At 37.0% G+C, this 111,413-nt stretch overlaps 8 protein-coding genes, 1 long non-coding RNA gene and 1 pseudogene across 12 annotated transcripts in view; 2 read left to right on the top strand and 8 right to left on the bottom strand.

Moving 5' to 3' along the window:
- Positions 1–18,536: 18,536 nt before the first annotated feature.
- dnajb11 (DnaJ heat shock protein family (Hsp40) member B11) lies at positions 18,537–24,625 on the bottom strand. Its single transcript, XM_048193894.1, has 10 exons — positions 24,451–24,625; positions 23,873–24,029; positions 22,122–22,219; positions 21,773–21,905; positions 21,452–21,594; positions 21,285–21,367; positions 21,114–21,171; positions 20,149–20,260; positions 19,830–19,989; positions 18,537–19,688 (listed from the first exon to the last, which is right to left on the bottom strand). The coding sequence occupies exons 1-10, from the start codon at positions 24,522–24,524 to the stop codon at positions 19,624–19,626; spliced, it is 1,083 nt and encodes a 360-aa protein (XP_048049851.1). The 5' UTR covers positions 24,525–24,625; the 3' UTR covers positions 18,537–19,623.
- A 780-nt stretch (positions 24,626–25,405) lies between these two features.
- On the top strand, positions 25,406–27,863 carry rabl3 (RAB, member of RAS oncogene family-like 3). The gene is made up of 8 exons (XM_048193896.1): positions 25,406–25,529; positions 25,765–25,856; positions 25,937–26,066; positions 26,192–26,306; positions 26,509–26,659; positions 26,754–26,825; positions 26,961–26,999; positions 27,156–27,863. Exons 1-8 carry the CDS (start codon positions 25,484–25,486, stop codon positions 27,210–27,212), a joined length of 702 nt encoding a protein of 233 aa, XP_048049853.1. The 5' UTR covers positions 25,406–25,483; the 3' UTR covers positions 27,213–27,863.
- Positions 27,864–28,705: 842 nt separating this feature from the next.
- Positions 28,706–31,305, bottom strand: LOC125270379 (granzyme B-like). Its single transcript, XM_048193895.1, has 5 exons — positions 30,402–31,305; positions 30,043–30,199; positions 29,733–29,907; positions 29,397–29,657; positions 28,706–29,307 (listed from the first exon to the last, which is right to left on the bottom strand). Exons 1-5 carry the CDS (start codon positions 30,445–30,447, stop codon positions 29,158–29,160), a joined length of 789 nt encoding a protein of 262 aa, XP_048049852.1. The 5' UTR covers positions 30,448–31,305; the 3' UTR covers positions 28,706–29,157.
- A 4,981-nt stretch (positions 31,306–36,286) lies between these two features.
- Positions 36,287–38,242, bottom strand: LOC125269525 (annotated as a pseudogene).
- Positions 38,243–39,288: 1,046 nt separating this feature from the next.
- Positions 39,289–41,665, bottom strand: LOC125270382 (granzyme B-like). The gene is made up of 5 exons (XM_048193897.1): positions 40,968–41,665; positions 40,612–40,762; positions 40,298–40,472; positions 39,963–40,223; positions 39,289–39,824 (listed from the first exon to the last, which is right to left on the bottom strand). Exons 1-5 carry the CDS (start codon positions 41,011–41,013, stop codon positions 39,675–39,677), a joined length of 783 nt encoding a protein of 260 aa, XP_048049854.1. The 5' UTR covers positions 41,014–41,665; the 3' UTR covers positions 39,289–39,674.
- Positions 41,666–42,953: 1,288 nt separating this feature from the next.
- Positions 42,954–44,540, bottom strand: LOC125270384 (granzyme B(G,H)-like). Its single transcript, XM_048193899.1, has 5 exons — positions 44,421–44,540; positions 44,013–44,160; positions 43,685–43,835; positions 43,342–43,602; positions 42,954–43,250 (listed from the first exon to the last, which is right to left on the bottom strand). The coding sequence occupies exons 1-5, from the start codon at positions 44,464–44,466 to the stop codon at positions 43,101–43,103; spliced, it is 756 nt and encodes a 251-aa protein (XP_048049856.1). The 5' UTR covers positions 44,467–44,540; the 3' UTR covers positions 42,954–43,100.
- Positions 44,424–52,909, bottom strand: ercc1 (excision repair cross-complementation group 1). Of its 2 annotated transcripts, XR_007185342.1 has the most exons (10): positions 52,745–52,909; positions 51,037–51,417; positions 49,264–49,367; positions 48,241–48,340; positions 47,968–48,044; positions 47,729–47,828; positions 47,522–47,593; positions 46,971–47,039; positions 46,678–46,812; positions 44,424–44,540 (listed from the first exon to the last, which is right to left on the bottom strand). XR_007185342.1 is itself a non-coding variant. In XM_048193898.1 (9 exons), the coding sequence occupies exons 1-9, from the start codon at positions 52,805–52,807 to the stop codon at positions 46,747–46,749; spliced, it is 1,032 nt and encodes a 343-aa protein (XP_048049855.1). In that variant the 5' UTR covers positions 52,808–52,909; the 3' UTR covers positions 46,558–46,746. The 2 variants fall into 2 exon arrangements, 1 of the variants encoding a protein (XP_048049855.1); XM_048193898.1 differs by lacking the exon at positions 44,424–44,540 and having other exon boundaries at positions 46,558–46,812.
- Positions 51,828–77,057, top strand: LOC125270386. The gene is made up of 3 exons (XR_007185344.1): positions 51,828–52,243; positions 71,627–71,701; positions 76,931–77,057. It is a non-coding gene; the product is annotated as an uncharacterized LOC125270386 (long non-coding RNA).
- Positions 74,985–78,516, bottom strand: olig1 (oligodendrocyte transcription factor 1). 2 transcript variants are annotated; one of them, XM_048193901.1, is made up of 3 exons: positions 78,452–78,516; positions 78,067–78,112; positions 74,985–77,662 (listed from the first exon to the last, which is right to left on the bottom strand). In XM_048193901.1, exon 3 carries the CDS (start codon positions 77,659–77,661, stop codon positions 76,954–76,956), a length of 708 nt encoding a protein of 235 aa, XP_048049858.1. In that variant the 5' UTR covers position 77,662; positions 78,067–78,112; positions 78,452–78,516; the 3' UTR covers positions 74,985–76,953. The 2 variants fall into 2 exon arrangements, with proteins under 2 accessions (XP_048049858.1, XP_048049857.1); XM_048193900.1 differs by lacking the exon at positions 78,452–78,516 and having other exon boundaries at positions 78,067–78,393.
- A 10,967-nt stretch (positions 78,517–89,483) lies between these two features.
- The window catches only part of olig2 (oligodendrocyte lineage transcription factor 2), a 22,518-nt gene continuing 588 nt past the window's right edge, over positions 89,484–111,413 (bottom strand). The window contains exons 1-10 of one of the 2 annotated variants that reach the window (XM_048193907.1): positions 110,519–111,413; positions 107,716–107,834; positions 107,549–107,586; positions 101,909–102,021; positions 101,506–101,813; positions 101,056–101,143; positions 98,003–98,337; positions 95,310–95,428; positions 91,591–91,816; positions 89,484–91,128 (exon numbers count right to left, since the gene is read on the bottom strand). The exon at positions 110,519–111,413 is cut by the window's right edge and continues 588 nt beyond it. In XM_048193907.1, the coding sequence (XP_048049864.1) occupies positions 90,268–91,086 (819 nt within the window). In that variant the 5' untranslated portion in view covers positions 91,087–91,128; positions 91,591–91,816; positions 95,310–95,428; ... (5 more) ...; positions 107,716–107,834; positions 110,519–111,413 and the 3' untranslated portion in view covers positions 89,484–90,267. Of the gene's footprint in view, positions 91,129–91,590; positions 91,817–95,309; positions 95,429–98,002; positions 98,338–101,055; positions 101,144–101,505; positions 101,814–101,908; positions 102,022–103,581; positions 103,923–105,013; positions 105,221–107,548; positions 107,587–107,715; positions 107,835–110,518 lie in introns of those variants that run through there. The other variant, XM_048193908.1, reaches the window with a different exon arrangement.

Raw genomic sequence — 111,413 nt, forward strand, 5'->3', positions numbered from 1 at the left:
TCTACAAGAATGTGTTTCCCATCAGCTAAAGTTCACTCTCTTTCACTCTCACAACTCCACTAGCCAAATTTAACAATATAGAAATAATTCGTTAAAGAACGGGTCTATATATTCCATAGAAAAAACGCAGTAAACAAATTATTATTGTTGTTGTTATTAGGCTATTATTATTATTATAATAATATTATTATTATATCTCGGTGATTGCCAATGTCTCGTTCATTTTGTATGAAAAACGGCACATTTAAGCATTTGAAATTTTCAATGGAGGCAAACAAAGATCCAATCAAAATGAACAAAATTATTATCTAAATATTTGGGTTAGCTTAGTATTTTAACACAACATTATTAAATCGTTGTGTCTCTCATCTTGCATGTTCAAGAACAATCATCAACATCTATTATACCCTGAATTCACAGAGCGCTCGCTCTCTTTTACCTCTCGATGAATATAGTTTCTCTTAGTATTTGAATGCAAAATGAAACTGCTGTATTCCGTAAATACGACCTGAGCCACATAACAGAAGATTTACAAATGAGTATATATATATACTCAAAGTAATAAAATCTTTATCAAATGTAAAGATATTATTACTTTACATTTAATAAACTTATATACTTCAGTGTTTCTGTAAACTTATTAATTGTATTATAATAAAGACACTATGTTTGTTAAAATATCAAAATAATTTAACAAGTTCATTAAGCTTTGTAAATATGAATAGGCCTATTCATTTTATTTTGTATTAATTTGACAAAAAAGTAATATATATGGCACTGCTCCTCATAAGAAAATGGAAGCACTCTTTAACCAAATGTGAATGAACATTACTGTGGTGTATTTGTCGTAGAGAATGCTTCTCTAATTGTTGTGAACTTCTTGCACGCAAACGCTTGGTGTCTCGAACACATTTAAATTATTGAGCTCTGGTTTTGGAAATCTTTTTTGAGCATCTTTCTTACGGTCCTCGTGAGCTCTCCCTTTTCCATTTCTTGGGTAACTGGGGATCTAAAATTAGCTGACTACTTGGAGTCAAAACAACATTCAAGCAGAAAGAGTCAAACCGTGAAACAATTAAAAATATATGTGCCTGAGACTTCAGAAACAGGAAAACAATTCAGGTTGAGAAAGTAAATAATTGAAAAGAAGACATTTCGCAGATGAATCTGTAAAACATGACAATAATCACATGGAGGTTTGAAACGCGCGCTGCTGCTGTCTCAAATAAAACACGTCTAAAATTGATTGGATTGACCAAGAAATTAATAATACATTTTCAAAAATTTCAAAAGAAATGTAGCCTAGCTAATTAATAAAAAACTACTTTGTTGCACAATTATCACTTAAAAAGCCCTTAAATTATACAAATGTTCATGACTAGTTTATGCAGATAGACACTGAAAACCTAATTTAAATTCAAGGAAGAAAATAGCTTAGGCCAATTTTTAAAAAAAAAAATGTATCTGGAGCAGTTTTCGCAAAACACCATGTATACAAATTTGAAGGTAACTAAGGAATTTACACTAACTTCGCCTGACAAAAAGGTAACATCATAATATTGTATCACAGATGTTCGTCGTCTTGAGTGAGTTACATGTGCTAAAAGGGAAAATATATTGCCTTCAGGTCATTGCTGATTAGTGACCGGTCTATGAGTAGTATATGTGGAAATAGCATCGTCTAGTGGTCAGAATCAAAACTACACCTCCAATTACTGTAATTTGCAGACGTAGCCTATGTGAAGTTGTATTAAATTGTATTTAATTGAGTGTGATTTTAGGTTTATACACAGGGCTGAGGTGGAGTGGATTTGGTGGGCGATTCAAAGAATAAATGAATACTGAATTCATACAGCTACTAGGCCAAAAAAATACTGATAACCTACCTGTGCAGATTGAAACTCACGTGAACCACTTCAAATCTCAAAGGTGACTATGATCAATCCATATGAAAGAAAGAACACAGGTTTTGTAAACAGAACTATAAATACAATTTCCGACATTAATGTACAACGAATTTTATCAAGAGCATTTAAGACAATACTAACGAGTTAATAATACGAGTCAATATAGACAATTAATAAAATCATTATGCTCAAACTATTAGTTTCGCTACTTTAATACATAGCCTATTACTGTAGCCTATGTAACTCAATTGTAAATCAGGCCTATGTTTACAGTAAACATTCTAACTACATTAAAGCAGACTATTCCATCCGTTAATATTCCACATTTATTCCTTAATAATAATAATAATAGGCTAATAATAAGCCTATACATAATCCAAGTATCCATAACGTAAATTATCGAGTCTCAGACCATTTAAGCCGTAAATGGTCTTTGCTTTCAGTGTATCAAAATACTCGAAATGCATTTTGATTATTGCAAAGCCAATGTGCACTATTTATGAGAATAATTTTCGATGTAAAATCACATCGCCTTTACAATAATATTCTGCAGTCTATGCATGCCACGTGACAGGCCTGAATTAAGGTAGGCTATAACTTGTTTCATTGCATGTTGCATAATGGAGTCACAGTGTCATTACAGACCTTTCATTAATATGTAGCTAGCTGAGCACTAACATTTCTACTCTGTCTTACTAAACACATAATTGTCATATTCAATAACAACATATTTAATAGTCTAGATTTTAGAAATGTCCATGTTTGGCCTTAGTTCAGCACTTTTAGTCCTGACAGCTCCTGTAACGATAAACATTAGTTTTACCACTATAACGAGCGATCTGGTTTGGGAAACAGGAGTTACTTCGTCGTAAAACGTCCGACAGTTAAGATTAAGATTTTAAAAGTGTGATTTGCAACGTTAGAGACAATTCTGTGCCTTTACGCAGCAGATTAAAACACAACGGAACGCAAAGGAAGTCGCCACTAGCCTACATAAAAGACATTTTGCTGTAGTATCCTAAATCCATGACTTTTATTGTTTGTTTGTTTTTTTTCCTCTCGTTATATTACCTATAGCCTATATGATAAAAGTTGTGAATGATCTCATGTTATTTTATTAATATAGCCTAGCTCTATATAATTATAGGCTATGATAATAGTATTAGCCGATTATAATTTGGCAGAAACAAAACAACTCCCCAAATAAATGTTAAAGCCATGTTTTATAAACGAAACTCTAATTGGCAGGGCACTAATTGCTTCCACTCAGAGGTCACGATTCCCTGTGTTTTCCAATTCTAATGGTTTAAATTCTACTTAAGACCATTATGTCTGCATATTACCTCTCGTAATTTTTCTCGATTTTAAGAAGTCATAATAATAATAATAATTATTATTATTTATTAATATTAATATCAATATTATTATTATTATTAAAAGCGGAGAAAGTATCAGGAGATGTTTATAAAAACAAAACCACTGAAAAAAAATCTATGACAATTAACCTAAATAATTGCCATCGGTATTCATGTGCCGAAAAAGATATTCATGTTTTAATGGACACGTGGTTCTCCATAAAATATATATAGCTATAAAAACAATAGCTACATATACTGCTTGTTTTACAAATTTGGGAGAACGTTTCGCACGGAAGTAAACGTTTATACGCACTGAATGAAATAGGCTATAGTTAGAAAAACAACAACTGCAGTCTTCTCATTTGAGACCCCGTAAAACGTCCTTAACAAAAACTAAAAAACTACAGATGCTGCAAGTCCTTGCATTAGTAGCCTATTTACCTGAAATGAAATCCGCCTGACCTGAGACATTCATGCAGGGGTTTGGAAAGCAAACGCGAGTTGTTAAGCGTGAGCACTCTGCACTATGTCATTGAGCAAAAGTATTTGACAGTTGGAATGATCTGTAAATACTTCATTAGCCTGTGTATGAGTCCCCCCCTTGTGACTCATGGTCCAGTTCTGGTAAGATTTACAAATGATAACATAAACAGAGTAAAAAGAAATTGATCCAGCGTTTGAAAGCGGAGGAGGGGCCCTTAAGAATGTGATCTGCCCACTTAACATGAAAACCAGGACGTCTGTCGGGCAAGATGAGTTTCTGACCCACCACATAACACGCGCAGTGCCGTTCCTAATGAATTTATTCAAGTTCAGCTGATAAGGAACCTCGTCAAAAGGACATCGCAAATCTGTGCTGAAGGTAAGAAATCACAGCACAGTTACTGGACAAGGGGAACCACTATAATGTCGAGGGCTGTGGTGTGTGGCGTTTTTGTTGATCTATAAATGGGAAAAATGAAGTAGAGTTTAAATATCGTTGTTTTTAGGGTACTTGTATGTAAATTATAAATGTTGTTTTGTTAAAGAATATTAAAAAGTCGTCTGTGTATTTCATTCTTCTGAATGAAATACTGTCAAAGTGTCTTTTACGAGTAGCAAAACCCCTTGTGCAATTCATGTAGCCTAGTAAATTGACATTTCAATCGAACAATTCACTGAATTATTATTTAACTAAGAAACCAAGTGATCATTACAACTTGAAAATTATATTTCAATTTATGTTACAAAGGCTTAATCAATGCAACAATATTTTATATAGCATATTTTGCTAATTAGGGATATATTTATATGTATAAATAAAGCAGTATTTCTGATCATCAACTCTTCCTATGCCTATTTCTTTAATACAAAAAAAAAAAAAAAAACACTGTAATCAGCAAATTCAAGCTTTAGAAAAGGTCTTATTTCAGCTCTCCACTGGCCACTGGCCTACCCTTTTCCCTCCCTGACAGTATTTTTCTAAACCCCAGCAATTCAGTCTTAGAGTCTTATGACAAGTGGAGCTTTTCTCTGCATCTCTAGGAAAGCCACAAGGAGCACAAGAACAGGCGAGCCAGTAGATGTCTAGACGTAGAATCAACATTTACACAGGCACATGATGCACCAAACTCAAGGAGAATGAGCTCTTATCAAAGCTTTGTCTCAGGGACTTAGGTGATGGAAAGGACGGATGGGAGTTGTTTACGGCTACTGATGCTGATGCCGTTTGTGTCGTCACTAACTTAATAGGGACCAAAGTCCGCTAGTGCTGGTGACCAGGACAATAAACAAATTCCTAAGAATGAGGTTCACAAACACAGTCACAGCTCTCAAACACAGCCCTGAGTACACAACAATACATTGCTTCTGCAGCAATCAGTAAAACCCACTTGAAATTTGGGCTTTACACTTAATCCTCAGCCAAACATTTGGGCAGATAGGTATCGAATGAAAAGGTCTTACCCATTTTACTCACCACTTGTTACACCAGAACGCAGATTCGGATGACTCTGGGCACTCTTCATCAGGCCATCTGGCTTTTCTGACTCTCACAGCCTTCGCTGACAGCAGCTTGGCAGAAGAACGGCCTAGTCGATCAATGAAAGCAAGCGGCCTGCACAAGTTTGGTTTCACGACTGGGCGGAACTATGACACTTAGCGTGAATCATTTACTGCCACTCACCAATGAAGAACCGAGTCATTGCCAGCTAATGTCTTTGATTGGCTTGTCGTCTGTCAAACAGTCTGATTTACGCTTTGCTTTCGGTAGCTGATGGCTAGGTTTGTTCTTGACGAACTTCGATAAAACGAAGGGTAAACCCAAAAGAGGTCTCGTTCAGACTCTGACGAGGTGAGTTTTCTGTCGGATGGGAACGTCGCGGGAGCTGATGAGTTCGTTAAAGTAGGGAGGGTTATGGCAGTGAGCAGTATTAAACATCACTGATCCACCTTCTCAGCTCTAAATCGTCCTTGGCTCTATGAAGTTTCGCAAAGCTGGAATAGATTTATGTGTTTCTGATGCACTAAAACACTGAGTGAAAGGACAGAGAGAATACAAAGAGAGAGAGAGAGAGAAATGGGGACTGGAGCCAGGTCATATTACTCTTACTTATTAAAAGCTCAATCAGGTCTGAGAGCTCTGGACTAGAGCAGCCTGTCAGACTCAGCTCAGAGCAGCACCACAGAATTTGATCCTTCTCTTTCTCTGTGACATGTTTGTAGTCTACATTTCAGTTCATTTACAATTATGACTCAGTGGCATGCACAAGAGACATGTTTTAATGCAAAGTATCACAGATTTGAAGAAAACGGCTACAGTATTTGGCTGCAAACCACAAAGGCATTTAGTATCCTTCTTTTTGCATTATTTTTCAAAGTCAAAATGGATATTTAGTCAATGTTTAGCGTTACTAAAGAAACAGAGATGTAAGTGCAAATTTTCGTCCTTAAAACAGTAATTTAATTTTAAAAGTTAAAAGGATGGTTACATTTGCATCAAATCAACCATTTTTTTTTAGCAAATTATATTTCGTAAAAAATTAAATTCAAAACTGGTTCTTGTATGCTTATTGTAATGAAAATTAAACGATCTCTATCTCTTTCTTCCTGCCTTGTTTGGGTCTTTGAAGCTGTTCCGTTTGATAATAATCTATGTGGTGTTGGGCAAGGGCTCTGAGGTCAGGGGTCGCACTGGTTCTGTGATCCTGTGTTTGTTATTGCTATGCTGCCCTTGGCCAGGTTAACACAGCGCCGTCATCTCAGACGTCTCACTGTGCGCCGCAGAGGGGGAAGGTGGAGGTCACCCTCTTAAATGTGTTGATGGGACCCGGGGTGACTAATCTAAAGTGGTGAAATGTTATCCCACTAAAGAGGGGGAAATGAAATTTCAAAGCACACTTACCACCATTGCGCCTGCTTCCCTTGTCAGAAAGACTGCTTGCCAAATTGTTGCACTGTTGAACAGGATAAGTGACAGCTGGAGGGAGCTCTCACACTTCCTAGGGAAACTGTACTGAAACTCTGTGCTGTAAAATCATTAGAGTCGAATTTAGAGTCGAATAAAAATAAAAAAGATAAAAATGAATTTACAGAAAATCTTAAAATTTAATGGATTAAGTTTATGACCCTTAATATTTCAACAATTATTATATATTGCTTTAAAGAAACTTCATTTGTTGTCAGGAGCTCCTTTTTATTATTTTATTATTATTATTTTGCACCTGATAAACTATAAATTCCTAGATTTTTATTGGTCAAAAACAAAAATAAAAATACTAATATACAAAGTCTATGACCTATTATAGGGATGCAATGATATTAAAACCGATTTTAATGTTATGGCAGAAAACCAATAAATGGCACATAATTATAATTCTATACTAAATAAATTAAAAATAAATCACTATACTAAAATCAATCTTTTAAAAATCATCTCTTTTACATTCTACAAGTGAATTTATGTATCATCACATTATAATGTATACAGTAAGAAAAATGGATATTCATTTTGAGATTTTCCAACAGTGTTATTCAATCATAGTGTTTTAAAGATTAACATTAAGTGAGCATTATGTGAAAGCAAAGGTAATCTAAATGTAAAAATCAATGGTAACATTTTAGTTTAAGGCCCAATTCTCACTATTAACTAGTTGCTCGTTAACATGCATATTACTAGGATATTGGCTGTTTATTAGTACTTATAAAGCACATTTTAATGCCTTATTCTGCATGACAATATTCTACATCCCTTAATCCTGCCCCAAACGTAAACTTAACAACTATCTTACTAACTATTAATAAGCTGTAATTAGAAGTTTATTGAGGCAAAAGTCATAGTGAATGGTGAGAATTGGACCATAATTTAAAGTGTGACCAAATCGATAAATTTAAAAAAAAAAAGAAAAAAAAAGATATCTATAATTTTTTTTTTTCATTATATATCTTGCATCACTATGATGAAAAAATTTTCCTCCAACAACAATGGCTACTACTGTACGTCACTAATGGCATCTGAGTTAAAAAAGACATAAACAGAGCAGTTAGAGTGAATGTACATGCATTTGCATCTATAAACTATAAGACTTCTGTAATGAGTTTACTTAGAGTGACATATTTATGACTGCTCACAACATAATATCTCTGCCAAATTTCCTTTGAATCCAGGCACAGTTAAAGCCTGTTCAAATACTTATCAAAAGATGTTTAAATCTATTAAATCCTCTTTCATTGAGGGCTTCCTCCGGCTCATGGGACCAGTCGCCCTGCATTCTCAGTCCTCTTCAGTAATACTAATGCAGAACACATTTAGGGCCACAGAGCTCAGACCCAAGCAGCGGTAAATTGGGCTAAGAGAGCTGGCGCAGCCACTTAATCAGCCATTATTTATGGGGCTCAGTGGTTTAAATCAACAAGAGCAGGAACTGGGGCCAGGCCTTATGGGTTTATAACTGCTGTCAAAATAATCACATACAGATATATTCATCAGAGCGCAAACCAGATCACTTTAGCGCCCTCCCCCCGATGTTAGACCCCCCCCCTTTCCCTGCCTAGCCTTTCACATTCTTGACACTTTCCTCTTCTTCGGTACTCCATCTCAGTGACCACGTGAGATAATCTTCCTTCCCGTGAAGTGCCCTCTTGCTATGTATTGGCTCGTCCCCATGTTCGTTTCGCTCCCAACACTTTTTTTTTTTAGCTCTTGGACAATGACAGCATACCCACAGTTCATTAGAGCAAAAGATGTTGGCAGGATTGAGCAGCAAGAAGAGCGAAGGAGGGGCCACAGCCATATTTAAAAGTAATGGAATCTCTGAATGAGTAATACATGACCATTGGATTTGCTTGGTTTGGGAACAGGGGGATTTGGGGTACTGGCCTGGTCGGCAGTGAGAAACTGACGAAAGGAGGAATAGCAAAGAAACAAGACAATGGGATAAAAACTGCATGAGACTGAGATTCTGGGTGATCCTCATTCTCCATGTGCCATTAATTAACTTAATAGCCTTCAAGCTATTTAGAGGATAAAGACTCTCAGATGAAGGGTGGGGTCCAACAGCAAGTACATTAATGGTTATGCAAACAGCTTGATTTCGGTTCAGCACGATATATCTAATAAAATGAATTAAATGAGTGATGGCACTGAATAATAGTTTGGATTGTACACTTTGTAACACAAGTAAGACATTGTTAAAGCAAAATGAAATGGTTTCTTGTGCAAGACATGCAGAATTAAGCTTTGGAAGTGTCAAAAGATTGGTTATATTCCAGCAAATGACAAATATAATCTTGGAGTGGCAATTAGGAACAGTAATGAGCATGAACCTGGCTCCAGTTTTTGGCCTGTGTCATGCAACTACAAGCTTTTTGCTAACCATCTGACATTTACCTTCTTCATTTGATAACTCTCACACATCTTGTGATAGATTTGTCCTTTCTAACTGAAATGTTATCAATTACCAATATGGCATATAGTTTGAAAAATCTGGTTACACAAATTTTTGGTTCAAATAACTGCCAAATTTATAATTGACTGCACTATATTGTTCAGATTGTGCCTGTGAAACCTGTCAGAATAATTTATGGTGACAGTGTTTGTTAGTTACACTCAATGTGGCCACATACAGTTCATAGATAACTTACACAACAACTCGAGTCATTATGTTCTGAAAAAAGCATTTAAATTAGCAGAAAACAATCCAGAGCTAGTTTGGACAAATATAAAATGTATTACCATTGCATTTGACTTCTAGTTGCAAAATATATCCATATGCCATTTTTTAAGCTGGCTACACAACAGACAAATAATCATGTCCTCATTACCTGGAGTTGTCGTGAAAAATTGCCTATTCGATAAACCGAGCTGGACATTTTCCACATTATAATTTGCACAGTGCAATTTTGACATCTCTGATGTGACTTGAACTGGAAAGCAAGAAATTGAAAAAGCAAGTGGAAAGGTGATAGTGCGAATGATCCAAGTATAGTGGGAAATGGCGTACCAGTTCCAGGGGTGAAAGGAGAAGAACAGCCAACACTATTTCAGCCTCTGTAGCACCTGGTTTCTCTCAGGAAGAGCGTGTGGGGAGAGGAGAAGGGAATGGTGGTGAGCTCAGGGGTCTTGTCAGGGACAAGGCCAAAGCTGTCTCTGCTTTGTGCAGCTCTAGGTGGAATCAGAGCTGCAAGGTGGCTTGTGTTTGCAGGCTTGGGGGTCTGGCTAGAAGCAGTGTTCGGGGCTTTCTAACTGATTGGGATCTAATTTGTTGGCCTGACTGCAGGGAACTTTTTCCAGCCTCCACCCAAGGGAGTCTGATACAGGAGCCCTGGAGCACGCTGACTGACAGCCTGTGCAGCCTTAACCAATGCCGCCATCTGGGAAAAGGGGCTGAGGAAAGGTGTGGAAGGGATCAATGAGCTATGATCGATGAAACAAAAATATTACACTTTTCTTAGACCCATGAAATGCTGGTCCTCTATGGAGAACTCTGAACACTTGCTCAGTCACACATTAAAACAGCATTTTCACTCTGGTAATTTACAAGTCAAAAGCAACATATACTGTGTTATTGTTGTGTCTGACAAAGTGCTTCCCAAAACTCAACAATTGTACAGATAATGTCTAGCTTTTTTCAATAGAAAGCAGTCACCTTGTTATCTGTATCAGAATCAGATGGTATTAGGAATGGGACCGAGCAAACAGCTGAAGGCCGGGATCCCTGTCTTCAAGAGCCTTTATCTAATCTATACGCTTGAGGATGAGCTGGACTTTGAATCCCAAACAGACAGTGTATAGCTTGCTTTGTTTGACTACAAAATAAAAGCCATTCAACTCAGGTTTTCCTCATCGAGAGGTCCTTGTAAATGTCAGCCAAAGTATCAATTCGCACTGCAGAGAAAAGCAAAAGAAAAGCATTTAGCATTTTCTGCAGCAGTCTACTTTTTCTGATTACTAAAGTTAAAACTAAAATATAAGTAGGCTTAATTGCACTGTATAAAATACCCAGTTAAATTCATAGCTAAAAAAAGTGGCAGCTAAGAAATTAATTGCCAGAAATAGGTAACAATAGGTGCATTCACGCCATGCTGTAATTACTAGTAGATTTTAACTTGTAAAAAGCATTCTCGTCACAGTGAAGCTCGTAATTACAGTTTGTAAAATGGGAAATTTTCTGAAAGCTCCTTCTTGAACCACCTGACCACTGCAGATTAATTTAGGCATTGATAGTGTTGTCATAGAAACACATAATTCCCATTCCGAGGATGTGAACGGTTCCGAATAGAACATCATGTGTTGTCATCTTGAGACTGCGGTAATTACGACATGGCGTGACCTTATAACACTAAATAATTTAAACATAAATGTACATAACTGATAACAAAAATTAAAAAACAAAACTATTTTAAATGAGATTATATGTAATGCATCTTGCCAGTTTTTTTTTTTTAACTTAGTATTTTATAATAAAATAGTGTGTTAAACCATTAATAATGTTTCACTGTATATGGTAAGGTAACTTACAGAAACCAAGCTTTTACTATAGCATTTTTACAATAAAATCACAAACACTTTTTTATTTTATTTTAATTTTAAATTTAATTTAAATTTTTTATTTTATTTTATTTTAAATGTATATTTTATTTTACATTTATTTTATTTTAAATTGCATTTTATTTTAATTTTTTATTTTATTTTATTTTAAATTTATATTTTATTTTAAATTTTTATTTTATTTTAAATTGTAATTTATTTCAATTTTTTTTAATTTTTTAATTTTATTTATTTTACAGTGTGGGGCATTGATTTGAATCATCTATTCATAGTGTATTCACTGAGCCAAATCATTAATCCAGACCGTGGTATAATAGTGTTACCTGACAATGTAGCCTGCTGCAGAAAATGCAAAATGGTGGCATACAGTTTAGTAAGACTCATTAAAAAGCCCATTAAAGCATCCTAATCTCAAAAAGATATAAGTCAAATAAAGGTGAACCATCACAACACCTTCCCATGCAAGTTTTTTTTCTACTCAGGTTTAAGGACATGATACTGGAGCACATGGGCACGCATTCACACACACACACACACACACACACACACACACACACACACACACACACACACGCACACACCCTCAGTCTCAATCGGCCAGAGGAAGCTCTGTTCATAGGTCCTGCCTGCCCAGCATCAGGCTAAGTGCTCTTGACAGCCAACCGCACAGTTATTAACTGTGATCCGCCACCACAGGGCCCGGGCACCGCGGCTGCGGGGAGGGCGTAGGATGGGCTCCACACCCACACAAAGACTGCTTTCAGTCCTCAAACATCTCTAATGCACACTTGCTGTACTTTCACATACATACATTTGGTCTCATTTTTAAAAATCCTGCTGAACTTGTGGGTGTTTTTGAACTTAGATAGCGGGTAATTCCACCAACAACTCGTGCAAGGGCAACCTAACAACCTAACAAAAAATACTGTGGTGTACCATGGTACACTGACAGTATCAAATAGTGTTACCAATGGTACTGAATGATTACCATATTCAAGTATCATGGTATTTACATGTTACTTCAAAACCATGTCACTAGTGATAAAAGCTGAAGGGGGCAAAATAGGACAGAGTGCCTCTCTCAGTTCCATTTGAACGCAAACCATTATGGGATATTAGTACAATGTGACCATGTACATTTCTGTACAGTAGCCTGTAAGGAATAAATGCTCTACTTAACCTTGCGTCAAATGCAGGCCTTTTAATCAAAACCGGTGGTCTGAGCGCTGTTTTGTCTCTGGTTCACATGACTCTACCACCTCTTCCTGAGGATGTGGATGCCAAAGTCCAGTTTCAGCCCCCACAGCGATGCATTAGCCTGTGAAATAGGGATGCAGTATATCTGAGACATTCTTAGGAGACTGTCCATAATGACAGTCATCTATGTTTAGCCCTGAAAATATTTTAAAAAACAGCATCTCGTCCTCACAAACAGACGGACTGAAAAACCCCAAGCCACTTTTTCCTGCCTGCGTTTCCCATAATTAGAGCCCACAACTCGCTGTTAAATAGTTGAGGCTTTTTGCCTTTGAATCGACAGTCTTTTATATAGTAGTACAGCGTACACAGGCTCCCTGCGCCGTGGGATGGTGCTGGCCGTCCACAGCCGCCTTCAAAGCAGCAGTGGGCTGAAGAGGACTGACATGTATTATTCTAAACAAGCGCTGCCTTTTGTTCACTTCAGTCTTCTAGCCACAAAATAGCTGGATTTGTCCATCAAGTACGGCTATTTTGGATACACTGTTTTATACTTTCTATATGTTGGTGGAGCACTGATTGCTGATGCAATTAATCATGATGACACAGAGTGTTATTCTCATAGCTGAACCCTTGCAAAAAAACATACTGTGGCAGTACTATGGTACAGTAATGTATCAGATGGTAAAAAGGTTAAAATATACTATAGTACTGAATGATGCATTGTACTTACAGTTAATGGTAATACAAGGTACTACAAAAAAGAGGCTACATAAAATGTAATTATATTACCATGATATGTGCAATATATATATATAGTCTATATATATCATCCTTATAGTTCAGATTAAAATGAGAAAAGTGAGGGTAAGTGGGAGTGCTAGGTGGCTTTGACACAGCACTACCAGGAAGCCTCTCTTAGTGCCATTAAAATCTAATAATAATAATAATAATAATAGATGATTATTATCATTATTATAATATTAGAACTAAACATATATTCATCCTGTAAAGTTAAATGGGTTTTATTCAACAACAACAACAACAAAAATCATAGATTAAATAAAACCTATTTTTATTTAGTAGCTAAACATCTAAACTGCATATTAAAGGTTAGCCCATTTAAACTAAAAACATTCTTAACCTGGTAAAGACTCAAAATGAGCAAAATTAGAGAAAATTAACCAATTAAAACCATTAAATCATTAACAAAACATACTGCAAAAGTGAGGCAAAGAGGAAGTGCTAGGTGGCTTTGACCCAGCACCGCCAGGAAGACTGCAATTGTGCCATTAAAATCTACAGGCTGACAGGATTGTTTTGAACCTCCAAGATCTGTTCAAATGTGTTCCCAAAAGTGTTCATCATCTCACTCAGTGGCATACATCCCGAATTTGTCTCAGACGGTTCTGCAATACCACTGTAAAGAGAACACTGCCCTCATGAGGAAACTGTTGTGCTTATGTGTCTATTGGGAAAATATTAGTAGGCCTATAGATAAACCAAAGATAACATGAAAATTCGATAACCAATTACTTATTAAAGCATCTACAAATCAGTATGACTGCATATTCTGTGCAACACAGCAGGAGAATTTCTAGTCTTTGATGATCTCTGCGATGCAAGTACGAAGACTGAGACTTTCCAACTTCAAAAAAATACTGTACATATTCCAGTTTCACACGATAGCTTTGTGTCGTTATACACCGATAATCTTGCTCTCCAATGGGCTGTTAATGGTTGTGATCATTGTGAATTGGATCAGTATGAATCATCTATAATTCATTCACTCAAAATATTTGTTTGTTTGTTCAGGAACCAGACATCACTACTCCTCTCATAATCGCACTGAGGTGAGATAGGCGAATATCAAGATTTGTGATATTTATATACTGAATATTTCAGTCTGTTTCTCACAAAAAAAAAAAAATATATATATATATTTATAAGAAAGCACACCATACATATGGGCAACTTTTATACGTTTATAGAGCTTTTGTGTTCTTTTTAAAGCTTGAATGCCATCATTGAGCAACCGATTTTTTACTTTTTTTGTTTAGTGTGGAAGAAGTAGCTCAGTCATACGAGTTTGGAGAGACGTGAGGGTGAGTAAATTATGACAAAATTGTGTTTTTTTGGGATGAACTCAACTTTTATAGAGCTGCCAAGTAAACTACAATTTGTTTGTAGGTATAGGGCACAATAAAGGGGATAAACAAGATTATATTATTATCTATTGCTGCACTTATGCATAAAGATACAGGCTACTTGCAGAAGACCACAGTTACATGACAAGAAAGTGAACAGCAAATCAGTAAGACTGAGTTATGTCAACCCAAATTCAGAATCTCTGAGGACATGTGGTGGACTACCAGTAGAAACTCCCCCTCCTACGGTATTAATTTCATTGTGGGAGTGTAAAACATACATACTGTACATACAGCAAGAGCCGTTGACCAAAAGGGGCGTTCAAAATCTATTCTGGAGGCCATATGGGAGGGGAAACTGAGGAATAGGGGAATACGTTTTAGTTGAGAATGATTGAAGGAAACCCAAAGCAGGGTAAATAGCAGGGTAAATGGAGAAGTCTGTGGCTTGGAGTTGTGGGATGAGGGAATGACTCTCCTTAGCAGATGCTAAGGAGATGTTTGAGAAAGACCCCCCATATACTCCACGCATATACTACTTTTTATCCTGCTTACAAGACCCTCAAGGAAACGCCTTATTTCATCCCTTTAATTACAAACGCTCGTAACACTCATATACACATTTGGTTTGACTGTCCTTTACATTCAAACAGATTCTCTTCATCCTTGTCACTCCATCTAACAAACATGTGTACAGTGTTCTCACACAGGCACAGAGATACACAGAGGGGAATTCACAACATGTAAAACCACACTGTAAAACAGTCACACAAACAGATGCCTCTAATAGTTCCAGGCCACACCCTGACAGACGACCTCCCCAAGATAGGCGACCACCCGTCCTCTCACCCTGGACACGCAGTGAGGCTCAGGCCTGACTCAGCGCAACGGTACCTCCACTTCAGCTCAGCGGCCTCCAACGTAGTGTAAGTAAAACCACCTGCAGCGCAGTCAGAGGTCATAACCACTACGGTAATGGGTGAACCCAATGTCAGACAAGCTACAGACACACATTCAACTCTGAATGACACCACACACACTGTATTAACAGCAAACATGACAGACACACCAATCTCCACATGGAGTGTTCAGTATGGAAGCTTATTCCTTACCAAAAGGTCACGTGCACACAAGGCATTCACAAGCACAGTAGGTCTTATGAAGCTGGGTGGGATTCCACTGCATGATTAAAGACAGCAAAGGCCTTTGATCTGTAATGAGCTGTAATTAATGCATCCTATAATGTGGGCATTAATAACCTTTCTAAATATGTTGGTATTCTGAGAAACAAATGCAGGTTTGCCTTACTTTTTGCACTTGATTTGGTTTAAAATCAGACAAATCTTCACACATCCACAATGGGGAACAAATGAAAACACACACACACATATAACATGCATAATTCCATGTTCAGGTTTGACTGTAATGTTGTGACATAATTGCCAAACGATTATACTTCAGTACAAAAAAAAAAAAAAAAAAAATGTTAAATTGATGTGATAATGATGACTTTGTCTAAACAAACTTGGGAATGGTATATGAGCCATTGAATAATCCTCTGCTGCCATCTAATGGCTGTTCATGTTATTTTAATTTTAAAAGTGTTTGTTTTCCAGTAGATGGCAGCAATCTTCCACCAAACCATGGCACTTTTTCAAAAAATGTTGCCATTTCATTTAAATTAATTGTATATATTCAATTACAAATTGAGACAAATAAAAAAAAATGTAAAAATACTTTTCTTATTGTACAGTAAAGTTTTAGTACAGTACAGTTTTTTTTTGTCTTGTGTAAGCTAGTTGGACAGAAAAGTGAATGTTGTTGCTCTATGTGTAACAGCATATAAGCAACATATAAACACAAGTGATATTAGCCTATGTTATTATACGCATAATATTACTCATAACGCCATGAGTGATAGCTGTATACATACCTTTATTTGCACGATTCCCTCTCCAGTTTCATAATTTAGGCTCCTGATGGCTTAAAACTTGTCTTATCCATAATTTTAATTTGTGTTGATTTAGAACTTCTTCTGCTCCCACTCCAGCTCTCCCCACTGGAAGCCCTGAGCATAGAGGCCCTGAGGTGACGTAAACCAACCCCTACTCCTCACTTCTGAGTAGCCTAATTCTCAGGACGTACACTCCCGAGTGCGGTGTCATTTGACGTGAGTGGTAAAAACCCGGCCTCGCGGTTTTTGTTTGTTTGTTATTGTTTTTTTTTTGCTCGGCCACCCTGTGCCGCCGCCGTCAAGATGTAGTCCATGTCTAAATCTGCCACAGTAAGCCTGCCTATATATATATATATATATATATATATATATATATATATATATATATATATATATATATATATATATATATATATAACTATAAAATATGTACAGATAGCGATAGCTCTGGGGAAAAAAAATAGTGCAAAATTAGCAGTTTTTCTCGATTACTATATATACATGTGTTTGAATACAAAAAAATGTTTTATTATAAACTACTGACAGCATTTCATAATTTTAATTTAGAGCATTCAGTTGCAGAAAATGACAACCTGGTCAAAATACAACAAACAAACAAAAAGCCATGTTTTCAGGCCTCTAATAATGCAAAGAAAACACATTTATATTCATCTTTAAACAACACGATATGGTCTTAACTTTGAAAGAGTTCAGAAATCAATATTTGGTGCATAAGCCAACATTTTTCAATCACAGCTTTCATGCGTCTTGGCATGCTTCTCTACCAGTCCGTTACATTGCTGTTGGGTGACTATGCAACTCCTGGCACAAAAATTCAAGCAGCTCAGCTTTTTTTCTTTTCTCTTTTATGGCTTGTGACCTTCCGTCTTCCTCTTGATCACAAGAGTTTGTGATGGACGCATGACTCAAGCCACACACAAGGTTATCCTGGAAGAAAACTTGCTTCCTTCTGCTCTGACAATGTTCCCCAACCCAAAGGATTGTTTTTCCCACAGGACAGTGCTCCATGCCACACAGCCAGGCCAATCAAGCTGTGGATGGAGGACCACCAGATCAAGACCCTGTCATGGCCATCACAATCTCCAGACCTGAACCCCACTGAAAACTCTTGATTTTGATCTAGAGGAAAATGGAAGATCACAAGCCATCAAACAAAGCTGAGCTGCTTAAATTTTTGAGACATGAGTGGTGAGCCAGGAACACTGTGATTGAAAATCAGGGTTATTCCACCAAATATTGATTTTTGAACTCTTCCGAAATTAAAGCATTAGTATCGTTTTGTTTAAAAATTAATATAAACATGTTTTCTTTGCATTATTCGAGGTATGATTTTTTTTTTTTTTTTTTTTTTGCAAATAAATGCTATAAATGACAATATTTTAAATTTGGAAGAAATGTTGTCAGTAGTTTATAGAATAAAAAAAGTCCATTTTACTCAAACACATCCATAGAAATAGAAAATTCAGAGAAACTGCAAATTTTGCAGTGGTCTCTTAAAATTTTCCAGAGCTGTATGTATGACATATATAAATTATAATGCATATATAACATAATATGTATAATAGTTTATATAGGCCCAGTTTCACAGACAAGACATAGATTAAGCCAGGATTAGGCCTTGTTTTTTTTTTCCTAAGGCACGTTTATAAAAACTAACACATTAGTGGTGTGCATCTTGAGACAAAATAATGGCTCTGTACAAGTTGCTTTCAGTTCAGACAGTTCAAACATGCATTTTATTCTAGAACTAGGCTCAAGCCTTGTCTGTGAAACTGGCCAATAAAGTACTAATCCTGGAGATTATCATTTGCTGCCCTCTACTGGTCAGGTCAGTTACTGCCTACCTAACAGACTAAATCCCTTAAGGTTAAGCAAGGTAAAATCTGAAGCCATAAATCAGAAATCTTCCAAAATAAACAAATACTGTTTTCATATCAAGTTATTTTTTTAATAACTTAAAAAAAATGTTTTAACCATAATTAGAAATCTTTAATTTTCATTTGAAAATGACAAATTATATTTCCTTCACTTGTGCACAAGTTATCCTAAGATGTTCTGTTTTGTCTGGTGCAATCCACAAAACTGCAAAGGAAAGTGACTAACTAGGAAGAGACCCAGTGGGCTGATCAGGAGGGGTTGTGAAAGAAACAAGAAAGTGAGAATGTCATAAAAAATTCACAGGAAAGAACTGAACTGTACAGTTGAAGAGGTCTTCTGTTTGAACTTCAAATCCCAAAGTAAATGCCTCAGAGAAAACAGACCTGTAACCAGATAGCAAATCTGAACCAGGCAGTCAAAAACTACACACACACACACACACACACACACACGCACACGCACAAAAAAAAAAGGGTTTTGTAGCTTGATGAACACAAAAACAACACCAACTGCATGAACCATAATAAATCTGTTGTTTAAAACAAGCAGACCAAAGACTGAAGAGTCTAAGTTGAGAAAGTTCAATGAACTTACATTCATATAACTGTTTCTTTCTTAAAACACCTGAAGAAAAAAAAGGTCTTGAAGACATACAGTGCTGAGGCAGGTGTTTAAATTGTCCTCTGGTTTGAAGTTTCAGTCCTCTATCTGTTTTTGTTGTAGGTCTCAGGTCATCTGGCACTAAACATTATGCTGATCCATGAGTAGATGGTGGTTGACTGGTCATAGCAGAAAGTTAGTGTCCAAACACTTAAACTGATGACAAATTTCTCAAACTACTTACTCCAAATATGGAACCGGGGACCATATAAGGAAAAACTAATAATTTGGTGGGGGGAAAAAAAACATGTTGACTCAAATAAAAAAAATACTTTCCATGAGAAAAAAAAAAGGCTTTTAAAAACTAAAGAAAAAAATAAAAATAATAAAAGCATTAACGTCAACCCTTCCTGAGAACAATCAGAAAAAAATAAATACACCCCATTCCTTGTTCCTCAGTGTGCATTTAAATGTGTATGTGTGTGAAGGGCAGACAGGGACAGGGAAATCAGTTCTGATTTTCTTGGCTGATTTGTCAGTATCCCTGCAGTCCGTTATAAACCTTCTGAGATGGAGCCTGTTTCAGAAGTTGTCTTATACCTGAGAAAAAGAAAAATGTTGAATTTATTAACTCACAAATTTACAAAAACATACAGAAACACCACAGTAGTCACACAGCAGAGAGACACTCTCTCTACTCAAATAAATCCTATTGTTTATATTCTCTAGATGTTCTCTTACCATCTTTCTGCTGGTCATCAAGCTGCTCTTTGGGGAAATCTACATCAAAGGTGACTATGAGCGATCCACGGATATTGTTGTTGTCAAAATTTGGTAGGCCTTCACCCTTCTTCCAAATACGAGCTCCTGGCTTAGTGATTTTATCTCTCTCAATGTGCACCTACAAGACCAAAAGATGAGTCTCTGTGAGTTTGTGAAGAGTCTTATACAGGCCAAAGTTTACATTTATAAATTTTACATTCCAACATAACCTTGAATCAAAGGAAAACAGGAAAAAAAGTCAATCTGTTGAAAGTAAAATCTGGGAAGTTAAACATGCCTTGTGGCCATCTAGATGAACGATGTACATCTCAAAACCGACCAAAGCCTCTACCAGAGAGATGGTGACGTTTGTGTAAAGGTCATCACCTCTGCGCTCAAACACAGGATGCCTGGACAAGTACAAATTTACATGTGATGAAATGAAACACAGTCAGTTCTAAGTCTCACTCTTTGAAACAGGTTCATTCATTGAAAGTATATTAAACACATTAAAGGGTTAGTTCACCCAAAAATGAAACTTCTGTCTTTAATTACTCACCCTCATGTCATTCCACACCTGTAAGATCTTCGTTCATCTTCGGAACACAAATTAAGATATTTTTGATGAAATCCGCGAGGTATATGACTCGTCCATAGACAATGATTTAACCGTCACTTTCAAGGTCCAGAAAGGTAGTAAAGACATTGTTATAATAGTGTTCTCTTCTGTGTCATTCTCATACATTGTTTACGTCCAGCACTTCCGAGTTCTATGCCAGAACAGCGACTCATTATTGGCCGGCTCCTACGTCAGCATCACACGCATGCGTCGTGCTGCTCACGTGTGCAGCTTTGGCCAATACTGAGCCGGCATTCGGATGTAAACATGGAAGTGGAAGAGATGGGGGAAGAGAAGAGATTGTTGAATAAAGTCATTATTTTTGGGGGTTTTTTGTGCACATTCTCGTCACTTCGTAAAATTAAGGTTGAACCGCTGCAGTCATGTCGACTTTTTTAACGATGTCTTTAGTACCTTTCTGGACCTTGAAAGTGTTGATTATATTGCTGTCTATGGGCGATTCATATACCTATCGGATATCATCAAAAATATCTTCATTTGTCTTATGAAGATGAACAAAGGTCTTGGAATGACTTGAGGGTGAGTAATTAGTGATAGAAATTTCATTTTTGGGGGAACTATCCCTTTAAGAGTTCAATTAACCATTCTTTTTGCAATAGTATTATATTATTTTATACTCTTACTTCAAAACTTTGATGCGGAAACGCAGATCTCCAGGCTCACCATCAATGTGAGGTTCACCTGTAGTCAGTCAAACAACAGATACATAACATACACATTTTTTTTATCAATTAGCTAGATACTGCAACATAAGTGTTACTGTACTGAGGTATCTGTAGAATTACTCCCTATACCTTCCCCAATGAAAGGGTATTCCATCTCATCTCTCACACCCTGCTCGATCTCCACCTCTAGTGTTCTCTCCTCATTTACAAGCCTGGAAACAATGATACAAGGTTTAATAGAAAATCATGACATGTCTTGGTGAGTCAACGTGAGAGTGATTATTGGGCAAACTTACTTGATATTGGGGCATTCATCACAGACTACTTCCTGTGTCATCTGGAAGCGACCTGGTCCTAGCTGTGTGGTTCTCATTTCTTGCCGGCAGTTGCATTTTCTTTTGCCTGGCGCTTCTTTTGCAACAGGTTTGTTTCGTACCACCTACGTGTTGAAGAAGAGAGGAAACAGAAGGACAGGAAAAAGGAAAGGAGATTACTGTCCATTACCATGTGACTATGTACACTGCCAAACAAAAGCCTATGAAAGAACACCGAGGGTCTGAATACTTCAGTACATCAGGAAGGAAATGGAGAGGGATCAAGAACAAAAAGAAGCTCACCTCTACAAAATTCCCTGAATACACCTCTTCTAGGGTTACTTCGAGGTCCAGTACTATGTCATTACCCCTTGGAATATCCCGGCCGGCTGGCTGTCTATTTCCTCCGAACATAAACCCAAAGTCTCCAAAGAAACTTGCCAAAAAAAACAAAAAAAAAAACATATTTGAATATCAACACAGTCACATAGTGTAGATTGAAAGTGCAGTGAAAAAGTGCAACATTTTTGTTTCAAACAGACATGCTTCTGACTAGATTAACATTTATGCACTAGATTAACATATCAGCAATTAACTGTTAAAGAAACTGTTAATTAGGTGGGTGCCATCTTAATATTATAGGCTTGTTTACCTGGAGAATATATCACCATGTGAACTTTGATGGCCTTCCTTTAACCCCTCCTCTCCATATGCATCATACTGTTTCCTTTTCTCCTCATCTGAGAGCACCTGCGTTCAAAAAGCACCATAAGAAAATACTTTTTACATTGGAAAAAACATCATGAACTCACTTACAGCCAATGTCAGAAATTAAATGTCACCTGAAGTTGAGATTCATGAGATTATTTTTGTTTAACATAAGAACATACAGGCCACTATAGTTAGATAGCAGATAAACAACAGGCATTTTTTGCCACCACATTTTAAATAACTGAAAAATAACTAACTATATTTTCTGCTTTCTGTGTTGTTTTTGCCCTAAGAAACCCTTGATTCATTTCTAATTTCTGACCTGTTTATAGACAAATTAAAATTGCACTCTTTCTTTTAAAGGGTTAGTTCACCCAAAAATGAAAATTCTGTCATTAATTACTCACCCTCGTGCCGCTTTACACCCGTAAGACCTTCGTTAATCTTCAGAACATAAATTAAAATATTTTTGTTGAAATCCGATGGCTCAGTGAGGCCTCCATAGCCAGCAATGACATTTCCTCTCTCAAGATCCATTAATGTACTAAAAACATATTTAAATCAGTTCATGTGAGTACAGTGGTTCAATATTAATATTATAAAGCGACGAGAATATTTTTGGTGTGCCAAAAAAAAAAAAAAAAAATTACTTATGAAGTGATGGCCAATTTCAAAACACTGCTTCAGGAAGCATCGGAGCACAAATGAATCAGTGTATCGAATCATGATTCAGATTGCGTGTCAAACTGCCAACGGCTGAAATCACGTGACTTTGGCGCTCCGAACAGCTGATTCGACGCACTGTTTCATTATACGCCGATGCTTCCTGAAGGTGTGTTTTGAAATCGGCCATCACTAAATAATTTGTTATTTTGTTTTTTTGGCACACCAAAAATATTCTCGTCGCTTTATAATATTAATATTGAACCACTGTACTCACATGAACCGATTAAAATATGTTTTTAGTACCTTTATGGATCTTGAGAGAGGAAATGTCATTGCTCCCTATGCAGGCCGCACTGAGCCATCGGATTTCAACAAAAATATCTTAATTTGTGTTCCAAAGATGAGGGTGAGTAATAAATGACATAATTTATATTTTTGGGTGAACTAACCCTTTAAGCATCCTGCTGAAGAAAAAAAAAAAAATCTCACAGATGTACAATGTACGATCTCATCATATATTCACAATCATCCATAATTTAAAATATATATTGAAATATAAATATATTTATTTAAATCTATAATTATTACTATTGTATATAATATTTAAAATATTCATTTGTATATGAAAACAGTATAATTATAAATCCTTTACAATATTGTTTATAATGAAGTGACTATTTTCCTTTAAACAGTAAATCATTTATTGTGTAAGAAGTCCATTTTGTACACATTGTACATTATTACATGCTTCACGAGCGGTCCACGTCACAAATCTTATGAATAACAATAAGCAGATGTTTCAACCAATCAGGTGCGGCCACACATTTCTTCCAACCAATCAAATCGCTCCATCGGTAGGTTTCTAACAACAACGCTCATGCTGGTCATATTATCTCATGTCATCCCTAATATACATCAGTCTGAATATTTATAATATCCAGTAAAAATCGTATTTATTCAATATATAAAGCGTAAAAAAGAAAAGAAAAGAAAACACGTGAAATGACTGAACATAAACAATCATACCTCGTAAGCAGCTCCAAGGTCTGCAAATTTGTCTTGGGCATTTGGGTCATCTTGGTTTCTGTCTGGATGAAGCTGCAATGCCAGCTTTCTGTAGGCTTTCTTAATATCCTTAATTGATGCAGATCTACTAACTCCCAAGATTTTGTAGAAATCCCTCCTGAAAATACACATGACTTTAGAACTTTTGAATCATGTATCTTTTCATTCATTCAAATGATCGATGAACAGATACAGCTAGATGTCTATTTATTTAACTTATATACATCTTGATGAGGAAATCAGCCAGGGGATAACAGATATCTCTAAAATTTATATAAGTGACATCAGTGACAAGCTATCAGCCTTGTTACAGCAATTATCGGCATTTCAAAACTGTCCTATTTAAAAACATTCCGGGTTTTAAATAAATGCATTAGAGTACAATAAATGACGGAGATAATATAAAGTAGTTTATGTCGAGCTTCAGCAGCATGATGCATGAACAGTGGCGTAGACCAATCACAGTGAAACATGTGTACTAGCCAGAGCACTGAGTTTATAATGCACTAAACCCTGAAAATAACACGATATTCACTTACCCGGCCAGCACTGTCGCTATTAAATATAAAAGCAGAAAACACACACTCGACAGCTTCATTCCTCTAACAGCCATGGGTCCTTGTTTCTTTCAGAAGTCCAATAAAACACACCGGCTTTCTGTGATGTCTATCAAAAAGCCTCTTCCTCCTCTGTCACAAGTCCCGCCTCGTGTGAAAAAGGAAGTTATATAAAAGTTCAATCAAAAGAAAGCCTAGAAAGTCAAGAAAAAGTCTAAAATTATTATATTATATTATATTATATTATATTATATTATATTATATTATATTATATTATATTATATTATATTATATTATATTATATTAAACACAATCAGTTCTAATAACAAAAAATCGACAGAAGAGCTACTATTAAAAATAATAGAGACATTTATTTATTTTAATTTTTACTTTACTTAAATATTCATATTTTATAATATTATATTATTGCTATTAAACAAAATCAGTTCTAATAACAAAAATCGACAGAAGAGCTACTATTAAAATAATAGAGACATTTATTTATTTTAATTTTTACTTTACTTAAATACTCATATTTTATATTATATTATTGCTATTAAACACAGTTCTAATAACAAAAAATCGACAGAAGAGCTACTATTAAAAATAATAGACATTTATTTATTTTAATTTTTACTTTACTTAAATACTCATATTATATTATATTATATTACATTATTGCTATTAAACACAATTAGTTCTAATAACAAAAATCGACAGAAGAGCTACTATTAAAATAATAGAGACATTTATTTATTTTAATTTTTACTTTACTTAAATACTCATATTTTATAATATATTAATGCAATTTAACACAATCAGTTCTAATAACAAAAAATCGACAGAAGAGCTACTATTAAAAATAATAAATACATTTATTTATTTTAATTTTTACTATACTTAAATACTCATATTTAATTTAATTTTACTATCACTATAACCCATCGTTCTGCACGCAACTTTTATTTTGTTCTCATACACGGACAGAGTTTACACAGTGTTCTTCCGGAGAGAAATGGCATCTTTGGATAGGGTGAAAGTGTTGGTCTTGGGAGATTCTGGTAATAAATATTATCTAAATATCTATCGACGTTCATTTCTGTAACCTTTATTGTGAATACAAATTTAAAATGTAAGCGTGTTCTATAATATTCGACTCAAGCTGGAGCTATTAGCCTGCCACATTAGCTTGGATTTCTGCAATATTAGTATTATAATCATTATTATTAGAGAATATCTATCATGTTAGCCTCAATATGCCTTTTCTAATCAGTGTTATTTCATGTCTGTTTACAGGAGTAGGGAAGTCCTCTCTTGTACATTTACTTTGCCAGAATCAAGTTTTGGGAAATCCTTCATGGACTGTAGGCTGCTCAGTGGACGTCAGGGTACAGCGACAATTATCAGTAATTATTATTAATTAACTGTGTTATTATCATAGCAAAACCTGTCTTGACTCTTTGCACAGGTTCATGACTACAAAGAAGGCACTCCAGAAGAGAAGACGTACTACACTGAACTCTGGGACGTTGGGGGATCTGTTGGCAGTGCCAGCAGTGTTAAAAGCACCAGAGCTGTGTTTTACAATTCTGTAAATGGTTAAGTATCAGACACAAACTTTAAAGGTTGTATTTGCATGTGTACAAGAAGAACAAGAATGCTGGAACATTTGCAATGATTCTTCTTTAATGCTAAATCACTATGTTTGACTTTTTTCCTCCAGGTATTATTTTAGTTCATGATCTGACCAACAAGAAATCCTCCCAGAATCTGTACCGCTGGTCACTGGAGGCGCTGAGCAAGGACTCCTCTCCAACTGGCATTATTGTATCAAATGGGTGAGTCAAGGTTAACTTCTGATTCTTATTGCATCAAGCTTTTCTTCAGCTGAAATACGATCCTCTTAATTTGAAAAGCAACATTTGTGTGATATTCTGTCTTGCTTATATTTTATGGTAAATATAAGTAAATGAATATTTGATTGTCTATAAATTCCTAGATACGTTGAAATAAGTTAATTCTGATGTTTTGCACTTGCAGAGATTATGATAGAGAACAGTTTGCAGAGAACTCAGTTCCTCTCCTGCTAATTGGCACCAAATTTGATCAGATCCCGGAAAACAAGAGGAATGATGTCCTGACCCGCACTGCCTTTCTATCTGAAGACTTCAATGCGGAAGAGATCAACCTGGTGTGTGACTTTTAGTGCTGTTATAATGCTTTTACCTAAAAGAAAAAAACTGGTCCATTATGAATTCTGTACTTTTTCCTGCTTCTCTTCTCAGGATTGTACAAATCCACGGTATCTTGCGGCTGGATCTTCAAATGCTGTTAAACTGAGCCGATTTTTTGACAAGGTAGAGACTGATAAAACGGAAGTCTGTATTTCCTTTCTGATCCTAATGATTCTCTGTCCTTTTGTGAGTAAATATCTGAGCAGTGTATTAACATCTATGTACATTGTGAATAAACTATTCTTGTATGTCTGTTAGGTAATAGAGAAGAGATACTTCACCAGAGACTCTAGCCAGGTGAGTGTGCTTTTCTTTGTTTGCTTGTGACTATATTTGTGTAACCATAAATGTAGAGCATATTTGTAACAATAATGTTTTGTAATAATTTTAGACAATTACTTATAAGATTCTATATCAAATTGTTGATTATTTTTTTCTTCTTTTTCTCCTTAGATACAGAGTTTCACAGACAGGAGGCGCTTTAATTTCAAGAGTCTGCACAGTGATTGAGTGTACACATGTACTTTAGGCTGGTGGGTTTAGTCCTGTTTGTAATCTAAACAAGCATATGAATATTCTTCTGTCATCTGTTCCTCTACAAAGACCAATTAATTTGAGGGATTTTATTTATTTTTTTTTGCAGTTATTTAACATCAACATCTAGTTTTCCATGACAGAAAGATTTATGTGGATTGATTCATATGAGATTTTCTATGTTTTCCGTATTTTATTTTATGTTAAAAATACGGACCCAAGGTTCAATAGCAACTTGAAATCCATAATTATCCTGCTCAACAAAATAATCCTAAATTGGAAATAGACATTTTCTTCCCTTCTCATGATTACTAATGAGGTGACATGGACCCCATTTTTTTGGTAAAAGATAATCTAAACAGATTCCCTGTTTATAGTATCATTTAAGGTGTGATGGCAGCTGGGATTTTTGTTGTTGTTGTTGTTGTTGTTGTTGAAAAATGACCATTTCTACTTAATCTGTAGGATTATCTGGAAGAAGAAAAAAGTAATCAAAGAATTTCAGTTTTTATTGTTGATCTTTGTGATTTAAAAATAAGACTTTGCTATATTAGCAAGCTGTTAATTCTGTGCATGTACATAACACTTTACTTGAGACAACATTAAATAAAGATGCATTTAAATGAACTGTGTTTGGCTCTTCTTTTCTACTTCTTTATATATTTTCATTTGCAACACTGCAAATCATATATTCTGAACTCAAGTATCGTCGCCACATGATTCTATATTCTGAGGTGAAAAACACTTTGAGAGTGACTTCCTGCAGCACCCTTGATGCACTTTCTCCTGGTTAGTACCCCAACCAGTGGCATATTCACATAAGCTAACATTTTTCCAACCCTCTTTGGAGAGAGAATAATCTGAAACATTTATAGTCAGATATATTTTTTTATTAACAAATGTAGAAATATTTTGTGTCACGATATTACTAACCTATGGTGTAAATCAGTCAACTATCTGAAAGAAAGCATCACATTTTACTTCATGTGATAACCTACAGTGTAAACCATCTCTTATATTCATCTTAAATATAATGGCATTGGAGCCTTGCTCATTGCCCAGGTACGATTTTAACCAGTGTATATAAAATACTAATGTTAAAACTAGTGGAATCAGCAGTTGGTTGTGGATGAAAGGATACACTTTCGATAAGACAGACCAACATGTAAAAAAAATGTATTTCCTGAGAGATGGTAGTAGACATACTGACACCTAACATGAGTATTCTCAAGTCTAGCTCAAACACCTAACCTCATGACTCACTTCATGAGAGGTGTGCAATCACAAGAGCAACAACTGGCTAATTTAAAAAGTATGAAACAATCTCACACAACACCCCACACACTTAAAGAAGCGTTATTAAAAAAAAAAACAGTAAAAGCAATGTATTTTGTTCTGTTCTACCCATTAAAAGTACTTTAAGCAAAAGCTGCAGTCAGGCTACATTTTCATTGTTGAACTGACTGTCTTTTTGACTTGTGTATTCAATTTGATGTGGTTGGCCCAACCACAGATATGATGGTACGTATATAGAGCCTTTATAGATAACATCTATACATTATAACTAACTATTATTTATGAATGAAGGTTTGTTCTGTTTATACCACTTAAATAAGCTTCTCCTTGTCATCTCCCACAGTACATCTGGTCATCTAACGAATGGCTTAATGTATATTGCAGTTTATTTTAAGGGGTTTTATGGTCAATGAATAAATACTTCACATCAGAAATCAAGTATTATCACCTGTTTATTAATAACTTCAAACTGGTAAACATGAGGTTTTGACAGTTGTAGTAAGAACAAGTAGTTAGCAGACTTGGATATGCAGTTAAAAAAAAAAAAAAAGTATAAAATGAACAAACAAACTGCACCTTTAATGTAAGAGCCCAATTTATGTTCTCTCTCTCTCTTTTTTTTTTTTTAACCAATCTTCTTTTTAATCCAGGGAAGGAAGTAGGAGATTTTTACATAAACTTGAGGATATGTTTTATTTGCACAGTTACCATCATAGGTATATGAAGCAATTGCTTGTGCTTTGGAATTGCAGATAAGAGGACTTCCTGAATCACCCTAGTAAATAAGAGGGAGACAGAAAAACATTAATATAATATAATATAATATAATATAATATAATATAATATAATATAATATAATAATACCTGACAAAAAGCATGTTTCCCATCTGAAACACTACAGAGCATTCTCTCAGAGTTGAAGTAGTGCTGCCACTTTTCTTCACATTCTGAGTTCTCCTGCAGTTTAAGAGCGACTTCCCGCAGCACATTTGATCCCCCTTCTGCTTTTGGGTTTATTAACCCCCAACCAGCAATGGAGCATTTAACATTAGCTGGTGTTTTTCCATTTTTCTTAGGAAGAGGCATCATTTTCACATATTTATTCAGCTTGGCTTTGTTCTTCAGCTACAAATAACAAAAAATAATTTAAAGAGAGCAAACAAAGTATAACAAAGTCACAGTAAGTGAAGGTGAAAATACCTTTAGTAGCATGATATCATAGCTGTAGTCATTATTATTCTCATTTTTACGTTCAAACTTAGAATGTGGGATGTATTTTATCACTGGGATTCTCTGCTGGCTCTTCTCGTCCTTCTTGACGTTGTGAGCTCCCAGAACAACCTCCAAGTGGTCCCGACCAGAGTAGTCACTGCGACTGGGGGAACAAATTAAAAACTGTTTAAGCCTTGAAGCATTTGAATAGCTAAAACAAAATTACAGATAGATAAACTAAAAGTCTTCAGATTTTAGCTTTTTGAAAAGCATCATAACCCCTCACACGCATACTCACTTGAAACAGTGGGCCGCTGTCAGTACATAATCCTCTCTGATCAGCATCCCTCCACATATGTGATGTTTGTTGTATTTTTTAATCTGAATAGATGCCATGTATGGTCTGGAATGAGGTTTAGCCTCTTTTCCACCAACAATACCACTCTCCATCCCACCTGTGACAAAAACATGAGTAACTCACCATTACCAGACTACTTAAGGAGGTATTGAATAGACAGACTTTTTACAATTTGCATTATATTTGATTTTCATTTAAATTATATTCTAGATTAGAAATATTTGATCTTTCAGATTTTCTGCTCTTGCAAAAAGATGCATAATGCAAATTCAGGAAGAAAGGGATGAATAATATCTTACCAGCCAAAGAGATACCAATGAGAAGAAGAAAAGCGTAAAGAATCATGGTGCATCTGGAACAGCCTGTGGTCAAGCATTGAGTGAGGATATGCTATCAAAATACTCAAACCCACTCTCTACCCTAGTTGTATCTCCTCCCCCTCTTACCTCAAACCACAAAATGAGTGTATAAAATAACTATAATATGCAGCCATAACTCAGGAGGCATCAGTAAAAAGAATAATTAAATACTCAATTAAAAGTACTATTATTTAAAAAGAAATACTATTAAAACCACCTTAATTCCAAATATCATGTTTATTGAAATTATTTGTTGGTTTGCAGTTTTGGTGTCCTATAGTGATCACACACTGACTGACTGTGTACATAATATTTTATTTGCAGTGAAGGACTGGACATTGGTTGTGGCAAGCATAATGTGTGACACCAAATGTTACTGGCTAAAAAAACAACAACAAAAAATATAGCTGCAAGCAGCAATTAACGGGGTTCAAGCGATTTAAATAAAAATGTTTTTTTAAATAACCATGTTATACTGTAGCTATCCAAAGGGTAAAGTTCAACTTTTTCTTTTTTTTTGATAATTATTGATCTAGAGAGTCCAGAGAATTTTACTGGGTTGGTTTTATTCAGATTGAGTGAAAAACCTATAGTTTGCAAAAGCAGTTTTTTCACTTAATCACGAATATTTAATGAATGTTTTGATTGACAGAAGTGTTTTTTTTTTTTAGGCAAAATTGTTCAGCATGAAGAGCTATATCAAATGATATGAATATTGTGTGGATGTGTGAAACATTCTTATACACTGTTTACGTTCAGTACTTCCAGGTTACATCAGAATGGCAACTCATTATTGGCCGTCTCCTGCGTCAGCAGCATCACATAAACCTTTGCAGCAAAGACCAGGCCAATAGGAGCCTAGGAGGCAATACAGACAACAACAAGAACAACATAAAATAATGTATTCCTGACCATTTTTATGAAGTTAAAAAAACTGGAAATGGCAGCAGCCAAAATTAGTAGATAGTTTCAGTGTTCACAATTATACACAAAATAGATAGATCTGATTTCTGATAGATCCAGGTAGATCTGAATGTATGTACCATTGTAATTGAAACAACAAAAAAAAAGAAAATTATATACAAATGTTCTAATAGATGTTATCAAATTACAGAAAAAAAAAAGTATAATGTATAATAATAATGAAAAAATAGCAGAAAAATGAAGTGTCCATCACTGAGGTTCTCATCCTCCTCAACATTAAGGACTATTTACACACAATTTTAAATAAACCTTGATTTTTAATTAAACACCACATGTGCAGGTATGCAGATCTTTATAATTATTCAGTTAAAAGTTAAAAATTCTCATCAGACCATGTACATGACATTATGATTATCATTACCGTTACAGGAAATCTTTCATTTAGAAAAACTTTAATTTTCTGTGAGAAAAAAAAAAAAAAGTACTTCATTAATATCTAATTATGTACATTGAATAAAACATAGGCTCAATCATCATAGCTTCTCTGGATTTGTAAAATATGCTAAGGGACCTCATCCTCCACAACACCATTCTCAATTACCTCAACAATTTAAGGCCAGTTAAGGTAGAGAGAGAACTTCTGTTTCGGTAATGAGAATTTTATCATACAGGCTATTTTTAAATATCAAGAGTCAAGTTAATATTTACTAACTGTTGGAAACCTCTAGCAAAGGCTAGGGTGACAAATTTCAGACAAAAAGGTTTACAAAAAAAACAAAACAAAAAAAAAAACACTAGTGTCGGGAAGTCTACAAATGTGGATGTTCACACACCTCATTATGAACACTTTCCACAGTTGTAATTATTTTAAGCTCATATTTTCTATCCCCTGACCTCTAAACACAGAATACTTGGCCAATTTACATTTAATAAAACATTGTATGTTTATTTTGTCATTTGATTTATGAAGACAGCTCACAATGTAGTAGTAGAGACACTACATTATGAAGACAGTCCTCACAAAGCAAGTCAAAACTGTCAGCGGATAGACGAGAAACAGAAGAAAGATGTAAACAGCAGGTTTATTTAATGGAGAAGTGTCAACAACACAGAAAGCAGTCCAGGTAAGTGGGGTGGGATATGGAATGTCTTGGTTCAGCTTATCGGTAAGTGATGCGGTCCTTGTTTCTTTTCCAGGAAATCCAGTAACTAACAAGCATGGAGACGATGGAGAGCAGGGGATAAGGACAACCAGGACTGTTGGTGGGAACAACTGGTGAGTAGAGCACAGATAAGACGGTCGTGGAGCTTGACATAGGAGTAAACAAAGACGTTGTGCTTATTCATAGACATGACCCGACAGCAAGTGAAGTGTGTGAGGACCTCAAGAATGGTCTAGAAGATGAGTGGCAGCTGGTGGTGATCAGTGATTGAAAATGGAGTGCAAGTGAGGAACCAGAGGGATGCTGGGAAGTGGAGTCCGGGGAAGGTGAGACAGACGGTGACTGTGACAAAAACCGTATACACACAAGTTTGTTGCACTATATTAGTGAGAACATCTTACAGACTTCCAGTGTTTTCATATCAGTTTTGTAATATTAGGTCCTAATCTGTCACCTAACCCTCGCAGAAAGCTGTGCAAATCATTAGATTTAAATATAAACATGATTTGGCCAATTTATGAGCATTTAAAGGTGATAGAGATGATTTTTTCATCGACTGAGAATCCAAAGACTGTTACTGAGTTTTTGAAATGAGCGCATGCGTAAGAACAGCCCCCCTCCTTCACAGCTCATTTCAAAGGAACACGAGTGTTTACCACCGGCATTCGCTGTGTCGTGTTTTTTGGATTCATTATGTCGGACTCACCGCATGTAACTCATAATCTGCAGTTGTTATTCCTGTCTCCTGACAAAAACATTGCATGTGGCGCCTGTGGAGTGTGGAGAGCGCAGCTGCGCTTTCTGGAGAGCGCGGCCGCGCTCGTCTCTCACAAGGAACGTCATGGCAGTGATTGACAAGCCAGAGGGCCAATACGCGCACGTCTCTCACAAGGAACGTCACGGCAGTGATTGACAAGCCAGAGGGCCAATCGTTTACATGATGATCGCGTAAACGATTGGCTGATGTTTTTAAGGCCCTACCTCGTGCACAGATGATGTATATTAATATTATTATTTTCAGTGCACCTAATAAATAGTCTTTTATCAGTTAGTAAAGACAGTTTCATGTAATATTGCAAAAAATGTATAAAACAAAACATCCTCTTTAGCACCTTTAAACATAGTCATGGACTGCAATCTGGGGAAAAACTTGAAAAATTAATGTTCATGCTTAGGTATACCCTTTACAAGAACCAACTAAAACCTTTTTCAGTAGCCATAAAAAACACACACTTTAGCTATCCCAGACTACATTCCCATTGTTTTTGACCCAATCAATATAACTATAAAAAAAAAAAAAAAAAAAAATTGTTTTTGTAATTGTCAAAAACTTCTCATTACTAATATGGTAAATGGGTGGTGCATGTTGTATTGCTAAATACACGTGTTCTCAGTTTTTAGCCTATGCAAGCCTATTTTTTTGAAGCACTGCAAAATCAAACTGATTTAACTTAAATCCATAATTGTAATATTATCTAATTTATTTTCTACATTAATGTTTATGTTTTTAAACTATACCTCATTTTTAGTATACTTATTATCATTACCAAAATCAGCAACCTCATTTCCGTAACCTATGTATTATTATAGCAACAGGTGTTTATTTAACAATTATTATAATAAATGGAAAAATAGTAGTTTGCTTTTAAATGCATGTGCAGAATATATATAATATGTTCTTTCAGGTTTGCCACATCATTTTGTCAGGTTTTATTGAAATATATAAAAAAATATGTTGTAAATTGTGGAAGGTGCACTGTAAAAAAAATCCCAATAAAATTTACGGTACAAAACTGGCAGCTGTGGTTGCCAGAACTTTACCATAAAAAATACAGTAGCAACGTAAAAAAAATCTGTTAAATTTACGGTAAAATAACGTATTTCATTAACCGATATAATGTTAATTTACCAACCTAATGAAGTACTAATATCTGTTTTGTACCTTTATAATACACTGACAGTCACCAAAGACAGTGGTGATGAGAGTCACATGATGAATCAAAGTTCATCACAAGCAGATTTTCCACAAGCTGAGAAGGACAACACTAACATATAGAAGGTGCACACAGTGTCATTCACACACACACTAAACACCATCATGGTAACATGCATGAAATTTTTAAAATGCAATAAACATTAATTTAACAACATTAGATGTAATATAAAACTCTAATGTACATAACTGATTAGAAAAAAAATGAGAAAAAATGAGAAGAAACAGAGTTATTTCAACACAAAAATATCAAATGTGAAGTGTCATGCAGGGAATTGTGGGAATGTCAATTTACGGTTTTTCACTGTAAATTTTACAATGAATTGTTATTTTTCACGTCCAAAAACTGTGAATTTAATGGTATTTTACCATAAAATTACATTAAATGTACCGTTAGATCTATTACAGTTATTCACCGTATATAGTACGGAAACTTTCTGTAAACCAATTGACAGTTTTTCACCGTAGCATTTTTACAGTCTTTTACTGTATTTGCTTTTCTAACAGTGTTGATGTTTTCAGATTGTTGTGGTAATGAGATTTTTTAGGACTTTGGAAATTGTGTTCAAAAAGGTCTTAAATTGTAAGTAAATACTCACAAATACTCCAGATTTTGTTTCTAATGTCTGAAAAAAAAAAATTGTTCCAGCACCTTATTGAATCTATGCCACAAAGAATTAGGGCAGTTCTGGAGGCAAAAGGGGGTCCAACCTGGTATTAGCAAGGTGTACCTAATAAAGTGGCCAGTGAGTGTGTGTGTGTATACACTGCAAATCATATATTCTGAACTCAAGAATCGTTGCCACATGATTCTATATTCTGAAGTAAACAGCAGTTTGAGAGTGACTTCCTGCAGCACCCTTGATGCACTTTCTCTTGGTTAGTTAGTACCCCAGCCAGTGACATATGCACATTAGCTGGCATATTTCCATTTTTGGGCAGAAAAAAATGTAGTTCATGTACCGACCTCAGAATGCTTTGGTGTAATTCAGTCAACTATCAGAAGTGAAAGGATGAGCATTTCCATTCATGTGAGCACAAAACTCGTATAATCTCTGATATTCATCTAAAAGAGAAATAGAGGTGTCATTGCTCATGTAGAAAATAAATCTGTGTTTTTCAAATAAAAAGTAAAGTTAAACCTACAGTTGAATCAGCTTCGGTATATTTCAAAAGTGTAATGGTTGTAAATAAAAGGATCTGCTTTAGATAAAACAGACCAACGTGTAAAAAAATGCCTTTCCTGAGAAACAGTAGACATATTGGCACATACAAGTTTTCATACCTCTCACCACAAACTTGCATGCAAACAGGGGCTTCAGAGGGGACTTTTCACAACATCACCCATAGAGCACAGGGGTGTGAAATGAAATCATATGAACAATAAATGCATGCTTCTCCTTGCATTTGTAGTCATCTAAATGGACAGTTTAAGGAATATGCAGTCAATTTTATTTCAAGTTCAATGAATACTTCACTGAAATCACCTCTTATCACCTGTTTATTAATAATCTCAAACTGGCAAAACAAATGCTCAAACTGGCTAACCCTTAAAAAAAGGTTTTTGACAGTTGCAACAGGAACAAGCAATTAGCAGACTTTATGCAGATCGACGAAAGGTAAAAAATTAAGTCTTGAAAAAAAACCCTGCACCTTTAATGTAGAACAATTTTTATTTATTTATTTATATTTAAATTATAAATTAAAAGCAATGTTATCAGAGAAGAAATAAAATAAAAATTACATTAATTCCAAATCTCATGTTTATTAAAATATTTGTTGGTTTGCAGTTTTGGTGTCCTACTGTCCAATAGTAGTCTTGGAGGCAATACAGACAACAACAAAAAAGTAAAATAACGTATTCCTGACCATTTTTATGAAGCTCAAAAAAACTGGAAATGGCAGCATGGAGTAGCCAAAAATTAGGATTCCTAATTATTCACATGATTTAGGTGCATAAATGTTCTTTGTATAAGATGATGTTTCAGTCACTTAATGTGCTTCCTAATCCACGGAAGGAAGGCAGATATTTTCATGTAGACCTCAGGATACTTCTTGGATGTACAGTCAGAAGGATATGTGTATGCAGCCATTCCTTGAAGTTTAGAGTCGCAAATAAGAGGACTGCCAGAATCACCCTAGAAAGAAACAAACGAAACAAAAGACTTAAAATGTATTCTGAATGTAAAATATCAGAAGATCTTTCTTTCTTTTATCATCTAAAGTTTCAGTACCTGACAGAAAGCCTTTTTCCCATCGAGACACTACAGATCATTTTGTCAGAGTTGAAATATTCCTGCCACATATGATTACATTCAAAGCTGAACTGCAATTTGAGGCTGACTTCCCGCAGAACACTTGATGCTTTTCCTCTGTGTTTTGTCATACCCCAGCCAGCGATGGAGCATTCCACATGGGCGGGAATATTTTTATTGTTCTTAGGTAGATCAATAACATCCACAAACTTATTCCGCACAGCTTTGGTCTTCAACTGTAACATATTAATCAGTGAATAACTGAATACAAAAACAGACCCATCCCCCCAAAAAGCTCAATTTGAGCACCATGAATACCTTTAATAGCATAATATCGTAGGTGAAGTTATTTTTTGTATAACTGGGATGCGGGATGTACTTCTCTACTTGGATTATCTGCTGGCTGTGCTCATTCTGGTTGATATTGTGAGCTCCCAGGACAACTTCTAAGTAGTCGGAGGTCTGACTGTGAAAACATTTAATGTTGAGGTTATATTAGTGGAAACATTCTGTCAGTACATCATTACAAACAATAAAAACAAAATAAAGACTAAAAGACCTCATCATATCAACTGTTTTGGAATACTACATATTACCCAGTTTATTAGGGATATTTGCATGCATATACAGTACTTACGACCAACAGTGGGCTGATGTCAGCACATAATCATCCTTAATCAGCATCCCTCCACACTTATGTTGTCTTCTATACTGGAGAGATGCCATGTACGGTCTGGAATGAGGTTTAACCTCTCTGCCTCCTACAATACCACTCTCTAACCCTCCTGTGATAATGACACAAGAGGTTCTCATGGTAAGTATAGAGTTAAAACTTGAGTACAGTACAGTTTAACTTCAAAATATGTCAAATTGCAGAACTAGTTATGAGCCTATTACTATTATTTCTCTAAATATATTACAATGACTCAAACTGTTTGAAAGCCATTGGTATACAAATGTGAATACATACAGAAATAAGTCTAAAAAACAAATTGCATCTCATTAAAATATTTTCTCCCAAAACAATCTGCCTGATTGATGCAAGAGGTGAATGTCTTACCGGACAGAGAGAAGACAGACAGCAGGAGACAGGCACTGAGTAGCATGATGTACGAATGATACAGGAACAGAACACGAACAGGACTTAACACTCAGTGGCGTCTCTGTCGCATATGAAAGTACACAATGGAAAGTTGTAGGGGAAAGTTCTGACACGCATGTATTAATACAGCGAGTCTCAGATAAAATGGCAAAAAGGTATTGTGAAATACACTTAAAAGGGTAGTTGACTGAAAAATAAAAGTTTTTGGTAAAAGAATTTTGGTAACCAAGCAGTTTTGGTGATAATTGACTTCCGTTATATGGACAAAAATAACTAAATAAATTTTTTTTTTTCCCAAAATATGTTTTTTTATGTTCCACAGAAGAAAGTCAGGTTTGGAACAACACGAGGGTGAGTAAATTATGACAGAATTTTAATTTTTGGGTGGACTAAAGCTTTAAAGGGTTAGTTCACCCATAAATTAAAATTCTGTCATTAATTACTCACCCTCATGTCTCACACCCATAAGACCTTCGTTCATCTTCGGAAAACAAATTAAGATATTTTTGATGAAATCCGAGAGTTTTTTTCCTCCATAGACAGCAATATAACCACCACTTTCAAGGTCCAGAAAGGTACTAAAGACATTGTTAAAATAGTCTACGTGACTTCAGTGGTTCAACTTAATTTTATGAAGCAACGAGAATCCTTTTTGTGCGCAAAAACTAAACAAAAATAAGGACATTATTCAAACAATATCTTCTCTTCTGTGTCATTCTCCTACACATTTTACGTTCAGCGCTTCCAGGTTTTAGGTCAGAATGCAGACTCCGTATTGGCTGATGCTGTTCACGTGAGCAGCACGATGCATGATGTAGTGATGTAGAACCTGGAAGCGCTGGACGTAAACTGATTTCTTTAGTAACTTTCTGGTTCTTGAAAATGGTGGTTAAAGTGCTGTCTATGGAGGATCAAAAAAAGGTTCATAAAATATCATAATTTGTGTTCCGAAGATGAACAAAGGTCTTATGGGTGTGGAACAATATGAAAATTATCCCATGATTTACTCACCCTCAAGCCATAGTGTGTATATTACTATCTTCTTTCAAAGAAGCCTCAGTCATTACCCAAGTATTAGGACCTGCATGCAAATACTCAAGTTAAAACTAATGGAATCTGTTCTTTTAAGTAGGCTATTTGCAAGTGTAATAGTTGGTTGTGAAAGGATCTGCTTTTGAGAAGACAAACCAACATGTAAAAATACTTTTCTTGAGAGACAGTAGTAGACATATTGACACCTAACTAGAATATTCTCAACTCTGGCTCAAACACACCTCCTCTTTAGTTTTCATACCTATCACCACACACTTGTATGCAAACAGAGGGGCTTCATAGGGGGACTTTTCACAACGTTACTCAGAACAAAGAGTGAAATCACATGAGCAATAACTAGCAGGAACAGACTTTATTCAGTGTATATCAAACAATCACACACAAAACCACAAGACAGTTAAAGTAACTTTAAAAAAAAAAAAAAACACTCAGTGAAAGCAATGTATTTTGTTCTGTTGTATTTATATTTATATTATATAATATTTATGAATGGGTGTTTTCTGTTTATCCCACTACATAAATAAGCATTTTTCTCTTTGTCATCTCCTACATCTGGTCATCTAAACAGACAGTTTAAGGAATATTGAAGCTAAACACAAATGCACTGAGGTTTTGACAGTTGCAGCAGGAACAAGTAATTAACAGACTTAGATATGCAAACTAAGTCTGGAAGTGAAAAAAACGGCACCTTTAATGTAGGAACCCAATTTGTCTTTTATTTATTTAACCAATCTTCTTTTTAATCCAGGGGAGAAAGTAGGATATGTTTACATAAGCTTGAGGATACTCTATATTTGCACAGTTACCATCATAGGTATATGAAACAATTCCTTGTGGTTTGGAATTGCAGATAAGAGGACTTCCTGAATCACCCTAGTGAATAAGATGGACAGAGGAAAACATTAATATAATATAATATAATATAATATATTTTAATATAATATATTTTAATATAATATATTTAATATAATATAATATAATATAATATAATATAATATAATATAATAATACCTGACAAAAAGCATGTTTCCCATCTGAAACACCACAGAGCATTCTCTCAGAGTTGAAGTAGTGCTGCCACATTCTTTCACATTCTGAGTTCTCCTGCAGTTTAAGAGCGACTTCCCGCAGCACATTTGATCCCACTACTGCTTTTGGGTTTATTAACCCCCAACCAGCAATGTAGCATTTAACATTAGCTGGTGTTTTTCCATTTTTCTTAGGAAGAGGCATAACTTTCACAAATGTATTCAGCTTGGCATTGTTCTTCAGCTAGAAATAACAGAGAATAATTTAAGAGAGCAAAGTTCATAATATAAAGTCACAGTAAGTGAAGGTGAAAATACCTTTAGTAGCATGATATCATAGCTGTAGTCATTATTACTCTCATTTTTACGTTCAAACTTAGAATGTGGGATGTATTTTATCACTGGGATTCTCTGCTGGCTCTTCTCGTCCTTCTTGACGTTGTGAGCTCCCAGAACAACCTCCAAGTGGTCCTGACCAGAGTAGTCACTGCGACTGGGGGAACAAATTAAAAACCGTGTAAGCCTTGAAGCATTTGAATAACTAAAACAGAATTACAGATAGATAAACTAAAAGTCTTGAGACTTTAGCTTTTTGAAAAAGCATTATAAATAATCCCATAAATAATACTCACTTGAAACAGTGGGCCGCTGTCAGTACATAATCCTTTCTGATCAGCATCCCTCCACATATGTGATGTTTGTTTTTAATCTGAATAGATGCCATGTATGGTCTGGAATGAGGTATAGCCTCTTTTCCACCAATAATACCACTCTCCATCCCACCTGTGACAAAAACATGAGTAGCACCATTATACCAGACTATTTAAGGAGGTATTGAATAGACAAACTTTTTACAGTTTGCATTATATTATTTGATTTTCATTTAAATTATATTCTAAATTAGAAATATTTGATCTTTCAGATTTTCTGCTCTTGCAAAAATATGCATAATGCAAATTCAGGAAGAAAGGGATGAATAATATCTTACCAGCCAAAGAGATACCAATGAGAAGAAGAAAAGCGTAAAGAATCATGGTGCATCTACAGCCTGTGGTCAAGCATTGAGTGAGGATATGCTATCAAAATACTCAAACCCACTCTCTACCCTAGTTGTATCTCCTCCCCCTCTTACCTCAAACCACAAAATGAGTGTATAAAATAACTATAATATGCAGCCATAACTCAGGAGGCATCGGTAAAAAGAATAATGAAATACTCAATTAAAAGTACTATTATTTAAAAAGAAATACTATTAAAACCACCTTAATTCCAAATATCATGGACTGGACGTTGTTTGGCAAGCGTAACAATGTGTGAAAAAACAAACAAACAAACAAAAAACCAACAAAAAAATATAGCTGCAAGCAACAATTAACGGGGTTCAAGCGATTTAAAGCCTTTAAGCACTTGCACAAAAATATATTACATATTATTAAAAAGCATGTAACTGCTTAAATCATAGAGGGAAAATACAATTTACAGCCAATACATGCAATTTACCATTGGAAATATATTGGTTTTACAGCTTTTTAACAGTTATAGTACCACCTATTGTCAGATCTCCATAAAAGTTAGCATGCAAGTTTAGAATCATATGTTGCATGTGCTCACCTATTTTACCTGAAGTTCAGATTTTTCTTTTAGGATTTATAGGCTTTCAGTATATTTTGCCACGCCCACTCAAAAAAAAATGACCCTTTTTTTGATAATTATTGATCTAGAGAGTCAGATTGAGCAAAAAACCTAGGACTAGTTTGCAAAAGTAGGTTTTTCACTTAATCGTGAATATTTAATGAACGTTTTGATTGACAGAAGTGGTTTTTGAGGCAAAATTGTTTAGCATGAAGAGATATATCAACCAATATGAATATTGTGTGGATGTGTGAAACATTCTCATACGCTGTTTACGTTCAGTGCTTCCAGGTTCTACATCAGAATGCCGACTCATTATTGGCCGGCTCCTGCATCAGCATCACATGCATGTGTCGTGCTGCTCACGTGAACAGTGTCGACCAATACTGACGTAGAACCTGGAAGCGCTAAACGTAAACAGCATATGAGAATGACACAGAAAAGAAGATAATGTTGAATAAAGTCATTATTTTTGTTATGTTTTTGCACACAAAAAGTATTCTCATCGCTTCATAAAATTAAGGTTGAATCACTGTAGTCACGTCAGTTTTTTTAACAATGTCTTCAGTACTTTTCTGAACCTTGAAATTGGTGGTTAAGTTGCTGCCACTGGACGAGTCATATATACCTTCATCAAAAATATCTTAATTTGTGTTCCAAAGACGAACGAAGGTCTTACAGGTGTGGAACGACATGAGGGTGAGTAATTAACGACAGAATTTTCATTTTTGGGTGAACTAACCCTTTAAGTCGCCATTTTGCAATGGCATGTTTCTACAGTGGCCCCAAACGGACAAACTGCTCTACAGAACGCGTTTCATCACTATGTTCTTCTTCTTCTTTGTTGGTTTTTTTAGAGACAGCTTGCATCGTCAATATGTTGAATACACTTGAAGAAGAAATAGTAGTAGTCGTCTGGTTTATTAGAAGCAGAGACGTTCTTTGTTAGAAGGAAGAAGAAACCTCTGTGCTTGACTGGCTACTCTCTTCTGTCTCAGACAACATCTTTGTCCTGTGTTGGCCACCATAGGGTCTCTACGTGCTTCGAAAGGGAGGGGTGAGCGGTGGACTGAGCCGTTGGTTGCAATTCGCAACCTCACTGCTAGATCCGCTAAAATTTACTCACTGCACCTTTAATAAAGAGGAAATGTTTGTAACACAAGTAGGTGATTTCTAATTATAAATCCTATTCTGAATGTTGTTGCTAGCCTTCTAATGTCATTTGTACTTCGCATCACTTTTATGCACATCTTAATCTTTGTCTATATATATAATCTATATATATATATATATATATATATATATATATAATGGTGCCTATGGTATAGCAATCACAGACAAATAAAAGTTAGAAAAAATATTTATTCTTGACCATTTTTATGAAGCTCAAAACCTGGAAATGGCAGCATGGAGTAGCCAAAAATTAGGGTTCCTAATTATTCACATGATTTAGGTGCATACATGTTCTTTGTATAAGATGATGTTTCAATCACTTAATGTGCTTCCTAATCCACGGAAGGAAGGCAGATATTTTCATGTAGACCTCAGGATATTTCTTGGATGTACAGTCAGAAGGATATGTGTATGCAGCCATTCCTTGAAGTTTAGAGTTGCAAATAAGAGGACTGCCAGAATCACCCTAGAAAGAAAGAGATGTAATACTCAAAATGTATTCTGCCACTATATGAATTTGCCACTATATATGAACACCAAAAGTGACGTTTCAGTACCTGACAGAAAGCCCTTTTGCCATCTGAGACACTACAGATCATTTTCTCAGAGTTGAAATATTCCTGCCACTTTTTTTTACATTCAAAGCTGAACTGCAATTTGAGGCTGACTTCCCGCAGAACACTTGATGCTTGACCCAGAGGGGGTTTTGTCATACCCCAGCCAGCAATGGAGCACTCCACATGGGCGGGAATATTTTTATTGTTCTTAGGTAGATCAATAACATCCACAAACTTATTCCGTACAGCTTTGGTCTTCAACTGTAACATATTAATCAGTGAATAACTGAATACAAAAATAGATCCACCCAGAAAAAAAGCACAATTTAAGCACCATGAATACCTTTAATAGCATAATATCGTAGGTGAAGTTATTGTTCGTATAACTGGGATGTGGGATGTACTTCTCTACTTGGATTATCTGCTGGCTGTGCTCATTCTGGCTGATATTGTGAGCTCCCAGAACGACTTCTAATAAGTAGTCGGGGGTCTTACTGTGAGAAAAATGTAATGTTGAGGTTATTTTAGTGGAAAGTAAAATGTCAGTACATTGTTACAAACAATAAAAACAAAGTAAAGACTAAAAGACCTCATCATATAATCAACTGTTTTTGAATTCTACATATTACCCAGTTTATTAAGGCTATACCTGTATGCATGCATAAACTTACTTCCAACAGTGGGCTGATGTCAGGACATAATCATCCTTAATCAGCATCCCTCCACACTTATGTTGTCTTCTATACTGGAGAGATGCCATGTACGGTCTGGAATGAGGTTTAACCTCTCTGCCTCCTACAATACCACTTTCTAACCCTCCTGTGATAATGACACAAGAGGTTCTCATGGTAAGTATAGAGTTAAAACTTGAGTACAGTACAGTTTAACTTGAAAATATGTCAAATTACAGAAGTAAAATGGTTATGAGCCTAGTATTATTGATGTATTTCTCTAAATACTGTATATTACAATGACTTAAACTGTGTGAAAGCTATTGGTACAAAAATGTGGATTCGTACAGAAATTATATTCACTCCCAAAACTACCTGTCTAATTGATGTAAGAGGTGAATGTCTTACCGGACAGAGAGAAGACAGACAGCAGGAGACAGACACTGAGCAGCATGATGTACGAATGATACAGGAATGGAACAGCATTTGACCCTCAGTGGTGCCTATATACTCTCTGGCCTATATACACTGTCACATATGAAAGTACACAACGGAAAGGTGTAGGGGAAAGTTCTGGCACGCATGTATTAATAACACAGTAACTTCTCAGGTAAAATGGTAAAAAAAAAGTACCATGAACTTCACTGAAAAAAATGAAAGTTCTGTCATTATTTATTCACCCTCATGTCCTTCCTTACCTGTTTTACATTACTTTTTCTGTAGAGGACAAAAGAAGATATTTTGAAGAATGTTGGTAACCAAGCAGTTTTGGTGATCACTGACTTCCATTATATGGGGAAAAAAAACATATTATATATATACACTGAACAAAATTATAAATGCAACACTTTTGTTTTTGCCCCCATTTTTCATGAGCTGAACTCAAAGAACTAAGACTTTTTCTATGTACACAAAAGGCCTATTTCTCTCAAATCTGTCTAAATCTGTGTTAGTGAGCACTTCTCCTTTGTCGAGATAATCCATCCACCTCACAGGTATGGCATATCAAGATGCTGATTAGACAGCATGATTATTGCACAGGTGTGCCTTAGGCTGGGCACAAAAAAGGCCAACACATCTCCTTCTTATAGAGTTGATCAGGTTGTTGATTGTAGCCTGTGGAATGTTGGCCCACTCCACTTCAATGGCTGTTGCTGGATATTGGCAGGAACTGGAACACGCTGTCATACGCCGATCCAGAGCATCCCAAACATGCTCAATGGGTGACATGTCTGGTGAGTATGCTGGCCATGCAAGAACTGGGATGTTTTCAGCTTCCAGGAATTGTCTACAGATCCTTGCAACATGGGGCCGTGCATTATCACGCTGCAACATGAGGTGATGGTCGTGGATGAATGGCACAACAATGGGCCTCAGGATCTCATCACGGTATCTCTGTGCATTCAAAATGCCATCAATGAAATGCACCTGTGTTCGTTGTCCATAACATACGCCTGCCCATACCATAACCCCATCGCCACCATGGGCCACAACGCTGACATGAGCAAACCGCTCACCCACACAATGCCATACACCGATTGTTGTAGCAGCTGTCCAGGTGGCTGGTCTCAGACGATCTTGGAAGTGAAGATGCTGGATGTGGAGGTCCTGGGCTGATGTGGTTACACGTGGTCTGCGGTTGTGAGGCTGGTTGGATGTACTGTCAAATTCTCTGAAACGCCTTTGGAGATGGCTTATGGTAGAGAAATGAACATTCAATTCACGGGCAACAGCTCTGGTGGACATTCTTGCAGTCAGCATGCCAATTGCACACTCCCTCAAAACTTGCGACATCTGTGGCATTGTGCTGTGTGATAAAACTGCACATTTTAGAGTGGCCTTTTATTGTGGCCAGCCTAAGGCACACCTGTGCAATAATCATGCTGTCTAATCAGCATCTTGATATGCCATACCTGTGAGGTGGATGGATTATCTCGACAAAGGAGAAGTGCTCACTAACACAGATTTAGACAAATTTGTGAACGATATTTGAGAGAAATAGGCCTTTTGTGTACACAGAAAAAATCTTAGATCTTTGAGTTCAGTTCATATATATATATATATATATATCCCCCATGTTCTTTTATGTTCCACAGAAAAGTCATACAGATTTGGAACAACTTGAGGGTGAGTAAATGATGACCGAATTTTTTTAAGGACTATGCAAACAGTTTAACATTCACATTAAAGCAGCTTTAAGAAGATTCTTATTCATCACTGACTGCAGTATAAAACCTCCCACTGGCTTAGTTGTGATATGACAGCAAATGATAGTATGATGAAATTTTTTGTAACATTTGTGATGGCCATAAACTTTTGGCCCACAAACACATTCATACTCTGAGTCAGTTTGCCCATATAGTCTAATTTCTATTTCCAATCTTATTTGAGTAGGTCCACATGTTTCCATCCATTTTTTCTTATATGACAGGTGGTTTCTACAGGTTTTGTTCCAGTTGCAAGAAGATGGGGTTATAACAGAACCTCACCTCCCACTCTAAAATAACAACATAATATACAATTATCCCTGAATGCTACTACTAAATAAATTTTTCATAAACAAAAATTTATTTGTTTATGAATAAACAAATAAAAAAAACACAACAAAACTAACAAATAAACCACTGCATTTTGGATTTTTAGAGGCTGTTTATGCCCCACTTACAGGCCAAGATCATCATAGATCAAAGAATATGTTCTAAGACACAGTGATTTTGTGAAACGCAGTTTGGATTTATCCGCTTTCCTTCTTCTTGGTCTTTACGAAGGGTTGGTGCAGTATATCATAAAGCCTTCTTGCCTAAATGAACCACAATCAGGAAAGGCAATTAAGACACATACTCTTGAATAGGTTAAAAGAGTCAAATGCACTTATAGTTAAAATTTGTATGCATCAAAGTATGATGCTATGTATAAAGCCAACAGTTCAAAATATGAAATCAAAGTGTCTCTACACACCTTCTGTGGACCGAGTCCAGGGCACAATACTAGTTCCTCCTTAGAAGCCTTAATGATGCCCTCCAAAGACTGAAGACATAAAATGCCATCAACATAACAACGTAAAAGTATTTCATGATCACTAATTTAAAAATAGGCAAAGAATTTTATATACACTACGATTCAAAAGAGGTCTGTAAGATTTTTTTAATGTTCTTGAAATAAATCTCTAAGCTGAATTTTCAGCAGCCATTACTTCAGTCTTCAGTGTCACATGATCTTTCAGAAATTATTCTAATATGCTGATTTGCTGCTCAAGAAACATTTCTTATTATTATCAATGCTAAAAATAGTTGTGCTGCTTAATATTTTTGGGGAAACCATGAAACATTATTTTCAAGGAACAGTATTTATTTGAAATATAAATGTTTAACAATGAAAAACAGTCACTTTCAATCAATTTTGTGCATCTTTTCTAATAATTTCTTTAAGAAAATAATAATCTTTTAAATGGTAGTGTAAGTAATAAGAGTAAAAAGATGTGCATCATATAAAGGAAAAGTGCTTCTTACAGAAAAAGTAGACAGCAGAGTCATGGCATCTGTCTTATTGACAGACTTTACTGTGGTTAAACAATCTGTAACCTGTGAAATAAAAATAATTTATTTATTTATGAAAACTGACCAAGAGTGTTTTTATAGGAATGATGGCATCAGTGTTTGATTAAATGAACCACACATAATCATTTCAGATGTGTTAATAGATTTGTGGGCTCTAACCTGGGACAGGTAATTTTTCTCCACTTGTTCTTTCAGAAGATCTGCAGGTTTCTTCTCGTATGATTTATATGTCTCAAGGTAACGACCTGCTTCCTCAGGACTTACACATACAAACAGGTAGTTTAGTTAAAGGAATTAAATTAAAGCACTAAAAACTAACAGGAACGTTAACACCTTATATTTACACAAGCCTCTAAGGGAATTCCCCCTAGCTTGATTATTTAGCACCATCCCCCTACCTCCAGGCCAAAATGAGGGTACAGTCAGCCATGATGCATATTCTAGCAAGCTCTTTCAGTGCATGATGAGGGTCTTTCTGATAAACGAGGAAGAGAGAAATGAGACATCAACATCAACAGTCTTTAACTGAATTAAAACTTCAAAAACAGGCACTAATAGGCTTTTTTAAAACCAATCATTGCTTTATTTAGCATTTAATTCAGATTTAAATAACACAATATATTACAGAAAGGACAAGGAAATGTGATTGTGAGTAAAACAGACAAACTCACCACGTCGACTTGGACGAGCAACACTCTGAGTGTGAAACTCTGTCCCAGCTGTTTCAGACGCTCATGGATGTAGTTTGGGTTCAGATTATGGTAACGCACACTGAGAGAGAGAGAAAAAGAGAAACTAAAACATCCCATACAGTACTGATATATGTTTGTTGAATATAAATACTATTAAAAAACAATTATTTCAATTTGGCATTTGTAATTCAGAAAAAGGGATTGCAATTATTCATATATTAAACACAAAAATCATCTTCTTTACATATACGTAATATTCTAAATCCAATTACAAAATGCTTTTGTTAATTAACATTTCTCAGCTGATTCTACATTGTCTAGTCTGTATTGTCGTACCAGTCATCACAGTCACCCACAACATGTTTCCTTCTTTGAATTCTCACTAATTTGCTTTGCAAAGAGAGGTGGAGATTCTGGAGAAGGATGTGGTTTCACACCTGACTAACTGAGAGGCTTCCATTCTCACATAACACTTACAAAATGAGTTTGAAGTGCACGTACATGTTTAATATTCTTTCAGTGCATTAAAATCCAACAAGAAGTTTGCAATTGGCCTCAAATGTGCACATTGCAAACAGTGACAGCACTGCTTCCATATTTATCTCCATCAGCCGTAGATCACTGACAAGCTACGCGATATCGCGTTCATTATCGAAGGCGATTCATCTGCGATTATGAACGCGATATTGCATAGCTTGTCAGTGAATTACGGCTCTGTCTATTAAATGCCGCTCCATTTGAAAGCAGGTGATGGCGATTTAGCGGTAATCTGGGAACCGGCTTTACTGACGAAATGCGCGTGAAAATCGCATGCGATATATCGCCCAGCCCTACTGAAGCTTCTAGCTTTTCAATGTGTACATTCCTATTTTGAAAAAAGTACTTTGACTGTAATTTAAATTTATTTCAAGACAGACGTACTGTAATATTAGAAATAATTAGATTTTCAAGCAGGTGTAATTCATCTTCTCACTGGTACTGTACAAATACCCACAAACCAACCTGAGAAAAAGAGCACACGTTGTCCGCCCCAAAACATAGTCTGGCACCACTTCTCCGAACTCCCAAGGAACATTTCTCACAAACTTTAGGATAGGGTTGCCTCTCTGTATACAGATAAAAACATAACAATATAATCAAGTTCTATATTTAATTGTTATATAGTGGAAACCAAGTAAAAGTTGCATTCAGTAAGATTTGATTTACACTACTGTTTAAAAGTTTGGGGTCTGTAAGATTTTTTTATGTTTCGGAAAGAATTCTCTAATGCTCACCAAGGCTGCATTTATTTAATCAAAAATACAGCAAAAACCATAATATTGTGAAATATTATAACAATTTAAAATAACTCTTATCTATTTTAATGTATTTTAAAATGTAATTCATTTCTGTGACGCAAAGCTGATTTTTCCGCATCACTACTCCAGTCTTCCGTGTCACATGATCTTCAGAAATCATTCTAATATGCTGATTTGGTGCTCAAGAAACATTTCTTCTTATTATTAATGTTAAAAAAACAGCTGTGCTGCTCAATGTTTTTGTGTCTCTCACAATATAACTGCTTTTACTATATTTTTGATCAAATAAATGCAGCCTTGATGAGCATTAGAGACTTCTTTCAAAAACATTAAAGGTGCCCAAGAATGCTTTTTCACAAGATGTAATATAAGTCTAAGGTGTCTCCTGAATGTGTCTGTGAAGTTTCAGCTCAAAATACCCCATAGATTTTTTTAAATTAATTTTTTTAACTGCCTATTTTGGGGCATCATTAACAATGCACTGATTTACACTCGGCGCCGCCCCCTCCCTGCCACACGAGCTCTCGACTATATTACAGCGCATTTACAAAGTTCACACAGCTAATATAACCCTCAAATGGATATTTACAATATGTTCGTCATGCATGCTTCGAATTATGTGAGTAAAGTATTTATTTGGATGTTAACGTTTTATTCTGAGTGAATTTGAGGCTGTCCTCCGTGGCTAACGGCTAATGCTACACTGTTGGAGAGATTTATAAAGAATGAAGTTGTGTTTATGAATTATACAGACTGCAAGTGTTTAAAAAATGAAAATAGCGACGGCTCTTGTCTCCGTGAATACAGTAATAAACGATGGTAACTTTAACCACATTTAACAGTACATTAGCAACATGCTAACAAAACATTTAGAAAGACAATTTACAAATATCAGTAAAAATATCATGCTATCATGGATTATGTCACTTATTATTGCTCCATCTGCCATTTTTCGCTGTTATTCTTGCTTACCTAGTCTGATGATTCGGCTGTGTGCAGCTCCAGACGTTAATACTGGCTTGTGTAATCCCTTGAACATGGGCTGGCATTATGCAAATATTGGGGCGTACACCCCGACTGTTACGTAACAGTCGGTGTTATGTTGAGATTCGCCTGTTCTTCAGAGGTCGTTTAAACAAATGAGATTTATATAAGAAGGAGGAAACAATGGGGTTTGAGACTCACTGTATGTCTTTTCCATGTACTGAACACTTGTTATTTAACTATGCCAAGGTAAATTCAATTTTTGAATCTAGGGCACCTTTAAAACATTTTACCAACCCCAAGCTTTTGAATGGTAGTTTATGTCTGGATGGTTTTTCTTCTTCCTAATGGACTAATACTGACACCTATCCACATGGATGCATGAGGTCGATTTATTATTTCTGCTACTTGACACCAGAGCATTTCTCAGAAGTACTATACAATTCTTTATGAGTAAAAGAGGGGAAACAATTTTGAAATACGTTATACAGACCTGTCGAGGACTGACAATAATACTGTTCCCAGATCCTAAGAGATGAGGAGGAATGATACAACTCTCCAAACTCTGACCTTCCTCTTTTGTCTGATCTGTTGGCACCTCTGCTGGTCCTTGCTGTTCAGTCTCGGGTTTATTCCCTGAGTCTGTGAATGACGTACTAACTGAGCCGCTTCCAGCTGTGTTTACACTGCTTTGTCCTGCAGCATCGTTCCTACTTTGGGCAGGAGATATTTGTTTCTCTGGTCCATGGGCTGCTCCCTGAAGCACCCTGTTTTTGCTCTGAACAACAAACTCTGCATAGGAAAGTGGTTGGCCAGAAGCTGGGACAGATGAGGCTTCTACTTGACCATCTTTGGCTTTAAACAACGATGCCACCTGTGTGAATAAAAGGAACCAGGTTAGGTGCATTATTTCAGTGACACTGCCATTTGAATTATTCAATTTATTCTTAAAGGGGCTATATACATTTCTGCAGCATTTTTTACTTTATTCATCTCTTGCAATTTATATTTTTGTCATTTAAAGATTACATTAAAACAGTCATTAAAAAACAGAATCTTGGGCAAGGCAACAACAACTTCCTTTTATTTATAGATTTTTTTTAACCTTGTCAAAAACTCTGATGTTCTAGTGAGATTATGAAAATTCATTATAAAACATCAAGTTTTAAAGTATTTTTAAAAATGTGTAAGAAATGTAGAACTACATCATCTGTAGAACTATGGTGATCCAAACAAATACTGAAATAAAACCATTTTTGAGAAAATTATTTTTTTATCCATTTTTGAAAAATTAAGATGACCCCACAGTTATGGCACCATTTCCACCACAAAGAACAATGTTAATCATTTAAATTTCCACAAGTTACTGTTGCCTACTACTTGTTCCATAAGGAGACAACAGTGTAAGTGAAGAACATGCTTGATATAAAATAATATATATGATTTGTAAAGAAAAAAAACATCCTATCAAGATAATATCAAAAAGTGTGTTTAGGGGATTTTATCTGGTTATCTGGTCATGGCTCAGAGAATGATGTTTGTGTTCTCTCTCTCTCTCTCATGGGAAAAATACGTTAAAAAACGAGAGGAAAAACGTTTTAAACAATAAATGCCTGGCCTCTTAGGGCCTCCGTAATGCGAAGATCTTCCATGATCCAGAGGAAAAAGGTTATATGGGTTTGGAATGGATAAACATGGTGGTGAGTAAATGATAATAGAATTGTCATTTTTGAGTGAACTGCCATATGAATCTAGATTGTTGTAAAATCTTTTTTTTTTTTTTTAAGTTCTGGTAAGTGTCTTCTTCAGTGTTGCACTTACTGATCAAGAGTGGGATTTGTAACCTTGCGGTGGGCAACATGAGTCATTAACACCTTGTTATGGGCAAACTTGCATAAAGTGTGAAAGTAGCTCATCAAGTTGGTAGATCGTGCATGTGTTTTTATTGATTTAGTCTGTAAGGGTGACGAACCTCAGTTAACTTTTAACCTTTACTGCCATGTGACCAGAGCTAATGGACGCTGTTTAGTGATTTACAGTAAATGAATTTTAGGTTCAGTCCCCCTGGCTTAATATCAGTGGTGATAGTTTATGTATGAACCTGAACCGATGAACCTTGTTTGAACCTCCAACTAAGACGCTAGTAACTGCTACAACACACCATAGCAACATAATAATAATGGCAATGAAACAAAACCCACCGGACTTCTTTCCTTTGTGAACGCCGAGTCGTCCAAATTGATATTGAATTTCTTTTTTTCCATTTATTAATTATCAGTAACTGCACAAACTAGAGAAACCAAACATATGACTCCATCTGCCGCCTCTGCAGCGAAACAAAACAGTCAGTATCAGACAAATGTAATAAACACAGAAACATCGATCGACACTGAGACGCTTACTATCCGACAGATGGCGCCCAAAACCGGAATTTATTATTTCTCACACTATTAGACAGATGGCGACATTGCAACAGATATTAATACTTTTCACACACAGGGTCCCAAATGTTGCCAAACGTTTTTTTTTCTGTTACTCAAAAAAAAAAAAAAAAAAAAAAAGTATGTATATATATTATTCTATGTATATATATATATATATATATATATATATATATATTTTTTTTTGTATATACCATATACCACAGTAGATTAATATGCTAATTTACATTTCAGACTGAAGCTAGTTGCCACATCATTTCTTTTTCACCCAAAAATATTTTAAATGATACATTATCATTTTATGACATATAACTAATTTTATACAATTTAACACATCAACACTTTTAAGACCTAGGTTTTAAATAAAAACCACTGCAAGAAACTAATATTTAAGCAATTAGACTTGATTAAACCTTTACAGATATAGTCCTTGTGACAACTTCCCCATGTGACAGCTAGCCCCAGTGCCTGCTATGATCAGTTGGTAGTAGCATGGTACTGTGATACTGTAGTATTGCATGGTATTTGTAAGTCAAAGAAGCCTGTCATAGTGTAAACCCTCTCATTATGACTATGACTATACATAACATTTTTTGTCTTGTAGCCTTGTTTCTTCTCTTACCAAACATTGTCATTAGGAAACATTGACTAAAGTTTCATTCATGACTTTATCGTCTCCTCTCAGCCCTCAGAACATCATGGTCAATGTTTGTGTTATGTATCCAATTAAGAACCCCAAACTCTGACAGACATCTGTGTGTTGCCCATTTAACCCAGTTTGTGCGTGTATGTGGATGGCGTTTCGGGACGTCCTGCCACCATGCCATAGCATCATAGGTCCCACAGACAGATGGTGCCAGCTTCTTTCTGAAATCATGTTCATGCCCTCCAAGAGAAGCTAGATGCATTTACACAACACGCACAAACCTTTGGCATCATACCAATGTATGTCAGTCACCGTTCAAGACAAGTCAGAGAAGATCATAAGTTGAAAGACAGTATGGACGCACAAAAACACACACACACACACACACACACACACACACACATACATACACTACCATGAGCAACCATGAAAGATTTGTCTGGTTAAGTAAGGCTGTGACAAGGACACAGTTAGAGTTTTAAGGTGAGTGGGGCTGTATATTCAACCTGTGGTGCAAAGGACTGTGGGTAAAGACGTCAAGCCAGTTAGCTGCTCCATGGGTATAACCTCAAATACGTGTCCTCATATTGAAATTCTAATAATTATAATTCCCAGAAAAGACTTTATTTTATATTCTATACCCTTAAAGATGGAATAGTATTTTATTTCTCTTGTTTTCACTGTAGACAAATTAATAACCACACACACACACACACACACACACACACACACACACACATAATTACCTGTAATAAATTCTTAGTCAGAACAATTATGACTGTTAAAATTAAATAAAATCAATGTCAAATACAAAAAGTGGATGGATTTGCAATAAGATGTATTTTATTAATACAATTTAGGCACAATTGACTGGTCCCTACGATTAGATACCTTCTTATTTCTATCTGCATCATCTTGACATAAGTTTTGGAGTTGTTGGGAGTGTTTTATTCATGTTCAGTGTTCAGAGCAGAATTTTGTTGTTGTTGTTGTTTAATCAAAAACACTTTAAATCAGCTCCACAATACAGCAATTACAGATATAGTAACTCTGACAGACATCCGTAGTTATATAGGTACTTAATCTATATAACTAAATATTTCTATATTAGAATATTATTAATCTTATGTTAGATAACTGGAAAAAATTATATTTTGCCATCATTTTAAATTTATGGGGCATTTTTTATCACTTCAATGGCATTTTTCCCTGAAGCCCTGGTTAGTTTTTGACATGTTCAGCATATACAATGAAAATTTGCTGCTGTCCTGTAAACGTTTTTCAGGAAAAAATACAACCAATCACATCCCACACCTCTGTAGACCTGAATTAGCTCAGTTTGTGATGGCAGGAGACATGCAGGATCTATCCAGACTAGTGCTGAATGTCATGTCAACTTTTATTTCTTCCACCAACACTCATTTTCACATTCTTATTCATTTTCTTGTCCAAAAAGAGAGAGGAGAGATGCAACAGCAAAGTTACAGATGCACGAGTGCTTTTTAACACTTAGCTGGTATATCTAGACACTGTGTTTTCTGTTTCTCTCTTCCTCTGTCGCTCTTTCTTGCTTTCTCTCTCTGTCTATGTTGGCAGTGAGCCTGGCTTTGGCTGCAATAACGGCCACCTCCAGACCTCCGGCCCCTCCCTCAGGTCTCTCCTCCCCTCCCCTCGCAGACCCCATGCTGAGCCGGCTGTGTCGAGCTGTCAGCCCCCGGCTGCGGGCTGCTCCTGGGCTCCCGGTGTGGGTGTGTGCGTGTGTGTTGGGGCAGAGGGGTAACGGTCGGGTCCGTAGTGGCCGCTTATCTGCCCTTCCATCGCTGGGCAAGCGAGAGGACAGATTGGCCCTCCAGCTGTCCGACTGAAGGACTCGCAAGACCCCTTACTGAGGAAACCACATGCCCTGATACACAACACGCACATACACACACATATCTTATTGAGATCACCACATTCCCTGATACGTACACACACCGAGTCACCCTCAGCTGTAACATATGCGTTTCAGCAGCACACTGACTGTACCATCCTGTGCCAAATGTGCCAAAGTACCCTCTTACCCATGAGGTTCAGAAAAAAATGCTTTTTTCACTATAAAAGCACATACACATTATATCAGCGTCGCTCTGCATCATTTAATCACACTGAGCCAAGTGCAGTAGCCAATGTCATTACTAAACTTCATACAGTTTTTTTAGACGAAAAAAACAAGTTAAACTATACCCTAAGCTGGTTTTCAGTTTGACAGGCTGGGAGACCATCTTAATAGCACACCATCTACGGTTGGTTTAAGATTTTTTTAACAACAAAGTACTGAAAAGTCCCTTTACAGTGTCATTTCAACCTCATCTCAAATGATGTATTATTTAAACACAAAAATTATGGAAATAACAGTGATGGAAATTATATTTTTTAACATTTTTGAAAAATGCTCTTTCATATTTTTATATTATAAAAATTTTAATTTTATTTTTTATTTTTTTCTAAAGAAAAATTCAGAATTTTGACAAAATTATAGCTTATTTGGAACTAACTCTGCTCACAAGTGATTTACCTTGATTTTTCTTTATTTTCTATTAGAAACAAAAACATTAGGATCAGAAATGTTTGTATGTATGAAAACACTATGGGACCATTATAATTTATTGTTGAAAAAATGGATGAATTACTTTTACACAATAAATATTGAAGTGGTTTGTTTATTTTACTCTTTATTTAAATGATTATAGTTAGATATTGAACGTCTGAATCTGTGACAAAGATACAACTATAGGATCTATACATAAAAGTCATTTATTAAATATATGAAGACATTTTTATTGATCTCCATATAACAAAAAGTAAAAAAAAAAAATGAAATCTGTTATTTTAATTTTAAAAAAATCAACTCTAAAAATACCCTAATATGTGTTTTAAATTAAATGAAGAAACTATGATAAGGAATTGTGTGTATGAATGTATGTATTAATTAATGTATTAAAAGTTGAAAACCCCTAAGCTAGAGCACGAATAAGTAATTAGTGTTGGTTTATTAGCTAAACAACTTCTACATGTTTGCATCATACCTTGACTTGATGCAAGTGGAAACATATATTTTCTTTTTGTTCTACAGTTCTGTCACCATGTATCATGGCATTTGTCTCCTATTGCAGCAGACACACTAGGTCAGGAGCCCTGTTGTTGTCTACAACATTAATAACCTCTTCTCTTAGCACATAGACACATAATGAAGTGTGTTTTCTCAGTCAGGTTACAATACATTGGTCCCCATGTCCCAATGCCACATATTATGAGAATTCCCAGTCAGGCTTCGTTACTCTATCTTACCACCCCCACCCTCTAATCCTGGGACCAGCAATTCCCAAAACTGCCTGTTAGCTACAATATCAATGCACAGTTTTCCATTGGCCCCTGGTGGCCCCGTCTTGTGTATGTGTACATCTGTAGACACACACACACACATAGAGAGAGCGAGAGTGAGCAAAAAAGAAATTAAGGCGATTATGTGTGCTATACGAATATAACTTAGAAAGTAAACCCTACAGTAAGTAGGGTTAAATGAGGTAAAAATGCTTTCGTATCTATGTGTGCACTTGTGTTTGTTGGTGTGGCCTTCGGGACGACCAGGCCGTCTTGAGGGCCTCCAGGGGCCGATGGTAGCAGGCTGCATGCTGTCTGTGTACGGTCTGTTCTCCAGTTGTGACAGGGAGCAATTCCTTATGAGCGCAATTAACCAGAGAAAGGGTGCGGCCAAGACAGCAAAGTCAAAGATATGCCTTCAGAAAGTACAAGACATACCAAGAGTTTCCTAAAGAAGATAAAATCTTAGTTTGGTGGGAATTAAGTTAGATGAAGAAAAGATGTATTTTGGGAAAGACTGGATGAGCTTGGATGAGAAGGATAGGTGGAGCCAGGTGTGGAGAAAACCAGGATGCAATTAACAAAGACACTTAAAATGGCCACTAATGAGAATACAACCAAATCTCAAGTGGGAAAGAGCAGGGCAAACACTGCCCACTGGATTTGAGAGGTCGTCAAGGTGAACATCTCGGGAATACTTCCTCACCAGCCACTAAGCCTCAAATATACATGATATTCCATAACTTTCACGAATCACGCGCACTAAATGACCTCGTCTACCCACAATGCATCTCCTTCCAGATCCAGGGCTTCTTCCCATGACCTACTTCCCCCCTCGTGTGGTGCATTGTTGTGTGTTTGCGGCTGCTGAATGCGCCCTTCTTTTGTGGCTATTTGTGAGACCAGGGGGTTAAGACCCTTGTGTTCTCCCCAGTCTCCAAAACAGGCCTCTAAACAACCGCAGCAACAATAACAACAAAAAAAGCAAACGTTGATGGCAGCCGAACTAGGAAGCGGGCCGTGACGGCATTGCGCCAACACAGTGCCGCCTTTGTCAGCGCTCACATGCCGTATTGTGTGGCACGACATCATCGCCTCCCAGCAGCTGTTGCCGATGGAAACGAGCATGACTGTCAGCCGTGCTGGATTGTGTAATGCTTGGGCATCGGGCACGATGACTCAATGCTTGTGTGAGTTCAGATTGGGTTACCGTTTTTGCCAGGGTTTCGTCTGGCTTTCATGTTTTACGATGTATGCTGACATTCATTCACATTTTAGTCTTAGGCCAGAAACATACTTTGTGCGAGATAGCACACGTACGTTTCCAAGATGTCTGTTAAAGCGTGCTTCATCTGGAAAACATCTGTTGTAATAATCATAATAAAATTATAAAATAATAATTGTAATAAAAATAATCATTTTAAAGACAGATGTCTATTGAACATCTGACAGGAGGCAGGAGCCCTCCCCTCGGACAGCAAGCCAAATATGCATACTTTTTTACTATATCTGATTATATGTAAGGGTAAACTTGTGAACTTAATTCCAGGCGGCTCATGTTGTTATGAAAATATTTGTGTATTGAATGCTATGGTAAGATGGCATAAAATTAGAAAAGCCTTCTGTCTGTGACATCTTGACTTCTTTGCTTGCTTTCATCACTTAGCCTATGCTTTTATTCTTGTGCACTGACTAGTTTGAATTTGAATTTGTCGATATGTTAATGCTAGCTACCTAAATAACAACAACATTTTTAACTCTTCCATTTCATCCCAAAGGTGTTCAATGGGTTCCAAAATATTGCCACATTCTTGAAAACACATAATTCATTATATTGTCATTGTATGCAATAGCATTAAGATTTGTCCTCTCTGTATTAGGCAAACTTAGTAATTAGAAGGGGTGAATACCACATAGTTTTGGCCAAGGTGAAATGAGTGCATCAGTGGTTTCAAGGTATTGCACATGTCATGAAATAGCACAACCCCCAACACACACCTTACTTTCTCCTTTCTTTTCCCTACTCCATGTTTTTTGTCCTCCTTCCTCCATCCTTAATTGCTCATAAATGTCAGAGTCACTGAGTCTCCAATGTTCTTCTACTAAATTAACCCATGTTCTCCCTACACACACATTAACACATACACACACAAACACACACACACAATTAGCTCTCTTGCGCTGACTCAGAGTTGTTCATTAGTGCGGATAAACACCCAGAATTGGAGTTAAAGTGCAAAACACACCTGACAACATTTATTTTAGCAGATCATCCTCCCCCTGCCTCTTGCTGTGTGTGTGTGTGTGTGTGTGTGTGTGTGTGTGTGTGTTAGAGACAGGAAGAGAGGCTCACTTGGGAAATTAACCCCAATGCATTCACTGTCTCACCTTGTTATTGTTGCTGTTGCTTGCATGCATGATGCCGACCCTGACTGTCTTTCTAAACTTAGGTTTTAAAATATTGCCCTATTCACAAGCAGCTAATGCATGTTACTAATAGAGTGCAACAGTCGGGTTACGGAAGTAAAAATCCCATTCATTTTCTCCATAGGGAAACTGATTTGTAACGATAACTTAGAAACCTTTAAAGACAGACCTACTTTAATTGATGGTATATGCTTTTGTTGAAGTCACCAGCCTGCATTATTTAAATGTAAATAACTTCCCTACGATCTCAAACTTATATATTTGCATATACTGTAAATTTGTAGCATGGCCATTTTAGTAAAGAAGGAGCATTGCATCCAAATGCAGTATAACATTTATTTAAACAAAACAACAAAAGTAAATTCAGGCAGACAACAAAATAAATCCAGGCAAAGAACAAGATATTCCAGTCACAGGAGAAAACAGAAACTAAAACAAAACATAGCACACAAAAACATCAATAGAGGACAACACCAGACCAAGAACAGAAGAAACACTGAGGAATGTATTATATTATATTATATTATATTATATTATATTATATTATATATAAAACGGTTAGTTCCTTGATTCTGATTGGTCAATAGTTGTGTTTTATTCACGATAAAGCTATGACCGCTTCACCCAATGTTCTGTGTATCACTACACAACACCCTTAGCAACCACTCTTAGCAACGTAAACTGCTCTCGGTTGATATCGTTTATTGAAGCTTACTGTATTATGTAGAAGAGTACTGTGAGAAAGAGATCGATTGAGCGAGCATTTTCCTTCAGGTCAGTCCTATGTTCATCATAAAAAATCTGTTTAAATATCCAATGTATTATCTTGTCCTTTTAACAGTTAAGGGATTTTCCCGTGACTGACAGTGCTTGTCAAAGCATTTGTCAGCTGCGTCTTGGTTCATGTTCACAACAATTTCAGTCTTTTCAATAGGGCTGGGCGATATATCGCATGCAATTGACGGTTCCCTGATTACCGCGAAATCGCCATTACCTGCTTTCAAATGGAGCGGCATTTAATAGACAGAACCGTAGATCACTGACAAGCTACGCGATATCGCGTTCATTATCGAAGGCGATTCATCTGCGATAATGAACGCGATATTGCGTAGCTTGTCAGTGATCTACGGTTCTGTCTATTAAATGGCGCTCCATTTGAAAGCAGGTGATGGCGATTTCGTGGTAATCAGGGAACCGTCTTTACTGACGAAATGCGCGTGACAATCGCATGCGATATATCGCCCAGCCCTACTTTTCAATGTAAAATATGTCTTCGCTACTGACTGACACACTCGTAAAGACAGTCTTTGCTGCTATCTAATGGCATAATAATGTAACTTCTGTTGCTGTTCGGCGGAAGGAAGGCTTTTAGTAAAAGTTTACTTCATGAAAGTTGCATTGATACATATTTTTGGCTTTAATATTTGTATTGTGTGGTAACCGTTTTATAAACGTTTTATAAACTCCGCTTCACGTCGTGCCTAACAGTGCCCTTCAGCCATGACTTATTCACGATACAGCACAGCCTCTTGTACCTTATTGCTTACATATTATATTATATTATATTATATTATATTAATCATATTACACATTTGAAATTACATTTTACATGTGAATATATGCTAAAAATTAACTGCAGATATTTTAAATGAAATTAGTTTCATATAATTTTTAGGTGCACTATAAATAGATAGTATCTCAAAGTTAACACAAATGATGGAGTTTGGGTTCCTTGCCACTGTTGCTTTTGGCTTGCTTAGCATTGATTTTACTGTACCGACAGTAATGGATGAGAACAAAAGTTTAACTGAATTGAGTTGGATGATGAGGCCACTGTATTCTGCAGTGCTGCTTTATGACTGATTTGACTTAATTTCATAATTGACATCCAATGACTCAAAGTGAACACTAGAGCTACTTATAGCTGAACTGAATTCATTTCATCATCATTGATGAACTTTACTGAACTGAACTGAATCAACACTGAACTGAGTTCAGCTGAATAACGACACTCTTTTTTTTAGCTGCTTTACAGCCGAATTTAATTGTTTGCATCATTTATCATTATCTTCCTGTTTATCACTGTTAAGCTGCTTTGAAACAATCTGTATTGTATAAAACGCTATAGAAATAAAGATAACTGGACTTGACAAATGGACTTAAAGCCACAAAGCTCTACTTTTAGAAAAACTGACATTTCTCAATAGAAACTTTAGTGGAGATAAAGTGTGAAAGAAAGAAAGATGCAGGTGGTATCTTGTTGCCTAGGTGATGGTTGGTGCAGTCTGGGGGTTTCTATCCCTTTACACCCTGTTCACAGCTGTGTGTGTGAGAGAACCTGCTGGAAAAGACACACACACGCACAAACACAGCAATAATGAGCATCTTAGTGAAAGATGGCTCCATAAGCTCTAAGGACTGACAAACACGCTCTCTCTTCTTCTCACTCATGCTGTCTCTTCTCTGTCCTCTGTCACACAGTGGCGTCTCTCTTCTCCAATAGCGTTTCAATACTCTACTGTCACGCCTGCTGTATGGGGACCAGATCTTATTGTGCCGGCTTAAGACGCACACATTGAAAAAGAGGGTTTGTGTCAAAGCTGGGAGAAACAGAGAGAGAGAGAGCGAGTTAGACAGAAGAAAAGAGCCCAGCGGGTTCTCTATGATATCATTGCACAGGGAAGAGATGCGTTCCATTGTGATAAACTCTTGGCAGGAATACAATCTGAGATGTAATGCTTTGGGCCGGTCAGGTGTGCGTGTGCCGGCGCGCGCACGCGTGTGTCTGCGAGTCAGTCACAATGTTTGTACTGTGGGGGTTTGTTGACAGATGGTCAGGCTACTCGTAGCTGCTGTGGAACAGACCCGTCTTTGTATCAAAAGAAAGAGAGCGATTGTCATTCTGTAACACTTTCGTATCCATCCATCCATCAACACTCAAGTCCTCTTTACAAAGTTTTATGGTGATATAAAGTTTCACCTTTCAGTATGAATTAGAAATGTTGGTTTTGAACAATCAGGTGAGCAGACCTTCAGAAGTTTCGGTTTCGTAAGATTTTTTAAAAATATTTATAAAACTAATGCTCACTTGTATTATTTGACCAATATAGTACAGTACAGTAATTACATTTACTGTTTTTACACTATAGTAAAAACAGTAATATTTTGAAACATTATTACAAATATTATTATTATAATTTAAACTTTTTAAAATTTAATATATTTTACAATGTAATTTGTTCCTGTGATGGCAAAGCTGAATTTTCAGCAGACATTACTCCAGTTTTGTGTCACATGAGAAATCATTCTAATATGCTGATTTGGTGCTCAAGAAACATTTGTTACTGTTTTTAATGTTAAAAACAGTTGTGTTGCTTAATATTTTTGAAGAAACCATGATATATTCTGGTCACTGGTCACTGGGGTACCTCAGGGATCAGTTCTTGGACCCCTCCTCTTCTCCATACACTGGGACCCATTATACAGGGACATGTTTCTCCTACCATTGCTATGCTGATGCACAGCACCTGCAATTTAACTTAGCTAAGACAGATCTTCTCATCTAATCAGCCTCTCCACCAGAACAGCACCAGTTTACCATCCAGATCAACGATAATCCCATTGGGTTCAGCCAGGAACCTTGGGGTAATCCTTGATGATCAGCTGACCTTTAAAGATCACATTGCAAGAACAGCACAATCATGCAGGTTTGCACTGCACAACATTAGGAAGATCAGGCCCGTCCTAAAATGCAACACAGCTTCTCGTCCAGGCCCTTGTCATTTCTAGGGTGGACTATTGCAATGCTCTTCTGGCTGGTCTTCCAACATGTGCAGTCAAACCTCTGCAAATGATTCAAAACGCTGCAGCACATCTTTTCTTCAGTGAGCCCAGGAGAGCCCACGTCACATCTGTTTATCTCCCTGCATTGGCTTTTGGTTGCAGCTTGCATCAAGTTCAAGACATTGATGATTGCGTACAAAACAACCACAGGCTCTGCACCCTCCTACTTTTGCTCTCACTTACGAGTTTACATCCCCCTCCAGAAGCCTGTGGTTGGTAAGTGAGCGGTTCCTCTTGGTTCCATCGTAGAGAGGCTCAAAATCACTCAAAATCAAGGATGTTTTCATTCACTGTTCCTTGCTGGTGGGATGAACTTCCTAACACCATCTGGACATCCGAATCCCTCACAATTTTCAAAAAACAGCTGAAAACTCATCTCTTCCGTTAGCACTTGACTGCATCCTGTTAAAAAAAAACTGCTTCTATGCTCTCATTATTCCTTAATCCCTCCCATTTGTAGCTTATACTATTTTGAATGATGACTGAAACTTTTTTTGTATTACTGGCTCTTATCCAGTTTTTTGCCTTCTTAAGATGAATCGCTTGTTGTATTCCAAGTCGCTTTGGATAAAAGCATCTGCTAAATGAATAAATGTAAATGTAAATACTTTCAGGATTTTTGTTAATAAAATAGTAAATTGAAAGCTCAGAAACATTTATTTCCCTTTTTATCAATTTTATGCATCCTTTCTGAATAAAGGTTAACATATTACTTAGCCTAAGATTTGAATGTTGTATCTCAACATTATAAATATAGCTGCGAGCAGCGATGGCGGGCCCAAGCCCGGTGGCACCGCCACCCCGGTGGCTTCAGGGCAACTGTGCACAGCGGGCAATAGGCACTTAAAACGGTTAAACATCAAAGGACTATGTCAAATTCACTCCACATTTACTGCACTACAAGGTGCCACTATAGAGCCCCTCCTCCCTGCCCATTTTCAAAGGATTACATGTGCCAAGTTTTAACATTATTCTGATGAATTTTGAAGCAAATCAGGTAAAAATAAGAGGGTGATCTCAATGTATGCTGAAAGTGACACATTTTCTGCTTCCAGTTGGTGGCGCTATTACTTTGAATCACAATAGTCACATCCATGTGATCAGCCTTGTACAACGAAGACTAAGCCGAAGTTTCATCAAAATCAATTAATGTATGCAGAAGTTATAACACTTTGTTTCCCTTTTCTTGCCATAAATTCGTTGCCTCGCCACGGCCAAACCGTTTGAGATATCCAAAATCCGTTTGCAATTAAACAACTTCAATGTGTTAGCAACAAGTTAAAAAAAGTTTGGTGTAAATTGGATAAACCCTGTAGGAGCAGTAGTATAAAATTCATAGCCTGTTTTTTCAAAAAATTAACATTCAAACCAAAATAGCTGACTTCCTGTTGGTCGGAGCTAATGAATGTAAATTAGAAAATTGTCCGGCTTGATGAGAACAATATGTGTACCGAGTTTGGTGATTGTAGGAAAAACTAACCCCCCCACTTTTGTCAAAAGGTGGCGCTACTGAGCCCCTCCACCACGCCCATTTCTATGGCTTTGTCCATGTCTACTGGTTGACAATATTGATATGTGTGTGTCGAGTTTCATGCAATTTGAAGCATGTTAAGAGCCTCAAAAACACTCAAGAATATTATTACAGTTTGACCTGTTGCCATGGCAACAATATTTCAAATATCAAAAATCCTGTCATAGGTCTACATCTGCTGTGTATTGACATTACACTGATGAAGTTTGAAGCAAATCAGGTAAAAATAAGAGGGTGATCTCAAAACATTTCAAAAAAGTGATACACTTCCTGCTGCCAGTTGGTGGCGCTATAACTTTGACTCACAATAGTCACATCCATGTGATCAGACTCCTATAACGAACACACTCGTGAAGTTTCATAAAGATCAATATATGTATGCAGACGTTATAACACATTTCCTGTTTCCTTTTTCTCGCCATAAATTCGTTGCCTCGCCACGGCCAAACCGTTCGAGATATCAAAAATCCCCTGGCAATTTTTAATCATCAGTGTCTTGACTTCATGCTGACCGAGTTTGGTGGCGATCGGATTAATCGTCTAGGAGGAGTATATCAAATTCCAGAGCATGCGTTTTTCAAACAACCCTTAATAGCTGACTTCCTGTTGGCGTGGTGTTTAACTTAGAGCACGAAAGTTGTTCGGCCCGATGAGGTCTATATGTGTACTGAGTTTCATACTAATACGTGCAAGCGTGTTTAATATATGGACCAAATTTTCAGACTTTTTTCAAGGGGGCGCTGTCGAGCCCCCCTGCCACGCCCGGTACCAGCCTCTCCGGCGTCCTAATGGCCGCGGATTCCAATGTGTGTGCCAATTTTCAAGAGTTTTTGAGCATGTTAAGGCCCCCAAAAAGCCCCGGAAGACGGAAAAAAAAAAAAAAAAAAAAAAAAAAAAAAAAATAATAATAATCCTTAGAAGAACAAGAGGGCCCTGCGCGAATTTTCGCTTGGGCCCTAAAAATGTATTGCTTGGATTTGTCAAGACGCAAAGATCTATTCTTAAATATAATTATTGATATTGAGATACAATATTGTTTAAAAGCTTGGGACCACAACATTATTAAGCAGCACAACTGTTTTCAACAAGGATAATCATAAGAAATGTGATCATGGACTATTTTTTCATTGCCCAAATGGAAAATGATTTCTACATTTTATTAATTTCTAATTGTTATACATATAAAAGCTATCTAAATATATATATATATATATATATATATATATATATATATATATATATATATATATATATATATATATATATATATATATATATATATATATATACATACACAAAATGTAATATATATATATATATATATATATATATATATATATATATATATATATATATAATATTGTATTATATATGTATATATATATATAATATAATATAAATATAACTGTGCAAAAGACTTAGGCCACCATTATATATTGTTTTAGCAATGATATAATGACCATATATAATTATTTCTCACTCTTTATTAGAATATAACCAGAAAATACAGGAAAGTATTAAAAAACAACAGAAAAAATCAGGAAAAAAAACTGCTTAAAGTATTTAGTGACCTCCCCTTACACTTGAGCAATAGCAGGAACCGGCTCTCTTCAACCTAAATTGAACGGAAAATGGATTGGAAGGCCAAGAAAACTTTCAAAATCTGATGATAAGTTTCTCAGAGTTTCATTTTTGAGAAAGAAGTCCAGGAGGTAACACTAAATACTGTTTTTTGCTTAAAGAAACAATTTTGTTCAGACTGAAAAATAAATATGGATGGTCATTATATCATTGCTAAAACAACAAAGCTGGTGGTGGCCTATATATATATAACTTATCATTTTTGATAATTCAAAGATAATTCAGTTTCCAAGAATCTTCATTTATCAAACCCCGCATTGTGCAGAAAGGTTTCCTCCCTCACTTTGTAATATTTAGTGTTTGCGTGTGTTTCACACCTGTGTGAGGCTCACGCTGTGCTACAAGCCTCCCTGTCCAGAGACACCACGGTAGTAAACAAGCATCAATGTCCCTCAGCAGGAGAGGACAAACTCAGAGAGAAGGTGAGAAAGGGAGGGCAGAGATTCATTTTAGACAGCAATATGTTAAACTAGTACATTCTGGAATTGAGAAATAAATACAGAGATGCTTGGCTACTTATCTTGTCTTAAATCATTCTTACTCGTTTACTATATGTTACATTTATGCATTTACGGTAGCTTAATATGCTTACACTAAAAGCCTTACAGGCAAGCTTTCATGGCAGTTTCCTTTTGAGGATGTGGCTACGTTTCTACATAGATGACAATCAATATAATTCCTGTGGGTGGAGAAATATACCATCCCAGTTGACAACAGTATCTTGCATAGATATCAAGATTAGCATTAATAGGTCCAAAATCAAAGTACATTTAAAATAATATTCTAAAGGTGTCCAAATTGCATATGGTGGATCTTCAAAGTGTGCATGCTTTTTTTTGGACTAATATTGCCCACAAAAAGTGTTTGTGAAATTTCTTTTTCTCTTTTCTGAACTTTTTCATATATAGAAAACTATTCATGAACATGAACACAAATGCCATAATTAATAATAATTTTTATTGTAATTTTGTGTTATAAATGTTCATTAAATTAATTAAATTCATTCAATATATGACATGGTAGTATGTGGTTTTAAGACAAAATGAGTGTATTTTCCCATAAACAATGAAGGACAGTAAAAGTAATGAGTTTTTTTTTTATTTTATTTGATAGTTAAATATTTTATACTATGGTATATACTGTAAATAACTTGAAATAATATATAAATAACTGTAATATTCCTTTAAATAGTTAAAGATCTGCAAGACAAAAATGTGGAGTTAAAACAGGATATATTTTCTCTTCTTCTCTTCATCACCCTTTCTCTTCTCTGCATTTAGAGTTCATAACTGGCAGCATCTCTCTGTCTCTCTTTCTGGTTTTGGGTTAACTCCAACTCTCTGACGCTGTCTGACAGTATGCAAATATATGCAAACGAGGCTCCAGTCAAGCCAAGCAGCACCTGCGGACCTGACCAGTCGAGACCAGTAGTGACCTGTGCGTGTGTGTGTGTTTATGTGTGTGTGTATGTGATCGTGCCCTTCCAACAGAGGGCTTTTTTTACACCACCCACTTTTCTCACTGCCCTCCGTAAGCATAAGGACATTTGTACACAGGCTGAATGAAATGACTTTATAATCAGCACAAGATATGTACAAAATAATAAAATCGTCTGGAATTGAAATCTATTGAGCTGAGACAAACTAAAGTTGACTTCATCATCAATAGCTGGGGTCCTCATATTTTTATATATTCTTTGGGATATTGCATAAAAAATGCTGGATGAAAACGACAAGATGTGAATAGAATGTACTTGTTTGCAGTAGATAATTTTTTTAAGTACACATACATTAATAGAAACATATTTACTAAAATTCCTACAACAGAAGTTAAGATAGTCTTTTCTTCCCCTTTGTGACGTATATCCGAGTGAAACGGGTTCTCTAGGGCAGGACTTGATTGGATTGTTGAATTGTTGTAATTTGCTATATATATATATATATATATATATATATATATATATATATATATATATATATATATATATATATTTTTTTTAATTATAATTTTTTTTTTTTGTGCATTCTTTTTTTGGACTAATATTGCCCACAAAAGTGTTTGTGAAATTTTCTCTTTTTTGAACTTTTTCAGATATAGAAAACTATTCATAAACATGAACACAAATGCCATAATTAATAATAATTTTATTGTAATTTTTATGGTAATTCATTCAGTGTTATCAATGTTCATTAAATGAATTAAATTCATTCAATATATGACATGGTAGTATGTGGTTTTAAGACAAAATGAGTGTATTTACACTCTGATGTCCCCAGAGTGTGTATGTGAAGTTTTAGCTCAAAATACCCCACAGATCATTTTTATAGCTTGTTAAATTTGTCACTTTTTTAGGGTGAGCAAAAATGCTCAGTTTTTGTGTGTGTCCCTTTAAATGCAAATGAGCTGCTGCTCCCAAGAAGAGGGCGGAGTTTCAAGAGCTTATGTTAGCAGCGCCAATTACCTCACGCAGACTCACTGAAAATGTCAGAAACTGTTCAGCCTTTTATGTTCAAACCGGAGTCAGACAATGATAGAGAGACTCAAGAAGAAGTGACAACATGTAGAATGCAACAGGACTTTGATTAATTTAGCTGATAGTGGAGTTAATTATCTTAAAGGTGCTCTAAGCGATGTCACGCGTTTTTAGGCCAAAACATTTTTTGTCACATACAGCAAACATCTCCTCACTATCCGCTAGCTGCCTGTCTCCTGAACACACTGTAAAAAAACGCGGTCTCTGTAGTCGCCACAAGCTCCGAAAATGGCAATAAAAACAAACTGGTGCAGCCTGGACCACTTAACATAATAAACATGCTCCAGCCAATAACCGACAAGAACGATTTTAAATACGTGTTCATGACTGTTTCAGGAAGCACGGAGGGGAGGGGGAGAAGGAGGAGGAGGGTCTAGCTAGCCTCTGTTTTGTTTGACAACACTTCGAACGTCAACAGGAAGTTACTCCACCCAGGATTGCTTAGAGCACCTTTAAAGTCATTATAGCATATTCTTTCATGATAATCTAAATCACTCATGGAGCAATGGTTGTAAGATCCTACAGAGCCAGAGAATATATGCTGCATGAAGATAGAACAGGTATAGTTTAGTTTAATTACGGTAATAACTTTTATTATCATCTTGCTTTTATGACAATATCTCCCTTTGCTTTGAACTTTGAGCATTGTAACTTTGCAGATGTTGTTAATGCTCTAACAGCAACATTACACACTAACTAAAGTTTAAAAAGTGAAATCATAATCAACTACCTCTTTAAGCAACACAACTGTTTTCAACATTGATAATATTTAGAAATGTTTCATGAGCACCTAATCAGCAATAATTTCTAAAGGATCATGTGACACTGAAGACTGGAGTAATGGCTGCTACAAATTCAACTATACCATCACAATATATATATATAATATTATATTATTGTGTTCATATTATTATTATATATATATAATAATATTTTTTTTTTTTTTTTTTACTTTGTTAACTATTTTATTTATTTTTTTCTTTTAGTTCATAACATGGCATGTGAACATTGATTGATATTCCCATGTATATTAATGTTGGTAAACTTCCATTTGTTAAGTAGATAGGAATATAAATAGGTATACACCTGCAGATTTTGGTCCGTTTATGAATTCTGCAGAGCGGTGCGCTTTGATCCTGCCTGCTGGTTTTGGCATTCCAGCAAGCTGGAGAGGAGAGAATCTGACCCCTCTCCTCCCTCTCTCCCTCTTTCTCCTCATCTTTCTTTCCTTCCCTCCACTGCCCTTGTGCCGACGTGTCTTTAGGTTTGTGCTGGTCAGCACAACGTCTGTCCACCGTCTGGCTGAGTTCTGCTGTCAGTACAGTTCCAGAGGGTGTGTGTGTGTGCGCGCTCTGACGCTTGGCATGGATGTCAGTGTTTCCCAAATGAGGAGAGGTGTGTATGTTTGGTTGGGGTGGTAGGGTGGGGAAAAGCTGAGGTAAGGTGGCTCAAGTCCAGACCTTGTCTATAAATGACACAAACCCTCATGTCTCTCTTTCACGCACACACACACACACACACACAAAGCGTTTGCCCTTCCCTGTCTCTGATCAGTGGCAGAGTGCACAGGGGAGAAGGAAGAGGGCATGACAGCATCACTCACACTGTGCGAAAAGCACATGCTTTGCACACACACACATGAAAGACTACTGTGGTGGGTTTCTCTGGCTCATACAAAATACAATGAGAAAAGTGCTTTCAAAAGAAACACGTCATTGTGGATCAGTTACTTGGAATTACAAACAGACAAGTATGACCATTCTATAATCTTGAAAACACTAATTTCAAGTTTAACATTTTGCAATACATTAGATTAAATTATGAAACAATATATTGTATATGGTTCACAATTAAGCATTGGTACACTTTCTGGTTGTCAAATGTGTCAGTGCTACACCTGTGTGAACATCCACTAAAATTCCCATGACACATGTTGGTTAAAAGTAATTGCAAAAACAGCAAAGAATTAAGAGAAAGGGTCTAACATCATTTGTTTGCATTTGATACCAATTGGCTTGATATTTTGTAACTATTGCAATGGATTTACACGTGACTTAATTATTTCAATACTTGTTGTTGCCAATACATGTGAATGCCTACAGTATATGTGGATTCACATTTAATAATTAGCTTTATTAGTTTCCATTAAATACTTTAAAATAAGATTCATACTTTTAAGGTTACACTTCACAATAATGTTCTACATTTTAACATTAGTTAGTTAGCAGAAAAGGAACATAAGCTAACAATTAACAATACTATTACGGCATTTATTATGATGTTAATTTCTGCTTATAATACATTTTTAACATTAAAAGCTGCTGTTGATGTTAAATGATAAAGTTAATTCATTATGAACTGACATTGGCTACAGTACAATGAACAATAATATATTTTTAAATTAATATTAATGAAGACTTCTATAAATTCTGAAAAATAGCATTTTCAGTGATACCTAATACATGTTGTAAAGTGTAAAAATCATGCGTTCATAATTTTTTTTTTTTTTTTTTTATGTTATTTGTAGTGAAATTAAACTGAATGAATGTACATGAAATACTTGTACGTTTTAGGAGGCATCACTCAATACATACACACACACACACACACACACACACTTTTGTTTACTGAGCACTTTCATTTTGTCTTTTGTCTGAACAGATATGCCTGCGAGCCTCTTGTGGTGAAGTACAGCTGCACATAGAATCATCTGGAAAGAACTTTGACTCAAATGAGGTAGATATTTATGATGTTTGCTTAGCTGTTAGAGTTAAGGGCTCTTTTTCTCAGCACATTTTAAAGAAAAGAAACAATATATTTGATGAAACACTAGAACATTTTACATAATCTTTCCACTCATTTATATGAGCACATTTTTGCTCTTTTAAATCATCAAAAGTTTAGTTTAGTTTAGTTTGCTGATTTCCCACCATACTTTACAATAGAGATTCATATAAAAATATGATATCTAAAATACAAAATATTGACTGAATTTGATGTAGCTTTTTATTTATAGAGTACTCCCTCCTAAAAAGCATTATATTATTTTCTTTACCGCTCTCTGTCTCTATCGCTCTGTGGAAGATCTAGTCAAGCAGCACTAACAGTGAAAAACTAACCCGTCTAGTGGAGCACAAAGAGCATCTCACACACACTGTGTGTGTCTATACACACACACAGACTCCCCACGCTGTGGCGGCGGGTTGACAAGCCCGTCTGCCAAACAACTCAATTAAGCAGAAAAGAGGCGGAAAAAGAAAGAGAAGGAACAGAGGAGAGAGGGAAAGGGAGAGAAAGAAAAAAGCCTGTTCCCTGTCAGCTGCGCGGCCGCCTCTGCGGGGCAAGAAGGGCAGGAACACGTCAGAGATAAAGAAGAGAAGAGAAGAAAAAAGGGAGGGTGTGAAAAGAGAAAGCTCTGTGATGTGTTAACTGGCATTCTGGACCCCAGGGCAGTGCTGGGGCACAGGTCAAACCAAGAGCCACTGGGTCATTGCCACGCCGACAGGGACACCCGGCCCAAACAGTGTGTCTGTGTGTGAGAGAGAGTGATTGTGAGTATGTGTATGTTTGCTCTTCTCTTCAGTCTGGAGAGAACTCTCTCCGGCCCAAGAGTGCGAGTGAGTGCGTATTTATATTGCACTTCACAGACTCTTATGAGAACTGAAACATGATTACATTCTTGCTCCGAATGCAGAAAAATGCCCCTTAGTTCTTAGCACTAAAGAATTTAAATGCTATTTCTATGACATAGCTATCCAGTCATTCATGATTTTTCAATTCTATAATGTTTTGTTGCATATAGTGGCTGTATAGAAAATATTTTGACACTTTAGTCAGACATGATGTGTGAATGTCATTGTAGCACGCAAAATATCAAGTGCGATATATTATATTATATTATATTATATTATATTATATTATATTATATTATATTATATTATATTATATTATATTATATTATATTATATTTAAATCATAAAGATTCCTCTGGATTTAAAAGATGACACTTTCTGTTTGTCAAACGCTAGTGAAACATGTTCATATACATAGAGGGCGTCATCTGTGGTTACTCCACTACTGGACAAAAACGAATTTACCACTTAAATGAACTTGAGATTAGTTAGTTAAAAGTAATTACAAAAACAGCAAGAAAAATAAAGTCAGTTCACAGAAAATGTTTTGCAGCATTTGTTCGTAGATGCCATTTGGTTTTATTATTTTGTTAGATAATGCAATGAAATATACATTTTTGGTTTAAGTGTCCAAATACAACTGTATTTAATGCCACAATAATTTTGTAGCATACAGGAGAAACCAGAATTAATAGGCCTAAATTTAATGAAAATAACATGTCTGTTTGGTAATGTTTCAGATATCTTTGGCAAGACATTGAACTCTCTTTTCTAATGTCTGTGTGAGTGTGTTTGACTGTTAGGGTCTGGTTTGTTCCCATGCCACACCACCCTGAAGCACTCACAGTCTTCAGGGGCATAAGGGTAATGAGACGCTGTTATGGAAGCCAATAAAACTGTGTGTGTGTGACAGAGAGAGGGTGTGAGAGGATCGGCGGGTTAATGGCACAGGTCATTACTGGGCCCAGTAAAGTGTGTGTACTGGGCTGATCTGGCCTGGAGAACAGTAGGCAGGAATTTGGGGTGGAGGGATGAGGGAATACAGGAGGTTTAATGCTCGAAGAGATAAATAAGAGGGGTGGGAAGAGGAGAGGGGTCCCCTGTTACACCCCTCCCTCCCACTCTCTCTTTCATTCACATGTTCCAATTTATGGCTCAGCATTTCCTATCTCTAAGACTCCCCACGTTGAGAAGAGAGAGAGGGAGAGAAAGCAGAAGAGATTGATTTTGTGAAGATGATTTTGAAAAGATTCTCAGATGATAGATCACGAAAAAAAGGTGTAAAAATAAATTTTGATTGAAATTATTTTTATTTAAATTACTTTTGTGGGTGTTCATCAAAATCAGCTTAGTATTTTTTATTTTTAGTACATGTTTTAATTTGAAATAATAATTAAATTACTCAATAAGATAAAATCATGTTTTTCTTGATAAAACATTTTACAGTGCACAATAATAAAAAAAAAGATTTTTACATTTTCTGAAAAAAAAAGCTAAGATGTTCTGGATGGTTACTAGGGTGTTGCTATGATGATGCTAGAGTGTCCAAGGTGGTTGCTAAGGTGTTGCTAAGTGGTTAATACTAGTTGCTAGGGTTTTGGGTGGTTGCTTATTGGCTCAAGGTAATTGAACCCACCCCAAGTTTCTATTCAATAAGTCTAATCACCTAGACAATAATCCCCTCTCCTTAGCTGCAACATTTAAGGCATCATTCAAGTTTATAACACAAATTCCGCATATGAGTTACACATCAAAGTTTAGAGAGAGTGGTGTTTACTTTAGCTAATAATGTTATTGCATAGTGAATATGAAAAATATAGTATCAGTTTCCATCTATGTGTGTGGTGTGTTTTGTATTTGTGTGTGTGTGTGTGTGTGTGTGTGTGTGTGTGTGTGTGAGTGAGTGAGTGCGTGTGATATATCGATGACTCTCTAACCCTTCAGAAGTCACAAAGAGGTTGGTATTTTTTGGTCGGGTTGCAGGAATAAAGAACCTGAAGAGGAGAGAAATAAATCCTGGGACATGTGCAGAGGCTTTGAAAGGAGGAGTGGAGATCTTCTCACACTCATCTTTTCACCCATAGCTAAGGATGGATGGCCCTCAATCAGTCTTAAACTTGCCCTGACTCGGACACTTACACACATTTGCATGTTTACCTAGACTTCTATTGTTACTAAATAAAGCAAATAAATGCACATTTTTAAAATGTGCATTTAAAAAAGTTTTTGTTATTAACCATGTCCTTGGAGGACATCCTCAAAAAGAGGTTTAACTTCAGGACAGTTTTTGGCACCAAAACATTAGAAACAAACTTGCTGATTTAAAGAAAAACATAATTTAGCTGTTTCTGAGCCTGCAAATAGTGAAGAGCACTTAGATTTTCAACAGGTTTCACTTTATTTATGAGGACATTTTTGCCAATTTGGTATCAAAACTTGTACACACACATTCTTATACACACTTTATTGACTGGTTTTACAAACATTTCCTCATTTGTGATCAGACTTTGAGATTTTGTGAATTCACAGTGCAGATGTCAGTTCTTCAGCACACACAGACACTCACACAGTGGTTGGTTAGGCCATATATCATTGAAGTATACCAGGACACATTGGCATTTAGTGGAGAACAATAGGACACCCCGTTCTACTTTCTCTTCTTTTGTCTCATTTTGTTTTGGCTGGATTTAGCTGCACTGATGAGCTGAAGAATGAACACAAAGAGAGAGCAGACCCCTACATCCTTCTCACAATACGCCTACCATCATCAGAGAGAAAGTTATCACCTCAGGAGAGTAGGACAGGAGATGGCTTTAAGAAAAGCACTGAAGTGAGCTGAAATTAGTGAGGTAATCTCTTCAAGTTGTCAGCGGACATAAGGCAGCTATATGTAAATGTAAGAGGTGGCAAGTTAAAGTGAGTGTGTGCGTCCTCGCAAAGAGAAGGGTTTTAAGTCGGAGGGTCTTACTTTGATCTTTCCCACTTCTCTGTCCCACCTCTCCCCCCTCTGTACTTCTTTTTCTTTTTTTACCTCCTTGTAAGAAAATCAAGGCCTATTAACCCTAATCTCACTTAATGGCATATACCTCTCCTTTTGTCCTGGGCGATGGGCAACAGACTCTTTCCATTCAGCCTCTCGCCCTCTTTCACGCGCCTGGCCGGACTAATCCCCTTTTGCTGCAGGGCCGATTATTCCTTGTATTTTATCATTATTCTTATGATTATAATCTGCATTCTCATTCATGCACCCCTATCCACAAGATGGAATTGCTTTTCCCCCTCTTTCATGGCTTTCACCGTGCCCTGACATTGAAAGAATTGCTTCTTTTTTTTTTTCAACCGCTGTCCTTTGGAGGGGTGGATGTCAGAGTTTGGGTGCAGGAGAGGGTGTTGTTTGTAATTTAGGTAAGTGAACTCCTTTGGTGGAAACACATTTTCTGGCCGTTTGAATATGTTGTTCACAGAGAGTAATGAATGGCACCACACTGGCCCGTGTAAACGCATTTACCTCGACAAGCAGCGAACGAGGGAGTGGATTATAGACGGTGAGGTTGGAGAAAGAGTGTGGGCTAATTATTATTGGGCTGCCGGGTTTGATGTGGGGTTTGTTAGGGGAGTTGAATGGGGTGGCTTCAGGCAAGGCTGGGGTGAAAGAAAGGCTCCGTCCTTGTGCTGCAAAAGGGGTGCACAATTAATTATTTCAATCCGTTTGGATGCAGCCGAGCACACAAGCTTACTCTGACAGAGAACAAGATGAAAAAAACAAAACCAGCATATGTGCTAAGAGATGAACTTTTGCACTAGTTTTAAACAACAGGCGCACACATACTGTTTCAGTATAACTAGTTTAATTCTAAGAAAACACAATATGAGAGACAGTTAAGGCTAGGAGATTTTGCAGAATGAAAAACTGAAAACTCTTCCCAAAAAGGTTCAGTTTGTTTACATTAGCTAATGCCAATTTGCACATTCAAGTTTAAACCACTTGAAATGTTAAAAATGGATTAGTATATGTAGAAATTAACATTAATCAAGATTGATAAATGCTGTAAAAGTATTGCTCAATGTTTGTTTATGAAAATTTTTTATCATTTACTCACAATTCCAAACCTTTTTTTCTTCTATTGAAAAAAAAAATCGATTTCATTTTTTGTGTTCCACAAAAGAAAGTCAAACAGATTTAAAAACATCATGACGTCATTGGGTAAACTACGCATAAGGTTAACAAATTGGACCTTATTATGTAATGTGTTACAGAAAAATTCAATAACCAAACACCTCACCCTCCACAGACATTAAAAAAACTGCATGTTGTTGTATTGTTCTTTTTTAGCCTTTCTCCAAGGCATGTTGGAATCACTTTGGGAAGCGTGTGGCGGGATTAACGTGCACCACCCGTGGGGTCCGGCACACCCCACACTGGCACACTGGGCTCTCCGACATGCTGCCTGACCCCCAAGCCAAGGGCTCCTCTTGGGCACCCTGAGGCAGGAGAGGGCACTTTGCTGCACCCAGTTGCTGCTCAGGGGAGGAAAGCAGAAGCTGTCCCGGCCCGGTGAGAAATGGCCACCCTCCTGTCAGCAGCAGACGTGGTACAGTCCCACTAACGCCCATCCCAATGCTGACCTCGCCCAGCAGACGCCTCATCTCCTGCAAGGAAGAGCCTAAGAGCAGGATGTAGTTACGAGCCAGCACCAGCGTGGAGATTTTGGATAGGCGCCGTCCGGTTGGAGGGACTCCAGTAGGGAGATAAGGGTGCTGCAGTGTTCCCCCTACACCGGTGGGAGAAGAAGAGTAGGGTACCATGACCTCCCGTAAAGCATCCATGGCCACGTTGAGGTCCTGCATTCTCTTCCTCTCACGGCTGTTAATCTTTCTCCGCAGCTCCTGTTGCTCCTCCGCACTGAGCTCACGAGGGGGTTTCGAAGATCTGAGAGGCCCCTGGAGACCCCCAGCATTCGAGGCTGGTCCTCCTGCTCCTGTTACCCGTACCATTCTTGGCATGAGTTGCTGCAAAGAGCCCTCGCCCTGCTCTCTGCACCTAAAACCAGGCACAGCCTGCATTCTGAAGAAGATATTGAGAAAATGAGTAAGACAACTGAATCAAATTCAGGAGTTTGCAAATATCTTTTGGATTTATGTAATAAAGTTACAGTTTTTTTTTTTTTTTTTTTTAATTAAGTCATTATTCAACCTCATGTCATTCCAATCATGTATGACATAACTGTTTTGTCCAAATAATTAAAGTCAATGGGGCCCAAAACAACTCCTTTGTCAAAGAAAAAAAAAAAACACTGGGACATTTTTCAAAATATATTATTTTGTGTTCCACAGTGGAAAGAAAGTCATACAGGTTTGGAATTACATATGGGTGAGTAAATGATGACAGCATTTTCAATTTTGGGTGAATAAACTCTTTAAAGTTCAGTTGTCATGTTGTTCAGTCTTTCAATTAGGCAAATACTTTACCTTCAAGCTCTTGATCCACACACTCCAGATCTTCTTCCAGGGATTCCTCAAAAAATAATAAAGCAGTTTACTTCTTCAAGTCCATATTCTAGTCATGAGTTAATCTTCCCTAAAAACAATAATTGTTAAATGTTAAATGCTCAATTAGATGGTTTGCTCTCTTGTCCACCTACTGTAGCTGTCCTTTATAGAGATCTTTAAACTGTGGCTAACTAACACACTCCCTAACCATTGGAAGAATATGAGAGAATTACTGCTGTAATGAGCTAATGAGTTACTCTTTCACTCTCTCTCTTTCTGTTCCTGACGCCCCCTCATCTGCCCTCCATGCTAATGATTCGATCATCATTTCCAATGGTTAAAAACCCTGATCGTAAGCACATACCTCATGTTTGTTGAATGGGATCTGAAGATGTCTTCATTTCAATGCAATACTGTGACATTTTCTTGCATGCATAGGATATATTGTGACATTGATTTTCAGCTACTGAGTGAGGAAGCAAAGGAACAAGTGAGCCAACAAACAGAATGCCTAATGGTTTTCGTCACAGGTGGCACACCGGACATACCCAGTCAAGACTGATTGTAAAACATATAAGCGATGTAATTGTCTCTTTTACCAAACTATTGACACACTTTCATTTAGCCTCCCTCTAAATGTGAGAGGAAGGAAGAGACGTAAACAGAAAGCATGTTGTTCACGTTGAGAGCGGGAGGTGAGAACATAGAATCTCCTGTTTGTCTCACAGGGGTGAGAGGAGGGTAAGAAGGTTGCGGCACCCGGTCCCGGTGAATGGTATCATGGCATCCATGCGCACATACTCGTAGGCTCAGACAGGAAAGAGAATTTAAAGCGCAATCGCAACGCCAGGCACCTGCAGGGCAACAGAACACAACCTGCCAGTGTGTTGGTGTGTGTGGAAGTGTGTGTGCTTTTAGCTGACCTATAAAAGACAGCCTGTGATGGATTAGGGCTGGGATGTTCATCAGCTGTATGTTTGTGAACGTGTGTGTGAAAAGAAACGGCGACCGAAAGGAGGGAGGGCAAGAAGAGAGGGCCGAAAGGGACACCTGCTCTGACACAGAGACAGAGAGAAGAGATGAAAAAGAGAGGGAAAGAAAGAACCTGGTGTCCACCCGCAACACCGCCCCCCTCCCGCTCACTCCGTCCTTCCTTCCAGCTTGTGGGGGGTTGAATGGGGTGGCGCAGTGCCGGGGGGCTCACATCCGCATCCCCTGCCCCCAGCGCCCATTGCCTCCGTGGGTTTCATAGTGAGGCTGGAGCGGGTCAGGGACCGGTGGAGCCAGGCAGCGGGGGAGATGAGGGCTGTCTTTGTGGGGGTCAGAGTGTTCTCCGTCTGGGCCAAGCCGGCGAGCTTGGGCTGGGTCTCTGGAGCTGCACCTGGGGGTTCAATCAGCTCATTCACACCAAGCCTGTTTCCTGTAGTTACCAGTAAAACGCCTGGCTGAGGTGGTTTTCTCTTGGCACTGCTGGGGTTCCCATCTCTGAGACACACACACATGCACGATAGCTTAATGCAGTCATGTAAAAACGATGTTCAACTGCCCTCATGCCAAATTAAAATGGAAAGCAATGTATTTTCAGCCTAATATCTCTATATCACATGTATGGATTGCTGTAGATTATCAGTGTAAACCACAAACACTTTTTTTCTGTTTAAATATGATAATGAATGATACTCAAATGCAAATGAGATTTTGTAGCCTAAGCAAAGAGACAGTGTCCATGGATCCTTTATATATATACGTATATATACACACACACACACATATATTATTTCATTTTATATATTTAAATCTTAAATCTTCATGGCATAGATTCAACAAGGTGCTGGAAACATTCCTCTGAGATTTTGGTCCATAGTGACATAAGTTTCTGTAGATTTGTCGGCTGCACATCCATGATGTGAATCTCTCATTCCACCACATCCCAAAGGTGCTCTATTGGATTGATATCTGGTGAGTGTGGAGGCCATTTGAGAAACCAGTTTGAGATTATTTGAGCTTTGTGACATGGCTCGTTATTCTGCTGGACGTAGCCATCAGAAGATGACCCTATCATGCGAATGTTGCATCAGAAATCGAGATTCATCAGACTAGGCAAAGCTTTTCCAAACTTTTATTGTCCAATTTTGGTGAGCCCTTGTGAATTGTAGCTCAGTTTCCTGGTCTTAGCTGACAGGAGTGCCACCCAATGTGGTCTTCTGCTGTTGTAGCACATCTGCTTCAACGTTTGACATGTTGTGCATTCGAGATACTCTTCTGCATATGTAGGTTTTAATGAGTGCTTATTTAAGTTACTGTTGCCTTTCTATCAGCTCGAGTCAGGCCATTCTCCTCTGACCTCTGGCATCAACAAGGCATTGTTGCCCACAGAACTGCCGCTCACTGGATATTTTCTCTTTTTGGACATTTCTCTGTAAACCCTAGATATAGTTGTGCATGAAAATCCCAGTAGATGAACAGTTTCTGAAATATTCAGACCAGCCCGTCTGGCACCAACAACCATTTCATGTTCAAAGTCACTTAAATCCCCTTTCTTCCCCATGATGCTCAGTTTGAACTTCAGCAGATCATCTAGGCCTAGGCCTAAATGCATTGAGGGACATTCTGTCCTTTATGTTCTACAGAACAGGTGAGTAAATTGGTGAGTAGATGATAGGTATTTCATTTTGGTGTGAACCAGTCATTTAAATTGTAAATAACTCTGAATACTCCTTTAATCTTTGGGACTTTCTGTAATTCATTTCCAAGTTCCCATGTTATCAACATTTCATTTTGAAACAAATTCCCTGATCCATTTCCTTATTTCTTGTGTTTATGTGAAGGACAAGGATCGGGCAGCACGCAAGACTGGACACCAAAAACAAACCTGTGCACCAGCAGAAACATCACAATACCTCTGTGACAGACATCTGCGCTTAATTGCCCAGAAACAAAAACACAAACAACAAGGAAACATTGGGCATAAAGTAGTTGGACTACCAGTGCTAACTTTGACAGCTTGCACTGCTAACTGTTTTTCATGATGTGGAAGGTCACAACACAAGCTGATGCAAAAAATCAGCAACATTGAAACGGAGAAGGTCTGCTTCCATATTCATTACCAGACCATGGACGCCGAGAAACGTCTGCTAAATGCCGAGCGTGATATTTCAACCGCCGGCTGGCCAGCCCTTCGCCAGCTTGTGTCCGTACTGCACGTACTGCGGAGCTGTCTCGCACACCAACAAACCTGCATAAAGAAAAGTTCTAATGAGAAATTAACAGATGTCACAACTTTATTCTCTCTTTCTCTCCCCTGGAGGGAAGCAGGTGTGGAGTGCAAGACTGGAGGGCCTCAACCTCCGTCAGACGAGTCACGTTCTCCACAAAGTAGCTTCTAAAAATGAGTGTGTATCTGGTGGAGATGCTGTAAAACTGTTGACATGGGGGAGGTGAGCTGTCTAGAGCTTCAGAGCACTGCGAACCCTGCTTGACGTGTTGCTCTGGGCTGGCGGCCATGGATATGAGAAGATTACAAGCTGTTAATAGGGCGGAACCAATGAGCTGAAGGCTGGGTATTGTGGCTCCCAGCATGCTCTGGGAAAGGTTGGCCTGGACAGAACGGTTGGCTTCTCAGATGGATGAATCCAGGCGAAGAGTCACCCCATGGGCCTTTTGTCAAGTTGCCCGAAGAACAGTTGACACTGTTTCAAAATCATACACAGTCGCTGACGTCCAGAGAGTGTTGGGGATCGTTCTTTAACCACGCTCTGAAGCGGTCCTGCTGAGGACACACTGATTATAGCTGTCACGGGCTACTCAGTGCCAGCTGCCGTGTGTGTCACATTTCACTAATAAGAGCACTCACTCTGACACGTCACATTGAACATATGCATTGCAGAATGCTGTGCCAAAAGGCTTCATGCAACAAAAAAAAATGTAAACCTTTTGTGAGACAGAATTCCATTTCATGGTTTTCATCTTTTTGTTGATCTCTTTACAGCACGGAGGAATAAATGCAAAGACCGTTAAGTTTAGTCAGTTTGCTTCATCATTCCCTTCTTTATTGATTTTGACATGTAATTTGAGGGGTGAGGTAACAATTTCTAGAAATCCCACCCCAAATATTTTCTATGAACACTGCTCTATCTCCAGTCCACCAATATAGCTGTGTGTTGCAAAGCTTCTGTAGATTGATATTCTCATTCATACTAAGGCATTATTAGTTTTTCTGTGTTACAGTTGTACAAAATTCCAAATTGGCTCCCTTTCAATTCATGAGTGTTAATTTGAATTGAACTGGCCACAATGCCAGGGCTGTAATTCTTAAGTTAATTTTTTAGGATGGTCTATTTCAGCGGTCTAACAGCACTTGTCAGAATGATTGCGATCAAATCAAAGAAGGTGGGCTTTACTATTCATGGAGATCAAAGATGAATTCCAGCATGATGCTTCAGTTTTAACAGTGAAAGAGTGCAAGGTAAGATAGAAGTAGCTATTTATTTGTCTTAGGCCCGGTTTCACAGACAGAACTTAGCCTAAGCCAGGATTAGGCCTTAGTTCAATTAGGATATTTAATCAACTTCAATAAATGTACATTAGAAAAAAACATTACTAGTGTGTATCTTGAGACAAAACAATGATACTGACAAGTTGCAGTTAAAACAGCTCAAACATGCATTTTAGTCTAGGACTAGCTTAAGCCTTGTCTGTGGAACTGGGGGCTAATGTTTTGGGACAGAAATGTTAAACAACCCCAAGTAATATCCAGTGATATTAACTTCTGCTTCAGACATCACACCCACGGACTGTTGGCTGAACGTCTGATGCATATGACACAGTTAACTGGGCTGCATTCAGCCCCGACAAAACGTTGCGAAACATTTTTTAAACGGAAACGGTGGTGCGGTGAATACCCCGTTCTGATGACGCAAGAGTTGCAACTATAGCAGCTAAGAAGGCCATTCTTTTTGTTCTTTTTGAAGAACAGATATGCTATTTCTTTACTATAAAACTCTTAGGATAAACATGTCTTCTAATATCTTCAATTGTTGCGTATACCGAGCTGCAGCGGACACATTTGTAAACGACTTTACTTGGACCCATTGTGCGAGCTTTCGCTTTAAAACCGCGTGGCTTATATACAATATTTGCTACTGATTTGGCTGACATTTTTGACACACCCACCAAACAAGAGAAAACGTATCTCAAACCCCGTTGCACACCGTTTCCAGGAAACATGTCCTTCAATCCGGAAACTGTAGCAAAACGTTGCGCACTGGTTTGAGCTTGAACGTGCCCCTGGAAACACTTCAGGATTTTCGAAGTCGTCATCTGATTGGTTGAATTCTACAGGCTGTCTGGGAGACGTGTGTGTCGCGTTCTTTAACGGTCTGCCTGGAAACAAACCCCCTCTAGAAGAAAAACGCCGTTGTGTTTAGGTTTACAACTGTGACAAGGAGCGCTTACAAGGATCAACTGAAAGCTGGATTTTCAAAAGTATGAAGTTTGCGGCTCCACTGTTGCAATAAACTTGCACAGCATTCTTGAAAGAATAATTTATTAGATACACACCAGTCTGTTGTAGGGACATTTACATTTTCACGCCCCTAAACATGACTCGGAACAAAGTGAACTGTGATTGGTTGCGTTACATGTCAGTCAAACGTCCTCTTGGGCGGTCCTTGGCCAATGAAAGCTGCGATAGAGTCCATACCTTTTGCCATCAGTCTGAAAGTCTGGCTATATGCGAGACTTAACTACTGCTAAATTTAGCCATTTTTTAATCGAAAACTAATTCATAATTTAATCTGACAAGACAAGGAACATTAACTGAGCCATCTTTTTTATTTTACAACAAATTAGCCTAATTACTTTACAATGAATTCTACTTCTTTTACTCATTAATCTCTTAAATCCCTTTAAATCAACCTCAAAAACTGGTTTGGTCACCAATGTTGGTGATTTGATGTTATTGAAACTTTAGCATTATAAACACTTTTGGCCAATTTCATTTTTTTATGTAAATCAATGTCTATAGCCATTGTCAGGATGGCTGACAAATGGGATCTTTTGCTTTAAGACTTTGGACATAAGGGAAGGTGTAGGCTCATGAGTATAGTATAACTGTATAGTAACAATTGCAGTATGCCAGTTTTTACAGTGCATAGAGGTTTGATTAATGATTTGCATTTCTTGTTTGTCTCTTGAAGGCCAGTTTTGCATTATAAACACTTTCAGATTTCAGTGTTTTTCCATTCAAGTCGATAGCAAGGGCCATCAGATGGGCTCATTTGCTTAAAAAAGACTTTGGATTGAACTTCCCTTCCATAAGGGAATGTGAAGGCTCATGGGATATGATAGATGAGTTGACATCACTTTAGGTTTGAGAGAAGAGAAGACAAGGAATAACTCAGTGACTAGCTGAACAGATGACAGACAACATGAAAAGCAATAAGCCAGAGGGAAAAAAACAAAAAAAACGGAAGCACACACACCCATTGTCAAGATCATAGGCTAAAGGGCAGAAAGTCACCGATGGTAAAAGTTTACAAGAAAAAAAAATAACCAGGCAAAATTCACAATATGCCTATATACAAAGCTTTGTGATGTTCCATTGTTTGGTAATGAACATAGCATGCGTACAGAGTAAATTTCAGAGCTAATTTAGCTTTTCTGTGTTGAAACTTAACTATAGCGTCAGTCTGCCATCCATTCAGGCCTGATGAAGGATGGATTCTCAGATGCTTGTCAAGATGGCTGAAAACGAGTGAAGATAAATGAGAGAAAAGAAGAGTCAGACGACCCATGCAAACTGAGAGCGGAACACCTCTATCACCCAACCATCCATCAACCACACTGACACATGCACACACAACACACACAACACACACATCTAAATGTGGCAATGCAAGACAGAGCGTGTGTGTGTGTGTGGTGACAGAAGTGGGCAGAGAAATTTTCTCACTCCATAAAGTTGCTAATATGATTTTGCAGAAGGAGAGAGAGCAAGAGTGTGTTCCCAGTAGATTGAAACGGAGAGACATATGCCAGAACAGGATCAGATTGCAGGACAAAGTCATTTAGAGTTTATCGGGTACACACACACACACACACACACAGTTTTTTTCTGAAAGGAGGAACACTGCTCATAAGATCATGTCTCTGAAAGGGTTCAGCTGGACAGCAACAAAGACACAAACAAAAGGTCCAGCAGCCACAAACCCTCATTGGCCTGCAGAGCTCCCATGGTGCTCTTTGATGTTAAGTTGTCCAGGCCCTGTCCTCTTTTCACAGCGCATCCACACTCGGCCAGTCATGAATATCCAAGAGTTCAGTCCCTCTTTCCAGGATTATCCCCTCTTTCTTTAACCGCTCAAACATTCCTAATGCACATCTTTCTATCTATCTTACACTCCTTTGACTCTCTTTTCTTTCTCTCTGTTTTTCTGCTCCATCTGTCTTAGTCTCTTTCAGTAAACACATTGACTCTTTCAGTAAACACATTGATCCACGCTGTATGAGAGTGCATTGGCTTTAAATCATAGACTTGTAGCACACAGCACCCCAGATCATGACCTGCAAACAAGCACACAGTCCCGCTGCATACATGCTGGCCGCCTCGCTCGCTCTCGCTCCCAAAAGCCCAATAGCACTAGTTGCAACAGAGACAACTTTTAAAAAAAAAACTTTTTTTTCTTTTTTCTACCCAAATGCTGGCTTTAGTCTGTTGGGTAATTTTGCTGTTTTTCTTTTTTTTATTATGTTTTCCCAGGCAGGTGCTGGGTATAATGTTAAAAGTATCACACCAGTAATGATGTTTATATTCTTTTTGTATTTAACATAACTGACACAAATGTATTCTCATTCTAAACCAAAAAAGTGCTACAAGCAGTAAATCTAAATTAATTCAAATTAACATCTAAATTAATTATTTTTCCCAAGTCAAAAAACAAATAAAAAATAAAATAAATACATTAAACCAAAAAAGGAAAAAGTGCTGTTTTCTATACAGATTTAATAAATTATTTATATTTTCACTTTCTTGTAGGCCACACTCTAAAAACAACCCAAGTTGGGTTGAAAATGGACAGTTAAATGTTTGCCCAACCTGCTGGGTAGTTTTATTTAAACCAACCATTGTTTAAAAATTACAGTATTGCTTGCTTGCTATGTTGGAAATTAATATTTATTAATATGTTTATTAAATGAACATTTATTAATAAGTTTAATGAATAATAATTAAACAATACACATGTATTAAATTTCTTATTAATAAATGTTCACCTTTTGATTATTATTGTTGCCTCTAGTAAATATGTGTCTGATTTTTAACTTCCAACCTATTTTGGGTTCATTTTAAGCCAGCCATATAGTCATTTTTAAACAATAGCACAATGAGCAAACATTTAACCCAACCACTGGGTTTGTCCATTTTCAACCCAGCATTTTTTAGAGTGCAGTTTTGACAAAAAAGGGGAAGTAAATCAAATAGTTTATTTATGCTGCAGAATTTATCACCCATTCGTGCCAGTATAGTTCCAATCACTTCTTTTACTCACTTTCCTCAGACTGATTATCACATGACACTTTCTTAATGAATCTCAACAAACTAAAATAAACTGATTACAATGTCTTTTACATGTACATGTCTTTGGCTTCATGGGGTGTGTTACATAAGGAAGAACAGATGATGGAGGGTGAGATAAACACTTGTCCCAGGGGAAGTGTGGTCTCATATGGCCACTGTACAGGTTCCTCAAATCATCCGTCTGCTCCTCCTCTAAACTGCACTTCTTGGAATGATTATGTGATAAATGACTGACACTCGCTATAACGATGATGGATCAATGAAACTGAGAGGCCGAAAAACACATTCTAGGAAAGGATAACTTTACCTCTCTCCACTCTCTCTTTCTTGTTACTTTCTATTGTCCCACAATGCTACAGATGCACTTCCTTTATTTGTTTATTTTGGCTCTTTTTTTTCTACATTATTTGTGTTTTTCCACCACCTTTGATGCATCTCTTCAATCCTCTCCGCTAATCCTTTGGGCTAACAAGGCCCAGTGTTTGCGTCTGAATGGCCCAACATCTGTGCTGAATCAGAGGATTTAAGAATGGTTTTAAGATCTGAGTTTAAAACCACCTCACATACATAAATATTAAACACTAAACAATCTGTGAAAATGCATGAGGCTGCTATAGTTTGGCATGGATAAATATTAGCTCAAAAAGTTTCATTTTTAGTAGCAAACGTTTTTACATTATTCAGTGACGTTTTAAAGTACCCTTATTTGGCACTTTATGCTCGGTACCTAGAATGATGACACGTTACTTAAGTAGATTTGCTTTGCAGTAGTTTGTCCGTGCGTTATTAGTATCTATAATTATGTGTCAGTGAGTCAGTGAGTGAGAGGAGACCTTCGTTAAGGTGTTCTCTGTTCAGTGGCTCCGCGGGGGAGGTGCTGCTCTGATTAATTTGGAAACGTGATAGCGTGTAATTCTCATTACCTTTCGAAGTAATTGCATTTTACGCGGAGCAAATGGGCGAGGCGGCTGAAGATTACTAACAAGCAGATGTTAGTGAAGGAAGACAAGACATCAGCAGCCTGTTTGCTTTCATGGAGCTCAATCTGGGGTCGAAATTACTATTACACTGACTGCTACAGGGTGGATGTAATAGGCCTACTGAAACTTTTTTTTTCATTGAAACTTTGAAACTTACGTGAAGATTGGTTGATGTTTATGAGCCCTTTTTTGTTGGATTTAGACTATTTAGTTGTGACATGAATATATTGAAATGCCCAAAATGCATCTAGGATAAATCGGCAAATAAAATATGCAAATTAAACAGTATAAATAAAGTATCTTATAAAATAATCCGTTAACGCTTGTCCATATAAAATAAAAAAAAAATGCCCTTTTTGTTGTCCAAAATTAATATAATGAATTCTAATAATATAATATAATGAATTTTAAAACAAATAAACAAGTAGCAAATATGAATATTCAAAAGCCAGCTTCACTCCGTATCGTTCCAGCTCAAAAATCCCTTGGAAAACATTGCAACAGAAAGAGCAATCTGCCATCCAGCTGCTGGCGTTTAGTTATGTATTCCACCTAATACTCCTTTATTTATTCCCTCCATCTCGCAGCTCCTTCGTTTTCTGCATATTTTGTGTAGTGCAAGACTGCACATGCGTTTTTTGCATTCTAAATAAATGATCCCTTCCTTGAGGCTTAAAAACATGAAGGTAATCTTATTTTTTTCCAGAATGAAGCGCTTCATAAAAGTTAATAAGAAAATCTACAAGGTCTCATTTGGAAAGCTGCCCAAAGCAGCAGAATCATTGGCTTTGACAGGTAAGGGTGTTCATGAGAAGACACACGTGCCAAATTACGGAAAAGTCATTGTGACACATTCTTTCTATCACAATCAACTTGTTTTTTTTATATATATATATATATGACTGTAGGCTGGTTTTATGTTTTGCCCCAGTCTGTCTGATTTTTTTTTTTTTTTTTTTTAAATCAGTGTTACCGTGTTAAGATAGGCTATTTGTTTTATATTAACTCAAACAGTGGCGAAGGCCTAAGGGCGCAAAAGTTGAGCATATATTCGTTTAATTTCGTTAATAAGAATGAACAATACATTGAATTCATATTTTCTCTCTGTTTTTTTTAATTATTACTGTTATTTGTAAATAATAATAATAATATTCAGTTGTTTAATTTGCCTATACTTTCTGATATAGGATAATGCGTAAATCATACAGGTGGGCTTAATAATAGCTAAAAAATTATTTATAGAATTTAGGCTATCAAGCATTAGTCGTCACTAAAATATTACTATATACAAATATAAACTATATAAAACCAAAAATAAACAATTAAACTGTAAATTATGCTATTTAAAGTAAAATCTGCCACACAGAGACTGTGAAATACGGTCTGTCAATAAGCTCGGGTCAAGTTATTCAACATTCTCACTCTTTTTAGACCATCTTTGTTCCAGTCTACAATAAATAAATGGTGTCGGTCTGAGCACTCTCTGTTTGTTCTCATCCAGAGCGAATAAGTGATTATTTGTTTACGAAAATAGGCTACCAATTATTAAAAAATGTAAAAGAAAATTAAGCTTTTAACTTGACTGCGCCTTTATAATTTTCATTTTCTTTTTTACGTTTTAAGGCTTTAGATAGATAGATAGATAGATAGATAGATAGATAGGTAGATGAAGTCTAATTCTGTTAGAATGTCATCAGTTTTTTACCGCATATTATTTATTTTCTCACATCACATCACATTTTTTTTTTCATTTTTCTTTTTGTTTCGTTTTGTGTTTCCTTCATTGTTTCCTTTCAAGAATTGGTTTAATTGATTGAGCACAAACACACGTCACACATGCATCATTTTAAAACATTTATTTTACAGTTATGACTCAAACATTCACAGCACATTAATTTGAAAATACCATCAAAATAAGTAAATAAATATCATTTTGCACTTTATTATAAAAAATAAAAGTTGATCATTCTTCGCATCGGCAATGACGGGTAAGCTTGTGCAGAAAGAAGAAATAAAAATAACAAAGATGGAAAGCCAGAAAACTAAAGGCAGAGTGAGGGAGAAATAGAGAGAGAGAGAGAAAGAGCGAGAGAGAGAGGTGCATCTTTCCTGTTACAGACAGCGCTTGGCAAATGAATTCTGACCCCAAATAGCCTATAAACTGAAGGTAATATAAAATCTCTCAAACTGTACAATCGCTATCTACATATTTACACAGTATACAGTCCTATTATGTTTTTCAAAACCATAGGACTTTTTAATGTATAATTTCGTTTAATAGCCCATTAAACTATTTAGCCCTCTTTAACTGAAGCATAAATTGGCCGGATTTATTTTATTCTTATCTTTCGTCGCAGTCTCAGGATTGAAGGCTAAAAAGAGTAAGGTATGCTATTTTCACAAACTTCATACACAGAAATGCACATGGATAGTAAACCCTAATATCTCTAAAGTGTTAGAAAACTCTATGTTAGTGGCTTTGATCCATTCTTCTTCGCTTCAGATCTATTTGTGCTTTCCAAATTGTTCAGTCATAAACTGATAAACACGAGATAATACAGTTTTATATATATATATATAAGTCTATGGTTCCTTCTCAGAGTTCTTTTATCAAAGTTCAGTACTTTATTTTGAGTCACTGGTCAGTCGTGGCATGCTGACGGTGCTCATACCGGACACATGAGGCGGAGGCACCTGGCACATGCTACACGGACACGGGATCCCAGCACCCCAGTGCTGGAAACCAGCGCCGAGTGGCCCTGTGGCCGATGGTGCCTTGAGGAGTCCATGATGCGGCCTGACGGCTGACAGACCCGGGCCGGAGAGAGATGCGGCAGTGGAGACTGCTGGTGGTAGCAGAGGATGATGTACCGGGTGAGAGGAATGCGAGACAGCAGCAGGGTGACCCGGTAAAGGAGCGGCCGCCGCGTGCGTAAGGGTGCCACAACCGGACGGGTGGAAACCGGCGTGATGGGCCCCGCTCCCTCCGCCGTAGATCTCGCTCACGAGCCGTTTCATCTCCTCCAGCGAGTTGCTCAGCATAAGGATATAATTGCGCGCGAGCAGCAGGGTGGCTATTTTGGAGAGCTTGCGCACGGATGGCCCGTGAGCGTAGGGCATGACCTCCCGGAGACCGTCCATGGCGATGTTGAGGTCGTGCATGCGCTTCCTCTCGCGGCTGTTGATCTTGAGGCGCATACTCTGCAGTTCGGTCTCGGATAGAAGTTTACGGTCCTTTTTGGAGAGCAACTTCAGAGCCACTGCGTCCTCATCGGCGCTGGAGACGCCACGCAGATCTGCGCCTCTTAACTCCGGAGGAGAATCGCTCTGTGTGGAGGAGACGGCGCCGGAGAAACCCACGGACTTCTTGACTGCGGACAGGAAAAGATCATCGCCTTCAGGAGAGGAAGGTCTACTGGACACTCGGCTCGTGTCGGAGTCCATGATGTTCAGTGCGCTCTCAGCTTCTCGCAGATGTCAATATTCCTTTAAAAGAAGTTAGTTTTAGTTTAAAAACTAAAAAAAAATAATAATGTTTTTTACAATGTAATAAGAATTTAAAAACTAAAAGTAAAACAACAACAACTAATTAACATGGTTTAATTAAATACAATAGGCTACAGCAAATTAAGAGTAGCCTATGCTCTAGAAATTCATATAAACTCTCCAACTAGTTTCCAAAAAGTAAAGCTGTTGAAGTTTGTTACACAGTTCGCCAGTTTAGTATCGGAAAAGCAAACTATAAAAATATAGTTATGAAAACTATTAGAAGGTCTAATAGCTAAGTCATATAATAGTAGGCTATAAAAATTCTCAACTGAATAACTAGAAGGAGAAAATAATTTAATCTTGTTTAAATCATGCTTGTCGTATACTAATTGTAGCTTACATTGATTTATACGGATTAATCAAATCATTGCATTTATTTTCTATATGTTTCAAACTTACCGGTAGCAGGTGCACGCGCGTGTTAATGTGCAGCTTTGCAGAACTCACTCGTTATTCCAGTTCACTCGTGCACTGTTTGTGTTTGGCACGCCCGAGAGTGACGAGGGGTATTTTATAGTAGGTCCCTCCTCCCCATCACCCGGGGGCAAGTCACCGGGACAATGTCAACGCTTTTCCGACAGCCCGTCAAGAACCAATGAGCTCCAGTGGGTGGGGGTCCGAAAATCTGATGTCATTACACAAAAAAAACAAAAAAAAAACGGAGGCTTCATTAACTGCATTAGACACACTTCGCATATGGTGCATCCTCACAGAACATCGTTGGGTTTAGATTACAGTGGGTCGGTTGAACAAACTGTGCAATCTGTACTTAAGCTATTAAGTCAGGTGGTGCATGCGTCCACAAGTAGATGAAAAACTTCAGAGAACTTTGTTTGACAATTTTGTAATTAACTGCCCTAAGTGCACTGCACATGCTTGTTGGAAAATTAAAATGCAATAAAAAATACTCTCAGCAAACCAATATTGTCACTAATTAGGGTATATAGGCTATTTGAAATCAAGATGCATTGTTTTTTTTTTTTTTTTTTTTTTTTTTTTTTTTGTATAGTGACGTCTATGGTAAGTATATGGATATATGATGGATGCCGATGCAAATGTTTCCCGTAGGATTGAGCGCGGTCAGTTGCAGACACTGTTTTGCGGTTTGAATGCGCTCATATTGTTTTAACCCGGTGACCCCATGCGGGCGCCTGACAGCTGACTGATTTCAGCCGTTAAACGCATTTAAAACGTTAGGAAACGAGGCGTGCAAAATGTTTATAACGGTTATGATCTGAAACATTTCAATTAGGCCAATATGGACAAACAAAAGTTTTTGTATGGGGTAGAAGAGGAGCACATAAACATGTAGCTGCTACAGCTAGTGCACATATTTATAAGAAATTCACGTTTCTCTTATACTTTGGAAATGAATTGAGCATAGCCTATATAAACATTTATTTGACGCTATGTTAATGTGTATAGATAGATAGATAGATAGATAGATAGATAGATAGATAGATCTTCCTCTATCTGACTCCACAGGTGCAGATTTAACAGACGCATCAGTGAGTTTAGGAGAGACATCATCAGATCAAGGTCTTTAACATATTTTCACTGAAGCATCTATGAGCTCTTGTTGTTTGGTTGTTTTCCCCGTGCGGACAGTCCCGTCTGTCTGTTTGCTTGTTTACTCTCGTTAAATACGCTTATGCAAATGAGTTGGTTTAAACCGGCGGTGTCGGAGAGAAGTTGTAGTTCAGTTCCTTCATTATGAATTCCGGTAATCTCACTTGTTAAGTGTACCAAAATGGTAATATATGCCGCGACTGTCTGGATTAGAAACGGGGGACAGAAAGAGCCCTATTGTCAGAGCTGCAGTTTATTCCTCGCGCATATAATTATCTGAAATGTCACCCGGGGAAGAATGCAATGCACACAAATTCACACGCACCCACACAACACACACTGACTGACAACTGTCTTGGGAGCAATTACAGAGAGAGAAAGACAGGGGTTGGTCTGCCCTCGATTCATCCCAACTTTGGTAACTGTAGTCCGCCGAGAATGTTGCCAATTAAGGCTAATTAAGAGCATGCATGACTGACGTCATTACCTCTTGATTTAGATTACATAGAGCCAATGACAAAGATGTACACTCATTGTTGCAGACCTGCTTAAACAAGACTTGAGGCATAAACACTGGCCACATTACAGTCATTACATAAGTACTATGTGAAAGCCTAATGAGCAATGTTCTTAAATGTAAGTTTCAGTGGAGCAGTTCATCATTGTTGCAATTGCAATTATTTAATGTAATATGCATAAAATGGACACTGATGCAAAGTGATACTTTATTAATTTTTTGCATGTCTTTTTCGTTTTTATATTGCAAAGCATTTCAATTAACAATTTTCCAGAGTTTTGACATATTTGCACTAATGCCAGTTTCCAGAGTGCATTTTACAGCTTATTCAAACTTCACAGTTCAGGTGCAGAGAATTAAATCAACTGAAATGACAGAAATACAGAACTGGCTACATTTTATGTCGTTCAGTCATTTAATTAAAAGCTATTTGTTTAACAAGGGCCTGCCTCAGAGAAAGAGGGAGAGAGAGAGAAACGTTAGATACGAGAGCTTTTGCCACCTCAGGGTGAATGAATGTTAGCCTGGTGGTTGAGTGTGGAGGGAGACTGAGTGCTAATTTCCGCCTGTTGGCAAAGCCAGACTCTTCTTTTCTCATTACCTTTATGAGATAATGATGTGTTTGTGTGTGCATTCCAATAATGAGGTGGGCAGAGGTGTGTATATGTGTAAAAACTGTTAACCCCAAGAGCTAAATTAGCCAGTGCTGTAACTGCAGTCATACTTAAGTTAATGAATCCAGCTGGAGTTCACTTTCAGCTTTTTTTGCAAATCCCAAAACTCAACATAAGCACGGTAGCACTTTACTGTTATGTGACGACACTTTTTTTTTTTTTTTTACATCTTCAGTATTTTCTGCTGTTCTGTTAAAACAACCAGATCTCACAGCAATTCGTACGTATTTTATGAGGTGGTTAATTCGTACGAATCCATACGACCTCACTCATACGAATTCGTAGGCTACGTTTTTTTGCTAATTTGTACGTATTTTACTCGTTGCCAGATTTGTATGAATTCGTACAAATGACCTACCCCTAACCCCGCCTATAAACCTACCCGTCACCGGGGTTTAGACAAATCGTACGAATTCGCCACCTCGTAAAATACTGAATTGGTCGTGAGATAGCATTGCTGGTTAAACAGAGGTTCTTTAAAATCTTTTTTTTTTTAAAATCCTGTGTGTTTATTTTGTGAAATAAATTACAATGGGGGTCCAAAGCTTAAAACCACTAGTGAAAATGTTTCTGTTTTGCATAATTTTTCAATGGATCTATTTCACATTTCCGGGGGTTGGAAGTCGTCATAGTTGTGTAAACTTCCATAGCAGTGAATGGAAACTACAACAACCCCATTTTGCTCCCAATAGCAAATGAAAAAAAAAAATCTATGAGTTTCCAAAAGAGGCAAAATTAATTGATTATAGTGGTCAGGAGTCAAATTTGCTGTCACTCTCTCTGTCTTTGCAAAGTAAAGTGTTATAAATGAAATATAAAAATATAACATAAAAATGAAAATATAAAAAATATTGATAGAATTTCAATATTAATATTGAATAACTGTGCATCATCACAGTCTGTGAAAAGGGTCCATTTAAAAAAAAAAAACCCATCAAATTATGTTATCAACATAAAAAGTGAAAAGTTGAAAACATAAATTTCATAGTATTTAGTTTTGTCCTCCTTTTGCAGTCGAACTGCATGAACTCCTGCTGATCATGTTAAGATGCTCACATGATCAATGTCACAAATTTGCTTAAATTTGATTAGTGAAATAGTGCTCAATATTTAATATTTTCTTTCCCCATCATAACTTAACTTTTTTTTTAAAAACTGTATATCCTGCACCTCAAGCTATTTACCATCATAAACGCTTCTGTACCCTCATCCATCCCGATTCCTTCCTCTCACCATCCAACAGTTTCTTTTCTCTCTCCCTTTCTCACTAAACAGCCTTTTTTCTTCCACAGTTATTCCAAACAGTTTTGATTCAGTGTAGCAATGCTTTAATATCAGAAGAAAACTTTCACTCTCACCCTCTACATCTCTCTTTCTCTCCCCGTCTGGGTGGCAGTTGGGCTTATGTTGTGTTGAATGCCAATAGTGAAGAGCAGCATATGTGAGCCAGTCTTAATCCTGCTAATCTTCCCTCCAACTGAAAAAGAAAGAGAATAAGAAAAGAAAAAAGAATGAAAAAAGAAAACCTTTTCTCTCAGGTTTCTGAGCCCAAATGGCTTTCTAAAGAAAATCAAAGTACATGTATCTTCTTTCCTTTCTTTCTTTCCAACCAGACACCTCATATATGTAGTGAATATAAGTGTTGATGACATTTTTTAACATATGGACATCACAAATTTCTGGCCGCAACATCTCAATAAACAGTTCCCCCCACCTCTTCCTCTCCCTGCCTTTCTCCTCTATTACAGGAGTGTAAGTTGTTGGGGTCTACACAAGTCTTTTGTCCCTACAACAGCCATTAGTAGGTAATTAAGTCTTAACATAGCCTCTGCTCCCCTGGCTACTATTACACCCTGCTCAAATGGAACGGCTTACAAGCTCCTTTACACGGCTGGACAAATTGAATGGTGCTCATCAGGCTCTGCCTATTATTCCTGCCACCCCATCTGGCTGCCAGCGGATAAAGGGGGATTTGCAAGCGGTGGTGAGGGGCATGCAGACCGCTGTGCGCAGGCTGAGAGCAGGAGAAAGACCAAGGGCTTCACTGGAGAAGAGCCCCCCCCCCTCCTTTTAAGGTGGCTGCTTCTTTTCAGGAAAAATCTGTGGGATTTGCTGCAGCCAAATGCTACAAATGTTACCACAACCTGCTCCCCTGATCCTGCAAGAGGGAAAGATAAAAAGGAGGGGTGTGTGACTGTGTATGTGTTCTTGTGTGAAAGAGGGAGGATGCTGAGATGGACCCGAAAAATTTGATTATGTCAGTATGGATATGAATCAAGAAAAACTTTATTGTATCTTATGAAATCTACAGCTAATGGAACAGTTCACCAAAAAATAAATAAAATAATATTTTCTCATAATTTACTAACTCTCATAATGTTTTTTATTTTAAATACTCTTTTTTAATTATTATTTAATGTCCATAAAATGAAAATGGATGTGGTCCAGTGTTGTTTTGTATTAACAAAAACTGTCGAAACCTTCTTCAAAATATATTATTTTGTGCTCCACAGAAGAAAGTCATACAGGTTTGGTAAGACGTGAAAGTTTTCTTTAATGGTAATCTTTGATTAAGTTTTAAAGATTTAATTGTGCTTTAGGAGTTTTACAGTACCAATGATACTCAAAAAATGAACTTTCACTGTTGTTTCACTCAAACCATCCTTGTTCACATTACCTCAAAACTCATGTAACTACATGAACTTAATTTAACTGAGTTGTTTCTACTAAAAATGAGTATGGTCAGCTTTACTTACTAAGTGTTTGCTCAATCAACTTAGTGAAACGCAGAAATTGTTGACATAACTAACTGGGCAGTGGATCCATAGCTCCCAGCATGCTTTGTAAGGGACTGCATTAGGAGAGTAAATTTAGGGATTAAAGTGTTATTTTATGTTTTTCAGGAAAGGGAAAGATGTTAGTGTTTAATGTTATGTTGGACATTTTGAGAAGTTTTTGTAATGTTTTTGAACTTTGTGGTTACCATTATGCAGAAGAGTGTCGCCTGTGTTTAGGCTGTGAGCATCATATGCATGTTTAGGAATTCTTCTTTTCAATTAAATTGAGTTTGTTCAATGAGTTTTTTCCTTTTTTGTGCATTTTGTAGAGCAAATAGTTCATTTAATAAGGTAAATTAAATCGATAAATGTGTTCACCTTATGTAATACACTTTTATAAATTTAACAACATTATTAAGTAAACAAATAAATATTACGTAACAGGGACTAATTCAAAAGATTTGTATTTACTCAAAGAAATTTTGTCAGCTTTACTTGATTTTCTTTTGTTCATACAACTAAATTGTTATTTGTACAAATTACTCATTATAGTTGTGTGGAACCACTTGACACTGCTTTTTAAAGTAAATCCAATAACTCATTTTTTTGAGTGCAAATAAATGTCTACACTGTATAAAAAAAAAAAAAAAAAAAAAAAAAAATCTATTTTAAAAAATATTGTAAAAATGTTACAGTAAAAGCTTGTTAATTGGTTAACTGTGGGTTACCTTACCATATATCTGTAAAAAATTAAAGTAAAAATTTGTAAATGGTTTAACATCACATTATATGCAATTTTACTGTAAAAATGATGTAAAACTTGCGGTAAAAGACAGTAAAAGGACATTCCCAGAAGTCCACATGATGTATCATTTTGTTTTACATTTTCTGTTATTTAGTTTATTGCATTATTTAAGTGTTATGTGTGTTACCCTGATGCATTTTGTCCCTTTTTTCTTGGTATAAACCTGTGCACCGTTTATATGCAAGTATTTGACATGTTTTTTTGGACAGGTAAATTACGACGAACTCTAATTCAACATGTGGCTTTCTATTCTACTGGTTATAACTGTAATTTCTGGCATGACTTTTTTGAACAGGATAAGTGTAGCTACTCGCCTGAACTCATTCAGTCTTATAAGAAACTAAAAGATAAAAATGGGAAGGGACCAAAAAGACATGCATATGAAAAAAAAAAAACTTGCACTTGAAAGAGAGCATTCCTGCACTATTGGTTCCTGGTCCTTCACTCAAACACATGCACATGCACTTACCCTCATGATGTCTAACGAGGGGGCTGGCAGCTTTATTACGAGCATCCCCTCCCACAGGCAGGCTGAAGCAGTAACAGGTTGGGGTTTTGTTTTCAAAGGAGGAGAGTTGTTGTGGTGAGAGCTGCCCTCTGTGTCACCCTTCTGTTCCCCAAGTGCCTGTGCGCTGTTCTATTGTCTCTGCCCGGATTCTTTAGGAGGTATGCATCTCTCCATCCCGAACTTTCACAGCAGCCAGGGGTCGAGATCATTTATGTCAGCTTCACACTGATTGTTCACCAAAAACCTGAACATCTTCAAAGAATGTGTGGCACTTCCTGTGGATATTCTGCTGGAAGCTGAAAGAAACAAAGAGAGAAAGAGAGAAATTTACAGTGTTTCACAAACACTGATGTTCTCAACATGTTTCATATGCATTCCTTAGAAAGAAAGAAAGAAAGAAAGAAAGAAAGAAAGAAAGAAAGAAAGAAAGAAAGAAAGAAAGAAAGAAAGAAAGAAAGAAAGAAAGAAAGAAAGAAAGAAAGAAAGAACTGCTGTTATGATAGTCTGTAATGGGTCTCTTTGGTTAAAAAGATAGACTGGTAAAAGAAAATTTGTGTAGGACTTTGTGTAGAACTTTTAATTTCCCATCACAATCTCTGCATGAAAATCTCCATTTCTTTTTAATATCTAAGCTTTTCCTGGCCTGGTTATGACCTGTTTAAGATGACCTGAAATGTAATATAAATTTGTTCCTGCAACAGCACATTCATAGGTTCAGTTCCCAGGAAACACCCTGAGAAAAAAAAAAATATATCAACCTAGAAAAAAAAACTTGTTTCGTGAGGTAACATCTATATTCAAGTCTGTGTTGTATTTTACACCACTGAATCAATATAAATGCCCTAACCTAACAAACCATAACATTTTCTTGGAAGTACAACCTGGGATAATATTTATTTCAATAATACACTTTTTTTTTAAAGTGATTTTCAAGTGTTTTATTATAACTTTTTTCTATTTTTAAATTACTTAAATTTTACACGTTCATAATTCAATTAATTAAAGCTTTACATCAACTCACAAACCTTGCAGTTCCCTCATGGACCCTCAGGGGTTAGCAAACACTTGTTTGGGAAAATTTTTAATACCTGTAGGTTATGCCAACAAAATTAAATTTAAGGCTTAGATAAGGTAGAAATAGCTCCATACTGATAAAGTACATTTCTTGAATGCATCATGAAATTAAAATGAAAAAAGGTCAAATACTGTAAATATAAAAATAGAATAGAATCCATCTGATTATGGAAAAGTTTTGTAACTGCTTCCATAGTACGCTCATTTGAAAAGAATATTCTTTAATGTTTGCCATAACAACAATAGAATCCACAAGTTCAGTAACATCCCCAGATTCCGCTAAAACTCTTTGGTATGGGGAACACATATTCACTATTAACTATGACTTTTGCCTCAATAAACTCTTAATTTACTGCTTATTAATAGTTAGTAAGGTAGTTGTAGTGTAAGTTTAGGTAATGAGTAGGATTTGGGGATGTAGATTATGGTCATGCAGAATAAGGCATTAATATGTGCTTTATAAGTACTAATAAACAGCCAATATGCAAGCTAATAAGCAAATAGTTAAAAGTGAGAATTGTTCCCCATACTAAAGAGTTACCCATAATAATTCTTCCTTTTGCTGAGTTCAGTGATCATAATAGCGTTTTGATGCGTCTGTGTGCGACTATGTGTATCGCTGCAGATACGAAGGAATGCCATTGGGTTCTCTCTCCCCTCTGGCAGCGTCGCTCATTCAATTCTTTTGCCATTACGTTGTCATCAAGCCATTTGGCTGCTCTGGCCTCATAAGTGCGGCACAAGAAAAGAGCTAGTTGATTCAATTAAAGCCATACCAATTCAACTCCACTGAAAGCCAGCCAAGAAGGTTCTTTCAGAGAGAAAGGAGAGGGAGAAAGCGAGGAAGGTAGAGGAAAGCCTTTTATTCCCCGTCTCGGATCTGAGTGCTCATACGTAATGTCTTCTAGGTAGTCTCAATGCATCTCCCATTGTGAATTTAGTAGTAGTGCTTTTTGCTAAAACGGTTTAGCAAATGCACATACTATGAAGCAAAAACGCTTGAGATACTCATGGTCTGTCTGTGCATGTGTTTGTCGCAGGGGCCAGCAGTGGCCGTTTGTCACCGTGAATAGGCTCAGGGTGGTTCACATCATTGGGGCATTGAAGGTGTCTCCTCCCCTGTTGTAAAACAAGGGTGTGTGTCACACGGGGACACAGGAGGCATTGTGCTCCTTGCAGGGGCTACCGTACCACCCAGAGTGTTCCCTAAATCTAATCCCCCCTAACACCTCCCCACGACCCTGTCCGGCCCACGGCCACAACCCCGTCCTGACCACTAACCGCACAGGAGAGCGGGATGGACTGTGAAGGTATAAGTCAGAGGTGGACATTGGGGCTCCGATGCATACGTATATAGAAAGAAAGAAAGCGTGGGATGAGATTGAGGCCTGGAAGAGGCGAGGGGGTGTGTCTGTGAGTTTCCCCTAACAAGATAGGTCAATGGGATGATTGATGGCTGCAGAAGTGGGAACAAAACAAGGGGAGGTGATAAAAATCAGAAAAGAGGGGAAAGAATGGAGAGGGAACGAGGGTCTTGTATCCGAGTTAGGGACGTCTGTGCGAGTGTGAGAGCGTGTGGGAATATTTACTGCCCTGCAGAAGTGGGCGGCTCTGACTTGTTGCTAATTAGCGGGGAGGCATCTGAGCTCTGTGTACTGTGGGTGTATGGAAATGGCAAGTATGCAGGGGTAGAAGGAATACGACAGGATATTTGGGCAAAAGAATGGCTACGCTGACCACCTAAGATGACCCCCCCACACACACACTCGCATATACATACCTAAAGTTACACTACTTTCCCCGCCCTCTACAAATTGATGTAAATGAGCAGTGTTTTTAAAATAAAGGCAAATAATTTATGGGCAACTGTCAGTTTCCTGAGTCAGAAACACACACACACACACACACACACACACACACACACACACACACACACATACCAGCAGGGCTCTTAAACTGAAGAGTTCAGGCTTGTGTTTTTAAGAGGGGTCCCTTGTCATCTGAAGTACTTTGAAGAGGATCTGCAAACTATCGCAAGCAGGGTCACAGGCAAACAACACATTAGGACGTACATTCATAGGTACAGTATGCCCAGCACACAAGCTGTTGCTTATTTACAAGCTTTCACTGCCTTATTTACTTGAAATTACTAGCTTTTGTTTCTTAGTGCAGTCAACTGGCAACCCAGTCTTTTACAACCTGCAGATACTTTTTTTTTTTAGCATTTTGGATGTCAATGATAAAGTCTCAGTGGTTCTAAAATGAGTCAGAACATTGGAACTCTGATCATTTTATGTCAAAATAAAAGCCTTCTCTTTAGTGTTTTTTTTTTTTTTTTTAATAAAAACTAATAAATACAAATAAATTACACTTTAATTTGGACAAATCACCTTAGAATGATCTTCCTTTCCATTCTTCTTTTTTAAGCTTCCATGCTTTGTTCTGAATTTCCTTAAATTGCCCTTCTTTTCCTCCAATTCCCATCAAAATTACATTAAAAACAACATTGATTTAATAAAGTTGGACATCAATAATCTCTAAGAACTGATTTAAAATATCAAACAAAAATGATGGCATTAATGGTGTGGTGGTTAAACCTCAGATCTGGAACAGGAAAGTTGTTAGTTGCTGGTCTTTCAAAGGAATGAGCCATGAATTATCACCAGTTTATTCCAGGTTACTCTAAGGGGCACTGTACCTGTAATACAGTAAGTGTACTCTAAGTTGCATAAACATGTCTGATAATAAGACAAACATTTTAATAGCCTTTACACAGATAGATCTGACACATACCATGGTACGCCCAAAATTATACACTTCTCAGGGCTCTTTTGCAGCAACTTTTCCTTTATTCTCTTCTCTCACCAACCCATCTGCTCTTCTTGGCACATTCAATTACATTTCACCTTGAGAAAGAGAGTGAGAAAAGCATCAAGCTCTAGTGAATTGCAACAATTTACGATAAACAAAACCCCCCATTGCTAAAGGGTGCACAGTACTCCACTGCGGAGAATAACAGGTACAAGGGATGGAGGGATGTTGGTTATTACAATAAAAATATGATTATGGGTTGAGGGAAGTTGATGAAACCTTATATACACACACATTTTATTTCATATTTTCACATTTTAAACACTGGCAGCATTTTACCATACAACGGATTTGAACCTGTTGCTCTAAAACATGCAAACACACTGAACAGTCTCTGAAGTGTCTACCTGTATACGTGTATAGACACAAACTCTAATTGGTTTTTCTGCAGGGGAGTCAATTTTCTTCACAGGGTGCTCAAAGTCAACCCAAACACAGCAAGTAAAGCACGCCAACCCAAAAAAAGCCTCTTGTTAGACTTCCCACAACACACACAGAGACGCATAAGGTCAGCACGCATAACAGTTTTCTACCATGTTTTGGAATGGGTTACAGAGCCAACACCTCACACACTGTCATCAGCGAGTTAACACCCAACTCTCAGTGGTCACGCTTGCCAGGTTGAGTGTTTAACTGACAGGTGGGAATGAGGGAATTGTATATGTGCGTGTGTTTAGCAAGCAATCTATAATGAGGGGGCAGTGTGTGTTTAGGCCTGTAATGAGGTGTGAGAGAGAAGCGAAGACCTTAATAGGCAGCAATTACTGAGTGTGTTGTCATTGAGCGAGTCTATTTGTGTTTCGATATATATGTGTGTGTGTGTGTGTGTTTGTGTGTTTGCATGCCCGTGTTGCAAAGGTTACTTTGACACCTACTCTCTAGTAATTCCAGCAGAGATCATTTGATTGACAGCATATCAAAGACACAGATCCTATTTCAAAACAAACCTTTGCATGCGTGGTTGTGTGTGCATGAGAAAAAAAAAATGTTCTTTAATATAATACATTTTATCTGTCTTTTAAATTATATTAAATATTATTTATTAAATTCCTAATAATTATATTTAATTTAATATTATATAAAAATAATATATTTAAATATTCATAAGTTAATAAAAAATAAATTATATTTGTTGTTTTGTACCATTTTCACTTTTCAACTTATTTAACGAAATATACAACCATTTATCATGCCATTAAAATGCACTAAAAGCATGAAATCATTAAAACCTTGAGTGTTGATTCAATCATTTTCCTTGATGCTTTGTGCAAATCGATCATGTTTGTGAAAATCTTGTAAAAAAAAAAAAAAATAGAATAGATTTTTTCTCATTTGAGTGAATTTGAAGTACATTTGATGTGCCAAGAAGTTTAGTAATATTTGCTGATCGAAACGCATAGGAGCTGGAGTTGCGTCAAAGTTGCTCATGCATATGTCAGACTCAGGACATAGAAATGTCTGGGGACACAGGTTCAAATTCAGCTTGCATCTTGGCCTGATCCCACTTCCTCTCTCTCTTTCCACTTTAATATTTGTCTAAAGACAAAAAAAGGCCTTAAAGAATAAAAAAAAAAACATGAAGGAAAGTTACACACTACGTCATCTCTCTCCGATGCTCTTTGACTTTTGGATGACCTGGTGACGACCTCCTGGGGACACGCTGGTTTTGGGATAGTCCCCAGGATGACCTCATCAATTAAGATGACGATGAGTTCAACAGCAGTAAGCCACCCCATCGCCATCTTTCTCCCTCTCTTGCTCACTCTGTACATCCTTTGTCTCCATTAGTTTCCATCTCTCTATGTGTGCATTCCTTCATTAGACACATCTCTGTGATCTCAGTCCCTGTTGTCCCTTCTTTGACGTTGTCTCACCCCTTCACCTCAGTTGAACTTCATTTGCCCTCCATTACAGTAGTTTCTCCATTACATTCCTTCTGTAATTTTCCAAAAACAAAATGATAATCATTTCACTCCATGTCGGAGTGATACATTTATTTGTGCAGACACAGTTGGGTTCAAAAGTCCACACTGAAAATATTTAATTAAAAGTCTAATTAAAACCAGGAGATTAAAAAAAGTTATGACATAAGAAATATTTAAGATTCTGCACTATTTCTAGGTCACTAATCAAATAAATACATTCTGATCTGACTATGTTAACTTTTTATAAAAGGTCATAATGTTCGTGCCTCACAAGACGCTCTTTGGAGAAACTTTTCACTTAAATTTTCCAATATAATAATATATTAAATTAATAATATAATATAATATAAAAATTTTATTGAATATTATTATAATAATTAGAAGCATTTTCATAAGTGGACTTTGAACCTCTTTGCATTTGGGGTGCTGAATATGCATTGAAACAGGGCCTGTCTAATTCAGAGACACGGTAAAGTAAGACATCTCAGCATGTTTGACCATGTGTATGAAGGACGGAAAGAAAAAGAAGAGAGAAAAGTGAGAGAAAGCGAACATAGCTCTGATCTCTGATGAATATGTAAATCCTGATAGCGGCCTGCTCTCCAGGGGACCCCCTTCACCCCTGCTTTCCCACCCCACACAAGAGACGAGGGACCGGGCCATACTGAAGCTTAGCGGCCTGAGATCTTCACTCCCCGGATGATAATCCCACTGTCCAAAGGCACGGATAACGAGAAGAGGACCATAATCCTATTGTCCCTCTGTGTCACATATGTCGCTTAACACACTGTCTCTCCATCACAAGACTTCATCCAGAGCTGCAACAGATTGGCCCCCTCCAAAATAGTGCATTGTCTTTCTTACTGTCCCTCCCTCTTCCTCCAAACATTTTTCATACATAATAACATAACCCACACAAAGCAAGACCTTTCAAAAACCACACAAAACATCATCTTCACAAACTCCTCAGGCTGGGTTTGTATCAATGTCGCATCTCCATATTGCTTTGTGGGTGGCATGTGGTGGGGTGTGTGTGAGAATATATGCATGTGTATGTGTGGACGTTCCAAGTTAAGATGCACCCCTCGTCTCGCCCGCCTACCTCAGCCCCACAGCGCTTTGTGTCAGAGAGGACCTGTTGGTATCCGCCTTTGTCATTGAGTGTGTATGTCCATGGGCATATGGTTGATCCACCTCCAATAGGTTCATGTAGGCAGAAAACAGCCATTCATACGCCTATTCAGTCAAGCTGCTAGAGACACAGATTACTATGTCATAACACAGAGGGAGGGAGAGAGGGAGGGGTTCGAGTGATAGCGAGAGAGAAGAGCGAGAGAAAGAGAGATTACTTCATAAACTTACTCTGATCTCTATGTGTGTGGCGCTGCTCTAGCAATTGAAAAGACAGAGCCATTGTCGTTCTTTCAGGCTCGACTTCAAACACCAAAATTTGTTGCACCAACTACGCCGAACTTGAGAAAAAGAGATGCTGTGTTTGAATGCAAGTCAGCTGTGAATCAAACACCGTAAGGCCTGATAGATTTGCACAAAAATGCTGAATTGACCCTAGAGAGCGGTGTCAACATTTTGTCTAATATTCATACTCTCATACGTCAGATTTGTTTTCCAAATTTGAGAAACAAACATGGCAAAGGTGTGTGGGATCGATATAGCCATTCATTAAACCTAGCATTATCTTCATGTGATAAATTCAAGTGTTTTGTTGTCGAAAAGAGTAGGAAATATGTAGGACGACAGGTTCATTGCTTATTCCTTGGGGAAATCCTATTAAAGCCAAAATGTATGGCAGATATAGCCCTTTCAAGGACAGTCTGTTCACTCGGCGGCCATATTTGCAACGCCTCCGGGCAGCTATTTCGGGCATCCAACACCAAGTCCTATATATCTGAATGGTGGAATCCTGAAATCTCAAAAACTGCTTGATAAACTCACAAATAAATAACATATTTCAAATCAAAATCTGACATGAACTGTTCCATAAATGTTGTTTCTTATGCTCAAATAGCGTTTAAAAAGCTTATTTTTCAGGCTAGACGGGCCAGCGCGCATGTGCAGTACTAAGCGCCAGTCTCAGGTTTCTATGGGAACCGGAGCTTTAAACGGTAGCTGTAGTGATGCAATGACATTACCAATCAGCGATTGGCTCTTTTACTTAGATGGCGGGATGTATTCTGCCATATTGCGCGTTGCAGTTTGTCATAACTAATAGAAGTGAACCGTCTTTCTATATCTAGTCTTTGTATTTAGTCAATATCCATATACATCCATTCTGACGATTATGGAATTTCAGTCAAATAAATGCTATTTTTGCTGTATAAAATACATACAATGTGCATCAAGTTGTTATTTATATATGCAACTGCACGACTGTAACTGCACTATGGATGTTGTGGGAAAAATTAAAACTTAAAGGGATAGTTCACCCAAAAATGAAAATTTGATGTTTATCTGCTTACCCCGAGAGCATCCAAGATGTAGGTGACTTTGTTTCTTCAGTAGAACACAAATGATGATTTTTAACTCCAACCGCTGCCTTCTGTCAGTGGTATAATGCAAGTCAGCGGAAACTTGGACTATAAGAGTAAATAAAACATGACAGACAAGTCCAAATTAAACCCTGCGGCTCGTGACGACACATTGATGTCTTAAGACACGAAATGATCAGTTTGTGCGAAAAACCGAACAGTATTTATATCATTTTTTACCTCTAATACACCACTATGTCCAACTGCATTCATCACTTGATTCGTGAGGTCTGATCGCGCTCTGACAACGGAAGTGATGTCTAGCACTCATTGAAGTATATGCGTGAGACATCACTGCCGTTGTCAGAGTGCGATCAGACCTCACGAATCGAGTGATGAACACAGTTGGACATAGTGGTGTATTAGAGGTAAAAAAAAATGATATAAATACTGTTCAGTTTCTCGCACAAACCGATCATTTCGTGTCTTAGGACATCAATGTGTCGTCACGAGCCGCAGGGTTTAATTTGGATTTGTCTGTCGTGTTTTATTTACTCTTATAGTCCAAGTTCCCGCTGACTTGCATTATACCACTGACAGACGGCAGCGGTTGGAGTTAAAAATCATAATTTGTGTTCTACTGAAGAAACAAAGTCACCTACATCTTGGATGCTCTCGGGGTAAGCAGATAAAGATCAAATTTTCATTTTTGGGTGAACTATCCCTTTAAGTCACTGAAATGGTTCTCTTTTATACCATGTTTATAGTTTACGGCCCGCCCAACTCGGAAACTAGGTTATTAAAATGATCTCAGTTTCCCAGTCATAAATATGACTTGAAAACTTGTGTCTTGGAAACTTGTGTTTTACGATAATGCCGACAGCACGTGAAGGCAGCATTACCCATGGTGCATTTGGACAACATTAAGACAGCTTTGTGGTAAAGAACTTAACCATCTTCCTAAAATAAATAAAAATACATAGTAAAAAGTTTGTAAAGTGTGTAATTTTTTATGTTAAAACACTCCTATCCAAGTTATTAAGCTGAGACATTTAAAAGTAGTATATTTATAGGTTAATGTTCTTAAATGGCATAAACTTTAATGTGATAGCTCACAAAAAAAATTGAATATGTTGTCATCATTTACTCACCCTCAAGGCGTTCCAAAACCTGTATGACTTGATTTCTTCTGTAGAACATAAAATGGGATATTTAGGGGGAAAAAAGAAAGGAAAAAAATATATTCCATACAATTAAAGTCTATTCTTGTTTGAACCTTATACAAAAACCTATTATAACTGTATGTATACATACTGACTTTGACCTTGTGGTGCTATTGAAACATTATTCTGCATCCTGATCAGCCTGACACAGCAACACTGTGGAAGAACCATCTGTTTTCCAACCAACGGCAGGCAGGGAAAGTACTGAGGAAACCTGTTTGAAAACAATCCATTATTTTAGTATTTCTGAATACTGCTGCTGTTAGAGACACGGACATTACACACAGTGACAGAAATAAAGTGCCATGGAAAGTTTCTGCTACCTCCACGAATATCCTTGAAGTGTCCCGTTTTCTCTTTCCAAATCAGTTTTTATATAAAGTTCACTTTCCTGACCTCTGCATTGTCTACTTGTCTAACCGGCTTGTTTGTCTCTCTCTCACGGCACAGCACTGTCTGCGTTATTCTCTGCATGTCCATCCTCGATCACCTTTTCTGCCCTCCTAGGACAGAAAGCCTCTCCTTCTGACAGCAACGGCCATCACCGTCTCACTTCCTCTCATTCTGATGACCTCTCGTTCTCAGGCCCCAATCACTTGTTCGCCAACAGTGTCAACACTGTCATTAAAGGCACATTGTCCTTATTAATTAATGAGTGCTGTTGTTTTTTCCCTCTCTCCCTCTCTACATACTTATTCGGGCAAATGCGGATTAACATATTCATGAGTCGGCCAGCTTTGCAGCAGCTTGCTCGCGAATGGGGCGGCTCTGTTTAGCCCCTGTGTTTTTGTCTTTCTCCATACCTAACCTCGTTTGCTGGGCAGATCCCTGAACCATTAAAGCTCATGATCCCTTTATGCCAGCGAGACTCAGACAGGAGGGTCGGGTTATGAACCCAAACGCTGCTGTTTCACGCACCAGTGAACACACCCCGGATAATAAGGCTCAAATGCTAAGTGTTACAAACTGATTAAAATGTCTGCGTTACAACTTTATCTAGCCTCAATAAACAATGCTCTTCCACGAGAAACTGCGGCAGCTTTTGATATTGTCCCAGAACTGCTCAAATATTCCCAGCCCTGGTTATTTTGCTGGGCGATCAGACAAAGAAATGTTTATTTGTTTATCGTATGCAGGAACATAAAAAGCATTGTTAACAAGCATTTAATCCCAGACATAATTAAAACTGAATGTTTAAAATGATTATTACAAATATGAACTAATTCTTCACTGCAAACTTAACCTAAAAATCTCTGATGCTTATTTTGCCAGAGTACATTTGATTTACGGATACACAATATATCAGAACCATACCAGTTATCGGTCAATATCAAAGTTTTTCTATTTATTTATCAGTAATGGTTGATATTGGATATTTAATTGTACATGCCCATTTGCTCTATTTTTACATTAATTTAAATGATATTTGCCATCATCTAACGCTCACTGAAAATTAATCTTTAAAAATACTAATATTATTTTATAACAGTGTTAAATGTAATCTTTAACGAATCTCAAAATGAATATCCATTTTTAAAACAGTACATTATATTGCTGTGATCCCTCACTCACGTGTAGCATTTCAAATGTTTAATTTATTTATTTTTTTGGTGTTTTAGTGTTTTTGACTAAACGGTATTAAGACAAACAGGGCTGTAGCTGGTGTATCCGGGGCCCCAGTGCAGGTTGTTGCTATGGGCCCCCTTGAAACTGTGTTCCAGTTAAAATCGCGGGGCCCCCCTAAGACCAGGGGCACCTAGAATCAATAGAGTCAACACCTTTCGCCCCGATAGCGATGGCCCTGAAGGCAAATTAACATAGAATAAGCCAATAATTAGCAGCTTACAAGTATCAGCCAGAATTTAACATTGGTCAATGCAACATTGGTGATTTAAATACAACAGTCAATAATCTCAAACAAAACTTTACACTTTTCCTTAACATAACAGAAAAGAATGTGGGAAATTAATAGAAATGGTATTCTGTATGACAATATATCTTGCAAACGTGATAATAAATCTATATTTCTCTAAATGTGAGCAAGTTTGAACTAAGAGCTCTAAAGGTTATCTAGTGCATTTATGTGAACACAAATAAACCGGAGCAGACATGAGGGAATATGAAAGAACGGAATTATTCTGTTCAAAATAAACATTACAGATTGATTATTTTGCACTTCTGACATAAATTAAGAAATTAATGTTACTGCAACCTAAACAGTGATCAAATATCAAAGCTGGAGCCTTTAATCTTTCTAATGATGCTCAGTTTATCCTGAACAAGTAAGAATGTATGTTTTAGTGCAGTGAATGTTGAACAACAACAATCTGGGACCGTTGATGATCCTTGAACGCTAGGGGGTTAAACAGTTTTTTCAACTATACATTTAACAATTTTTTTTCATTTAAATTCCAGATCAAAGCTTTCATTTTAAATTAGCCATAATTTCATAATGTAGTAATTAATTAAAATTAAATGAATGAAATCTATATCAGTGTATATCCAAAGAAAACGTATAATGAAAAGTGAAAATTTACAGCAAAGTGTTTTGTATGGATATTATTAAAAATTGTGAATGTTTGTATTTAAGTGATTTTCTTTTTTCTTTCTTTTAATTTCCCGAGGAGCGAAAGCAAGAACCCCTCTTATTAGCCATTATTGGTTGTGTCCACCACAAAGCCTTGCTAAATGCTAAACATTTACCTTACACACACACAGACTGAATCTGTCTCTCCCTTCAACTCACTGCCCCTGCTTACACATTCACTCATGCACACACATACACAAACTAAAACAGCCTCTATCTCCAACTCTTCGTCTCTTGCCCGTACACACGTGCACACACATTCTCTCTCACACACACAAACACAAGCACAAAACACACAAACTAGCACTCACCAATTTGTAGCCTGCACAGTCACATTGTTTGTTAAGGCTTGCAGTGCAGGCCGCTTCGTTAGCTTGGCCTTTAACGAGCTGCTTAATTGAGCTGTCTAGCGGGCCACCTGTCGCCCTGCACCTCATTAGCATACTAATGCTCCTACATTGTGCTGTAGTGACAGCCAGAGAGTGAGAGAGAGGGAGAATTGAGGGATAAAGTGGGCGGAATGGAGACAGAGATGTTATGATTAACCAATTTTTTACAATTACCAAAAAAAGGATATATTTAGGATTATTAATCTGACAAAAATATGCATATTATCAAACTGGAATTAAAATCTTAATGGCTTTCCCAGATAAGATTTGATTATATTTACCTGTTCCAGGTCTTGCTAAATATTAAAACTTAAATGTAAAGAATACAAATGAAAAACATCTTTACAAAGCATGAAGGTGATACCAAAAAAAAAAAAAAAAACAAGATTTATAAATTAGATGTACTGTGTGCAACCAAACGTGCTGCGTTGAGCAAAGGATACAGCTTTTAAGAGCTAAAATTAATTTGATCACTGATTCATTTTATTACTAAGCTGGATGCAATTGGGGAATGCTAGTGCAATGATCGTGGAAAGGATTAATGGTCTTTTTCACCTTTTTCCTGGCTGCACACAGTTGCTCAAGTGCCTGCTTTCATTCAATTCATGACATGCAGCTGCAGCACCAAAGATCTACCTGCCAGAGAGAGAGAGAAGTGCAGTGTTTTTGTCAATGGTCAAATGGCTTGACAGGTATTGTTGTGTGTGATTGGAGCATTCAGTAGAGCCTAGGGCTAAATTTGCCTCTAAACACACTGTAAACTGAAGAGGCCTTTAGACCTCACACATGGACATGTGATTCACACACTTGTTCTGTC

The sequence above is a fragment of the Megalobrama amblycephala genome, linkage group LG6 (genome assembly GCF_018812025.1).
Source record: "Megalobrama amblycephala isolate DHTTF-2021 linkage group LG6, ASM1881202v1, whole genome shotgun sequence".
NCBI lineage: Eukaryota > Metazoa > Chordata > Actinopteri > Cypriniformes > Xenocyprididae > Megalobrama > Megalobrama amblycephala.

Bases quoted from the DNA above. Each gene is read 5' to 3' on its own strand.
- rabl3 (XM_048193896.1), top strand. From the start codon at position 25,484: ATGGCATCTTTGGATAGGGTGAAAGTGTTGGTCTTGGGAGATTCTG. The intron at 26,826-26,960 runs GTAGAGACTGAT...TATGTCTGTTAG, and splicing joins TGAGCCGATTTTTTGACAAG to GTAATAGAGAAGAGATACTT. The intron at 27,000-27,155 runs GTGAGTGTGCTT...TTTTCTCCTTAG, and splicing joins TCACCAGAGACTCTAGCCAG to ATACAGAGTTTCACAGACAG.
- olig1 (XM_048193901.1), bottom strand. From the start codon at position 77,661: ATGCAGGCTGTGCCTGGTTTTAGGTGCAGAGAGCAGGGCGAGGGCTCT.
- LOC125270379 (XM_048193895.1), bottom strand. From the start codon at position 30,447: ATGATTCTTTACGCTTTTCTTCTTCTCATTGGTATCTCTTTGGCTG. The intron at 30,200-30,401 runs GTAAGATATTAT...TTTTTGTCACAG, and splicing joins CATTGGTATCTCTTTGGCTG to GTGGGATGGAGAGTGGTATT. The intron at 29,908-30,042 runs GTGAGTATGCGT...TTGTTCCCCCAG, and splicing joins ACAGCGGCCCACTGTTTCAA to TCGCAGTGACTACTCTGGTC.
- LOC125270382 (XM_048193897.1), bottom strand. From the start codon at position 41,013: ATGATTCTTTACGCTTTTCTTCTTCTCATTGGTATCTCTTTGGCTG. The intron at 40,763-40,967 runs GTAAGATATTAT...TTTTTGTCACAG, and splicing joins CATTGGTATCTCTTTGGCTG to GTGGGATGGAGAGTGGTATT. The intron at 39,825-39,962 runs GTATTATTATAT...CTTATTCACTAG, and splicing joins GGAAACATGCTTTTTGTCAG to GGTGATTCAGGAAGTCCTCT.
- LOC125270384 (XM_048193899.1), bottom strand. From the start codon at position 44,466: ATGCTGCTCAGTGTCTGTCTCCTGCTGTCTGTCTTCTCTCTGTCCG. The intron at 43,836-44,012 runs GTAAGTTTATGC...TTTTTCTCACAG, and splicing joins ACATCAGCCCACTGTTGGAA to TAAGACCCCCGACTACTTAT. The intron at 43,251-43,341 runs GTACTGAAACGT...CTTTCTTTCTAG, and splicing joins GCAAAAGGGCTTTCTGTCAG to GGTGATTCTGGCAGTCCTCT.
- dnajb11 (XM_048193894.1), bottom strand. From the start codon at position 24,524: ATGGCTGTTAGAGGAATGAAGCTGTCGAGTGTGTGTTTTCTGCTTTTA. The intron at 21,368-21,451 runs GTAAGTTTGCCC...CATTGTTTCCAG, and splicing joins GATGAATGCCCCAATATCAA to GCTTGTAAATGAGGAGAGAA. The intron at 19,990-20,148 runs GCATGTTTAACT...TTGGTCTTGTAG, and splicing joins TTCATCTAGATGGCCACAAG to GTGCACATTGAGAGAGATAA.
- ercc1 (XM_048193898.1), bottom strand. From the start codon at position 52,807: ATGGAAAAAAAGAAATTCAATATCAATTTGGACGACTCGGCGTTCACA. The intron at 47,829-47,967 runs GTAGGGGGATGG...TGTATGTGTAAG, and splicing joins ACCCTCATTTTGGCCTGGAG to TCCTGAGGAAGCAGGTCGTT. The intron at 47,040-47,521 runs GTAAGAAGCACT...TTATGTCTTCAG, and splicing joins CTCTGCTGTCTACTTTTTCT to TCTTTGGAGGGCATCATTAA.